At 32.9% G+C, this 140598-nt stretch overlaps 2 protein-coding genes across 8 annotated transcripts; one reads left to right on the top strand and one right to left on the bottom strand.

The window, feature by feature from the left end:
• Positions 1–35618: 35618 nt before the first annotated feature.
• Positions 35619–70584, bottom strand: FANCB (FA complementation group B). 3 transcript variants are annotated; one of them, XM_012546072.3, is made up of 9 exons: positions 70351–70584; positions 59453–60472; positions 56476–56628; positions 55705–55800; positions 48613–48741; positions 45668–45834; positions 42131–42570; positions 41793–42030; positions 35619–36074 (listed from the first exon to the last, which is right to left on the bottom strand). In XM_012546072.3, exons 2-9 carry the CDS (start codon positions 60383–60385, stop codon positions 35648–35650), a joined length of 2583 nt encoding a protein of 860 aa, XP_012401526.2. In that variant the 5' UTR covers positions 60386–60472; positions 70351–70584; the 3' UTR covers positions 35619–35647. The 3 variants fall into 3 exon arrangements, with proteins under 3 accessions (XP_012401526.2, XP_023356093.1, XP_031814843.1); XM_023500325.2 differs by having other exon boundaries at positions 42131–42261; XM_031958983.1 differs by lacking the exon at positions 70351–70584 and adding an exon at positions 70034–70303.
• A 189-nt stretch (positions 70585–70773) lies between these two features.
• MOSPD2 (motile sperm domain containing 2) lies at positions 70774–128284 on the top strand. Of its 5 annotated transcripts, XR_001120826.3 has the most exons (16): positions 70775–70878; positions 71051–71120; positions 90944–91099; positions 95184–95270; positions 102117–102271; positions 105424–105484; positions 108118–108156; positions 111204–111328; positions 112237–112413; positions 112860–112972; positions 114351–114447; positions 116070–116166; positions 116510–116639; positions 117413–117512; positions 124075–124166; positions 125053–128284. XR_001120826.3 is itself a non-coding variant. In XM_023500326.2 (15 exons), exons 1-15 carry the CDS (start codon positions 70870–70872, stop codon positions 125113–125115), a joined length of 1479 nt encoding a protein of 492 aa, XP_023356094.1. In that variant the 5' UTR covers positions 70774–70869; the 3' UTR covers positions 125116–128284. The 5 variants fall into 5 exon arrangements, 4 of the variants coding, with proteins under 4 accessions (XP_023356094.1, XP_023356095.1, XP_012401528.1 ...); XM_023500326.2 differs by lacking the exon at positions 124075–124166 and having other exon boundaries at positions 70774–70878; XM_023500327.2 differs by lacking the exon at positions 125053–128284 and having other exon boundaries at positions 124075–124257.
• Positions 128285–140598: the final 12314 nt, after the last annotated feature.

The raw sequence follows: 140598 nt of genomic DNA, 5'->3' as shown, positions 1-140598 counted from the left end.
GGCCTCTATGAGCACATGTTAGAGAAAAATGAGGAAGAAGGCTATCATTCACCTTGTAAGATGCCCCAAAACATAGTATTTTCACTTTTTTTTTCTTTTTTGTGGTTTCTCCCTTTTTTTTCTGATTCTTCTTTCAGAACATAACTACTGTGGAAATGTGCTTAATATGATTATACATGTGTAGCCTATATTGCATTGCTTATCATCTTGGGGAGGGGAGGCAAGGAAGGGAGTGAAAGAAAATATAAAACTCGTGATCTTACAAGGTGAATGTTGAAAACTGTCTTTACATGTAATTGGAAAAAATAAAATACTATTAAAAATTTTAAAGACTTTAAAATTTTCACTACCCCTCCAAAAAATTCAGAGATTTTGCACAAATAAAATCAATGCAATCAAGATTAGAAGGAAGCAGAAAGATGAGAAACAATTTTTTACAGTGTTTCTGATAAAGACTTCATTTCAAAAATAAATAGAGAACTAAATCAAAGTTATAAGAATATAAATCATTCACCAATTGGTAAAGGACTAAATGATATAAGCAGACAGTTTTCAGATGAAGAAATTAAAGCAATCTAAAGATATATGAAAAAAATCACTTTTGATTACAGATTTTCAAATTAAAACAATCTATCAGATTGGCTAATATGACAGAAAAGGAAAATAATATTGAAGAAGATGTGTGAAAATTGGAACACTAATGTGTTCACAATCAGTTGTGAATTGACCGAGCCATTCTGGAAAACAACTTGGAACTATGTCCAAAGAGCTATAAAATTGCATGCACAATTTGATCCAGCAACAGTACTCTGTATCCCTATATCCCAAAGAGATTATAAAAAAGGGGAAAGGATCCACATTTACAAAAATATTTAGAGTAGCCCTTTTTGTGATGTCAAAGGATTGAAAAGTGAGGGAATACCTATTATCAACTGAGGAAAGACTGAACAAATTTAGGTATATGAACATAATAGAATACTTTTGTTATATAAGAAATGATGAGCAGACTGATTTCAGAAAACCCTGAAGAATTTACATGAACTGATGATTAGTGATGTGAGCAGAATCAGGATAATGTTGTATATAATAACAGCAAGATTTTGTGATTATCAACATTATAGATTTAGCTCTTCTCATTAATGCAATGATCCAAGACAATTCCAAGGGACTTGTGATGGAAAGTGCTCACAACATCCAGAAAAAAATAAAAAATAAAAACCCTATAGAATCTGAATGGAGATCAAAGAATACTCTTTTTACTTGCTTTTCTTTTTCTTGTCATTTTCCCCTTTAGTTTTGAATCTTCTTTTATATGATGAATGTGGAAATATGTTTAATATGATTATACATGTATAACATGTATATCAGATTATTTGCTGTTTTAGAGAGAGGGAAAGGTAGAGAAGAAAGGAGAAAGAAAAATTTGGAGCTCAAAATTGATGCTGAAAACTATCTTTACATGTATGTATCTTTTAATATATGTAAACAAAAAAATAAATAAAACTGAATTCACATTTGGCCTCAGTCACTAGCTAAGCTGTCATTCCTTGAGTAAGTCATTTAAAGTTCCATTTACCTCAGTTTCCTTAACAAAAAAAAATGGAAATAATTATAGCATCTAGCTCCCAATGTTGTTATGATAATCAAAAAAGATCTTTGTAAAGTACTTTGCAAAGTGCCTAGCACACAGTAGATATTTAATAAATGCTTATTTCCTTCTCCCTTTCTTCCTACTTAATTTCTAAGTATCTGAGACAGTTCCCTAAATTCTATGAGTTGTTTACCTGATTTACTTAAGGGAATTCCCTAAATTGTTGAAATCACAAGTCAGGAAGGAAAAAGAGGAATTTCAAGTATGGCCTTAGTCAAACATAAATTGCCACAATAGCTGTCAACCCTTTGTAAACTTACTAGATTCTCTTCCTTCACAGAATTTCCCAAATAGAAGGTGATTTTTGGCATTAGATTTATTGCTACATAGAGAAATTACTATCATGGTTTGAAAGAACATATTTATGATATGCAATTCATTCTTGGAAAGAATCAATCATAATAATTTTGACCAGCCTCTTCCTGTATCATTCAGTGTTAGAATTTGAATATATATGCATGCCAAATAATACATACTGTCTCCTTTGATAAATATTTTGGGAGAAGGGATTTTTTTAATATAAAAAGTAATTTTTAATTTTGGAAATCAGAGGAATTAATGGTTTACCCTAATCTTTCCATATGAAATATTCAATTGTAATTTGCTTTGACACTTAAGTAAATTATGTATGGATAAATTTGTCTAGATTTCAATAAAATAGGCAATAGGATTTTAGCTAGAGGTAAATAAATGTACTTTATTTTTAATACTTGAAATTTTCTATTGGTTTCAAAAATTTTAAATGAGCTAAACCTACGCGGTCATAATAAATAAAGGAATTGGACTTGAGATTTCAAGATTTTAAGACATTATCACATAGCACTACCATAGAAACATGGGATAAGAGACTATCTTAAAAGGAAATTCTATCCATGTACTTCAGGACTTTCTCTGAAATATAGTCTTAGGAGAGTAGTCTAGGAGAGTGAAAGAATGACTTGCTCAGTCACACAGACAGTATATATCATGACTTGAAAGCAGATTTTCCTGACTCTGAGACCAACTTTCTTATGTTGGAAATGCCTTTTAGAATAATTGTTGTTCAGTCATTTTTCAGTACTGCCTGATTTGGGGGATTTTTCTTGGTAAAGATATGGGTGTGTTTTGTCATTTCTTACAGCTTATTTTACAGATGAGGAAACTGAGGCAAATGGGGTTAAGTAGCAAGTGTAAGGTGGCAGACTATCCTCAGTGACAGGGCCACCTTCAAGAAAATACTGAGATACTGAAAAATGAGGACCCATCCACACTAGCATAGAAGTAAATAGATTTTATTCAGGGGAGTTTACTCTTTGCCAAGTCTATCTATCTGTCTGTCTGTCTATCTATCTATCTATTTATTTATAGAAGGATAGAGCCAGGAGTGACCCAGGGTCACATGCAAATTTTCCATGGGATAGAGCAGCTTTTTGTTATTTTTCATTAACCATGACACCAGGGTTACTCCAGGACCACACAGTTATAAAGTATCTAAGGACATATTTGAACTCAGAAACATGAATCTTCCTGACTTCAGATTTGGCACTCTATCCACCAAATCTTTTATATAAAAAGTAATCACTTTGAAAATAAGGAACAGGGCCCATCAGTTGGAGAATGGCTGGGTAAATTGTGGTATATGAATATTATGGAATATTATTGTTCTGTAAGAAATGACCAGCAGAATGAATAGAGAGAGGCCTGGAGAGACTTACATGAACTGATGCTAAGTGAAATGAGCAGAACCAGGAGATCCTTATACACTTCAACAATACTATATGAAGATTAATTCTGATGGAAGTGGCTATCTTTGGCAATGAGAAGATCCAATTCAGTTCCAATTGACCAATGATGAACAGAACCAACTACACCCAGAGAAAGAACACTGTGAAATGAATGTGGACTGCTTGCATTTTTGTTTTTCTTCCCAGGTTATTTTTACCTTCTAAATCCAATTTTTCTTGTGCAACAAGAGAACTGTACAAATATGTACACATATATTGTATTTAAGATATACTTTAACATCTAGGGGAGGGAATGGAGGGAAAGAAGGGAAAAGTTGGAACAGAAATGATTGCAAGGGATAATGTGGAAAAATTACCCATGCATATGTTCTGTCAATAAAAAGCTATAATAAAAAAATTTAAATTTAAATGAAAAAGAAAAAGAAAGAAAGAAAGAAAGAAAGAAAGAAAGAAAGAAAGAAAGAAAGAAAGAAAGAAAGAAAGAAAGAAAGAAAGAAAGAAAGAAAGAAAGAAAGAAAGAAAGAAAGAAAGAACAGTGATAGCTAAGTGGCATGGAGAATAGAGCACTAGTTCTTAAATCAGGAGAACCAAAGTTCAAATGTAGGTTCAGACACTTGACACTTAACAGCTGTGTGACTCTGTGAAAGTCACTTAACTTTGATTACCTCACCAAAAAAATAAATGAAATAACAAAGGACACATGTATCTCATATTTAAAGATGTTTGCTAAGGAGAGCAAATATGTAAGGATTTAAATCAATCAGTAAACTTGAATTGTAATTTCAAAGGGCTCAAAACTAAATATAAGAGAAGGCTATGAAATTTCCTTCTGATTAGGCAATGATAGCCAAGAGGACTTTGAGCACAGACAAGAATTTGAATGATGTTACCAATGCTCAAATTATTGATCAAAAAGTATTTAATATGCTGTATAACTTCTTCCAGTCAGTCATGTTCAAATATAGAGTCCTGCATGAAGTTATAAACACCACAGAGAACCAAGAGAAAGGTTTCCTCAGAACTGGTCATTGTCTCCACAACATTCAGCCCTTTCCCTGAACTTTTCTCAGGATATCTGTGTTGTTCTCTTTAGTAGAAATGTACTGAACACTGCCCTATTCTATGTAAAGTGGCTTAATGTACAATAATCCTGCTTTCTCTGTAGAAGCTGTCCAGTCTCTCACTTTTTCATCTTCCTAGTATCTGTCTGATCATGTGTCCTACTCTGAGAACTAGAGGCTTATACCCTAAATCCAGATTGAGAGCTATCAAAATCCACTTGTTTATTTGTACTAAAGGAGGAAGACCAGTTCATTGCATTATTCCTTACAACACATAATGTTGCCATTTAAGAAATATATTAGTTAAGAAATGTGTGTGTCAGTTGATGCCCTGAGGCAAAGGTTTTCAAATACCATCCTACAAACCCAAGTTACCCAGAGCTCTAGCAGGTATGATTTCTCCCTTTGTGATTTCTGCCAAGTTAAATGAACCTAAGAACTTGGGGTGAGTCATTTTTAAGTAGTTAAGCCAGTATGGTTGAGATAGATAACTTTCATTACAGGTATATCTTGTTTTATTGTGTTCCATTTTATTTTATTTCTGGCAAAGCAATTGGGGTTAAGTGACTTGCCTAGGGTCATATAGCTAATAAATGTTAAGTGTTTGGAGTCAAATTTGAACTCAGGTTCACCTGCCTTCAAGGCTGGTGTTCTATCCACTATGCCATCTAGCTGCTTCTGTTCCATTTTAATGAGCTTCAGAGACATTGTATTTTTTTTAAAAAATTGAAGATTTGTGTCAATCCTGTATCAAGCTAGGTTAGCTGCTCTATTTTCCTAACAGTATGTGCTCACATTGTGTTTATATGTCACATTTTGATAATTTTTAAAATAAACTTTTTATTATCATATATGTTACAGTGGTCTTTGATCAATGATCTTTGTTATTACATACTGTAATTGTTTTGAGAAGTCATGAACTGCATCCGTATAACATTGACCCTTGTAAAACCTTCTATTCCAAATTTTCCCCTCCTTCCCTCCACCCCCTCCCCTAGATGGCAGGTATTAAATCCAATATATGTATACTTATTTATCTTGCTGCACAAGAAAAATCGGATCTAGAAAGAAAAAAAAACCTGAAAAGGAAAACAAAAATGCAAGCAAACAATAACAGAAAGAGTGAAAATGCTATGTTCTGTTCTACACTCAGTTCCAATAGTCCTCTCTCTGGGTGTAGATGGCTCTCTTCATTACTGGACAATTGACTGGTTTGAATCAACTCATTGTTGAAGAAAGCCACTTCCAACAAAATTGATTATTGTATAATCTTCTTGTTGTCATGTATAATGATCTCTTGGTTCTGCTCATTTCACTTAGCATCAGTTCATGTAAGTCTTTCTAGGCCTCTCTAAAATCATCCTGCTGGTCATTTCTTACAGAGCAATAATATTCCATAACATTCACAGGGTGATAAAAAATTTTAACAGTATTTTTGACTAAGATTTATAAATACTATTACATACTTATTAGACTACAATATAATATAAACAAAACTTTTATATGCACTGGGAAACCAGATTCCTGTGACTCACTTTCTTTTAATACTCCCTTTATTTCAGCAGTAGTTGTAGTCAACCTGCAATATCTTCGAGATATGCCAGTATGGACTAAAGTTTGTAAATTCAAGAGCCCAGAGAATGTTGTTAAGGCCTGAGGAATAAAATGCTGTACAAAAGCAGAGTTGAAATGCTGTAATCTCCTCAAAATTGGAAAAGGGACCAAATTGGGCAATGATAGAAGTCTTCAAAGGTTTTAAAGGTTGTTGTGAGAAAGATTAGGCTTGTTCTACTTAGATATAGTAGTCCTTTATAGCTTCTTTCCTAGAAGTAGTGTGGTACAGTAGTTAAGAATGTTGGACTACAAATCAGAAAGGGCTAGATTCAACTTTTGATTTTTATTAATTATATGACCATTTCTTTGGTCTTTGATGACTCAAAGAGAGCATCAGTAGCAATTGTTTCTGTTTTGTTTAAAAATCCTGAGGGTTTTCCCCTACCAGATGGATTTTTTTTAATAGATGAAAGAGATCATCCTCTCCCTCATTTCTGACCTAGCCTTAATTATTGAATGTTGTTGTTTCCGAAAAACTGAGAGCTGGGAAAGATTTTAGCTTAAAAAATGTGTTTATAAGCGAACTGCTCAAGTTCCTTCCAACTCTATAGTCTTCTGATTCTGAAACAAAACAGTGATTACTAACAATGGAATATTAGTGCTTAAATGTTCCTATTGTTGATGTTGTTTAATCATTTCAGTCATGATCACATTTTGGGATTTTCTTCACAAAGAACTGGAGTTGTTTGCTCTTTCTTTTCTCCAGCTCATTTGACAGATGAAAAAACTAAGACAATCAGGGATAAGTGAGTTGCCCAGAGTCACACAACTAGCTAGTGTGTGACTCAAACTAGCTAGGTTGAGGTTGTATTTGTTGTCAAGTTTAGTGCTCTATTGACTTCACTATTTAGATGTCCCAGAAATGTTTCCAGGTACTTATGTTTCTCAGAACTTGCTGTAAATTGTATGCCCTTTTAAAATAGTGCAACAGTACAAATACATATTACATATTTTCCCCAAAATCTGATATAAAAACTTGGAGGACACTGATAATCTGTGTTATTTTTCAGTATGTATATGTGTGTATGTATATATATATATATATATATATATATATATATATATATATACAAATGTACTATATATACAAAAAATATACATATTTGTACACATGAAAGGAAAACACATATGTATTTTCCTCTTATTTTCCTCATTTTAGGAGTATAGATTATTTTAGGATAATAATTCCTCATACCAATATATCCATCCTTAATATGTATTATTGGTTTCTTCCAGCAGAGATGTCTTTTTATGTAAAAAGTATAAATGAGTGAAAAAAATTCATTTACTTTTCTTAATCAAACCTAGGAAAATTTTAGATGTTTAAATTAATGAAATGTATTTTCCATTTTTCAAGTGGCACTTCCTTACTTTGAAGGCAAAATACCTGAGGGGAGGGAGAAACACAACCTCTTGAGTACTAATCTGCCAAGTCCAATTGAGGAATAGTACTCACAATGGGCAGTTAGTGGCAAAGTAGATAGAACATTGAGCTTGAAATCAGGGAAACGCTTCCTAAATTTAAATTCAACCTTAGACACTTAGTAGCTGTGTGACCTTGGATAAGTTCCTTGACTTCTTTGTCTGAGTTTCTACATTTATAAAATGAACTGGAAAATGAAATGGAAAACCACTCCAGTATCGTTATTGAGAAAATCCCAAATAGGGTCATGAAGAGTTGAAAATGACTGAAACAACTGAACAACAACAAAAATTCACACTGAGGAAGTATCCTGATGTACTCAAGTCTAGTTAGATACTCTTTGAATATAGTATTCAATTTTGGGTACTACAATATTTTAGGATGATCATTGACAAAGTGGGATCCATCTAGAGAAAGGGAACTAGTACAGTGAAAGAACTTAAAATCAGCTCATAAGCATTGGTTGAAGGAATTGGAGATATTTAGCTCAATAAAATAGACTTGAAAGGATATGGTAGCTATCTTCAAGTATTTGAAGAGCTGTCTTGATGAAGAAAGATTAGCTTTGTTCTGTTTGGTCCCAGAATTCTAAGAGCTAAGAGAAATAAATGACAGTTGGGAAAAAAAAAAAAAAAAAGATTACCTCTTACCAAATAAAAGAAAAACCTTCCTAAAATTCTAAAAAGTCTAAAAGTGGAGTGGTTTCAAGCAGAGGCTAGAGGACCATTTGTCAAGTATATTGATTAGATTTTGCTCTGGTATAAATTGGACTAAATGACCTTTGAACTTCTTTCTAAAATTCAGTAAGGATCAGAGACTTCTCGGATTCTCATTCAGTGGACTTTTCCCATCACAAGATTGTTTCTCTTAAAAATAAAAAACCTTCCAATCTAAATGGCTGCCTTTTGTGCCATTTAGACCTGGCTGCTAATCTAATCTAAATGTGAATAATATAGTTTCTAGTTTTGTCCCCATCACTCCAAAAACAAAAATAAAAAATTCTGAGTTACTAAAGTACTATGTCTATGTGATATAAAAAATTAACTAATAAATATAATAAACTGTATTAATTTCCTTTCCTTTTAATTTTTTTTTAAATGCAGCACTTCAGAGAGTACTTATTTTTAATATTTTAATAAGGATGTTTGAGAACCACATAGATATAATTATTGATATAAGCTTAAGCTCTATAATCCTATAAAGTTCTCTCAGTATATTATTTGTTTTCTTTCGATCATTTCAAAATTAATCTTATTCCAATAAATTCTCTATTCCAGTAAAGAGAATTCAGCCTCTTACTGGTCAAGAAAGTTGATTGTTAAATTTTCAGGGTGAATATTTATACCTCAGAAATTAGCAGTACTACAATTAAAGGATTAATTTATTGCTTTGTTGATTAACTAGACTTTTTAATTGTTTTAGTCATGTCCTATGCTTTGTGACCCTAAATGGGCTTTTCTTTGCAAAGATACTGAAGTGGTTTGTCATTTCCTTCTCCATATCTAGACTTATGAAAATGTTAATAATACAGATCGCATTTTTAAATGTGTAGAATATAATTTTTCTTCTACTAGAGAACTAGTTGTTAAATATTTATTAGCCTACTACTGTTTTAGGACTCTTCCATCAATATTATGATAGAGAAATTTAGGGATTGTTAGGGAATCAAGCAACTTTTTCTTATGGTAGGTTTCAGTTTCCCTCAGGATCTACCAAGTTTACATGACACACCCTAGCATTGAAAATCTAGGCACCACATTTGACCCAACTGCTGGACCCAAACTTCAGTGTGACTAAAATGGACTTCTTGTGACCAAGTCCATTGGTCACATGAGCATGAATTCAAAGAAGTTCTCTGATTACATTTTGCTTAAAAATGGGTATGTTACATACATTATAAGAGAGAATGGTAACCTGGAAAGGTTCATCAAGATCCAGAGGGAAGAAGTAGGGCTAACTAAACTCCATAAAAAGGCTTGATTTGGCTTCTGTAGGTGTCTTCCCATTCTATGGAATTGGGGTACACCCATGTAAATGTAAAATAAATCTTTCCTGTATACAAAAGCAAAACAAAACAAAATGGCCTTCTTGCTATTCCTCATATATAACACTCTATTCCCCATCTTTATGCCTTTGAATAAGTTATTCCCTGTCTGTAGTCAACTTACTCCTTACTTCCACCATTTGTAAGCCCTGTGTTCTTTCCAGACTCAGTTCAACATTATCCTTTTTCTGGCCTACTGGCTGCTAGTGCCTTCCCTTTCAAAGTTACCATGTTTCTGTCTTATAACTGTCTTTCATATATTTATATATATGCCTAACATCACTCTTGCAAGAATGTTAACTGTAATATTCATCTCTTAAATATAATATTCTCTTGTTGGGATTTCCTTGGGGTCTCTGGAGGCAGCCTTAGTTTCAGTTCAGTAATCACCCCAAATGCAGCCAGGTATTAAAGTCCAAATCCGTTATTGTCTCTTTCCAAGTCTTGTCTCCTTCATTTGGGGCTCAGCTAGTTTTCTGAAGGCCTTCTCTTGGTTTCAGTGTACTCCACAGGACAGCCTGCCACTACTTCTCTATCTTCCTTAGTTTTCCTGGACTGGCTTCTCTGGCTTCAGAATGTCCCGGACTCAATCCTGGTTGAGGCTCCTAGCTTATATATGCTCTCTTAAAGGTGTGAATCTTGTAGAATGCTAGTAAGTACTAAGTACATGTACTGAACCAGAGAACTGTTAAATACCATGCTAAATAATCATTATCTCTATCAATTCCACTGACTTAGCACCTTGTTTCAATCCTTTATTTCAAGTTCAGAGTTCTGGCCCATAACAGTTAACTTCTTGAGAACAAGAACTGTGTCACTTTTGCACTAGTCAGTAAAGACTGGCTATTCTCAAATTCAACTTTTCACTTCAAATTCAACTTTTCTTTAATCAGATTAATAATATCCTATGCTCTAAACTAGCTTCCATCAACAGTACAACCATTTTATCTAAATCTTCTATTGTCATTGTTGTTTGTCCTTCACTCTCAAAAAGGAATGTGACATTAGTCAGGTAATGCCATGAAATGCAAATGAATGGCTTGAAGTGAGAAGGGCTGTGCAAAGTCACCAGCCTCAATCTCTCCTCCAGAGCCATCTGGGTCCAGTGACCAGATATAGATCAAGATGACTGGAGATGGCTCTGGATGCAGTGGGAGACCTTGGCCTTTTTAAATTAAAGTTTTTCTCAGGTTGCATTATGTCTGAGGTGACCATGAAATGGTTACGAATATGTAGAAAATGAGGCAGAGAATGGCCTATTCGATTTACCTAGTTAAAAAAAAAAAAAACACCAAAAAAACAATCTTTATCATAACTTTGTATAGATTGTCCCTTTTCCTGGAATGTGTTACCTCCTGATCTCCAATTTTTAGACAACCTACTTTCCTTCAAAGCCAAACTCAGATAGTATTTTCTACATGAGGGGCTTCCTGATCTCCTCCAATACTTAATCATTCTTCTCAAATTATCAAGTAAGAGAAATTATTATTTCTCTCATATTAATTGTCAAATATTGAATTACATTGAACTGAAAGACATTGTTGATGAATGAGATAGCCCAAATTCCCAGGGCTTTTTCAATCTAGAAATCAGCAAGAGAATCTTACAAAGAATTTAATCTAAAGTAAATTCCAGTCCATTGTGTGCTGTTCAGGGTTGGATGGGGATAGATCATTTATCTAGATTGCCTAAGACTTGGGGTAGTCCTTCACAGGTCTACCTCCCATTATATTATTTATTTATTCTTCTTATTAATTGTTAACAATCAGAGTTAACTAATCAGGAACATCTATCCATTCTTCAAGGATGATAAGCATGAATCTGTTCCATGATGGGTCTTTGGGCATTTTAAAGTGCCACTGACTCCTTTTATTAATTATTGCAAGCATCATTAATAAAATGATTGATTATCCAGAAACTATGTCTCTTGAATTTTTGTACATAGCAAAAGTGTTTCTGTGAAATATAAGGAATCTGCCCAGCTCATTTCCCTCTTCAAATCAGAAAGGAATAGAATTTTAATCCTTACACAGTATGCCTACTGGACTAGCTCAGAAGCAGGATTTTCTCCAGGAGTCCCTTTTCTCTTCCTTTCCCCATCTAGGGAAACTTCATTCATCTCTGCTGCTTTTGTTGCTAATGACTTTCACCCACAATGAATCAATACTGAAAATTGGGCTCCTTTAGTATTAGGAACTAAAATATGCCAACTTTCCATGTAAAATTCTGCTTTCAAGAGTTTTGATGTAAAAAAAAAAAAACAAAGACTAAAAAAATAGGCTGTCAGTGAGAGAGAAAGTCTCTAATAATGACTAGGAGTTGGAACTCCAATTCTCATTCTTTCTATGTGGATAAAACTACAATAGTACCACTGCATAGTCATACCTCAACAAAATGGACAGAAGAAAATACAATTGTCTGGGTCCAACACAAATATTTACAAAAAGTAAAACTTCAATTAAAAGAAACAAATAAGTAAATGAATGAATGAATGAACAATAATTAGTAACATAGACAGAAAACATGATTTTTGACATCCAATCCAAAGAAGTAAAGGGAGAGGAGAGATAAAGACAGATCAGTTTTTCTACATTTCCTACAATGTATCTGCTTTTACCAGACTACCAACCTCAAGAGTAATCTCTTTGGAAAGGGATAATCTCTATACCTCTTTAATCAACTCTTTTCTAATCTCCTCATATTCCTGAAAGTAAAAATATATCTAAGTCACTGTCCTTAGCATCACTGCTTTAAAACTGCTTACAGTTTCTTTTCAGTCGCCTCTGAAAATGCCAAGATGGGAATGGAGATACAGTATATCCTTTCCAGTGGAAGCCAATACTTTCTCAGAGATAAAAGCTATTCCTTTTCTTTTCTTATTTCTCTTCTTTTATAAATTTAATTCAAACTATTCCTTCCCTTCCCCCCTTAATCTTGCTTGCCAATACTTGTCAATAATTGCCAATGACTGGTTGCTCTATCTACTCCGGAACTAAGGAGGCAAGAAACTAAATTTCCTAAGATGCTCTGTCAAAGTTCACAGCATTTGACTTTAAGATTTTCTGCAGGTGGGGTGTTAATACTTGTATTTATTTTGTAAAGGTTCATATATGCATGTTTTCTCCCCCAAAAGGAAATATGCTCTTTGAGGCTAAGGACATTTTTAGCCTTGTATCTCCAACATTTAGCACGGTGCCTGGCATGTAGTACTTTCTTAATAAATGCTGGTTGACTACTTTATTAATATATTCCATACTTATCAGAATTGAAATCTAGGAGTAATCTTTGCCTTTTCTTCCCTTTTGATAAATCTTATGAACTTTTCATTCATAATGATTCTCAGATTAAATTCCTTCCTCTTTATTTACTCAAGAACATGAGGTTAAGGAATTCAGAGCTAAAAATGGAGAATCTATACTTCTCATTTTACAAATAAATAAACCAAATTCAAGAAAGGTCTCATGATTTGCCCAAAGACAGGTCAGGGATTCAAATTCAGATTGGCTGATAAGAATTACAGAACCCTTTCTCTTTATAGCATTCCTAGATAACTCTTTTTGGTGCTCATATCTTTTGCATTTCACCCTATATATATTGTTATCAAATCAATTATCCTAGAATGCAGCTTTCATTATAACATCCCACACCTTGAAACATTAGTGGTTGATCTTCTTATATATTGGACTAATTCCAAAGTCTTTAGTCAAATATTTAGAGTCATCTATTAACTAACTTCAATTTACTTAACCAATTCTAATTTTCCAATATGATTATTCTGCTAATAAGAACATTTCTCTTATTCTTTCCCTATGATATATTTCCCTGTTGAGAATAAACCAGAATTTCTGTTCAAATCTTGTATGTATTATTTACGTGATCTTGGCTAAGCTACTTTAATCACTTTGAGCTTCAGTTTCCTTTTTTGTAAAATGAAAGAATTATACTAGATGATCTCTGATGTCTTTTCTAACCCTAAATCCTCTGGCCTGTGTGAAGTTACTCATGCTACTCATGCTTCCTCATATAGAATTCGTAATCTTTCTACTCTCTTCCAATAAGAAATCTAGCCACTCAGCAAGGCTTAATTTCTTCCCAGGGCAAATTTCTCTAGTTTTCACTTTTCTGAAGCTCTATAGAGTTTATGGATTATACACTTAACATAAACCATCTTATATATAATTTCTGATACCCAATTAAATGTTAGCTAATTAAGGGCAAGGAGGATATCTTCTATTATTTTTCTTTTCTCATAGCACCTAATATTACACTGGGCACACTGCAGATATTTACCAAGTTCTAACTAAATGATTATATAACAAGGCTTCATTAGTCATCATTGAAAAATGAGGCATTTATTCTATATAAATTTCCCAGAGAACCGAAACTTACACCTTTTAAGCATGAAATTAAAAAAAAATTCTTATCCTCTTATCCATTTTGTAGCATGATATTACTAAAATATATGTTTTGAGGGAATCTACTCTGTCAACTTTTAAAACATAAGATAGTGAGCAGAACAACCTTTTCTGGATGACTCAAGCTCATGTTGCTATTGCAGTTCTTATTGTACGGACCTGGTGAAGGGAACTCCTAGGGAGAAAACTCCCTTTACTAAAGCAAGTTCATCAATTTATACTTTAGAATTGTCCAATATCCCACAGGACTCAAACCTCAGTCTTTCAGAACATCAACTCTCTATCCACTATACTGTGCCACCTTTCCAGAATCATGATTGTAAGCTTTTTGAACTGTTTTTCAGTCATGTCAGACTTTTCATGATCCCATTTGGGTTTCTTGGCAGAGATATTGGAGTGATTTGACATTTCCTTTTCCAGCTCATTTTACAGATGAGGAAACTGAGGCAACTCAAGGGTAAATGACTTGTCCAGGGTCACAAAACTAGAAAATTTCTGAAGCTAGATTTGAATTCATGGAAAGTGCTCTATCCATTGAACCAACCAGTTGCTTCAATTATAAACATACATTAATACACATTATTATATTTCAGTAAAACATCCCTAGGAGCTATGGAAATAAATAATAATAATAATCAATATCTTATAGTGTTTCAAAATTTGCAAAGGACTTTACTTTCATTCTTTCATTTGATACTTACTCAAGACAACTCACTGAGTTAAACATTATTATCTCCATTTTAAAGTTGAAGAAACCAAGGCTGACCAAAGGGCTACAAACTTTGCATACCTTTTGACCCAGCAATGTTTCTACTGGCTTATATCCCAAAGAGATCTTAAAGAAGAGAAAGGGACCCACCCACATGTGCAAAATTGTTTGTGGCATCCCTTTTTGTAATAGCAAGAAACTGGAAACTGAGTGGATACCAATCAATTGGAGAATGGCTGAATAAGTTATGTTATATGAATATAATGAAATATTTTATTCTGTAACAAATGATCAGCAGGATGATTTTAGAGAGGCTTGGAGAGACCTACATGAACTGATGCTAAGTGAAATGAGTGGAGGTGGGAGATCATTGTACACAGCAACAACAAGATTATATGACCATCAATTCCAACGGACATGTGCCAGTTCCAGTATGCTTGTGATGGAGAGAGCCATCTACATCCAGAGAAAGGACTGTGAGAATTGAGTGTGGATCACAACATAGCATTTTCATTCTTTTTATTGTTGTTTACATGAATTTTATTTTCTTTCTCATATTTTTCTTTTTGATTTGATTTTTTTCGTGCAGCAAGATAATTACATAAATATGTATGCATATATTGTATTTACCATACATTTTTACTTGTCATCTAGGGGAGGGGGTGAGGGAAAGGAGGGAAATTGGAACACAAGGTTTTGCAAGGGTTAATGCTGAAAAATTATCCATGTATATGTTTTGAAAATTAAACAAAACTTTAATTAAAAAAAAAAGAAACCAAAGCTGAGAGAGCTGTCTACAAGTCATACAACTTACTAAAGCTAGGATTCACATCTTAATCTTTCATAATTTCTAGCTTTTCATTCTATCACATTACCTCTCAATGGAGAAGTTTGACCAAATTACTAACTTATTTTAATTTTCTATCCTTTTTTTTTCTTTTATAATTTGTAGATTTTTTCCTGGTCTTCTTCATGGTCAAGTTATCACTCCTTTCTGGAGCAAGTGTTCCTGCACATTTTATCTAAATAGGCTGTGGATTAGGATAATAATCACCCTTTAAAAATTATTTCACAAATAGAAATTTGTGACTTTATATTGAATCCTTTTCTCATGTTGTGCTGTGTTTCTTTGTTCCTTGTCTTAGTCTTCTTGTATTTAAGTCCAAAATAAATAAAAATAAATTTTTAAAGAAAAAACATTATGCTTAAAACATAGAAAATGAGATGAAATGGGTCTCCTTTGTGAGTGAAGTGCATACATCTTACATGACATCAATTTTAAAAGTTTGAGAAAGGACCCTTTTCCTTCTTTTCTTCTTTGCATACTTAGAATCATATAGTAAGGTGCTCAAAAAATACTTTTTGAATTGTAGTGAATCACAGAACTTGAAGGCCAGAAATGACTTTATAATAATCTAGTCTTGTCTCATCATTTTCTAAATGAGATTGTCATTGTCCATTCTCAGAGAAAATCAATGATATCACAATGGTGGTATAAAATAATGGTTGATAAATTATGTCTTGACTTGAGTGTGACTTGTATTTAAGGGAGGCAGAGTTGCACAAAGTCATCAGTCTCACTGTTTATTCCAGAGTCATTGAAGTATAGTGGCAAGACAAGAGTTACAGGATTTATCAGGCAGCAGACAGCCTCAGCATCCACAATATCTGACCAAGCTTTAAATTGTGGATTCACAATGCCTTCTTCAGCTACTTCATGATCTATGGAACATATTGTTCTCATTGGCTTATTCTGATGGGGGAACTCTTCACATGTTTGGAGTAGACATCTCTCTAATTCTCCAATGGATCTGAGGACTACTCAGTTACCCTGAACCTTGTTCAACCTATCTGCTGAGACAGTGTACTGAGATGCAGCCACCAGACATGCTACAGCTTCTTGAAAGCTCAGGTGAGAGAAATGGGTGATAAGTAGACATTAAAGATGATGAACAGTCCTGAAAAATGTTCTGGTGAGCCCTCATACCAGAGACCTAGTCCTCCTGAACATCTTATACTCTCTTAGATATATGAATAGATAGGAGATTTTAGGATAAAAAGTATACATATCTCACACTAATGGGATACATTTCTATTAAGGAAATACGGGCAAAGTGCAGTTAAATAACTTTCACAGTGTTGTACAGATTGTCAGGCAGTAAGTCAACAATCATTTTTTAAGCACTTACTATGTAACAAGTCCTGTGCTAAGCATTAAAGATACATAAAATGCAAAAACATTTTCACTCTCACATATCTAAAAATAAAAGGGCTTTAAGCTGAAACATTAGGTGAAGAAAAGTGTCAATATATATCAATCCATCAACCAATTGTCAGAGCACTAACAGAGCTCAATCTGTCTGCCTTGTGCTCGAGTGATGAGGAAATGATGTCAATAGACAGTCTCTTGAGTCAAACATGCCTCTAGAAAAGTCTTAATAGTTTTAAAGGGAAAATTTGCAAATTTTGCAATTATTTGCAATAATTTGCAAAGGCAGAGAGTTTAGATTACTATTCCTACTACACTCATTTGTGTATAGACATTTGAGACCATGATTATGGAGGATCCATTTCTTGGATTTTGTTTCATATATATTTCTGTATATCTCTGATAGTGGTTTTCTTCTTTTATGGTATATACTACAGATTAGTCTATATATATTACCTATACTTATTCTTTCTCCATTTTCCTTTATACATTAAAACTTTTTGTTAAATTTGTGAGACTTTAGGAAAATTAATTTTATGGGGGGGAGGGGTGGAACCAAGATGGCAGAGAAGATACACATATCATTCTAAGCTCCTCTTCTAACCTCACTACTAATTACCAAATTCAGAAATAGTGCCAGACTGGTAAAATCCGCAAATATTGGGAGCACAACAAATTACCAGCCGAAGATCATCTGAAGATTACCAGAAAAGGTTTGTCCTGATCTGCAGGAGCAGGCCAGCACAGACAGGGAGGTAAAATGCAGAGGCTAGCACACTGAGTGGATAGAGGTGGGAGCAGTATCCGCAGGTGGAGATTTTGCAAGGAGGATTCTACTACAGGTTGGCTGCTCTGCTTTGGTTGCAAAACAGTAGATGAGCAGAGAAGTAACACAAATGTCAAAGATAGAGTGTACTCCAAAATACACTAGAATCTAACAGGATCTGACTACACCTACCCAACACTGGAAGTGACTCAGTACAGACCATAGCAGAGCTGTGCAGCCCCAATCTGCAGCTCAGGGCTTTTGCCCAGGGCAGTCACACTTTTGCAGGGGGCGGGGAACTCTACCTGGGGCAGCCACAAATTTGCAGGGGGTCGGGGGGCTGCCTGGGACAATAGAATTTCTGCAGCATGGCTGCGTTTTCCAAGGCAGAAACACTTCCGGTGTGGGGCTCTTCCCAGTGCAATTCCGCAGCTTGACCACTCTTAGCAGCCTGTTTGCAGAATAGCTACTGTCCATATATCCATCCTTGTTCTGCAGAGGAAGGTGGTAACCTCCTTGCCCTGAAGGAAGCCCTAAGAGCTTTTTTTAAAGATGAGTAAAAAAGCCAAGCACTAACCATTGATAGCTTCTATACAGAAAGAGAACAGGTTTTCAATCCCTAGGAGACTAATAGCAGTCTCCAGACAAAATCAAAAGGGGGATGTAATCTGGTCCCCATCCCACAAGGCTCTCCTAGAAGAAATTATAAAAGATCTTAAAATAGAGCTAGAAAAAAAATGGAAAAAGGAAAGAGAAGCTCTGCAAAAGAGTATGGAAAAGGCAGATAATTCACTTAAAGAAAAATTTGATTAAGTGGAAAAAGAAAACAATTTTCTGAAATGTGAATTGGAAAAGGTAAAGAACTCCCAGGGAAACAAAATTAGTGAACTGAAAAAGATAAAGAACTCCCAGAAAAGTAGGATTTGTGAATTGGAAAAGATGAAGAACTCCCAGGAAAGTAAGATTTGTGAATTGGAAAAGGAAAATAACTCAGTAGAAAAAAAAAATTTAGTGAAATGGAAAAAATTCCATAGAGCAAAACACCTCATTTAAAAACTCAATTGGACATATACAAAAAGAAGTTTAAAAAAAGGCTAATGAAAATAACTCATTAAAAATCAGAACTGAACAAATAGAAATGAATGATTTGTTGAGACATCAAGAATCAGTCAAGCAAAGCCAAAACAAAAAAAAAAAAAAAACAAAAACAAAAACAAAAAACAAAACCTGAAACTATAGAAAAAATGTTAAATATTGACTTGGAAAAACAACAGACCTGGAAAATAGATCAAGGAGAGAGAATCTGAGGATTATTGGACTTCCTAAAAATTATGATGAAAAAAAGAGCCTAGGCAGGCTCTTTTATTATTATTATACAGGAAATCATCAAAGCAAACTGCCCAGATGTAATAGAATCAGAAGATAAAATAGGCATTGAAAGAATTCCTTGAAGACCTTCTGAAAGAGACCCTAACTAAAATAAAAACTCCAAGGAATATTGTAGCTAAATTTCAGAATTAACAGACTAAGGAAAAAATATTACAAGTAGCCAGAAAAAAACAATTCAAATACTGAGGAGCTACAGTAAGGATCACTCAGGATCTAGCTGCTTCCACAGTAAACGATCAAAGGGCCTAGAATATGATATTCCAAAAGGCAAAAGAACTTGGAATGCAGCCAAGAATAAACTATCCAGCTAAGCTCAGCATTTTCTTCAAGGGAAGAAGATGGACATTTAATGAAACAGGTGAATTCTATTTGTTTCTAATGAAAAAAAACAGAGCCAAACAAAAAATTTGACCTCCTATTATAGAACTCAAGAGTAGCAGAAAAATGTAAAAAGAACTCTTGAGAACTGTATTTCTGTTACGAACATACATAAAGAGTGCATGTATAATATGATTTTACTGATATAATATAAAAAAGGGAAGGATAAATGGAAAGGGGGTAGTATCAGAAATAGGGAAAAGGGGAGATAAAAAGAGGGAAACTACATCCCACGAAGAGGCAAAAGAAACCTATCATATCTGAGAGAATTTAGGGAGGGGGAGGAACATCATGTGAATCTTACTCTCATCAGATTTGGCTCAAAGAGAAGATAATTGACATCAAAGAGGGTAGGAAGGATTCTAAAGAAAGAGATCTATGGGAAGCAAGGAGTGCCCATAAGTTTAATACTGGAGAGGGGGGGTAAGGAGGAGCAAGAAAAAGAAAAGCATAATCTGGGGATAATAAGATGGCAGGAAAGTACAGAATTAGTAATTTTAACCATAAATATGAATGGGATGAATTCTCCCATAAATCAGAGACAGATAGCAGACTGGACCAAAAGCGAGAACCCTACAGTGTGTTGTTTACAGGAAACACATTTAAAGCAGGGAGACACATACAGAGTAAAGGTAAAAGGCTGGAGCAGAATCTATTATGCTTCCGGTGAAGTAAAAAAAAGCAGGAATAGTCATCCTTATCTCAGATCAAGCAAAAGCAAAAATTGATCTAATTAAAAAAGATAAGGAAGGAAACTATATCTTGCTAAAGGGTAGCATAGACAATGAAGCAATATCAATACTAAACATATATGCATCAAGTAGTATAGCATCTAACTTCCTAAAGGAGAAGTTAAGAGAGCTGCAAGAAGAAATAGACAGCAAAACCATAATAGTGGGAGATCTCAACCTTCCACTCTCAGAACTGGATAAATCAAACCACAAAACAAATAAGAAAGAAATTAAAGAGGTAAATAGAATACTAAAAAAGTTAGGTATGATAGATCTTTGGAGAAAACTGACTAGAGACAGAAAGGAGTATTCTTTCTTCTCAGCAGTTTATGGAACCTATACAAAAATTGATCATAATCAATTTTGAGGACATAAAGACCTCAAAATTAAATGCAGGAAGGCAGAAATAGTAAATGCATTCTTTTCAGATCACGATGTAATAAAAACTACCTTCAACAAAAAGCGAGGGGTAAATAGACCAAAAAGTAATTGGAAACTAAATAATCTCATACTAAAGAATGATTGGGTAAAGCAGCAAATCATAGACATAATTAGTAATTTCACCCAAGAGAATGACTCCAATCAGACATCATAACCAAAATTTGTGGGATGCAGCCAAAGCGGTAATAAGGGGAAATTTTATATCTTTAGAGACTTACTTGCGTAAAATAGAGAAAGAGAAGATTAATGAATTGGGCTTGCAACTTAAAAAGCTAGAAAAAGAGCAAATTAAACCCTCCCAATTAAATACTAAATTTAAAATTCAAAAATTAAAAGGAGAAATTAATAATATTGAAAGTAAAAAAAACTATTGAATTAATAAATATAAAACTAAGAGTTGGTTTTATGAAAAAAAACAATAAAATAGGTAAACCTTTGCTAAATCTGATTAGAAAAAGGAAAGGAAAATCAAATTAGTAGTCTTAAAAATGAAAAGGGAGAACTTTCCACCAATGAAGAGGAAATTAGAGCAATAATTAGGCATTACTTTGCTCAACTTTATGCCAATAAATTTGATAACCTAACTGAAATGGATGACTACCTTCAAAAATATAGGCTTCCCAGATTAACAGAGGAGGAAGTAAATGGCTTAAATAGTCCCATTTTAGAAAAAGAAATAGAACAAGCTATTAATCAACTCCCTAAGAAAAAATCCCCAGGACCAGAGGGATTTACATGTGAATTCTACCAAACATTTAAAGAACAATTAACTCAAATTTTATATAAACTATTTGAAAAATTAGGGAATGAAGGAGTCCTACCAAATTCCTTTTATGACATAGTCATGGTATTGATACCTAAACCAGGTAGGTTGAAAACAGAGAAAACAAACTATAGATCAATCTCCTTAATGAATATTGATGCTAAAAGCTCAAATAAAATATTAGCAAAAAGATTACAGAAAATCCAATACACCATGGCCAAGTAGGATTTATACCGGAATGTAGGGCTGGTTCAGTGTTAGGAAAACTATTAGTATAATTGACTATATCAATAACCAAATTAACAAAAACTATATGATTATCTCAATAGATGTAGAAAAAGCATTTGATAAAATCCAATATCTATTCCTATTAAAAACACTTGAGAATATAGGAATAAATGGACTTTTCCTTAAAATAACCAGTAGCATCCATTTAAAACAATCAGTAAGCATCATATATAATGGGGACAATCTGGAATGATTACCAGTAAGATCAGGAGTGAAACAAGGTTGCCCACTATTGTATTATAAATGCTAGCTTCATCAATAAGAGTTGAGAAAGAGATTAAAGGAATTATAGTAGGTAATGAGGAAACCAAATTATCACTCTTTGCAGATGATATGATGGCAATATTAGAGAACCCCAGAGATTCTACTAAAAAGCTATTAGAAATAATCCACACTTTTTGCAAAGTTGCAGGATATAAAAAATCCACATAAGTCATCAGCATTCTTATATCACTAACAAAATCCAACAGTTAGAGTTACCAAGAGAAATTCCATTTAAAGTAACTGCAGATAGTATAAAATTTTTGGGAATCTATCTGTCAAGAGAAAGTCAGGAACTATATGAGCAAAACTACAAAACACTTTCCACACAAATAAAGTCAGATCTAACCAATTTGAAAAAATGTTAAGTGCTCTTGGATAGGTCAAGCAATATAATAAAGATGAAAATACTACCTAAACTAATCTATTTATTTAGTGCTATACACTTCCAAAAAATTATTTTAATGACCTAGAAAAAATAACAACAAAATTCATCTGGAAGAACAAAAGATCAAGACTTTCAAGGGAACTAATGGGGAAAAAAATCAAATTAAGGTGACCTAGCTGTACCAGGTCTAAAACTATATTATAAAGCAGCAGTTACCAAAATCATTTGATATTAGCTAAGAAATAGACCAATTGATCAGTGGAATAGTTTAGATTCAAAGGACAAAATAGTCAATAACTTTAATAAACTAGTATTTGCCAAACCCAAAGACCCCAGCTTTTGGGATAAGAATTCACTGTGTGACAAAAACTGCTGGGAAAATTGGAAATTAGTATGGCAGAAACTAAGCATTGACCCACATTTAACACTGTACACCAAGATAAGGTCAAAATGGGTCCATGATCTAGACATAAAGAATGAGATTATAAATAAATTAGAAGAACATAGCATAGTTCACCTCTCAGACTTGTGGAAGAGGAAAGAATTTGTGACCAAAGAAGAACTAGAGATCATTATTGATCAGAAAATAGATAATTTTGATTATATCCAATTGAAAAGCTTTTGTACAAACAAAACTAATGCAGATAAGATTAGAAGGGAAACAATAAACTGGGAAAACATTTTACAGTCAAAGGTTCTGATAAAGGCCTCATTTCCAAAATATATAGAGAATTGACTCTAATTTATAAGAAATCAAGCTATTCTCCAATTGATAAATGGTCAAAGGACATGAACAGACAATTCTCAGACAAAGAAATTCAAACTATTTCTAGCCATATGAAAAGATGCTCATAGTCATTATTAATTAGAGAAATGCAAATTAAGACAACTCTGAGATACTACTACACACCTCTCAGATTGGCTAGGATGACAGGAAAAGATAATGCTGAATGATGGAGAGGATGTAAGGAAAATGGGACACTGATACATTGTTGGTGGAATTGTGAATGCATTCAGCCATTCTGGAGAGCAATTTGGAACTATGCTCAAAAAGTTATCAAACTGTGCATACCTTTTGATCCAGCAGTGCTACTACTGGTCTTATACCCCAAAGAGATCTTAAAGAAGGGAAAGGGACCTGTATGTGCAAAAATGTTTGTGGTAGCCATTTTTGTAGTGGCCAGAAACTGGAAATTGAGTGGTTGCCCATCAATTGGAGAATGGCTGAATAAATTGTAGTATATGAATATTATGGAATATTATTGTTCTGTAAGAAATGATCAGCAGGATGATTTCAGAAAGGCCTGGAGAGACTTACATGAACTGATGCTGAGTGAAATGAGCAGGACCAGGAGATCATTATATACTTCAACAGCAATACTATATGATTATGAATTCTGAGGGATGTGGTGCTCTTCAACAATGAGATGAACCAAATCAGTTCCATTTGTTTAATAATGAATAGAACTAGCTACACCCAGTGAAAGAACTCTGGGAAATGATTGTGAACCACTACATAGCATTTCTAATCCCTCTGTTTTAGCATTTCCAATCCCTCTGTTTTTGTCCACCTGAATTTTTTATTTCCTTCACAGGTTAATTGTACATTATTTCAAAGTCCAATTCTTCTTGTGCAGCAAAATAACTGTATGGCTATATATACTTATATTGTATTTAACATATACTTTAACATATTTAACATGTATTGGTCTACTTGCCATCTTGGGGAGAGGGTGGGGGGAAGGAGGGGAAAAATTGGAACAAAAGGTTTGACAATTAATGCTAAAAAGTTATCCATGAATATATCTTGTAAATAAAAAGCTATAATTAAAAAAAAGAAAAAAGAAAATTAATTTTACCAGTCTTTGTTTACATAGTAAAATTATTCACAATCCTTATGAAGACTTGCCTAATATATCTGTATTTTAAGGTATGGGACAGAAAATGAAATGCTCACGGTCAGACATCATCTTCTTTACAGACTATTCAGTTTCTCAAGCTGTGTTTCTCTAATTCAACCCTCTTCTTTTAATTGTTAGTAGTGATGAAAACAATGCATGAAATGAAACACAGTTCCTAAATTCTTCAGTTTCCCAAGGTTTCGTTATCTTTAACAATGCTTCCTGGTTCTTTCTGGTAGAATTTAAGAGTTGGAAAGGATTTCGAAGACCTTTTAGTCCAAATCACCCATGAAAGTATAATATACCTGACAAATGGTTGTCTGCCTGCTGCCTATTCATCTCCAAGAAGGATGGATCATTGGACACACTTCCCATATTTTCATCATGAGTCAATCTATTGTACTTTGGGATAATTATAATTGTCAAGAAGGTGGGAGTTTTCTTATTTTCTTTTTTCCAGACATCAAGTTTAAATTTTTCTCTTTTCAACAGCTACCCATTACCATTGGTTCTGTTTTCTGAGGCTAAAGAAAATAAGTCCAATCTTTCTTTCATACTACAGCCCTTCAAATACTTGAAAATAGTTATCATGCTTCTTCTAAATACAAACATACTATGTTACTTCAGTCTTTGTACTGAAATTCACTATTCCAGGTGCCAGCTGCCTTCCTTTTCACATGCTCCAGCTTATCAATGTCTTTTCTTAAACTGTGGTGTTCAGAATAATAATAATGAAAGCCATAAGTAACATTCATGTACTACTTACTATGTCTGGATGCTATGCTAAGTGCTTTACAATTATTTCATTTGATCCTCACAAAAATCCTGGGTAGGTAGATACTATTTGTATCCCCATTTTACAGACAAGGAAACTGAGGCAAACAATAATTAAATTACTTGACCAAGGTATCACAACTAGTAAGTGAACTGAATACAATACTGCCTATAAAATCTGACAAAAACAGAGAAACCATGAGCTCTTTATTCCTGGAAGCTATCCCTCTATTAATGTAGCCCATGATGACATTATATTTTGGGACTGTCACTGATTTGTATTAAGAATACTAAAACCTCCAATTTTTTCACATCCTCTCCAACAATTGTTCTTTTCCTTTTCATGGTATTAGCTGATTTGATAGTATGACATGGTATCTAGGAGGTTTTTTTTTATTTGGATTCCTCTAATCAATAATAGTTTAGAATGTTTTCACATGACTACAGGTAGTTTTGGTTTCTTCTGAAACTACTGGAATTACTAAATTTTTTTGATTATTTATCAATTGGGTAATGATTTGTATTCTTATAAATTTGACTCTGTTTTCTATATATTTGAGAAATGAGGCCTTTATTAGGGAAAATGAATAGCTTCATACTCTGTTGAACAAGATTATGAGACTTTGACTATTGGATAAAGGCAAAGATACCATATAGGAAACATTTTGTCAGTGGTTGAAAAAATCCATCATCTGTCTTCAGTTTCATGTATAAAAATATCAAGTCACTTCAGGACCTTGCCAATTCAGTGGTGGAAGACTGGAGTTCAGGGATTCATTAGATTATAAATTGAAAAGGATCAGGTCTATACTCAAAAACTTTCTAACCAGGTAAAACCTATCATATTTCACACTTGGCTTGCACAAACTCTAAGAATTCAAGTTTACCTCCAGGCTACAACAATAAATATGAGGAAGATTGGGAAGACCTTAAAAAATTATGGAATAAATTTTTTGTCTCCTTCAAAGTAGCTAGTGGCATAAAATTATGCTAAAGAAGTATGAGCTGAACAAAAGAGGTTTTAATTTTTAAAAGAGGTTTTAATTTTTAACTCAGAATATTAGTATAAGATATAGTAATTTTCCATGGAAATATCATAACATCTCTGAGAAAAGGATTAAGGACCAGAACACCAAAGTTTTACATGCTATAATAGTGGGTATTTGGCCACCTACATGAAAGATTTCTAATTTACATTTATTAGATATGATTTTTTGGTTTATTAAATTTTGTCATTTTTTTTAGTGTTCCAGATGCATATTATGAAAGAAAATCATATTTAAGGATGATCCGAATACAACATCTTTTCATGCATAGCTGGCAGAAAATAAAGTATTTTTCTGAGACAAACCATTTATAAAACTTAATTTTTCCATCTAATAATTTTTTTAAATGTTCCAAAATTTATATTAAAATAAATTATAGCTTATTTGTGGTAGATTTTAATCAATTAGTTAACCAAAAAGCATTTATTAAATACCTACTTTGGTTATTACACACCTTATGCTAGGCACTGGCAATATGAAGAGACAAGAAAACAGTTCCTGTCTTCAAGGAACTTACAATCCTTTAACTTAGTCATTTTGTTTTTCTTTTACAAGTTATAACAAGCACTGTGCAAATGGGACTTTAACCAATGTTCTAAAATTAATGGGAAGGAAGATACATTTCATCAAAGCAATCCACTTCATTGAAAATAGTGACAGAGCTACTACACCCAGGGTCCTGTAGCCCTTTCTCTCTCACCACAGGGACTGGGGTTAAGCCAATACCTTTCCTACCATAATGGTACCTCTAGTTCAACTTTCTTCTTTGCCACAGCCACCTTCAAAAACTTTTTCCAAGGAACATAAAAATGTTCTGGCTCTGCTTTATTACATACAAGAACCTCAAACTAAGAAATTATTCATAAGACCAATAAGTCATCTGGTTTTATCCCATGGCTCTGGGCTAAGTAAATGATAGGCTAAGTAAAAGGAGGAGACAAATGTTTTCTCAAGCAATATTTATCTATTTGTTTCCATTTCCAGTTCCTCTCAGATCTTTCCATATTTCAATACCTTAAACATGGTAGATGCTTAATATTTTTTAAAAATAATAAAATATATAGCTGACATTTATGAGACTGCTATATAAAACTTATAAAAATGCTTTATATACATATTATCTAATATAAGTCTCATAACAATACTAGGAAGTGGATACTTACTACAGGTATTATTATTATTATTCCATCTGAAGATAAGGAAATGGAAATTCAGAGTAAATTGTGTGGTCACACAATCAACAAGTATCCAAGGGAGGATCGATATGAGATTCATATCTAGGTCTCTCATAATTTCAAAAGTAATAATACTGATAATTTATAGGGAGGAAGGAGGAAGAGTGAAAAGGAATATAGGAAGAAAGTAAGAAGAAAGGGAGATGGGACAAAAGGAAGGAGGGAGGTAGGAAGAGAAGAAAGATAAAAGGAGGAAGGTAGATAGATGGAAGGAAGGGAGGGAGGGAGAGAGGAGGGAAGGAAGGAAGGAAGGAAGGAAGGAAGGAAGGAAGGAAGGAAGGAAGGATGGAAGGAAGGAAGAAAGAAAGAGTAACTAAAAAATTCCTTTTTCCTTATTTCTAGAATATAACTTTCTACTGAACTTAATAAATAATGTTCATTTTCATTATTTAGATAACCACGTAGAATATAATATATGATTTCATTTATATTGAATCACTTAAACATTTGTTATTGTTATTATTGCTGTTGCATTAATATGGCATCATTGGTCAAAATAATATTAGAGTTTGCATATAATGTTGAAAGAACCAAAACATGTCCTGCCAAATACTATATCTGTGTGTTGGTCTTTGTACACTACTTCACAGACAATTGTAAAATGGATCTCAATATGGTGATTGTGATAAGTGGCTGAAAGGGTCATTTGCATAGTATTTTATTTGCATCTCTTCTTGATGGGTCTATAGTCAGCTCAAACTTGTTTTACATAGCTCTGTGATCATAAAATTCTATCTGAAGGGAGAAAAATGCTTGTATTTCCAGAACATTTTATTCTTTGTTACACTGTTCTGAAATATCCTACAAGAGTTTCGTCTCTTCTCCTTCCTTGAGATGATCAGATTTCCTTTCCAAGAAAGCAGCTTGTGAGATTTTCTGCTTTCATTTATTCTCTTCTGGATTGTGGTTCATTTAGCTGAATGACTATCTTTTCTAAAAAAGAATGCTTTAACATTGGATATATCATATTCTAGAACTCTATTGGTGTTTCAGTAGTTTTTAATGCAGCATATTGGGAGGAGTGCTGGATTAGGAGCCAGAAGACCTGGGTTCAAATCATTGTTGCTCCCCTTTATTCCTGAGTGACCTTGGATAGATATTTTAAGTTTTCAGGGCTGCAGTTTTGTCAACTAGAAATGAGAGTGCTAGGCAAGATGCCTCCTATCAGACTTTCTGAATGCATGAATTTATGAATGATGCATGAAACATAACATCTTTTGTGATCAGGATGATTGTATAAAAAATTATACATTATTTTCTGCTTAAGTTTGATTACCCACTTGGACAGATTTTCAAAGGTCATGATGCTCTTTTTTGTCAAGTTCTCTACCTCTGTTGGTCAATGAATCATGTGACAGCCCAATAATGAAAGAATCTGAATTTAATGATAGCTCCCTCTGCTCTCTAACCAACTTTTCAAACAAGTTTTAATTAAGAGAAGCAGACTAGACTATATGTGTCAGAAGCCCCAGCTCTGCAATAACAGTAGTAATACTAGTACTAGCAATAATAGTAGTGGTAGTAGTAGTAGATGTAGTAGTAGTGGTGGTAGTATTAATTGTGGTAGTAAAAGTAATAGGTAGTAGTAGTTGTTGTAGTTGTAATATTTGTGGTGCTGGTGGTGGTGATAGTAATAATTGTGGTAGTAGTAATAGTAGTAGTAGTAGTAGTAGTAGTAATTTTGGTAATAATAGAAGTGGTAGTAATAGTAATAATGGTAGGAGGAGTTACAATGGTAGGAGGATTACAATTTGTAATCATAGAAGTAATAGTAGTAGTGGTAGTGATGGTGGTAGTAATTGTGGTAGCAAAAGTAATAGTAATAGTAGTGATAGTATATAACATTCTGGTTAGTTTTCTGGAGGTCTCTGGACCAGCTTTCTTTCAGCAGTGTAATCACCATGAGAATAGCCAGAGATAAAGTCCAAAAATCTTTATTGTCTCCTTATCTGGGGCCTGGGCTAGCTTTCTGGAGGTCCTCCGGAATGTGTCTTGGTTTCTGTGGGGGAGGCAGGAAGACTACCACCACGGTCTCTGTCTTGAAGTCTCCCTGAGTTCTGAAGCTTGTACTCTAACTTCACCAAGTCTGTTCTAGTTCCCACTAGGTCTGACTCTGGTCTCTTAAATACTCTATTACAATTAAATCAGTCCAGTATACTGAGTATAAGCCAATCATTATATCACTAGGGAACCATTATTTGTTGTAAGGTTAAATCAATCAGACTGAAATAGAGAGCTATTAATCACGAAGCTAAACTAGATAACCATTGTCTTATCAATTCCACTGAGTTAACACCTTGTTGTAAGAATCCTTGTTTCAGGTACACTTCTCCAGAGTTCTGGTCCATTACAGTAGTATAATTATGGTAGTAGAAGTAGTAATAGGAGCAGTGATAACAGTAGTAATTATGATAGTATTTGTAGTGGTAATAATAGTAGTGATTGTGGTAGTAGAAGTAGTGGTTATAGTAATATTTATACTACTTAAGCTAATGGTAGTAGTAATTGTGATGGTAATAGTAGTGGTGGTAGTGATGGTGATGAGAAAAATAGACATGTATTTCTATTTTAAACTTTGTAAAATGCTTTGTATGTTATTCCATTTGAGCTTCACAACCTCATGAGGTAGTAAGCTACCTCAGGAATTATGTTCCCCAATTTACAATTGAGAAAACTTACCTGCTCTCAGTCACACACAAACATCTAGAAAGTATCAAAGGCAAGATCTGAATCGGAGTCTTTCACATGTAGGGGCAACTGGATGGAACAGTGCCAGGCCTGGAGTCAGAAAGGTCAGAATGACCTAAATGCAAATCTGACCTCAGACACTAATTATAATGCGGGCAAGTCACTTGACCCTGTCTGTTTCAGTTTCCTCATCTGTAAAATAAAGTGGAGAAGGAAAGAATAAGTCACTCTAGTATCTTTGCCAAAAAAACCCCAAATGGGGCTACGAAGACTCAGATGTGACTAGAAATATGACTGAGCAACAAAACAATTTCCTCAGGTAACTTTGGGTTTCCTCTTCTATAAAGGAAATTGGGGTGTTAATTCCATTGAATTTACCCACACATTTGATGTCAATATTCTGTCTTTCCATTCCTACTTACCCCCAACAAAATGAGAAATAGATGATAAAATAATAATAAATACCAATTACCAGAAATAAAAAAAAATCATTATAGTTTTTGATTATATGGTCCCAACAACTGGATTGCTGAAACCTTTAACAATAGAATTGATCCTCTTATAGAGGCTATATTCTCTAGAACTAGCAAAATAGGAGGGCTAGGGCAAGAGGAGGAAATTCTATGATCTAAATAAATAATGGCAGTAGTAGCTCTGGGGCATCAGAAATGAGTAGGCTGAAGATCTAAAGTTGAAAATAGGTCAGATAAGTAGGGGGAGTGGACAGATGGAGATTATTTTAGTCTCATTTTTAAAATCTCATATATTTAAAAATTATGCTTTGCTGCTAAAAAAAAATTTAATTGTATCTAGCAGAATATGCTTTAGAATAAAGTTCCTTTACAAGAAGATTGATTTCTATTCTCATCCACTGAAAATCAACATTATTATATGGTCAAAGTCTTAGTTATTTGATATATCAGATTAGTAGGGGACTCAATTATTTGAGGTAATTATATTAGATAATCTTAAAGGCTTCTTCCATCTTTAATATTCAATAAGAATAAAATTCAACAAGAACTTATAAGATATTTTCTGTAGGAATATGTATTTCATAGGATTATTCATCATTATAACTTTTGTGTAGTTCTCTTAAGATTTTATTGTTGTTCAGTTGTTTCAATCATATCCAACCCTTCATAACTCTATTTGCGGTTTTCTTGGCAAAGATACTGCAGCAGTTTGTTATTTCCTTGTCCAGCTCATTTTACTTTTGGACAGAGAACTGAAAAATAGAATTATGTATAGTATGGTTTAACATATACATACATATATACATATGGATATGTACACATAAAGAGACGTGTATATGTATGTATGTGCATGTTAAATAGCGGTCTTCTCTAAGTGCAGGGGGAGAGAGGGAGAGTTTTGAATTTAAGTTGTTTAATTTAAAAATTTGAATGTATATTATAAATAAAATTTCCTAAGATCATGGACTTGAGCTAAAAGTTACTTTCTAAGTCATCTAGTCCAATCCCCACATTTTACAGATGAGGAAAATCAGGGATTTTGCTTATGGTCACATAACTAGTATGTGGAAGAACCAATATTCAAACTCAAGTCCTATGATTTCAAATCAACATTTATTTCAGTGCACCTAAGTCTTTGATATAGGATGGAAGGAAGACTATAGAAGCTGGGGAAATCAGAAGATGCTCAATGTAGAAAGTGGTGATGGAGCTGAAACTTGAAGAAAACTAGTAATTCTAAGAGGTGGAGGTGAGGATGTTATATATTCCAGGCATGACAACTTGGGATTTCACCCTGAAGCTGAGTTGAACGGCTTCTGAAAAATGGCAAATTAAATGACTTCATCTAGCTTGCCCCAAACTGTTCTTCATAATCATCCACTTTCAGATATCTTGGAATATTTTATCATCAGCTCTACTCTTGAGTATTTATCCCAACTCCTAGAACTCCTTGCTATAGGAACTGAATCAAATACCACTCCAACAATGAAAATCATTTCAAGGCCAAAGGGCTACTCTCATCTCCCTCTTCTAAAGGCTTGTCCAAATAGGTTTGTCCTGAGAGAACTTGACCACCTAAAATAATTTTTTTTAAAATAACTTTTTATTGACAGAACCCATGCCAGGGTAATTTTTTACATTATCCCTTGCACTCACTTCTGTTGTGATTTTTCCCCTCCCTCCTTCCACCCCCTCCCCCAGATGGCAAGCAGTTCTATACATGTTAAATAGGTTACAATAGATCTTGGATACAATATATGTGTGCAGAACCAAACAGTTCTCTTGTTGCTCAGGGAGAATAGGATTTAGAAGGTATAAATAACTCGGGAAGAAGAACAAAAATGCAAGCAGTTTACATTCATAAAATAAATTTCTAATAAGAAAGGTTGATTTTTTTTTTCCTGAGGCAATTGGGGTTAAGTGACTTGCCCAGGGTCATACAGCTAGGAACTGTTAAGTGTCTGAGACCACATTTGAACTCAGGTACTCCTGACTTCAGGGCTCTCTCCACTGCACCATCTAGCTGCCCTGTAAAGGTTGATTAATTTAAACAAGCACTGCTAATAACTTAGATCTTCCTTTACAAAAATCCTAAGGATGTTTTCACACTAATTAAAAAAAAAATTATAAATATGGTTCTCTTATCTTTCAGGGCATTTGTTTTTTTTTTTTCTTTCCTTTAAAATATAATGAAATACTTCCTAGCTGTGTGACCCTGGGCAAGTCACTTAACCCCAATTGCCAGAGGGGAGGAAAAATAAAAAAGAAAAGAAAAAGGAAAACATGGGGTATTGTCGCATCTTATGTCAAATTAATTTCACAACTCTTTCTTTATCAAAGTCTATTTAAGAATTGAATAGGTGTAAATTGCAAGCTGATAGCTAGAACTCCAGGTAATTAATATTGCCACATGAACACCTTACCAGTAGCACACAATGCACAGAGAATTGTACTAAGTCTTGAGATAAGTACAAGATAACAAATTTTAGTCCCTGTCCTCATCGAGTTTAATAAAGATGAATGATGCAAATGCAAACTATTTCATGTAATATATAACTGATTTAGAGATATATAACAAAGTGTTATGTGAAGCATATAGCAACATTAGGAAAATCTTCATAGAGGTTTGGGGAAGAAGGAGTAGGGAGGCAGGATTCCTAGAGTAGAATTCACTGCTATTGTTTGTCCTTTGTTCTCAAAGAGGAACATGACATCAGGGAGGTGATGCCATAACATATAAAAGAATTGGATTTAGGGACAAATCAAATCATTTGCCTAAGCAAATTTTCAAACAGACATGTCTTTAGAAGCAAAAACTCAAAATGAGCATTATAATTGACAAATTTTTTAGTTCTTCAGCTTTTCAATTAATACCTAGTGACCACAAAAATACCCTGGACAAAAAATTTACCCAGAAACAAGCTTTCACCATAAAAAGAAAATACCCTTTAAGTTGAAAGTACTAGAAGTGTGGAAAAAAAAAAGGTTACCAAGGTTTTTAAATGTACCAGTACCAAATTTCTATAGTATATGTTGTTTTACATAATTGTTTTTAAGATATTTAATTTTAGTAAAACTGGTAGTAAGATGTTATTTTGAATATTCTATAATCTCAAAATTAATGTGATAAATCTTTTTACTGGGAGAAAAATTCTTACATTCTTATATTTATATCTTTTAGATACATTTTGAAGTTTTTGACTCAAATTTAATCATGCTATGTTCTTCAAAATCAAGTGGCATGGATGGGTAATTACTATTTATGCAAATAATATTCAAATACATGCCTCTTTGCCCTCCCTAGTTGTCCTCTTTGTTATATAAGTCAAACATCAGCCTAAGTAGGCCAGACTCCCTTTGTTTCAAACCCCCCAAATCAGTTTAGTGACATATTTCAATGCCATTTTGGATCTGTTCTTCAGAGTGAAATGACACTTTCAATTCAAATATTACTTTTATCTATTTATGCACTTGTGGTATAATGCTATCATGTTTAACCCTTCATAAAATTCAGGAACATTTTCCTATTCTTGTTGCTAAGATATGTGTTAATACAGTAGTTGTTTGCCAAATGAACCACTATTACATTCTCTTGAAAGGCTAATCTTATTCATTTACAAGTTTGTGATGTATTCAGATTTGATTCAATATTTTTCCTCTCTGTAATTTCCTTATTCTTTTTCCAATTCTCTGGTTGACTTGTCCCCTCAAATTTAAACAATGAACACATGATACTTTAATTCATATAGTTCATATATTTCATTTGAACTGGTGGATTCGATTTATATTCTCATTCTTCATTTTCAATATATATTCTAATATCACATTGTGCAGTTCCCAGATTTTCCCTAATTTCTCTGAACTATCTTCCTTTTTATTTAGATTTATATAGTTTTTAATTCACTACAGATTCTTACAGAAACATGTCAGTCATATGTAATGACAGTCATAAAGCCTCTATCAAGAAACTAAAGAAGGATCTTATGAAAGAACAGGGGTCCCTATGCTCCTCAGTATTCTGCACTTTGTTTTGTACATGGAATGTGCTCAAAAACTTTTTTTTTTTAAAACTGCTAAATCATGGATCATAAATAAATCCTTCTAGAGCTTACGGGAAAAATAGCATTCCAGAATTCCAATACAGATTTCAGAGTCCCTCTGGCCTCTTTTAACCATTAGTTAACAACTGTTTTTCTCAAAAATAATTATGAGACATTCCGTAACTTGTTTTGTGTAATTTCCTCTTCCTTCTTTCCTTTTATTTCCTTTTTTTTTTCTTATTCCTTCAGATGCTATTTTTTTTTCCCCACAGAAGAATGGGTTACAGGATAATAGATTTAGAGTTGGAAGAGATCCTATAAGTCACTTAATTCAGACATCTTACAGATGAGAAAATTGAAATCTAATGTGATTAAGTGAGACTAAGGTATGACTAAAATCAAAGAGCTTTATGTTAAACATGGGCAAAACTTGAATATGCATCTTTCTGATTTCAAATTTTGCACTCTATTCATTAATTTACAATACTACACTATTAAATTTTTGTTTCTTGCAATGTTTTCCTTCATTGCTTTTTTGAAATAACTTTTCATTCAATGAGATCTTCAAAATGGAATTTTGAATTTCAAATGGAATTATACAAAATCTCAAGGAATTCAATATACTTTAAGCTATTTTAGTTGTAATTCTATATTGTCCTGCTGAGAGTTATTATGATTCTAGATGATTTAAAGATATTCTAAATCAGAAAGAGAATTAAGATTCTCTGGGTAATCTGGGTATGGGTAAATCATTTAAAATAATATACATCTGAAGAATGACATTAAACTTTTGAAAATATGACATTTCAATGATGCATTCCAATTGACATTAAATTAACAAGACTTTAGTTATAAAGTTCTTTTTTAGTCATTTTGCTAATTAGGTTAATTCTATAAACACAGATATTACATTCCATGTAAACCTGACACTTAAAAGAGTTCCTTAATCTTTTCAGTTACTCCCTACAAAGAATTAGTTTTCAGGAAATATGAAGTGGGGCAATAGTAAAGGTTAGATGTCATATGTATCAAAATTTAAAACAAACATTAACACCATGTCTGTCTACTATTTAGAAAGTGATTTTTGACAAGCTATTTTTGTGTAATACTAAAAAATATAAGGGACCCAAAAAATTAGGACTTTTTATTTTTCCAAAGGGATCACCCCCCTCATTATGTAAAACAAAAATAAAACGCAAATTATTGTTAGGTTAAACATTTTATGTCTACAACATTTAATTATTCAATTTCTGAGCAGCTAAATCTGATTCCAGCTGAACCTCTGCTACTTTCAAAGTAATTTCTCTGTAAATAGCACTGCTCAGTGTTAGATTCATGCCCCATGTGATTTGTTCCTTTTCTTGTTGAAGCTGTTCTCTGATCCACTGTATTGTTTCCTCTGTGTCTGTGGAGGAAGCCTTTGGCATGCTGTTGCTATTAGTGTTTTTCTTGACTGTTTCACACCTTTGTGCCAAGTTGCTTTCAATTTCAGATATGACTGAAGAAAAACAATTCTTAAGGGTAACGATTTCCTTCTCTAAAAATAGTGCCAACTGGTTAGTAAGGAATTCCTTGCTTCCTAATTTTAGTTGCTTTATCACACAGTTCAAAGGGAGAACTTGGGTGAGACTATGAAGGCACTGGAACAAAGTTGTTTGATTCCTGGAATGAAGAAAAAATATTTTATAAAAATCATGAAACTGAGTTTCTTGTACAATATCTTTAACACATTACAAATTCTCAATTAGTAATTTATAATCAATAACGAATAGAATCAATATCATATACTTGAGGTAGGCTGCTAATAAGACAAATAAGACCCATAGAGATAAAATCCAATTGAATTTTGCTTTTGATTATCTAATAAATGACTTCCTAAACTCTGAATCAGGTAAAGTAAACTAATGTACCTTTCCAGTTACATGTAAATGCTTTCTGTATATCATAAAATCTGGAAGAAACAAATTCATATCTTTGGAAAGTATTTTCTTTATAGATCTACTCCTCTCCCATTTTATTCTGTATCATATTTGTTTGTATAAATGTCTTTTAAAAATACTTAAATAAGCATCTTACTTTTTAAAAAGCTTATTAATGTCTAAAAATTGGAAATGTTTTCCTCTTTCAATTTCACTAATTTCATCTCAATTTCCTTTCCCCATCTGACTACGTGTTAGCATTAATGTGCATTTAAAAAACAAAAGCACATTAAGAACTTAGAATATAGAGTTCATTCTTTCTTCTTTTTAAAGTGCAACAGTACCTATTCTTTCAACAGATATTAGTTGTAATAACTTTGGTTTATTATATATCTTGGTTGAATATTCAATTTTCTGTTCTAGAAATGGTTAAAAAGAATTTAAAGTTGAAAAATAACTGACAAATTCTGCTAAGTATTTCACTAAAAATGTAGTGAATGTGCTTATACATATTAAGTAAATTAAAGAATAATTAGGAACAACAAGAAATAAACATAATCTTCATTCCTGGTAAATTTATCAGGATATTTCATCATGCCACAATTCTATTCAATACTAAACAGATACTCTGTTTAGTAAAACATGTTTTTAGGAACTCATGGTTTTAGGAACAACCTGTTAATAGCAGGTAATCGTAAGCAAATATACAAATACATGAATGTATGTTTAGATATTCAAGTAGACAAGGGTTAGACATTCTGGTTCATTTTTTCCCTATGTAGTCATTATTCTGGTCTTTTTGTGAGTATCAAGAATATATAAGGATTGACATAAACACAAATTTAAAACCAATCTTTCAATTGACTGGGATAAAAGGATATTATTCCTTTTATTTAAAAATGAAAAATACCATTTCCCCAAAGAGTGGATGAGATAGGAAGAAGACAAGTTTAATTTCTTTTTACTTGTTTCCTTTAAAATTTTGTTTTCAAATAATGCCTTTTTTCCTACAAAATATTTATGTTCAAATATATTCCTATCTTCCATTCCTTATCTAGTCATATTTTTTCTAGAAACAAAAGGTTTAAAAAAAATAATTTAAAAAGCCAATCAATACACAACCAGTATACATACAATGTCAATCTATGTAGTATTACAAATATTTACAGTACCTAACTTAGAGCCAAGTTTAATTTCAAGCATCCTATTACAAAGGAAGAGTACTTCCTCATCAATAGCAACTTTCTTAAAATTAAGGAATCTTTTTCCATCAATAATCACAGGCACATCACCTTAAGCAAAATAATTGTAGCTGAGCAATGTTAATGTTTTATGTTTATCTCCTTTCTGGGTTGGTTCCCCTTCAACCTCTCTTATTATTCCTAAGTCTCCTTTGCTGGATCTTCCCTCAGGTCACTTTCACTAAAAATTGTTACTCTCCATATCTCCACTAAGCACTAAAAGCCTAACAGAGATCTGGAACAGGATGTCTCACAGACAACTCAGACAACATATAAAAACCTGAACCCATTATCTTTCCCCACAAGCTCTTCCTTTTTCCTAATTTCCCTATTAATATCAAGTACATCACCAATAGTGTCCTAGTCACCCAAGCTTAAAACTTCATGTCATCTTTGAGCCTTCCTCATTGGTATCTAATTAATGTTTATCAATTGATTAATTCATCCCCATAAACCTAATATATTGTTAACTTTTGTGTCTACCTTCAGAACATCTTTCATATACATTATATGGGCTCCTTCTCACCTCATGCCTGGACTACTGCAGTAGATTGCTGACTACTGTCCCTTTCTCAAGTCTCTTTCCACTATAATCCATTCCTTATTCATTAGCTAAAGTTATTTTCCTAAGGCACAGAAATGACCATGTCATCCTCTCTATTCAATAAATTCCAGTAGCTCCCTGTTAGCTATAAAATTAAATAGGAAATCCACTGTTTGGATTTTAAAGCTCTTCATAACCTAACCCTCTCCTATCTTTCTAGTCTCTATATTTTACTCTCCTCCCAATCATAGTGATTTAGAACATTTTTTCCATGTGACTATAGATAGCTTTGGTTTCTACTGAAGACTATCAATTCATATACTTTGACTATATATCAATTAGGGAATGACTTGTATTTTTATAAATTTGACTCAGTTCTCTATATATTTGAAAAATGAGGCCTTTATGAGAGATAATTGTTGCAAGATTTTTCCCCTAGTTTTCAGATTTTCTTATAATTGCGGTTGCACTGGTTTTGTTTGTGCAAAAACTTTTAAATTTATATAATCAAAGAGGATTCTGGGAAGAGGCAGGATAGATCAGTAAATTTCAAGCTCTCCAGATTTCCCCCCAAAACAGAACAAATTTGTGCCTCAGGGTAAACATAGACTGGTAAAAAAACTAAAAAGACTTGGGGGCAGAACAGAGGTGCTCCAGATATAATCCCAAAAGATCTCCCCACCCCCACCCCCAAAAAAGAATCCTAGGCTGAAGATTAACTAGTGTGAAGTACAAAATCCTCCAGGTTGGCTTCACAGAAACACCAAGTGGAAAACCCTGGGGTTAGCTGGGCTTGGCTGGAGCCTCAACAGAACTGCAGAGACTTGTATCTCCCTGACAGCTGAGGAGTCCAGGTCTGAGTCCAGGGAACACTGAGGGAACCTCTAATGATTAGGAATGCCAGTCCAGGCGTGTTTCAGAGACTCAGCCCTGGGTGAGGCACCTGTACAGCCAGGGAGTGCAGAAGCAGTTGGGGAGGGACTCTGATGGCTGGGGGCACCTGCAGGAAGGAGGAATTCTTGGTTTGGGGTTCCAGGTCAGAAGGGAGAGCAGAAGTGAAGCCAGAGGCACTATCCTGCCACCTCCCAAATAGAGATGATTATACTAATACTTCTCATTAGGAAAAAAAAAAAAAATGAACTGGCAAAGAAGAAAAAAAAAAACCCAACCATAGAATTAGGAACAGGGAAGACTAGGCCTAGTTCATCTTCAGAAGTCACTGAAATAAAAGAAGCTTTTTCTACCCCAAAGAGTAATATTAAATTGCTTCCTGCCCAGAGAGAAATTATAGAACTCAAAAAAGAATTTAAAAATCAAATGAGAGACATTGAGAAAAAACAAAAAACAAAAAAATCCAAGAAAAACAAAAAGATTGTAGGAAAAAAATTAACCAACTAGAAAGAAAGATTGGGGTCTGCCCCAATAACTTAACTCTGGTTAAGGTAAAAATAGTAATTATGTTATATAAATGAGGTGCAGAAGAACAGCTACAGAGGCATTAGAGGTGGGAGGGCTTGCAATTCTGAAAACCTACTCACTTTGGGAATGGGTTAAATAGGCAACACTACAGATATACCAAGAAGGATATAGTATCTTTCAAAATCTATTAAGAAATAAGGGGGAAAGGATGGGTGAAGGAGAAACCAAAGGGTGGGGGAAGAAGACAAGGAAATAATTCATGAGTTGGGGGAAGTTTGAGTAATACCAAGGCAAGTTAAGGAATGGAATTAAAGCAAAGAGTTAGCAGGAATAAAAAAGATGTGTGTGTGTGTGTGTGTGTGTGTGTGTGTGTGTGTGTGAGAGAGAGAGAGAGAGAGAGAGAGCGTGCATGTGTGTGTGTGTGTGTGTGTGTGTATATCTATATATGTATATATAACTATATCACTGCTCAACTATAGCCTGTTTGGGGGAAGTGAGAAAGATGAAAGGGGAAAACAAGAATAAAGTAAAAACGGTGCACAGCACAGAACAAAAGAACAACCTTCAAAGAAGTAAAGAAAAGATGGAAATTCATGAATATAATTTCTTCCACTATTTATATATTACTTCTTGAACCAGTAATTTGTTTTTTTGTTTATTTGTTTTTGTTTTTTGCTGGGGCATTTGGGATTAAGTGACTTGTCCAGCTAAGGCACTAGGAAGTGTTAAGTGTCTGAGGCCAGATTTGAACTCAGGTCCTCATGACTTCAGGGCTAGTGCTCTATACACTGTGCCACTTAGTTGTCTCAAACTAGTAATCTGTTGTTACATATTTTGAATCTTCTCTGATGTTCTGCTGGGCACATGACAATGTTCTGTTTTGTTTTATTTTGTATTCCTTTTCTGTTTCTTTTTTTTTCAATAGAAGAAAAAACATTTTAAATACATAATTGAAATTATCTATTTTATATTTTGTAATAATCTCTATATTTTCTTTGGTCCTAAATTCTTCCCTTACCCATAGATCTGACAAAGAACTATTCTATACTCTTCTAATTTGCTTATGGTTTCATTCTTTATATGTAAATTATCTACCCATTTTGATCTCATCTTGGTACCTGGAAAGATTTGCATGAACTGATGTAAAGCAAGTAAGCACAACCAGGAGAACACAGAACATAGTAATAGCAACTGTTTGATGAAGAATTGTGAATGATCTAACTAAATGTGAATGAACTAAAACAATCCCAAAGAACTAATGATAAAGCATATTATCCACATCCAGAGAAAGAAGTGATATTATTGGAATACAAACTGAAGCATGCTATTTTTCATTTTCTTTCTCTCTTTCTTTTAGTCAAATCTTCTTTTACAAAATGACTAATATGGAAATGTTTTACATGATTGCACATGAACAATCTATATCTGACTGCTTACCACCTAAGAGAAGGAGGGAGGGAAGGATAGAATTTAGAATGAAAAACTTGTTTTAACATGAACTGGGGAAAACTTATACACAATTTGCATACACACATAAGCATACATATATATATATATATATATATATATATATATATACATATACATATATATATGTGTGTGTGTGCGTATATATATATATACACACGTAAATACATACAAAAATATATACATGTACGTATATATACACACATGTAAATATGTACAAAAATGTATACATGTATGTACACACGCACACACATTTTACATCCCTCCATGATCTAGTGATCTAGTGACACTAGCCAACTAAGCCTTTTTATTGGCTTTCTCCCCTACCTGGAGAGTTCTCCCTTCTGACCTTCACAGGCCTAGCTTCCTTCAAAACTCTCAGTTCAAATCCCACTTCTGCTAAGAGGCTGTCCCTTCCTGCCACTCCCCCTAAAGTTAGTCTTCCCTCAAAGATTATCTTTCATTTACATGTGTCTTTCAAGACATAAAAGAATGTGTCTTTTACTTATGTAATTGTTCACCTGAAGTGTCCCCACCAAGAATATAAGCCCTGGGGGCAAGGAACTGTGTTTTTGTTTTTGTTTTAAATATACTTTGGCTTCATAGCTCTTGATAACACAGTAAGTGCTTAATAAATGCCTGTTCACTGACTAATAGTAATTGCAAAGATCGAATATATGTGAAGTCTTTTGTAAACCTTAAAATACTACATAAATATTAGTTATTGGTATTTATATTTTATAAATAACACTCAAGGCACTATGTAAATGTCAGCTTTATATTAATTTACCTGCAATATATGGTTAAAATTCCTTCAAAGGGTGTTTTTTGTTTCCAGTTGAAGAGTGTCCCATGCAAAGCCCCAAGAACTGTACAAAGGAAGTTATCTGGAAATTCTTTGATTGTTTCACATCCCATGTGTTCAAAAAGCCAGGTTTTCACTGAAGTCAATGTATAATCAGGTGATGTTATTTGGAAACAAAATTTGTGAAATACTGCAAGAAGTGCAAAGAGATCTTCAATAGGTTCTATAAGAAAAAAAAGACATGAATTAATAATCTAAATTATTAAGCTTTTAAAATGTTCAGTCACCTAGAAAGATGAAACGTGTCCTAATAAAAAAATTACCTTTAAAAGATTTTCTTTTCTCTGGTAAGGTTACCGAATGTTTTCCACTAGAAATGTCTTCCATACTTAAAGAAAGTCTCCCACAAGGCACAGTACAGCTCTCTCCAAACTGGCCAAGGGTTTTTTCCCATCTGGCATGTAGCAATACAATACAACAAAAATTATGGAATGCCAAAAGTGGTGAAAGTGCTGTAACAGCTGTAAATATCTGGATGCACTCAGACTTTGATGACTGTTTATGAAAATTGTTTTTTCTTTCCTCATTATGAAGGATCAATTTAATTCTTTTTGCTTTTGATTCAGTTTCACCTGGAGATGACAATGTGGTAGGAAAAGACACCTTATCCAACTTGATCATACTGTTTTTACACTGAATAAGTGGAGGGTTGGAAGTATAGGCTTGATCCACTAACAATGATAAAGTCACATCTTTTAGGAATCTGTAAAAATCATAAAGATTTGCTGTAATCCAAGTTCATTAAAAAAAAAAGCAAACAAAAATAATGGAGAATTAGACAAAGATGTATTCTGACGTTCTGGGGTAGTAGATTTTTTTTTTTCCTTTTCTCTTACTGAGAAGTATTTCAAATTTGAAACCTATATCACTATAACATTCATATATTCAACCTATTATTATTACTTCTTTTGAAAAAAGACAACTTGAAATATCTTAAAATATTTTGTTCTAATCCATTCTCCAATTGATAAATGGTCAAAGGATATGAACAGACTCAGACGAAGAAATTGAAACTGTTTCTAGCCATATGCAAAGATGCTCCAACTCATTATCAATCAGAAAAATGCAAATTAAGACAACTCTGAGATACCACTACACACCTGTCAGACTGGCTAGAATGACAGGGAAAGATAATGCGGAATGTTGGAGGGGATGTGGGAAAACAGGGACACTAATACATTGTTGGTGGAATTGTGAATACATCCAACCATTCTGGAGAGCAATTTGGAACTATGCTCAAAAAGTTATCAAACTGTGCATACCCTTTGATCCAGCAGTGTTACTGCTGGGCTTATATCCCAAAGAGATCATAAAGATGGGAAAGGGATCTGTATGTGCACAAATGTTTGTGGCAGCCCTCTTTGTAGTGGCCAAAAACTGGAAAGTGAGTAGATGCCCATCAATTGGAGAATGGCTGAATAAATTGTGGTACATAAATATTATGGAATATTATTGTTGGTTAGAAATGACCAATAGGATGATTTCAGAAAGGCCTGGAGAGACTTACACGAACTGAAGCTGAATGAAATGAGCAGGGCCAGGAGATCATTATATACTTCAACAACAATACTATATGATAACCAATTCTGATGGACCTGGACATCCTCAGCAATGAGATGAACCAAACCAGTTCCAATGGAGCAATAATGAACTGAATCAGCCATGCCCAGCAAAAGAACTCTGGGAGATGACTAAGAACCATTACATTGAATTCCCAATCCCTATATTTTTGCCTGCCAGCATTTTGGATTTCTTTCACAAGCTAATTGTACAATATTTCAGAATCCAATTCTTTTTGTACAACAAAATAACGGTTTGATCATGTATATTTATTGTGTATCTAATTTATACTTTAATAAATTTAACATCTACTGGTCATCCTAACATCTAGGGGAGGGGGTGGGGGGAAGGAGGGGAAAAATTGGAACAAAAGATTTGGCAATTGTCAATGCTGTAAAATTACCCATACATATAACTTGTAAATAAAAGGCTATTAAAAAAAATCTATACACACACACACACACACACATTTTGTTCTTCCAAGGATTAAATGGTAGTATGTTCCTAAACTACTCCATTTTACTGTAAAGAAAAGTATGTTAACAAGTAAATAAAATAGAAACACTAATCAAAACACTAATCATGTCCTAATCCTATTTTGCCTATTTTTCTTGAAAGCTCACTCAGTTTCACAATTTCAGTCATTCTTCAATTTTCACCATCCTTAGTCCCATCCCCTTCCTATATACAATTATCCATCAAATCTTATCAATTTAATCTCAACTAGTCCTTTTCCTTTTCTCTACTTACATAATTACCACCCTACTTTGGGCTCTTGCTTGGACTACTAAAATTGTTTCATTAACTCTCCTTTACTGAAGTCTCAACTCTTCCTATTCCATATCCATACTTTCACACAGTTGTCAAAATAAAGCTTTTTTTAAAACACAGGTATGACTGTGTCACCTCTAAATAAACATTGGTGACAGTTTATTACCCTAATACAAATTCTTATTTGGTATTTATAGTTCTTCATAACCTAATTCCAACTTATTTTTTTACTTTAATATACATTAGTCTTCAAGTATTCTGTGACATAAATTGGCTGACTTTTTTTTTTCCCCTTGAATACTACATTTATTCTTCTCATAGAATGTATAACTAAATTAACATTACATAATAAAAATTTTAAAAAGAGAGATAACAAAACAGATCAACAGGTTTTTAGCCTATTGCACTCCTGGATACTCTCCCATTTCCCAAGAGTATAGAAGTTGCTTCAAACCTAGAGGTTGTAAGAAAGGCATATTTTTGGGTTCTCTTCTGAGTATACAAAGGAATGTTATCAACTCAGTTTTCAAGGACTATTTGGCTCAAGATAAAAGATGCAGAACTTCTGTATTCAGGATTTCATCTCAGACTAGGGATACTAGCAAAACTTGATTAGTAACACTCAAAATATTTTATTTAATGGGGGCAGCTAGATAATGCAACAGATATAATGGATAGATGGCCCTAAAATCAGGAGGACCTGAGTTCAAATTTGGCCTCAGACACTTAATACTTCCTAGCTATGTGATCCTGGGAAAATCACTTAACCCCCCCAATTGCCTCAGCAAAAATAATAATAATAATAATAATTTTTTTAAAATTATGGTATATATTGAAACTTTTTCCTGGGTTAAAGAAGGATGTATTTTCAGTTTTAAAAGTCTATTGCTAGGCTATTCATAGTAACGGGATGAGAATGAAAGCAGATAAATGTAACAGACATAGACTAAATTATAATTAACAAGAATTTATAGTTTAGGCAATCACAGAAATAGGGGCTGGAAGGTCTTCAAAAATCATAGAATTCAGTCTCCTAAATTTATGGGAAACAAATACCAAGTGACAAGAGTCAATAAAGAGTCCTGATTTCTACTTCAGTGGGGAAAGTGTTCCCTCCATTAACCACACTAGTTTTTCAGGAGCTCTAGCTCTGTCCAATTTAACAGAAGCACAGAAAGAAGAGAAAATTTTCTTTTTCATGGCTACAGATACAATATTATTTTGATAATTCCTTTGCATTTCTGCTCTATCATTAATATCTTAAAAGATTACTGACATCCCTGAATGTCCTAAACAAATAGCATTTGACTATCTTTGTAGTACCATTATTACCCCACTTTTCTAGGCAAGGGGTAAGTTGACTAAGCAAACATGTGATGAATCTAAAAACTTTACAACAAAATAATTTATTCCTAGAACATTAAACAATATAACATGATGATATCATATCAAAGTTTGTATTAACTTACACTATAAAAGAATTCTTGATTTCTACTCCAACAACCAAGTGGTCATCCAGCACACGATACCACATTTTCTCTATTATATGTTTTGAATGATGAGATGTGTCTAATAGCTTTTCATCCAACGAATGGGGAAAGTGTTTTTTATCACCACAGAGAGAAACAAGAATGTCCTTGGGGGAAAAAAACATCTCTTTAGTTTGAGTACATTCAATATAAAGCAACTAGTTTGTTCAGGCCTTAGAATTTATGACAATTTATTTTTTGTCTAATATTTTATTTCCTTAAAAATTTTCACATAAGTCAAATATATATCTCTTTTAGAGTGAGAAAAATGAGTGAATAGGGGAAAAGGAGAAAAGGTATGAAAATTTGATGACCTTTTTTTAAACCTATCAGGAAATCTAATATAAATACAAAAAGGACAGATTTCTTCACATAAGTAATAATAAATGGAATCCAAATTCCAATTTTGATGAGGCACAGATTTTAATTTTCAAAATTTTAACTATCAATTTATTTTATGAAACTATTTTTCCATGTAACTAACTTTTCTACTTGCCTACGCCTCTGATCAATGTCAATTAAAACAATTTCTTAAAACTTATCTTAGAAGCTAATCAGGCCTATAAGACAAAGCTATCTAAAATAAAATAGGTCCAATCCTCAAATTAACACAAAAGTATTTAAGACTTCTTAAGTAAGCCAATAAGGGCACTATATCAGAAATCCTTAGATTCCATGTCCTTTACCAAAACTAGCCTGAGATGAACAACTGAACAACGTATGTGCAAAGTGGGAAAAAAGCTGCCAAGGCCCTCAGGCAATGTAAATAAAAAGAAAAACAAAATGGTCCCTACCAAAGATGTACCTTAAGGGTTCCTGTGGGTTTCCTGGCTACTTTCTTAGCTTCCTTTCAGTCTCCCAAGCCTTGCAGGGGGTTGCTTGAACCTACAAATTTAGGGCCAAAGTGAGTTTTATATATTGATATTATATTTTATGGTGCCTTAGAAGTCTCTGATAGCTGTCTGCTTTCATGTCTATAAAGAATGAGTTTAAAAACGTTACATTATATAACAATGTTAGTGAAAAATTTCTTGAAAGATTATTTTTACATTTGTCTTTATATCCCCAGACTTCAGCACAGATCCTTTAAAGAAGATAAATTAATAATGTTTAATTAATAATAATGTTTGTTGGACTGGAATTGAGACAATTCTTAGACAGAAAATCTATCTTTTCAAGAAACAGTCAGTCGGGTTTGATTTAACAGTCAATTCATGCTACACAACTCACTTTCTGCTGAATTTGTAAGATCAACCAACCTGCAAGGGCTGGGATCTAAGGAATGTGCCAGAATAATTCAGAAACTATAGTTTGGACAACTCAAAAAAAAAATAATTATGAAAAATTACTCAAAAGATCCAGACATAGAAAACTAAACAAAATGCTTTAGGGAAGACTTACTTAATATACCTATCTATCTTACTGAAAATTCTCTTTAGAATCACAATGTGACCCAAAGCATATTTAATATAAGGTTACGAAGATTATAGCAATTGAAAATTTAATCCTAAAAGCTACCAGATGATAAATTCATGCATTCTATCATTTTTTAAGTTCCTAAATTTTCTGGGCAGAAATTATTTTACCAGGTTGCAGATTTTTTTTTTTTTCTTTTTAAGATTTCTGAATTTAATTACATAGGTTATAACTGTAGAAAGCAAAAACAGACTATAATATTTAGGGGGAAAAGAAAACAATTTAATTAATTTGGATAGACACAGGAAACAACTTCATTTTTCTGGAACTGTGACTAAAATCCAGAAAAGCAAAACAAAAGATAATTCAAAAGCAATCAACCCTACACTAAAGCTGGCCCAAATATGGGACCCTCACTCAAGAGAAAATTTTACCCTTTCTTTATCCACAATCCTAATGTGTTTGGCACTTAAAAAAACAACAACAACAAAAAAATATTGCTGTGTTTTGTTTTTAAATCTCCCAACTGTTCCCAATATATTATTTTGTCATATCCCTCCCTGACTACAATCCTTTAAAATAAAAAATAAAAGTAAAAGTTAAGCAAACTTAAACAGGCTTAAATCTGATGTTTACATGCGTCTTAGTTTATAAGCCCCCAAGAGATTTAGAAACAACAGAAATTAGAAAGTGGGAAGGGAATGTTAATAAGCAAACATACTAATAGCATCATGACACTAATAGTAAAGAATGAATCATCAAAATAATAAAAAGCAGCCACAATAAAGAAAAAAAAAGTCTTGACAATCTTGGGCCAGTTAGCATAAAGGCAAATGAACTTTAAGCCCTGAAGATATTATCACACAGTAAAATAACTGATGTTCAAAACAGTATCCTTGGTAACCAAGCATGAATCTTGTTCAATTCACAATTTTAACAAGACAAGTATACACAGAACATATTGTTTTTAATTTTTTTTTTGCTAAGGCAATCTTTTCAGAGTTAAGTGACTTTCCCAGGGTCACACAGCTAAGAAGTATTACGTGTCTGAGACCAGTTTTGAACTCAGGTCTTCCTGACTTCAGGGCTGGTACTCTATCCACTGCACCACCTAGCTGCCCCTTTTTAAATTTTTTTTTTTTTAGAATATATTTTTAAAAGCTTTTTTATGGATAACAGACAAAAGGGTTTTTTTAGGGCTTAATTGAATGAAACCTCAGTTCTTCAGCAAATTTGATTCTTTCTAATAAAGCTTTCTTGAAAGTTCTGCAATCATAATGCATTAATACTTATATGTTACTAGTAAAAAGTCAACAATTGTCCTCTTAGTGAATTGTGCTTCTCAATCTGTAATGTGTAATTATCTAACATATACTCCAAATAATACTTCACCTAAACACTACAGTTTTTTCATATATCTTAATTTTCCATTTTATAAAATGTCATAATGGTGATATGATTAATCTTACCTCTTCTTCACATGGTGGAATATATTCTTTACTTTGAACAAGGCCTACTAAAGCTTTGCAAGATTTTGAAAGAACTCTTTCCTTAAGAAGGAGATGCTTTTGCAATTCTTGAATCGATGCCAAACCAACCTGTAAAGTTGAAAAAAAGTTACCCATAGTTAATAGTTTTTGAAATTTTATTTATTTGAAACTTAAATACAAAATAAGAAAAAACAAAACAGAAGACAGAAAAAGAAAAAATGTTATCATGCATCCAGCAGAACATTAGGAGGGATTCAAAATATGTAACAAATTTCCATTTCAAAAAGCACATATAATATTACAAGGTATTCTATTCATGACTGTACTTTTTTTTTTTTGCTTCCTTTTGGGTTACTCTTCTATTTTCTGTTGTATACTTTTTGCTTTATTCTGCACAATTATAATCTGAATAGAAGATAAAAGTATTTGGTCAAAACTAAGAGTTCAAAAGTTTTATTATATCATTTTTCAAACATTTCCATATTTTTTTAAATTTTTATTTAATAGCCTTTTATTTACAGGATATAAAACATTTCCATATTTAAAGAAAACCTCTATTTTCACAATCATTGAAGTCATCTTTGAAGAATCTTTTTGTTTTTCCAGTCAAAAATTTGTCAGTCAAAAAGTATTTATTGAGCACCTAAATATAACAGATACTGTGCTAAGTGCTGGAGATTAAAAAAAGAAGCAAAATGATAGTTTCTTCTATTAAACAGCTAAAAATCTAAAGGAAAGTTACAAAATGAAAATAACTACACACAAGTTACATTGAGGATAAACAAAATAATCAACAGATTTATTTGTTGTTTCTTTGTAACAGAGGGAAAGCACAAAAATTTAGAGGGAACTGAAAAAGTTTTTTGTTGAAATGGGCTTTTAGCTAAGACTTGAAGGAAGCCAGGGAAGCCAAGAGGAAGAGATGAGGAAAGAGAGCACCCCAAGCATGATACAGGACAGCCAATGAAACAGAGAGCATGAAGGAGAGGGAGTGTGAGGGGTTAAGAAGTAAAATTGGAAAGGAAGGGGATTGGAGAGGCACATTTTGAAGAGTTTTTTTTTAACTCAACAGAGGATCTTACATTTAATCCTGAAGGTGACAGGGAATCAGTGAAGTTAATTGAATAGGGGAACATAGCCAGAACCTGTGTTTTATGAAAATCATGTTGATAGCAAGCTGAATAGAGGATGTTCTGGAGTGGGAATGACACTTCTAGCAGAAAGATTAACTTGCGGGTAATTGCAATGGTCCAGTCATGAGGTAATAAGGCCTGCACCACAGTAGTGACAGTATCATAGAAGAAAAAAGGCAGTTGAGAAATGTTAGGAAGGTAGAAAGGCCAGGATTTAACACCTGATTTGATAAAGGGGAAGGGAGGGAGTTGTTAAGGATGATTCTTAGGTTTTGAACTTTGATGAATAGGAAAATGACAGTACCTTCTGCAATAACAATGAAGTTTGGAAGAAGGGAAAATTTAGAAGAAAATATAAGTTCAATTTCAGACATGGTGAGTTTAAAATGTCTACAGGACATATGGTACAGAAAAGTACAACAGAGAGTTAGAGATGCATTTCTGGAGATCATCAGAAAGATTAGGGCTGAGTAAGCAGATGTGAGGTTCATAAACAACTTAGTAATAATAACTGAGTCCCTGAGAACTGATAAAATCACCAAGTAAAATAGCACTGAGAGGGGAAAGGGCCTAAGACAGAACCTGCAGGACTTGCATGATTGGGGGGTAGGGTGGCTTGAATGAGGATCAAGCAAAGAAGGCTGAGAAGAAACATGTCTGATAGGGAGGAGGAAAAGCAGGAGACAGAAGTGTCACAAAAATTTATAAAGATAGGTAGGAGGAGAATCAGGAGACAGAAGTGTCACCAAAACTTAGAAAGGAGAGAGTCAAGGAAAAGAAGGTAAGAGTCAAAGGCCAAAGAGAGGTCAAAAAGGATGTGGAGTAAAAAAAAGTCACTGGATTTGGCATCTAAGAGGTCACTGCTAATTCTGGAGAGAGCAGTTTTAGTGGAATGACAGGTCAAAAGCCACACTGGAAAGGGTGAAGACAGCAAAAGGAAAGGAAGTAGAGACACATACTGTAGAAGACTTTCTTTAAAGAAGTTTAGCCACAGGGCACAAAAGATCTAGGACAACAACAGGGATGGAAGGATCAAGGGAGGATGTTTTCAGAATAAGGGAGATATGGGTAATATTTGTAGGCAGTAGGAAATGAGCCAGTAGACAGGGAGAGACTGAAAGTAAGTGATAGAATAGAAATAAAGATGGGATAGAATGGGATAGTTTAAACAGATAAGAGAGGTTAGCCTTGGTAAAGACAGGTGAAAGAAAAGAGAGTGGCATAAGGTACCTGGGAAGCCACAAAAGGAAGGAGCACTTAGTAAATGGTCTTCCATCTTTTTCAGTTAAGGGCAAGATTCTTAGTTGAGAAAGTGGAGAGAAGATAAGAGTTCTGGGAGATTCAAGGAATTAAAAGTTGCTATGGAGAATGGAATAGTAAATTAATTAGGATTGTGTAAAAGCATTGCCTCATGGCAGGGGGGCCCCAGATGAGGACACGTAACAAATTTTAAATGGCCAATTAGCAGTTTCATGATTTTCTCCAACTTCATTCAGCAGCAGGTGAATAGGAGTGAAGACAGCAGATGGTGTGTGTAAGCCTAAGTTGAGTTTTAGCAAAATAATATGGGTGATATGATAAAGGGCCTAGACATTCAAGAAGACAGTGTAGAATTTTAACAGGGATGGGGAAATGAGGACAATGTGTTTAATGAACAGTTGATGGTCTAAAGGGTTGGAGGAGCCAATATGGATAGTTACCAGTATACAAGGCAGAGGGAGAAGTAGAATGACTCTAGATTGTGATTAAAGAAATTTCAGAGATCATGAATATGAAAATGGTGCATTTGTGGGCCAAGGCAAGATCCAGACTATGACCATCTCTGGGTGTGACTGAGGCATGGAGGAAGAGTTAGTCATGTGAAATTAAGATGAGGAACTGTGAAGTTAAGACATTTGAGAAAGTTATCAGTATACATATTGAAGTTCCCTTTTGTGAAAGCAGAAGTTGGTGGAAAGGCTGTGAGAACTCACTGAGGAAATAAAGGGAGTGTCCTAGAAATCAGCAGGCAGTTGCTATCAGAATTTGAATGTGATGGCCCATATAAACTGAGTGAATTTCAAAGGAGCAGAGGTTACTGGATGAGGGTATCAAGGGAGAACCCGGAAAGAAAAAGAAATATTCCAGCTCCCCTACCTCAACCAGTATTGGGGTACTGAATCAAAAGTGCAGGTAGTAATTAAAAGGCAGCCAGGGATGCTGCATCATCAGGAGAAAGTCAGATCTTAGTGAGAGCCAGAAAATAAAAAGAGGTGGGAAAGGAACAGATTTAAGGTGAAAACAAGTTTGTTACACATGGAGTAGGCATTCCAGAGAACAGAGAGGGATATTGAAAAGCATGGGGGTAGGGAAGGGAATGGAAATTAGGGATTAAACAGTGACAAGAAAAGGTGTTTCAGAATCTCTGAGATTTCAAGGTATAGCCAAGGAAAATTTATAAGGGAAAATTTTGTAAAGATTTTTTTTTTTTTTTCCCTTTTCTTTTTTTTTTTTTTTTTTTTTGCTGAGGCAACTGGGGTTAACTGACTTGCCCAGGGTCACATAGCTAGGAAGTGTTAAGTGTCTGAGAACAGATTTAAACGGAGGTCCTCCTGATTTCAGGGCTGGTCCTCTATCCACTGTGTCACCTAACTGCCCCTGGAAGGATTTCTAATTCCACAGGCTTTGGCCTCTGGGTAGAGTGCTCTTATGGCCTTAGGCAGTTCAATCAAAGGAACCAGAACTTGGAGCTGAAGGAATGGTATTACTCTCCTTCCCTCAAGCAGGAAAGCAAGACTTTAGGGTGACAACTTCATGGAATGGTATTCCTCCTCTTCTGAAAGGGAGGAGGTCTGGTGCTTAATAGCAGCATGTTTCTTCTCCTCCAGCAAAAGGCTGGTCACAAAGAAGGCATGATGCAATGGCATCCTAACAACAGTGGCAGGAGAGAGTACAATAAAATGGCAGCTCTCCTCTAACCATTAGAGGCTTGAGGTCATGAAGAGGATGCAAGTTAAGATTCACCCAACTGATGACTACTATCTATTCTAGAAATGAAATCTCCTGGAAACTGTGCCCTTTCTTCTAGTTTTACTACCATTACCCTTTTTGAGGTCTTCATTATTTCTCACCTGGTTACTTGCAATAGCTCCCCAACTGGTCTGCTTGCTTCCTCTTTCCCCATTTCAAACAATCTTTTTGATTATGTCATTATGTTACTCTAAATCATTAAATAGTTCCTCACTATCTTGACAACCAAGGCCTTCTGTGATTATGTCTAGTTTATTGTTTCAATCTTATTTTACATCACCATCATTATCCACATCATTCCCTCTTCCCAGACCTTTCGTTTCAGCCAAATTGAACTGCTTATCTATATCCCAAAATTTATCTATTAGTGACTTTTCTCCAAAAAGTCAGTTAAAGTCCTAATTCAAGACCCAGATCAAAAATTTATTCTGCAAAGTTTTCTCTAATTTCCCCTTACCTTCGTTCTTACATTTCACACAACTCTTACACTATTTGTCACATTTTATGTATTAAATTGCTGTGTATGTCTTATTTCTTTTATTAAACTGTAGCCGTTTAGAGCAGGAGCTCTTAACTTAGTTATCTATGAACTTTTAAACGTATTTTGATAATTATATTTTAATACAATTCATTTAGTTTATATAACTTTTTATGCATTTAAAAGCACTATTTGTGAAGAGATCGATGAACTCTTCACTTGATTGCCAAAAGGGGTAAAAAAGAGTCAAGAACCCTTGACCTAGAAAGGAGGGCTGAGGATGAAACCAGAGGGAAAAGATCTCATTGACCTTTAAATTCCAAATGCTATCTAAAACACTAGACAAAGTCTTGCACAAAGAATATACACAATAATTTTTTTTTAATTACTTAACATCCTCAATATCAAGGTGACATTGATAGCTGGTCCTGATCAAGTAATTTAACCTCACTGCCTCACCCAAAACACACAAAAAAGGGGAAATAGTATAAATATCTATTAATAATATCAAATATGAAAAAGAAGTCTCCTGTATGCTTAACAAAGTTCTATTAATTTCAAATAAATAAAAAGTGGAACCACAATGTGAGAAACTATTTTAATGCCAAAAATATGCTTCCTCATCTTGTCACACTGTAAAAATCTTGAGTAATGTCCTGATATGATAACAGCAACATCTTATAAAGAGATTCAATTCAGCAGTTTGATTCATAGAATCAGGAGATCATAGATATTGGAGATTATAAGTATTTTAACAATAATAAAAACTGACATTTACATAGTTCTTTATAGTTTGCAAAGCTTTTTACACATATGATATCATTTTGAAGTTTAAGCAACTTGCTCAGTCATATAAGGAATCAACAACAGGTAAGATTTGAACTCTAGTTTTCTGACTGCAAACCTAGCAAAATAACAAGATCACATCAATTACTTTCCTAGGCCACAGGAAAGATAGTGTAGACTAATATTCACTAGAGTCCACTAAGAAGCTACATTTCTAAATGGTAGGACAAATTTTATTTAATCAAACAAGAAGCATTTATCAAGAATCTCCTTTGTTAGGTATGATGCTAAAAAAAAAACAAAAACAAAAGAGTGTGTTTTCTTTTCTTTTTTGGGGGGGGCAATTCTTCTATACTTATTTCCACAATTATTATGCTGCACAAGAAAAGTGAGATCAAAAAGGGAAAAAATGAGAAAAAAGAAAATGCAAATGTGAACAAAAATAATGTAAATACTATGACTTGATCCCGAATTACCTTGCTGTTGAAATGAGCCACATCTGTCAGAATTGATCATTGTATAATCTTGTTATTTCTGTGTACAATGTTCTCTTGGTTCTGCTCACTTCACTTAGCATCAGTTCACTGAAGTGTTTCCAGGCATTTCTGAAATCAGCCTGCTCATCACTTCTTATAGAACAATATCCCATTACATTCATATATCATAACTTATTCAGCCATTCTCCAATTAATGGACATTTTTATGCAAGTAAGCATCTAGAGATATAAAACTTTCCCTAAGAACTACTTTGGTTGTATTCCATAAATTTTGTCAAGTCTCATTATCATTCTCTTGAATGAAATTACTGATTGTATCTATTTGTTGTTTCACCCATTCCATCTTTAGGATTAAATTATATAGTTTCTGATTAATTTTTGGTCTATTTTTCCCTAGTCCTTTTTTACATGTAATTTTTATTGCATCATGATCTGAAAAAGATGCATTTCCTATTTCTGCTTTTCTGCATTTGATTTTGAGAGTTTTATGTTATAATACATGTCAATTTTTGAATATTAAGTTTATTTTCTTTCTTGACATAACATTTATATGTTACTTAAAGGTTTACAGGATATGTTTCTGCATATCAATTCTGGGAAATTGATGGTGTAAGTATGATTTTACCAGTGAGGAAACTGAAGGTTAGGAAGTCTAGTGCTTTACCAATGACTATGACATATATTCTGAGGATCTGCTTTAGAGTCAGCAAGACCTGAGTTCAGATCTTCAGATTATGACATATACTACATATTTCTCCATGGGCAAATCACTCAATATTGTCAATAACCTAGACAATTCTCTAAGACTCTCAGTCACTGAGAAGCTGAAAAAGAATGATCTTACCAGTAGGGGTGCTTTCCATACTAGGAGTTCCTTTCCACTACAAAATCCCCTGTCATCTTCCCCCCTACCCTCCCTTGCCAATATTTCCATTTACACTAGAAGACAGATTTTATTTATGTTTGTTTATGTATATGTGTGTGTGTATATATATATATATATATATATATATATATATATATAAATATATAAAAATAAATATATAAACATATATAAGGATATATATACATATGAGGATATATATATATATAAGGGAATATATATGTGTATGTGTATGTGTGTATATATATATATATGAACACAAAAAAGGGAAGCTTATAGACTAACTTGCAATCTTCTTTCCAGAGCCTGGATTGTAAGAGCATAATTTTCTTTCAGATTGTCTTCAACTAAATTATTCTCCATGGGATCAAAAGTATCATTCTAAAAAAGAAGATAGAGTGAAACCATAAAAAGGTACATTAATACACATAAAGTAATTTGCTGGTACAAAAAGTTTTATATGGCTCAACTGACTTGATTTTTATAACCTTGTGAAATCAGTACTCCAAATATTATGTACTCCCAATATTATTATACCCATTTTATGGATGAGGAAACAGTGAAAAAAATCTTAGATGTCATTATACAGATTATACAGTATACATATTAAACTGATAGAATTTGAAGATTAATCTTACAATTTCTTGCCCATCTGCTGGTCCCCAGAAAACAAGCATTATAATGAATGTTAGTAACAACATATATAACCATGAGCCTTTATGATAATTACTCCAAGTATCAATAAAGTATCAAAATGTTATCAATTGTTTCTAAGTCAAAGAGGGACCAATGCCTGTATAATTGCATCACTACACTAGGATACTATTGCTAATGAGTAAATTTTACTGTTATTCTGGTGTCCATAGTAGTTTTGTTATTTCACTTAAGATTATTTTTATAATGTATCACAATAAGAGTCAGCAGAGGACATCAAGTAATATCTACTTTAAACATATTTTTAACAAATTTAAGCTTCTCCCCTTACTATTAAACTATCAACACTTTTAGAAAGAACATGAACATAAAAGTTTAAAAACATTAATAAAGAGAACTTACCGAATAGTTCACATCACTAAGATCTGTTATCTTGAATGAAGTCAGACAATCTGTATTGAATGTATCATTAAAAACTAGCAACAATTGTTCAGTTCCAGTACCAATAAAGTCATCTACCAGGACTGATTTAACTTTTTGCCACTTGGATGCAACCTGCAAGGGGAATTCAGTGAGATGATATAAAAGAAACAATGGCCAGAAACCATCAATAGCACTCAAAGCCATGAGGGCCTTAGTGTGTTGATAGAGGCATGGTGTCCACAATGAGGGAGGTGATAATTCCATATTAATCACATGATATCTGATCAATATGGCATAGGTTTTTTTTGCTTCTGGAACTCACTTTTTTATGATAAACATTAACAAACTAGAGTTCACTCAAAGGAAACCAGGATGGTGGTTGAAAGGATAAAGGATTTTTAGATTGGGGAAGACAAGATTTGGCAAGGGCAAGTGGGAAAGACATATTAGCTGTCTTCAAAATATTTGAAAGGCTGTTATAAAGATTATATATAAGTATTATATGGTCCTAGAAAACAAAATTAGGGATAATGGGTAGATGTTTCATAGAGAGAGATTTTGGCTCTATATAAAAACAAAATCCTTATTAATAAATAAGCTCTAATAAGAGCTGTGCAAAAGGCTGCCTGAGGAGATAGGAAAGAGTGAGGACACCATATTGAGAATTCTTCAAAAAGACACTTTTGAGAGGCAGCTAGGTGGTGCAATGGATAGAGTATCAGCCCTAAAATCAGGAGGACCTGATCTCAAATCTGATCTCAGACACTTAACACTAAACACTTCCTGGCTGTTTGGCCCTGGGCAAGTCACCTAATCCCAATTGTTTTAGGGGGGAATAAAAAAGAAGCTTTCAAAGACACTAGAGAGGATATTGTTGGATCAGATTAATTAGGGACATTTGCACTAAATTGACTTCACTGGATTCTTATTTGATACTTTTAGGAGCCCTTCAAATATAACAAATAAAAAATGATAGAAATGATCTCTAAAAATAGAAAATTAAGTCTGACTTTGGACAAACAAATATAAGTAACAACTTTAGGCTTGCAGGGGGAACTTGGTAGATTTAGCACGGGCTAAAAAGTAGTTTAGTTGCCTAACTCACATTTAAAACAGTATCACATTCTTACTTAAAACATTTAATATTTACCATTTATTGTTAAAAAAAAAAAAAAAAAAAGTTACTTACCTTATGTACCAAAAGCAATGTGAGGTTATTTTGATTAGTTATGATACACCATAATTAATTATAATTTGCTATAAAATAATTAAATTTTATATTCTTTACAAGTTTTTTTTTTTTTTAAGTAAATTAAGACAGTTAACATATTTGTACTCTTAAAAAGGCATTTGAGAACACTTTCAGCATTTTCAGAAGTCATGAATTTGGTTCAATGGTGATTATCATAAAGTGAGTTGTAAAACTAGTTTCTAAGCAGTAAAAGCTTTTGCTTGTTACCATCACTAGGAAAACATACTGATAAAGTAAAAATATGTAGTTGGAACTCTCTATAGTTTATCAGTCAATGATATTCAGCAGCAAATTAGAGTAGACTCTGAGGATCAGATTTAGAGGTAAAAGAGACTTTGGATGTTATTTACTTGTTTTACAGACAAGGAAACTGAGGTCTAGGGAGCACTGACTTACTCAAGGTTCCAAAAGTGGTAGAGATTGAAATCAAATCCATGTTGTGTACCTCCAAATTCAGCATTCTTTTTATTGTGTCACATGGATTCTATCTAAGTGGCAAACTGTTTCTGAATGATAAGATGCAGAAGATAAGATCCCATCATGTGCTCGCTCTGTATTTTGCCTTTTTTTTTCCCCCTGGGGCACAGGGGAGAAGTTGTATATAGTATATCTTACATTGTTTTGGGGATGTCAATTCTCTAGAGTAAGATGTGCTTTGTAAAATGCATGGTTTAATTCTAAAACACAAGAATGCCTAAATATTAAGTGTGCTGAAATAAGGGAAACATACACACTTTAGTACAAAGCAGAAGGAAATACCCAAAATACCCAAAATTTTACTTCTCTATTTCCCTACATTTCTACACAGATATTTAACTTTTTAATTTTTTTTTAAAGCTAACTTCTGAGAAAGATTATATAAATTCGCGCCTTTTGTTAAAAATAGAAAGATGTGCAGATAACCATTAAATAGGTATACAAATATTGACCATCATTTTCTAAGTGAAACAAGAACAATTAAAAGGCTCCTAGTAAAGTTTTTGAAAAATATTTAACATTAACCATCACCATAAATAACAGATTGTACAATAAATTTCTTTAGTTTTCAATAAATGTCTTACATTCAGGGAGCACAGCAAAATAAATAAATATGTAAGCTGATCCATTGAAAATTTTTAAGCTAGAATATGCTTGACTTTGTTTCGATAACATGGTTTCTATAATAGCTAAATCCATATGGTATTTTCTTATAAATAATAAATATTTATTATATTATAAATGAATGTTATCATGTTATTATGAAAATAATAAAATAAAATCCATCTTATAAATAAAAAACTTAGAAATATGAGCCTAAATTCAATGTCAATCACTTATCCTTTTTGAAAAAGGGTTCTGACCTAAAAAACAAATATAGGCCGTAAAATAAATTTTCAAATAGCATCTAAATAAGGGTAAGAAAGTCATATAAAAAAGGACAAATTTATTTTTGAAGAGGCAAGCTGTTCATTGAAAATATATTAAGACTAGAAGCAGCTAGGTGGCGTAGTAGATAGAGCACCAACCCTGAAGTCAAGAGGGCCTGAGTTCAAATCTAACCTCAGACTTTACTTCCTAGCTGTGTGACCCTGGGCAAATCACTTAACCCCAATTGCCTCAGTGCAAAAAAAAAAAAAAAAAAAAAAAAAAAGACATAATTTAAAAAAAAATCTATATGTATGAATGAGCAAAATAAATACAATTTTATAAGAACAGTTATTATACCTGAAAGCTTTTTTTCCAGATGGCACAAACATCACTGGATCTAAATGATACAATATAGAGTAAGTCTCCACCACCTGAAGTCATAACTTGTAATGCACAGGGATCCTGAAATGGAAGCTGGCATACTCTTTTAGGGACACCATCTTGGAACCAAATAAGTTGATTCTTTTGAGTTAAAGCAATCAGTGAAATCCTTAACACAGTATTCACTTCTTTAATTGTACAAATATATATACATGTTACCACACTGCCATAAGCATGAGGCAAAAAATATGCACTATTTAATATTTTTTGATTTTCAATAGAATATGCACAAAATTCAGTACCCCAAATTATATAATCTGACTCTGAAGACTTCTGGCTACTTTCTCTCTTAGTGGAATGAGGTTCTTCTACTCCAAATAAAATAATACCTAGATTTTCAAACTCTCCTGCCCACTTGATGGAAGAAAATTTAACTGGAGCACTGATAATTCTGTCATTTTTGGAAGAAATATAAAAGAAAGTTCTGTTATGTCTCCATAAGATTGATGGACCATTAAGTATCTTTATGTCATCCTTCATCTCATAGTCTAATGTAAAATTCATTCGCTGTTCAAACTTATTAGAATTATGAAGTAACAATAAAAAATACATGAAAACACTTTTCTTTTTGTTTCTTCTTATCAAAACACAAGGGAGATTAATTCCTGTTCTGAAATCTGATGCACAGCTGCAACAGATTATTTCAAAACTTGAGCGTTCTCCATGAAAGCTAAATATACCAGTGGACTTCTGAATAAATGCTCTTGTGCTTCTATCAAATGTCATTCTTTTCACATGTAATTTGGATGTTTTTGTAATTCCTTCTTCTGCCAAATCTCCTTGTGACAGTTGAAAAATAAGGACTTCCCCACAGTAAGATAAAAGATTCTCTTGCTCATTAGATGACATTGCTCTTCTGCTGTTGTCTTTCAACAATGTCAAATCTTTATGTGAATTTGATTTTTAGGTGCAAATTGCCCCAAAGAGGATTCCAATCTTAAAAAAAAGAAACATTGACATCAATTAGGAAGATTGCTTTTTAAAAAAAAATGTTAAGTACTGCCTATAACAACGTTTTACATTTACCAGAAAAATAAGACCTATAAAGTTGTTATTGTAGTATCTATCTTAATTATGTTTTTTAAACCTTTAATTAGAACACAAACTGACAATCAGAAAATGAGTTATAATATATAAGTATATATGCTTAAGGAAATAAAGTTTAGGCAAATCCCTAAGAATTTCAACATACTGATAATGATAGCTCCATTTAATATCAGTTATAATTTTTATGGTTATTGTAATATCAATTATTATAATTTTTAAAAATCACAGTAGAACCATAGGCATTTAAGTGAATGAAATGTCTTGCTTTAGTCAGAAAATAATGTCTCTAGATTTTGATGTTAATGATTAGCCATGGGAAAAGAGGGAAAAAAATGAAAACAAAAACCCTCTTTGTATTTGAAGATGTAGGACACCTTTGGAAACCACACTCAAAGAACTGGAACATATCAATCACAAAGAATGATCCATGATATATGAATATGATGATGAATAATATATAAGAAATATGCCATTCCTACTGTTGTTTGTATGATCAGAATATTTTATGGTATTCTTTGAGAAATAACATATAAGTCAGCTATAACATATAATAAAAAAGACCAAGTAAAAATGGTATACAGGATGCTATGGGAGAAAAATATAACTAAAAGAAACAGGTGGACTAGCTAGGTAGTAAGAAAGAACTAAGATCAAATTAATGATATCTACAAAATGCATACAGATCTGGAGGAAAACTTCTTGCAAAGAATTTATAGAAGGCCACATACAAGGCAGGTATGGTTAGCTTCTGATCTGTATCACTAGAGTGAATCTTCTCTCCCAAATGCCCCCAAAATCCAAGATCCATGAGAGAATTCTGGAGTAAAGGATATTTTTCTTTCCCTACGATGGCCTTGGAGTATACATTTTTAATCTTGCAAAAGACATAACCAGGGGGAAAAAAACAAAAATAAAAACAAGCTCACTATTTCTTCTTCCTGTTCTAGAAATGTTTAATCTACTTGAATCCATTGTTTTTACAACCCAATTAGAGGAAAACCATTAATTTTATAATTGGTGCCTTCAAAGAATTTGAATAAAATTAACAGACTGGTGTGGAAAAAAACCAACAATTCTGAAGGGGGAGCTCCACAACATCTAAGCATTAATTTTAAATGTTTAATTTTTTTCTTTCTGGTTATACAAGCACATTTCATTTTTTAAAATACTTTTTCTTTTTGAAGAATGTTAGGAGAGAAAAAAATCAGAACAAAAGGGAAAAACCCTTTTCCATGAAGAAAAAAAAAAATTAATGTAACATGTGTTGGTTTACATTCAATTTCCATATGTAAACCAACACATGTTACATTAATTTTTTTTCTGGATGCATGCAAATGGCATTTTCTATCCAAAGTTTATCGGGATTGGCTTTGGATCACTGAACCACTGAGAAGAACCAAGTTTTTCGTAGTTGATTATCTCACATTCTTGCTACTATTATGTACAATGTATTTCTGGTTCTGCTTGTTTCACTCAATATCAGTTCTTGTAAATCTTACCGGGCTTTTCTAAAATTAGCTTGCTGTTCATTTTTTATAGGACAATAATATTCCATTACTTTTCATACCATTTCATTCCATAACTTATTCAGTCATTCCCTCATTGATGGGCATTTAGTCATTTTCCAATTCTTTTGAGCATAAAAAGTGCGACAACAAACATTTTTGCACGTGTGTCCTTTTTCCTCCTTTATGATTTCTTTGGGATACAGACCCAGGCACAGTTCCAAATTGCTCTCCAGAATGGTTGAATCATTTCAAAATCCTACTAACAAGGCATTAGTGTCCCAGTTTTCCTGCATCCCCTTCAACATTTATCATTATCTTTTCCTGTTACTTTAGCCTATCTGACAAATGGGAGGTAGTACCTCAGAGTTGTTGGTTTAATTTGCATTTCTCTAATCAATAGTGATTTAGAGCATTTTTTACATGACTATAGATGGCTTTAATTTCATCATCTGAAAACTGTCTATTCATATTCTTTGACCATTAGTTAATTGGGGAATTACTTGTATTCTTATAACAACAGTTCTTTATATATTTTAGAAATGAGACCTTTATCAGAAATATTGGCTGTAAAAACTTTTTTCCTAGCTTTGAACTTCCCTTTTAATCCTGTTTGTGTAGGTTTTGTTTGTGTAAGCATTAGTTTTAAATAACATTTGTCATAGACTTGCTACATATACAGGAACTACTTTATAGACATTTTCTTATGAAATGTGAAGAAAGCAATTCTCAAAGGCACAAACTATTGAAAAAATAAATTATCAAGTTTAATTTTTTCCATTTAAAGAGCTTTATATAAAAAACTATTCCACATAATCATAGAATTCTCATTTTAAAAGACAAATTCAGTTGTCTTAATTCTGAATATTATGTTAGATGACTTAGCACATTTAACTTGTTTATGAAAGTGAATGCTTCAAATTTTCTGTTCATAACACACTGACCATTTTCAGTGCTTAAGGAACATATAAAACTGAAGCTAAAAAAGCTATTCTTCTGAAGCACTAATTTGAAGGCCAAGGGTTTTACAAATATCCCTCAAAATTAGAACCCCTTAAGTAGGTGCTATTATTAATGCTATAGTTCAAAACACAGTCAGAAATAACCTAACTTATCCAAGAACACTAAGTAAAACTCAATTCAAAATAAGTCCATAATAGGGGCAACCTTCATTGTTCTGAGGTTGATTTTCTGGACAATAAGCCCTCTGTCCTTCCCTGTTCCATTAGTAACAGAGAACATATAAAACTAAAATCTAAAATCTTTGCTGCACAACTAAATTCTATAGCAAAAACCTTTGAGAAGTTAAAATAGGTATTGGGGAATATCTGTGAAATTATTATCAAGATTCTTTCTATTTTTCATGACCACATATGCCAGTTGATAATCTTTATGTGGTAAAATGAAACTAGGAAGAGATGTATGCTATAAAAAGTAAAGACATTTCATTCAACTGATCAATGGCCAAAGAATATGAACAATAAGTTTTCAGAAGAAATCAGAGCTATCTGCAATTATACGAAAAAATTGTTTTAAGTCACTATTGATTAGAGAAATGGAAATTAAAATAACTCTGAGATACCACCATATTGGCTAATATGACAGAAAAAGAAAATGATAAGTGTTGAAGAGAATATGAGTTAGGACACAAATGAACCATTGGTAAAGTTGTGAACTGATCCAACTGAAGAGCAATTTGGAACTATGCCCAAAGGTATTTGCAGCAATACTACTACTAGATCTGTATCCCAGAGAGTTATTTATTTTTTTTTTTTAAAGGGAAAAGGACCTACTTGTCTGAAAATATGTATATCAATTCTTTTAGTGGTGGCAAAGAATGGGAAGAGGGGACACCCATCAATTGGGGAATGGTTGAACAGTTGTGATATATGATTGTGATAAAATACTACTGTGCTATAAGAAATGATGAGCAGGACTTCAGAAAAACCTGGAGATTTACATGAACAAATCCAAAGTAAAGTAAGCAGAACTAGAAGAAATTTGTACATAGTAAAAATATAATCATTTGTGAATGACTCAATTATGTTCAGCAATACAATGATCCTAGACCATTCCAAAGGACTTATGATGAAAAACACTATCCACCTTCAGAGAGAGATATAATGAAATCTGAATGTAGTTTGAAGAATAGTATTTTTCAATTGGGTTTTTTTTGTTCTTTTTGGGGAGTTCTGCATTTTCTTTCACAACCTAATATAGAAATATCTTTTGCAATTGAGAGAGAAAGAATTTGGAATCCCAATTTTTTTAAATGAATGTTAACTGTTTTTTTTTTTTTTTGTTTTTTTTATTTTTGTTTTTTTTTACAAATAATTGGGGATAACATTCAAAATAAAAAGTAACAGATAAATACAATAAACTGGAATTTAATTATCCACTTCATCTATCCCATTTCTCTCTCGACATCATCTTTCCAGAAGAATTTAATAATGCTTGGTATTATATCTGGGCTTTCCCCTCACATGATAATGAAGTCACTTTGACACAGTAAAGTCAGTTTGGAGTTAAAAGTATTGGACAGAAGTCAGAAGACTAGGGTTTATATCCTAGTTTTTTCACGTTTTAATTATGTGATCCTGATTACTGAACAATTCCTCAAGTAGGAAATGGAAATGGTACCTATTAAAAATTACTGGAAGAATTGGGAGAAGACAATATCAATGTGAAATGATGAAAAAAGGTAGGTGAATGACCCCTAACTCTATAGGCCGAGTGTCCTAGCTCTAACTCCTTACTAAAAGGAGTTACTAAAAATATTAAATATTTACTAAATTACTAAAAATAAGTGAATCTTTGGAAAATAAGTGCACATACTTGGACAACAGCATGGGTGGTAGGAAAAGCAATGAAGCTAGGAGTCAGATAATACAAAAGTTCAAATTTTGGTTCTGCTATTTATTACTACCTGCTGGGACACTAGGAGAATCTTATAACTTCATCACTTCTGTTTGTTTCCTCATTTGTAAAATGTGGACAATCTCTTAGTCTTTTCCAGTTCAAAATTTAATGAATTGTAGAGAGATGTACTGTCATCTTTTTAAATACCACTTAAATCTAAATTGAAGAATTCAATTCCAAAAATATTTATTACACATCTACATTGAAAGGCAATGCAGGAAAACTGATGGTCTTGGGATTTAGGAAACTTGAGTTTAAATTTTGCCCCTGATACTTATTATGACACTATGGATAAGTCATAGCCTTTCATGAGATTTCTGTACTACTTACTTCATAGGTTTGTAAAGAAATCATTTCATAAACCTTTGTTATTCTCATCATTTTGACAAGGTTCACATACATACATGGTCTGGAGACATGCCAGTACCCTGATATTATTCTTATATTTTAGCATTATATGCATAAGTGATTACATTAACTTAATTAAATAAAAGTATTATTATGTAAGCATCTTCACTGGTGACTCACACTGAAAGCATTTTTGGTATAGCTCCAGTTGATGACAGAACAACAAGGATGATGTATACACGTCAGCCTGTTCCCAAATGACTTTAATATCTCTGATGGATCTCTAGATTTTGAAAGTTTTTCATTTCAAGTAGCTTGAAATTTTTTAAGTATTTGGAATGGCAACATTTCTAAAAATCATTGCTCTTAAATTTTCATGAATCAATATTATGTCCAGGATGTCCAGGATATTTTGGCTAATTAATTTAAACAATGAGAATGGTCAAGTTTACAACAGTTTACAGGTTGAATTCTCCAGCTTGAATTTGTAGCAGGAGAATCTGTCATGAATGTTCACATTCGACAATAAGTTCTTAATTTTAACCACCAGTTAATGTCATACTAGGTATTAAAATAAAGATATTAAAAATAAAAATTATTTTTACAATTTGCAGAAAAGTTTCTACTATTTTATTGTATAAATTTCACTGATAATAACCCTTTTATAATTTATGGTGGCAATGACCTGGTACTTGTCATACTAATTCCTTCTATTTGCACAAACAAATCCACATGATTCAGCCATTTGCTCAATGCTTCTTTTGTCAACATATTGTCTGAGTTCATGTGGATATTGCCCATGAAAGACCTTTTGATTCCATTCTTAGATTTTAGCAATTTCATAAACTCTATCCTGGGATAAGCCATTTTTCGTTGGATTCAACAAATCCAATGTATATTTTACCAAACTTTATGCCATGGCTCAGTAAAATGATATACACAAGTTCCAAACATAAGACCTATTTATCTTGAACACTAAAAATGGATATTTATCCTCTTCTTTTTGGTAAAGAAACATTCATCTCTCTACATCTACTTCAAGGTAATGGGTTTCATGTTTCATTAATACTATAGGGATTTTTGTTAAGACAGATAAGTTCTGTTAAGGTACATTCTCCAGTTAGAAAAAATGCATTGAATGGTATTGCATCAAGTGTTGATTGCTTTATAGGTGCTTTTCCCACTCAACTTTGATTTCAGGATTCTTTATATCTTATAACATGTGTAATTTGCCTGAAGAATTCCAATATACTATTGTTGTTCTTGTTACTACTTTCCTGACATGGGAACTCCTATATGAAAAACTTCCTCTTCCAGTGCAGATAGACAACTGTTTATGACTTTCAATATTAGAAAGTAGCTTGAAGTATTGAAATGTTAAATAATTTGGTTAAGTCACACAGCCAATTTGTATGGGAAGCTGGAGTAGAACTTACACCTTCCTGATTCAAAGGCCAGCTCTCAACCACATTTTTTTTTTTAAGTAGGAAACTGTCTGAAAGGATATTATATATCTACATAGTCAATTTAAAAAAATAAAATAAAACATGGGATATTTAAAAGTACACTAACAAAAATATAACTTCACTGAAATTGTCTCTAGTCTAACACAGTATTTTATATTTAACAATACATACATATCTGCTGAAATGAATAGATAACATCTAAAGATATGTTCTGAATGAAGATCTGATATGCATTAGCTTCTATTACTTCAGTGTAGAAAACATAGCCATTTTATATACTTTCTGATATATGTTTATAATATTATTTAAGCATTATTATACTTAATGTAATCTTTGTATCAGAGAATTTCTTATAATGTGAAGGTTGCTACAGTAGATGATCCAGTTTTCTGACACCACCACCCAGGTGGAAGCAGGTAATTCCACTATCTGGCATTCTTTCAAGGGAACCTAGCAGCTTTATCTTATTAAAAGCAATCATCAAACAAATTATAATTTTATTTAAACTGTAAAGAATACAGAAGGGCCTTGTATCCGGGCCTCAAGTTAGCAGAAGAGACTCTTTCCCTTTCATCATGGGCTCTTATTGACAGGTCATATGTTATTGCCAGAGGTCTAGAGATCAGAATAGAGCAGAAGAGATTCACCACCTTCTTAGAAAAAATGTAGCAGATAATTTTCTACTCATTCAAGATGAGTGAGCAGCCATGTCTACTTGACTATGGAAGAGGCAATGCTGAAGGAGTCTGGCCAACTATGAGAAAGAAAAACAGAAATCAGACTCTGGTTTCTGTCAAGGAGTATACAAGGGGGAAAGTTTAGCATTAAGACAGAGATGGGGAATGTCCTGTCACATAAGGCCCTTGGAATCATTTGCCAAGCCATCTGCAGGCAATAAGGAGCTAAAAGCTAGGCACAACTTCCAGTGCTTGAGTTTTATAAGTTGATACTTTCTTATGGCCCTCAAAAGTTATAAATATCCAAATGGCCCCTGATACAAGAATGAAAGTGGAAGGAACTATTGGAAAGTCAGTGGGGAAGTAGGGGGGAGAGGGGGAGGGTAGGTCAATATTTGCTTCTTCTGAGCCTGCCAAATGGGATATAGGTCAAGAGAGTCCATTTAACCAATGCATGAAGGTGACACCTATAAAGATGAAACCTATTTGTTATTCAACAAACTTGATCTGTATACTCAATATAAAGCACTGTATGAGGCAATAGTCAATCCCTCTTCTCAGGGAAATTATATTTTATTTTTATTAGTATACTTATTTATTAGTGTAGTTATCATTATACTACTTTAAGTAAAGGGGACTATAAACATTAACACTTTTAAGTTTCCTAATTCTTTTTTTTAAAGGCAGTGAGTATATGCATCCAAGTATTGTTTTATTATAAAATACATTTAAGATTTTATATTTAAAATCCTATAGGTAAGTCATTACATGTTTGTAATGTAAAATTCAGTGTTTGCTACTATATTTTACCTCACCATATCCATTATTTTAGAGGGATTCAGCACTACTACAGTGTTAAAGCAACTAAAACTTAAGAGACAGGAGAGACCAGAGTTTCAAATTAACCCATGACATTTACTAATTATGTAATCATGGGTAAATCATTTATCCCTTTTACTCTAGTTTCTTCATCTATGAAACAGGTATAAAAATTCCCTATGATATATATTACACTGAGCTGTTTTAAGGCTTTATTGGGATAATCTACTTACATAAGAGTCTTTGAAAGTACTTTATCTATGATTTCATAAGGACAGGATATTTCAAGTATGAAAAATTGCTTTACTGATGTAGATCAGCAACTCATTAACAAACCGTAATCTTAAGATCTGGAATACAGAAAAGATAAATGACTTGCCTATGGTCACCCCATAGACTATGTGTCAGAAACTGGGCTGAACCCAGGTCTTCCTTACTCCAAAGGCCCACTTTCTATTGACTAACCATGCTGCCTTGTTAAAAACTACAACTTACATAATTTATAAAACTATATAAACTATTGTATTATTAGTTCCTCTGTGAAGCCTTCCATGTATCCCAAATAAAAATATTTTTCTCTCAGCAGATTGTTTCATTTTACACTTCCATGCAATATATGCTCTCCTTGTGGACATAAAAGTATCAAACTGTGTCTTTGTATGGACTGTGCCCAGTAGAAAAGAAAGTTGTCTAAAACTCAAACAGCATTCTGGGTGAAGCATTGATTTATTTGACACTACGTGATGGGTTGGCTGACTACCTAACAGGAATTCTATTGAAGGGATGCCATGCTCTGGGGAAAGAATGGCCTTTAAAGACTTCTCCAATTCTGAGATTTTACGCGTGAATTTCATTATTATAATCAAATATAACTTAACAAAAAAATTTTAAACTAGAGCATAAATCTTGGGTCTCCTATTTTTATATACATCTATGTGTCACAGACCTATACATGCATATATATATGTAAATGTATGCATAAATTATATATAGCATATACATTATATACCACAAAATAATATATAGCGTGGAAATTACATACATTTTACAAAACATATGACACAATTACATACAATACATATATATAGGTATGCAGGGTCTCAAAATTCTTAGTGCAGTTGTTACTAAAACTATTCAGTTCATTTAATGTATCGTATTATTAAATACAGTTCTGTGTTAGATGCTTGCTAATGATCTAGAACAGGTGGTTGAAATCTTCAGAACAACCTTCATATTTCAGGAACGTTGCATATTCTCATTATCTATTCTCTTCGTACCCCAAGTTTTACCCAAGAGAGTTGGAAGAACTTTAACCCATAGATCTTACTATAGATATAACAAGTGGCCCTAGAGCCAGTAAATATAAACCATTTATATTTAAAATAAAGTCGTTTACGTTCTAAGTGATTAATCCTTAAAACTGCACTAAGCCTTTAGGGCCAGCCTGCAGATTTATTCTCCTATTTCTGGATTTGAAAAGTGCTGCCGGGCACATAGTAGGCACTTAACGAATGCTTACTAACTATAGAATCCTTAAGGGTTTACTTTCCTCCCCTCCCCCCTTCCCCCCCCCCCCCCCCCGGACACTGTGAGGTAAGCAGTGAATTCTCATCCTCATTTGGCAGATTAGGTAAGAAACCGGAAGGAGGGAGGCCAAGCAGCAGGTGCAGGCCTCCCTCTCCTCCCTTCCCTTTCTCTCCCTGCCTCTTTCCTCACCTCCTCCCTCCAGGATTGGCGAACATCAAAAATTCGGGATAAGATTTCCCGTCTGGCCTGAAGGTTGAAGCTTTGAGTTTCTGCCCATTAATGTGGATAAGAATGGCGGAAGGCTGATGCCCACTACCAATCCGGACAATGGGTATGCAACACGGCTAGGGCGGGCTGACAACCTCCCGGACCGCGAGAGGGAGAATCTGGGGAGAGAAGGTCCCTGCTTTCCCCTCTCACTTCAGCTCCCCCTACACCCCGCCCCCACCCCGATCCACTCTGGGGGTAAGACGTTAAGTTTTCCCTCCTTCCTCCACAACACCTACCTTGGGACTGCCAACTACCGCCTCGCACACTAAAAAGTCCCGCGCCCACAAGGCATCCTGGGAACGAGGGGAGAAGGCGACCTCTCCTAACCCGGAAACAAAACTGAGAGTATTGGGAGGAGTTCATGAGGGGAAAACGGAGGAGGAGGGTGAGTTTGACTACAAAACCCAAATGCGTCCAACGCCCGGAAGGAAGAAGGCGTGGCCAAACGGCGGAGGCGGGGCCTGAGGAAGGGGCAGGGTCTGACTTCGGGATGGGGGAGGAACCCGAGAGGGCCGAGATTGAAGGAAACGCGTCCTGGTCACGCCCCCACATCTGAGGCGGCAGCCGTGGATTGGACAGCTTCTCAGGAGCCTCCTCCCTCTCCCTCCCACCTCGTACGGTGTCACGGGACCCGCCCGCTCCTCTCCTCCGCTGCCTCCCCTCCCTTCTTCGCCTGTTTCGCCTCCGCGGACCCTGGGCTGGGGATGTGAGACCGGGCGTCGGCCACGGCGGCGGCGGCGAGAGCAGCGGGGACCATGGCCCAGGTGAGCAGATGCCGGAGCCGCTCCGGGCCGGGCCGCGCGTCGGCTGCCTCCCGAGGCCTAAGAGACTCCTCTGGGAAGGTCGAGGGGAGAAGCCGGGGAAGGATGCGAGAGTTCAGGGGGAAGGGCCCATCCCCAGCAGTCTGTCTCAGCCTCTGTTCGTGTCCTTCCCCAGGTTCCTTCCCAGGAGAAATCTAAGCTTGTCAGCGAGACTCGGAGGAGGTTTGAAGCCGAGTATTTGGCAGGTGGGTACCGGGAGGGCATGTCACCGTCCCTGTCCCCAACTTCCCTCGGGTGCCGGTCGGGCTCCAACAGCTTGTGCCCCCGCGTTTGGAGCACTTTCCCCCCAGAATCCCTCCCTCGGTGTCTTTAACCTCACGGACCTAGTCCCCGGAGTAGGTGTGTCGGGTTTGAAAGGCGCAATTACAATCCTTGAATTCAAGAGGTCAGAAGGGACCTTGGAGTTCTCCTCGTCCTGAGGTTCCTTAACCCTTTTTGAGTGTTATGATCTTGGGGAGGGGGAGGGGGGGCTTAAACTTACGGACCCCCTAAGCCTATGAACTCCTTTGGAAATCTAATTAATTAAGCCTAGGGATCCCCTTTTAGGCTCATGTATTTCAATGCATTGAAAAATAAAATTATTTTTAAAATACATAGGGATGCAAAATTTAAATGCACTTGTATAGATACTTTTTAAAAATAAATTTGTGAAGCCCAAATTTAGAATCCTCTCCTTTCCCAGAGAGTAGCCCAAAGAGCGAACCCTGATAACACCTAGAAAAAACAAAAGTCTAAATTGGAGCTTGACTGCAAGGGCAGTGCTAGTTGGACTTGACATTATGAGGTGCTCATGTAGAGATTTTAAATAGACAAATTTGTGTTTGAGGAATTTTTTGTTGTTTTGGGGCGTTTTGGTGGTGGTGGTTGAGTTTTGGTTTTGTTACTTGCCTTCTTATTGGGGTGTGCCTGATTAAGGTAAGCAGGTTGTACCAGTGCTTCTTGTTAGAATACTTGACACTACTCAAATGGTTTCTGTGCTGATAATTTCATCAGTTTACAAGAACAAAGTTTGTGGTGTTAGAAAATAAGATGTCTTTAAATTTTATACTTTTGGGATGGAAAGCCTATGTTTTTTTCTATTGCCCATGGTTCTTATTGTTATAGATGCTTAGTATGGACTGGTTCTGTCCTGTTCTAGGTAGCACAGTTCTGGTAATGAGGTAGCTTGAGTTTTTGTGTTACTTGCATTACATACTTTCGGAAAAAGACTCCAGCCAGCTGTGTTTATTTTGAAATGTGAATGATTAGTTGTGTATTTCTAAGTGGTGTGTATCCTACAGGAAATTCTCTATTTGAACTGCTCTAGCTTCCTGTTTTATGGATGGGGAAGATGCTCCAGGAGCTTGACACTAATGTTGAGTGGTTGTATCATATTATTAAATACAGTTCTGCGTTAGATGCTTGCTAATGACCTAGAACAGGTGGTTGAAATCTTCATAAAAACCTTCATATTTCAGGAATATTGCATATTCTCATTATCTATTCTCTTCGTACCCCAAGTTTTACCCAAGAGAGTTGGAAGAACTTTAACCCATAGATCTTATTATAGATATAATAAGTGGCCTTAGAGCCAGTAAACAAGTATTTATTAGGCATTTACTATTTCAGACTGTGCTAAAAGAAGCAAGAAAACTCTGTTCTCTTAATATTTCTGTTTTAATGGGAGGGACAACATGTATAGATAATTCCAAAATATGTGCATAGTTAATAGGAGATGATGGTCTCTTGCAGAAAGTGGAATTTGAGTTGATTTGAAGAAAGTCAGAGAATCTGAAGTGCAAAGGATAGCAAATATACCAATGTAAGCTGGCTTCTTATAGTGCTTGAAAAAATATTAAGTGTAAGGAGTCTGGAAGAACAGGAAGGGACCAGGTTAAAAAGATCCTTAAATACCTGAGGACCTTTAAATACCTGAGTATTTATCTCTTTCATATTTTCTTTCTCCATTCCTCTCCTCTCTATATGTAAGTTCTTTATAATATTAAATATGCCAAAAAGAGGACATGGACTAGAACATAGTATTTTCACTCTTTTTGGTATTATTTGCTTGCATTTTGTTTATTTTTTTTCCTTTTGGATTTGATTTTTTCTTGTGTAGCATGATATTTGTGGAATATCCTGGAGATATTCACTGGAATTTATTAAGTATGGAGGTGACATACTTTAAGAAAATAATTCTGGAAGCTTAATGGAGAATGAATTGGATTGAAGAGAGACTTCCAGCATGGAGATCCATCAGGAGGCTTTTGCAATAGTATTATTGGTGAAAGGGTGAATAGGTTGACATGTGAGTGAAGAGTAGATGTATACAAGAAATACTATAAAGTTGGAGAGGATGTTGAAAAATTGCTTTCACTTATATGTCATTAATAGTTAAACATTTTGTTGATTTTTTTTTTATTTTAATTTTTAAAGGATCCCAGTTCTTGATTTAATAAATCATGGTTGTAATTTATAAGTGATGCCCTAGTGGGTATAGCATGCAACTTAACTTAATCCACCATCCAGTAACATAAATTCATAGAGCTTTAGAGCTGGAACAGTGCTTTAGAGATCATCTAATAATATAATCCAAAGTCATTTGGAAAATGAAGGGGTTGAATGACCCTTCCAACTTTTCTATGATCCTATGACCTAGGTCTCTGCAGGTCATGATTTAGACTTCCAGTAGGTCTCCTTTCCCTTTTCATCCAGTATGTACAGGTGAAAATATGCATTTCCTACTATAATTTCTTTTGCTTACGCACATAAAGTAAGGAAAATGATCATCTCTCATGTTCCCTAAATGTATGTTTTTGAGTTATTTCCTGAAGTTTCAGTTAGTTAAAGAAAGAACATAAAGTGTTTTTGGTTCTTTCTATGTAGAACTAGATCCATCCCTAAGTTTATCACCTAGAAATTCCTAACTGTCCTCCATAATTTGCTTTTCTTCTTCCTTTGCCTTATTACCATTCCCATTACAGTTTATATGTTGTTTGTGCACAGTCTCTATATGAGTAGATGGGTAGATAGAAGTTTCCTGAGCATCTGTTATTGGAATTAATAATAACAGGTAACTGAAAAGCTGCTTAGAATCATAAGGTATATAAAGTCTAAATTAAAACTGGGATGTGTTCCAAATGTTTTTAAGTCCTTTTGAAATGTTTTTTAGTAGAAACAAAGATTGGGTTTCAGTCTTGTCCATTGGAATCATATTTTATCATAATTAGCTAAATTCTACTAGAGCATTAATAGACTTCGTGTTTTGTTTTTGTTTTTTTTTTCCTCATAGGAAAAGATAGATGACATGTGTTGTAAAATAAACCTGAATCCAGCCAGTCTGATAGTTCACATTTGGTTTCGGAATGAAGTGAGATATTAGGAGACTATATAATGGTTAACAAAAAGAAATTTACTTAATCTTAACATGGAAAAGATAATCAGTATTGATAGCAATGATTTTGTTGAACATATTTTCCCTATCTTTGTGTTGGGCATGTAGGAATCTTTCAAACCTGAGAGAACTCTTGGTGACCTTTTGTCCTTGGGCCGCTGATAAGCTAGATCAGTAATTGGTGTAGACACCAATAATGTCTCAGCAATTTCACTACCTTTTTTTTTTTTTTCCTGAGGCGATTGGGATTAAGTGACTTGCCCCGGGTCACACAGCTAGGAAGTGTTAAGTGTCTGAGGTCAAATTTGAACTCAGGTCCTCCTGCCTTCAGGGCTGGTGCTCTATCTACTGTGCCCCACCTAGCTGCCCCCACTACTTTCTTTCTTTCTTTTTTTTTAAAATAACTTTTTATTGACAGAATCCATGCCAGGGTAATTTTTTTACAACATTATCCCTTGCACTCACTTCTGTTCCGATTTTTCCCCTCTCTCCCTCCACCCCTTTCCCCAAATGGCAAGCAGTCCTATACATGTTAAATAGATTACAGTATATCTTAGATACAATATATATGTGCAGAACCGAACAGTTCTCTTGTTGCTCAGGGAGAATTGGATTCAGAAGATATAAATAACCCGGGAAGAAAAACAAAAATGCAAGCAGTTTACATTTATTTCCCAGTGTTCTTTCTTCCCCACTACTTTCTTAAAGAAAAATTAGTTGTGCCTGTGAAGCAGAGACCTTCGATAGATTATTCCTATCCCAGCCTAAATTGAAGTAGTTGGATTAGGTGACTTGGGTTCCTTTCTAACTCTACATTTACAATCCCACCTAGGAAAACATCTTTCTCTTACCTCTATTCTATTTGTTCTTTAACCTTTTGTTTGTTTAAAATTTGATTCCTTTTTATTATGAATATAGGTATCAATAAACATGAATGATTCAACATTCCAAGAGCAGAATAGATTATATATGTAACTGAACTTCTGTTAGGTAGGATTGTTTGTTTTTAGTCTATATTAAATTTTTTTTCTCTTTTTTTCCCTCTATAGTAAATTTAATACAGAGTTACTCTGCACTTCTTTCTGTTCTTCCATATTTTCTTTCTCCTTTCCTCTCCTCTCTATATGTAAACTCTTTATTATGTTAAGTGTACCAAAGAGAGGACAGTGGGAACTGAAGGTGGACTACAATGTAGTATTTTCACTCTTTTTATTATTGTTTGCTTGCATTTTGTTTTCTTGCTCATTTTTTTTTTCTTTTGGATCTGATTTTTCTTGTGTAGCATGATATTTGTGGAAATATGTACAGAGGAATTGTGCATGTTTAACATATATTAGATCACTTGCCAACGGGAGGAGGGGGGATCAGGAAGGGAAAAAATGAGAACACAGGGTTTTGTAGGGGTGAATGTCAAAAATCATCCAGGTATATATTTTGAAAATAAAAGGCTATAATTTAAAAAAAGGAAACAAAAAAGCAAAATAAAAAATAAATGAAAATAAAAATATTAGAAAAAATAATATTAAGTGTAATCTGAACAAATCAACAGATTGGCTTTCTTTGAAAATGTATTCCCTATTCTTTGATTACCTGGTATCCATTTCTATTTGGACTCCTGTTTCACTTGTTGTCTATGTTGTAATTATGAGTGCATGATCTTTTAGGATGTAAGATAGAATGTGAAATTGAAGGAGACTATTACTAGTGTGCTATCACCTTTTCTTTATCAATTTCCAACTGGAAACTGAAAACTGTTGTATTAGATTTATTAGATTTATTTATTATATTCATTCATTCCTGACATGGGATATCCATTTGATAGACATTATATTTTTTTGTTTTCTCTCTACCCTTAAGATTTACTATCTATAATTAATTTCAGTGTAATAAGATCATTTACATTTATTTAATAAGAAAGAATTCAATTGGATGAGCACATTTTCCCCCACTTTTTATTTTTTTCCAAGTACATCTAAAGATAGTTTTCAATATTGACTTTTTTTTTTTCCTGAGGCAATTGGGGTTAAGTGATTTGCCCAGGGTCACACAGCTAAGAAGTGTTAAGTGTCTGAGGTCAGATTTGAATTCAGATCCTCCTGACTATAGGGTTGGTACTCTATCCACTGCGCCACCTAGCCTTGCCCCCTACAATTCACTTTTATGAGATTTTGAGTTCCAATTTCTTTCTGTGTCACTCCCTGTATTCTTCCCTCTTCAACTCAAGATAGCAAACAATCTGATATGTTATACATGTACAGTATATTAAACATTTCCACATTAGCCATGTTTTAGAAGAACAATCAGGAGAAAAGGGAGAAACCACTAGAAAAGGGGAGGGAAGGAGAGGGAAAATAGTATACTTCAATCTGCATTCACACTCCACAATTCTTTCTCTGGATATGAATAATATTTTCCAGCATAAGTTTTTTGAAATTGTTTTAGAGTACTGTATTGCTGAGAAGTGTTAAATCTATCATGGTTGAGTATTACACACAATGTTGCTGTTACTCTATACAATGTTCTCTTGGATGAACACATTTTCTTTTTATAAAAACATTTTTTTCTGGTTATACATCTATATTCTTTTTTAAAAAAATAAACATTTCATTATGAATCATGTTGGGAGAAGAAAAATCAGAACAAAAGGGAAAAACCACGAGAGAAAAAAATAGAAGAAAAAGGGGAAAAAGAAAGTGAACATAGCATGTTGTTGATTTACAGTCATTGCCCATAGTTCTCTCTGCAAATGGCACTTTTCATCCAAAGTTTATTGGGATTGTCTTGGGTCACTGAATCATTGAGAAAAACCCAATCTTTTACAGTTGATCATTGCACTATCTTGCTGTTACTATGTACATTATATTCCTGGTTCTGCTTGTTTCCCTCAGCATCTCTTCATGCAAATCTTTCCAGGCCTTTCTAAAATCAGCTTTGAACACATTTTCTTAACAGCAACTTTTAGAGAAGATTTTCACAATTGTCACTTATAATTATTTTTAAGTATGTGCTAGAAATTCAGCTGAAAATAGGAGTGCGTGCGTGTGTGTGTGTGTGTGTGTGTGTGTAGGAGAGAGTTCTGAACTGAGAATCAAGAGTGGTATACAACTAGTTGTATAACCATAGGCAAGTCACTTAATTTAACTCATACACTTGTAATGAGGCTCAAATAAGATGTTTGTAAAATTTTTGACTGATACACACCATGTTAAAAGGTTTGAATAACATAACTGTTACTTTGAACTTAAATGAAATAGAACCTTTTTTTTTCCCAGAAGCAGTGCTATTTGTTTCATCCTTATGATTTCTTCCAGCTTACTCAATTTGCATTAGACATCAGGTTATCTGTTAATAGTTTTTAGCTTTACACTTACAGAAATTAAACAACACACAACTCAGTAGGTAATTGTCTTCTTGTATCCCTTGCCTTACAGAGTATCACTAATAGAATTACAAGTCACAGTCAATTTGACTGATATTTATTAGACCTCTTCTATGTACAAGAAGATAGTCTGCTAGGCATCATGGTGAATAAAGAGATAAATGAGACAATCTGGTTTATATACAGAAGCTTTTTGAAAATATAGGTTATATCAATGACACTATTTGATTTCAGAGGTGAATTGACTTTTGGAGACACCAAGTATTGTGGTTGGGGAAAGAGAAGTTATAGAAGACATTATCATTATCCTTCTTGTCTAAGACTTCCCTAAGCATTTATATTCCCAATTAATTTTCTGTTTTTGTTTTCTTTGAAAGATATACTAGTTTTTGCAGCATTTTTATTTTTGCCCTTTTTTTTTTTTTAAAGTAATCAGATTGTAACTGAACTGTTATAATATGTGTTAAGTGGTCTAAGTGGTCTCTTGATTCTAGTTTTTCTCCTTTCAATCAACTGATCACATTACTTCTAATGTGACCTTTATAATCCATAGGTTTGAGTCATAATCTCCTCCAGTTTATTCATTAACTTCATATCCACTATAAAATAAAACCTAAATAAATTAAATTGAAATCTGTGTAGTTAGTACTTCTCCCTCTTATGCAATCATTTAGTCATATTGCAAACTGACTACACGATATTCTCCATTAGAAGTGCTGTATAGTATATAGAAACAGACAATAATAGCTACAAAGAATTTTATATTTTAAATATTTTAATGCAAGTAGTTTAAAAAAATACAAATTTAATTTAGAAAATCAGATCATTGCTATACTTTTCGTCACTGCTTAAAAAACAAACAACAAAAAATTTGCCATGGAAAATTTGTATGCAGACTGTGTTCTTAAAGTAATTACTTGGAAGTCATGAAAATATTTTTCCCCCCCAGTTTATATACTAATATAAAAAGTTCTTGGACATTGGAGGTCTGTATCAGAGTAAGTTTCATAAGCCAAAATATTTATAGTCTTACTTTTTTGGTAGTTGAAAAGAATTGAAAACAAAGTAGATTATCTATCTACTTGGCTAATTGGCTAAACAAGTTTGTGGTCTATGCAAGTAATGGAATATTATCAGATATAAAAAAATGATCAATATGATGAATACAATGTAGTAGCCTGAGAAGATTTATGTGGACTGAAGAAAAATGAAGTAGAACTAGAAAACAACATATTCAACGACTTTAACAATTTATATAGAAACAACAAATTTAAACTGAAAGACGTTAAATATATTGACCAAATAGCATGGAAAAAGACATCTCCCATTATCCTTTGTTGTAAAGGTGAAGAATTGAGTATCAGACTTGTTTGATATGCTAGTTAGTTTTACTTGTTTTCCCCTGCTTCCATTTCATTCTCTTATTAAGGTAATTCTTTGGAATGGGAAAGGAGTCAATAGGAAATATAGATAATGTATGAAAAACAAAATATGAAAAAAATCTAATTTTTTTAAAGTACTTGTAATTTTGAATTGTCTTATGTAACTAGACTTGTAATTTCTTTTTTATTGAATATGATTTAATTGATCATAAAAGGAGACTAGCGTGATGAAATTAGAGATTGTATTGTTACTGGAAAATAAATTTGGCTAGGCTGTATATGGCCAGATTATTAGAGCTTGAAAAACCTAGTAGAGGAGTCTGAAAACAATCTCTTACATTTCATGACTTCGCTCCTTTTGAACCTGTTCTTAAACTTTAATGTGATTTACTTCCCTGTGATGTTTCTTTGTTCTATATGTTTTCACTATTTCGGACTTAACTTTTTCTCATTTGTACTATAGCTATATTATTGGCCATTTTTAAAATTTTCCACACTTCTTAGAGTTTCTACTCTCCCCTTTTCAGATAACTCCAATTATTAAACTTCTTTTTCCTTTGTACTTTGGAGTATTGGAGAAAATCTTGAAACCATACTGATTGCATCCATCTGTTTATACTATCTCAATGAAATACTTTCATGCATTCTTTATTGACTTTTTATCTCATTCCTCAAAAAATAGCTATTCTAAACCTACTCTACTCTATGCCCAAAAGATCCAACTTCCCCATCTTTCTCTGCAAGTGATCTTGGTTCCTGCTTTACTGAAATTTCAGATACCAGATACCATTGCCTTTCCCCTCCTTTCTCCACATCTCAAAACTCGTTATCTTCTTTTTTCCTTTAGGTTCATAATAGTGAGATCTCTCTCCTCATTTTTAGTATTGTTTCTTTTTCTTTGCTTAAAAACTTTGCGTAAAGAACTAAAACTTTCTCTTGATCTTTTTGTGCTCTTCAGCTAATGCTCTTTCTCTCTTTCATTTGATCTTCTAGAAGTTGGCAATACTCATCTTAGTCACTTAAAATCTGACTTCCCTCCCCCCTGTTATATTTAAATAGCTAAATGGAACATACATTTTCTTAGTTATTAAAGCTAAAACTCTCAGTTCTTATAAAAGAATCGGAGATTTAAAGTTGGAAGAGACATTTAGTGATCATTTAGTTCAGGGAGTCTTACCTAGGATCTACGAACTTAGTTTAAAAACAAAAGTTTAGATAACTATAGTTTAGTATAATTGGTTTTCTTTGTAATACTTTGTATTTTATTCTGAGTTTGTCATAGGTGTTAAGATTGCCAAAGCAGTTCTTAACTCACCTTATGCCTGGATTCTTGCAGTTGGCTACTGGTTGATCTTCCTTCTTCCAAGTCTTTTCCCATTTTAAGTTTGCCTTCCACTCAACCATCAAAATGATCTTCCAAAAGTTCTGGTCAGATTTTGTCATTCTCTACCATTCTCCTTTTAATTAAATTCCGGTGGCTCCCCATTAACTCCAGGATCAAATATAAAATAATCTTTCTGGCTTTTAAAACTCTACATAACTTGGTTCCTTTTATATTTTTCCAATCTTCATACACCTTACTTACATACATACACATTATGTTCCAGTGATGCTGATCCCAATCCCTTTCTGTTCCTTTGCACAAGGTACTGTATCTCACCACTCTGCATTTTCATTGATTGCCCCCCCATGATTGAAATTCTCTCCTTGTTTCTACCTCCTGGCTTTCCTGAATTCCTTTTAAGTTTCATCTAAAATTATACCTTCTGAAAGAAGCCTTTCTCAGTATTCTTTATTGATAGTACTTTCCCTCTGTGATTATCTCCATTTCTACATGATTATTTCTGTGATGACTTCCCTAATAGTTTATGAGTTCGTTGAGAACAGCTTTTTTTACATTTCTTGCTATCCCCAAGGCTTAGCCCAGTGTCTGGCACATATTAGATGCTTATTAAATGCTTAATGGCTTGCCTACATTTAAATGATTGATGATTTGCCTACATTTTCCCTCTCAATTGTCTCTATCCCTTTGAAATCCATTATTCTATTCTATTCCATTTTTCCTCCTTTTCCAAATATTCTGCTTCTTTTTTTGATAATTCTTCCTTCTAAATTGGGATATGTCCAAAGCCTTCTTCTTCTCCCTTTTCATTTCCTCTCTTCTCTCTTTCCTTTCTCCTCTCTTTCTTCCATTCTCTTATCTATCTCAATTTAAAACCACATAATTTGGTCCCATCTTCCCTTTTCTAGTTTTTATTATACATTGCCCCCCTCAACCTCTTTCTTCTACAGCCAATCAAACAGGCCTTCTTGTTATTCCTCACACACAGCTTTTCATTTCTATATTCCTTTGTACTGTCTGCTCTCTATGCCTGAAAGAGGAGTAAATTCTTATTCTGACAACTCATCTTTCATGTTCCTACATGTATTCTCTGAGGGACAACAGTCAGGGATCAGGTCAACTTTGGTAAACATCAGTGCCACTTCTCCTGCAAGTAAGACTTCCACTTCCTACTGGGCCTGCCTGATCTCCAGCCTTAGACGAGAAGAGAATGGAGACCTTGGAAATGTTCTCTGACTATCACCACATGCCTTCCATTTTCTGTTGCCCATGTCCCCTGAAAGAAGGCCTCTGGGAGGCCAGGAGTTCTACTTCCATCTGCACTAGCTCAAGACAACTTCTACCTCTTGCGTGCTTGATCCATTGTGCAAGAAGTCTTCTATTTCCTACTTCATCTATTTGAGGGAAAGGAAAGAATATCATTGGAAAGCACAACTTCCAAGAAGAATGGCATCTGTCATTCAATTATGAACATTTTCATCATACCATAGTGGAAAAGTGAAAAGTAAAAGATAGAGAATAATTCTGCCTTTTCTTTTCTTTAGAGAACTAGTAAGAAGTTATATTTAAGAACAGAATTTCTACCAGTGGGAATAGAAAACTAACAGAGATTTTTGGTGTTGGCTCTTCTCACCTTTCTCTCTTTTGCACTGTCTTTCTTCACTCTCCTTATTCAGACTTCCATTTTCCAGGTCTTCACGATAGAGGCTATGGCAAGTAAAAAGGCAAAATGCTCTTGGAACGCTCTATGTGGTCATCCTCCAATCATCAGTCATGCTATTGTCTGTCCCTGCTTGTTTCCCTCACCTTCTTGTTGAAGTTTATGACCTTACCCATTCACAGTCTTAAGATTATAGTTTGGGGGAGAGAATGAATTCAATTTTTGGACTGGCCAGACTTATCAGAACAGGGGAGAGGGCTTTTGATAAGAAGGCTGAGAATTGTGAATAAGCTTAGCCTCCACCCTTAAGAACCTTAAAATAGCAAGAAATGTCCAAGCTTAAAAAAACAAACAAACAAACCTAAAAGAGACTTTCCTTCAAGAACTATTGAACTCAGTCCTTTGAGGACTGACCCTGAGAAAATGAGCACAAATAAAAATTTAACACAATGGAAAAACCTGGCATTAAAGAATTTCATGATAAAATCCAAAAGAGAATAATTCATCAATATTTATCATGTTGTTGTTGTCCAGTCTTGTCCAGTTCTTTATTACCCCCATATGGAATTTTCTTGGCAAAGATACTGGAGTAGTTTGTCATTCCCCTCTTCAATGGATTAAGGCAAATAAAGATTAAGTGACAAGAATTTTCATTTCATATTATAATGAGATATTTCACATTATCTTTTATTTTTCGCCTTTTTTGATTTTTGTGTTATTGTTTCTTAATGTCTCATGGAGCCATTAGCTTCCACTTCTCTAATTCTAATTTTTAAGGAATTATCTTCTTCAAACTTTTACTGTTTTGGCTGATTCTGCTTTTTAAGGAGTTTTCTTCAGTGGATTTTTGTGCCTCTTTTTCTGTTTACGTATTTTTTTAAGGTGTTATTATATGCAATATTTTGTTATTTTTGTGATTGTTTTCCTTTACCAAGGTGTTGATTCTTTATTTTCCCATGATTTTCTTTAATCACTACTTCTTTTCCCAATTTTTCCTTTAGCTTATTTGACTTTTTAAAATCCTTTTAAAGCTCTATCTGGAGCTTTTTTGAGGCCTGAGACCAATTTACATTTTTCTTTGAGGCTTTGATTGTAAAGTTTTGACTTTGTTGCCTTTTTCTTTTTAAATTTGTGTTTTCATCTTCTCTATTACTATAGTAACTTTATGTGGTTAGGTCTTTAGTTGATAATGTTGATGGTGGTTTGCTCATTTTTCCAGTTTATTTCTTGACTTTTAAATTTATATCAAAGTTGGATGTACAGAACATTCTTCCCAAACTTCTGATTTTATGTGTATCTTTTCAGAGATAGTTTTGGGGCTCTGTAAATCCAAACTGGTAGGATCAAGATATATATTTACTGTTATCCTGGCCTTGCTAGAGTCTGTGAATGACCACAAGAGCACTTTTTCCCCACAGTACTGTGATTGGCTACACATTCTAACGTGCTATTGCTTCTCACCTTGTGAATGGGCTCAGATCCACATATGTACAATGCAACAGAATTCTGTATTCAGTGCCAGCAAAGGGATTGCTGTAATCACTTCTGAACAATTATCTGAAACGCTTATAATCTGTGAGCTGAGGTTTCTGGAAACTCCTGCTGCAGATTTAGTTGACCCCAAAGCCTGCTGCTTTCTTGTGTTTTATTCTCACCTCAGTGTCAAGCCTTTTCCTGCCAACCTTTTAAGTTGTCTTGGGCTATTGTAAAATTGGTTTTATGGCATAATTTAAAGTTGGAGAGGAAAGGAATTTGGAAGAACTCGGGCAAATCTTTTTTTTCTCTGCTCTCTTGGCTCTGCCCCTAAGGAAATTTTTATCAGTCATATCTTTAGCTGTCTGGCACCACTTAGTTACTCAGTACAATTACACTAGACTAGAGACAAATAACTTGTTACTTCTTTTAAAAGTTTGATATGATCAGAATCCATAGAAATGAAAGATGTCATTTCTATCTGAAATTCTCTAAAGGAAAGTATCTGTTAACATATTTCCCTTCCTTTTATATATCATTACTCCCTATTGTTTAATTTCCAGTTTTCATTATTTTTTTTCCTTTTAACAACAAACATTTTAACACTGTGTGTTTACTTTTGCCTTTTAAATCAGTCCATTTTAAAGAACACTGAGTTATTAGTGATTGGCATAGTTGGAGAATTTTTAAAAATTGTATAATGGTTAATTGAACTTTAACTTAGTTCCTAGGGTAAAAAAGTATCCCTTTTAGCAATGCAAATACAAAATATCTTTATGAAACTTATCATAATATGATGGAATACTATTGTGCTATAAAAAATGATGAGCAGGATGCTCTTAGAAAAACTTGAAAAGACTTCCATGAGCTGATGTAAAATGAAATGTATTGTGTACAAAATAACAGCAGTATTGTAACATGATCTGTGAATGTCATTCTAAGCAATTTAATGATCCAAGACAACTCTGAAGGCCTTATAAAAAATGTTATCTATGCATTCCCAGAGAAAGAATTGATGTGTCTGAATACAGAATGTAGCATACTTCTTTAACTTTCTCTACTTTTTTAGGATTGTTGTGTTTTGTGTGTTTTTTGGGAGGGGTGGGGGTAGGATGGTTTGGTCTGTTTTCTTTCAAAGTAACATGACTAATATGAAAATATTTTGCATCACTATATATGTAAAATTTATATTGAATTGAAAATAAAGTCAGTATCAGGATTGGCCACACTTATCAGAACAGAAGGACTATTATATATGTGTAGTTATGCAAAATATTTCCATATTAGTCATGTTGTGAAAGAAAACATAGACCAAAAAGTAAAGAAAAAACCTCAAGAAAAGTAAAGTTTAATAAAAGTATGCTTCAGTCTGCATTCAGACACCATCAGTTCTTAGAATTTGGAACTAAAAAACTTTTAAAATGAAAATTTTAAAATATTTTTTACATGCAACTGGAGAAATACAGAATATTAAATAAATTTTTAAAAAAATTTTAAGAGACAGTATATCATAGAAAAAAAGAAAAGTAAATGTTAGAAACATGTATTGTTAATCAAAACAAATTTCCACATACACCACATTTTCAAAAATATATCTCTCTCAGAAACGTGTGATAGTTCATTGATGAATTGTCTTGTTAGATTTTGACTATATATGTTTAGAAGTAATTATATTTTTGTAGAAATACATTTTCCTGATCATATATTTTCAGTTTTATAATTAAAGAATCAGTATTCTTTGAAAATAATCTTTATAAAAATATGAAGCTAAAGTTATTTCTGAATTAAGCAAAATAAATCTAGGTGATAAAATAAATTTGAAGGAAGGATTTTGTAAAGTTGTTAGCAACTTTAGAATGTGATGAAAAAATATCAACAGGTAATGTCTTTCAAATAAAGCTTTTGATTAGAAATTAAATAAGCTAGAAGTGATACTTTTTAAAAATTAATACATTTAGGAAATATTTATAATAGGAAGCTAGAGGGACAGTAATATAAGCCTCAAATTTCCCTTGCATGTTTTAGCAGAAATGACTGATTCAGTTTTTCTAGATTGAAGACTTTACAAAAGTTTTTTGAAACAGGCTACTTTAAACAAAGTAAAGAGCACTAAACTTGAAACAAACTGAGTACATAAACTTTTGGAGTAGCATAACTCCAAACTGTGACACCTTAGTCTTCATTGTTACTGCAACACCTTGATCTTCATTGACCTTAACTAACCTAGGTAAAAATCTTTCAGAGTGGCTTCTGGCTTGTGTATATTTTGTCCTTAAATTTTAAGTTTCTTTTATAACTTCTCAGTTTTCTTTTCACCTCTTCTGAGGAACTGTGATTTACTAATATCTTAGCCTTTCAGCCACATAGGTACTAGTTAAAGTATTTCTTTACTTGACAGCCTTGTATTATCTATTTCCAGTATAACTGATGTTAGTTTCATTGTCCTCGATTGTGCTTTCCCTAGGTAAAACTGTTCTTTCCTTTCTCAGATCTCTCAGAATAATTATAGTTTATACCTCTCCTATTCATTTATCACATTCTAATTTTTATCATATACTACCCTTTCTTCAGTTGGATTTTTAACTATTTAGAGGCAAGAGTTGCATCCTTTAAAAAAAAAAAATATCTATTGCCTTGCAAATGGCTGCTTAGTAGATATTCGTTGAATTTAAATGCCCATTTTAAACTTTACATTTCTCTTTGAAAATCTATTTCACATCAATGCCAGATTTTACTGTGATAGTTAAAGAAGTTTTGTGGTTTTGGTCCACACCTGGAGAAAGTAGCACATTAATTAATTAAAATATTACTATACTGAAACCTTTAAGCAGTTAATTGGTTCTTAAGTAATAAAATACTTTGATGAATTTAAAAATTATAGCTGGGAGCTACCCAGAACCTATTTCTTATATGTATGCATGAAGGTTATCTTTCCAAATCAGTTATGACTTTAATTAAATGTAGGAAGTATGGTACATAGAAATAAACTCTGAAAAACTGTTGTCATATGGTCCACTTGGTACAAAATTAATTCATTTTGAATGGTCTGTTATATCTGTGTTAATATTTATTTTAGATTGTTGTGTAATCTTTAATTTCCCTCTCAAAGAATCCTTGTATGACTATTTTAAATCCATTATAAAATGCTCTTTATTGATATGGAGAGCAGAAAGGAGGAAAGAGATTGTAACTGACCTAAATTTTTGGTCTGAAATGCAGAAACCTTAGTAAACATTAAGACATAGATGATGAAATGACATTGTTCATTAGGAACACCAAGAAGTTGTTGAAGGAGGAGTTAAGTCTTCACTTAAAATGAGAAAAAATATATTTCATTTAGGGTTTAGTCATTGGAAAAGGAGGAAGGAAACAATCCTCCCATTTCTCAGTTTGGGCCTTTAAGTAAAACTGGTTAAGTTTATGCCAAGGGATTAAGAGGATATCATCAAAGTACTTATATACTTTATATACATTATGCTATATATTTTATATTCCATATTAGGCATAAATAACCTTAATAAAATTTAATAGTTTATGGAATTATCTTTAAAGACTTCCTTCAATGCAAGGATATGGAAGTACCAAAAAGGAAGCAACCAATTAGAGCAAAACAGACAATCCCAAAATCTTACCTGGTAGTCCTATAAATCAAATCCCTGTTTCCAGAGAGCGTTATTAGATCATTGTTAGGGAAGGCAGTGTGATATCATGGAAAGAACATTGATAAGCCAAGAAGACATATATCAGACTTTGGGGCTGACTGTATGTCTTGGAACAAGTTATTTTTCCTGTTTTTTGTTTTTTTCAGTTTTCTGCTTTATAAAATGAGTTTTTAAAAGTGAGATACCTCTAAAGTCCCTTCTCAGTTCTAAATCTGTTTATCTTGAATGAGTTTAGGATATAAAATTTCTTTTGAAACTTGTTCTTCCATTTCTCCTACTCTTTATCCATGTTGCTCTCATCTATTTAGCTCGTTTTCCTCTCTAAACTGTTCTTTACCATTATCTTTAAGGATTTCATTATACATGTTGACAATCCCTGTAATCTCAAGACCACATAATTCTTCAAATTGTTCAGTTATCTCCTTTTTCATTTCATTTCAGCCATCTAACCAAGTTGGTCTTGCATAGAATCATTACTATCTTACAGTTCAAGATCTGAATTTTAGAAATCTACTCACGAACCCTGGATCTTAAAGTTAACTTCTAAAATAGAAACAATAATGAATGCTTCTAAGATTCATTTATAAAATTTAATAAAATCTATGAAGGGGAAGGGGAAGTACAGACATGAGTAGTTTTGACTTTTAAGTTTACTCTTGAGGAATCCATAAAAAGTGAAAAAGAGAATAGGCTCCTATTACCTGTCCATACCCTGGAACTGGCAAAAACTGCTTTGCAATCAGACAAGGTATAAGCCAAACATCAAAGGTAACTCCTCTGTTCTGTGATCTAGCAAAGATGCTCATTAAAATTATCCATCATGAACAAGTGCTTTGATGAGTACTAGCGAAAGCCACAGATGGAAGAAATATACATTAGAGATTATTTAGGCTAACATTTTACTGCTCATTTTACAAATGAGGAAAATAAGACCAAATTGAGGTACTGCTTAGCACAATAAAACTTAAGCATACATACATTTATAAATTGTGATATTAATATTTTTATATACATTTATTTTTTTTTTCAAAATACATGCATCTATATTATCACATTTAGTCATTATGAAAACATTTTGAGATGAGCAGAGCATGTATTATTTCTATTGAAATTTCCATTGGGAAAATGGGCTTCCATTTATCTTCCTTAGTTCATGCCTTTAAACGGAAGTTCTAAGTTCTAAGACTGGAATCTTTTAACACGCTGCACTTACAGCAGCATTGGTGGTAGCAGAGACTCCATTCAAGGGTGCTGAAAGGTACTAAAAATCCATTAGCATAAATTGATCTGCAAAATGGACCTGTGACTTGAAAGCCCCAAGATAGCATCTTGTCTTCAAGGTTTTTCTTTAAATAAGCATCAGAATACTGTAACTACAAAGTAGGTATTCAAGGCCATTGGACTTTAAGCAAAATCTGAGTAGTTTGTCTTTGTTGCTGTTTTCATCTTTCTGTCACTCACATTGCCTGAGTTCCCCTTTTTATCTTAACTCCCAAAGGAAGTCTGATTTTCTAGTTCATTTTCTAGCTTGTTTTAGTATTAGCTCAATGGTGTGGTATATGTTGGGGAATGAAGATAAAATTCTTATTGAGTAAAATTTAAAATATAATAAAAAAACAAATGATAATAAATCTTAGGTCTTCCTTTTCATACAGCCAGACTTCGGTTTTCTATATCATTATATTAGGTTTCTATATCATTATCTTAGAACTTAGGTTGAATTTGATCTTCACAATAGCCTTTGAGGAATGTACTGCAAGCATAATTATTTCCATTTTATAAATGTGAAAAGTCAGAGTTCAAAAAAATTAAGTAATTTGCCAGAAGTCACCTGTAACAGAAGTTGGTTTAGGATCAGAACTTTGCATCTGTGAAACCACTATACTTTTTATCAAATTTAGAAGCTTGCCTTTTTTTTCTTTTTCTTTTTATATACAACAAAAGCTTTTCATTTTCAAAATACATGCAAAGATAGTTTTCAACATTCATTCCTGCAAAACCTTGTGTTTCAAATTTTTCTCCTTTCCCTAGACAGCAAACAATATGTTAAAACATGTGCAATTCTTCTATATATATTTACATATTTATCATGCATTATAAGAAAAATCAGAACAAAAAGAGAAAAAAATGAAAAAGAAGAAAATCAAGCAAACAACAGAAAAAGTGAAACTACTGTTGTGATCTGTATTCAGTCCCCATACTCTTCTTTCTGAATGCAGATGGCTCTCTCCATCACAAGTCTATTGAAATTGACCTGAATCATATCATTGTTGAAAAGAGCCACTTCCATCAAAAGTTGATCATCATATTATCTTCTTGTTACTGTGTAAAATTTTTTTTAGTTCTAGTCACTTCACTTAGTATCAATTCATGTGAGTCTCTCCAGGTCTTTCTGAAATCATCCTTTCTCAGATTTTATTAGGAAGAGGAAAGCTGTAAGAGAACTTAATGAATTTAAATTAAATCACTTGAAACTTTGACTTTCAAAAACTTTTTGTATCTGGCAATTTTTATTTCTAGTAGTAAAAAGATTTTTTCAAAAGAAATATGTAGAATCCTACCCAAAACACCTTTAAGGATTATGTAAGTATAATTATAAAATATTCTTAAAGAATTACTCAATTAGGATATTTGTTAGTCATGCATGGTTAACCATAATTGATTAAATAGGTACCTAGATTTTGCCCAATTCTTATATTATGTGCCAAAAATTAGTTTAATATGAATAGGAAGCATAAATACCAAAGTTTAAATCATTTTTTAAAAAGACAAGAACCATATTAGGTACCCTTTTTAGCTATTGATTGGGTTGGGGAGAGAAGGGGAGAACTTAGCCAAAGGAGGAATAGAAGTCATGAGGCATGATTCCTTGTGTTATATTTGGAAAAGATTATATTTGTGGGAATGTAATTGAAAAAGACTAAAGAAATCAATTTAATATAATTTGAAGGTGAAAAGAAAAAAGTGAATGAAAATGAAATATACTCAACATTTAGCTTAATGACATATTTTGATTCAAGATTTGCTTGGTAAAGTAATCTCTTCATAGTTAAACATAAAGGAAATAAATATTTAGTTATTATGTGCTAGTCTTGTTAAAAGAATACATGTAAAATATTAAATTCAAAGTGTTATTTTTTGAAATATTATATAAGATAGTATAATTCCACTTGAGAGACATTATGATATATTGGGGAAAAAACTAAAAACTGAATTTTAGGTCAAAAGTATTTGGAATTGGATACTAGTCACTCTGATACTTTCTATCTATATGACCTTGGATATGCTACTTTACTCTTTAGGCTTTTTAGTGCCTTATCTCAAGAATGAATTTGTTGAATTAGATTAATTTCATGTTGCCATCAAGCACTAAATCCTATGAATTAAATATATGCCCTTTGAAGAATTTTGTATTTTCCACATTTTAAAACGTTCATTATACTTTTTTTTTTTTTGACTGAGGCAATTGGGATGAAGTGACATGCCCAAGGTCACACAGCTATGAAGTGTGTCTGAAGTCATATTTGAACTCAGGTCCTCCTTACTTCAGGACTAGTGCTCTATCCTGCACCAACTAGCTGCCCTATTCATTATATTTTTAAATTGAATTTTCATTTGCACTTACTATATTAATCTGTCCTCTACAAATAAAGTTCTAATTATACTACTGTAGCATCAGTAAATTTAATTGTACAATATACAATTTTTCCCCTTTTAAGATATTGTTTGTTTCTCAGATAAGTCAGATAAATATGATTCCCGGGATGTGGAAAAACTACAACAAGATGATACTTGGGTTGAAAGTTTTTTGTGTTGGCGACATGATGTGGTAGATGAAACACTGAAGATGATTGATGAAAGTTTTCAGTGGAGGAAAGAATTTGCTGTCAATGGTAAGCTTATTCAAGTGTAATTATTTTTTATATTTATTTAGCATATTTGCAAATGTTCTTTATGTTTGTTATAGAAAGGGGGATTGTTATAGAAAATATATAGACATATATTTTTCATTTGATCCTGGGGAAATTTCATGTAAGATGTCTTAGTGGTATCGAGAATACTAAATAGTCTATAAGGAAGTAGTAAAAAACATGATTAAGATAGTTGCAGATCAACCTTTTTCCTTTTTTTAACTAAAAGTCCCTCAAAGAAGGATCATAAATAAAAGAAATAGCTTTATAAATAAGCTGGATCAGGTCAAAAAGTGTTTGCCTCATTACTAATAATATAGCAAAAATTATGCAAAGAAAGCCATAAGTGAAATGTCTAGGCTAGAGTTATCTACTAGAGAATTAATTCACACTTAATACATGTGCTTCTTGAGATAGGAATGTTTGAATCATGAATCCCTAACTTAGCAAGTTTTCCCTTGAATGCCACAGATCCAAAAGTATTCTCTCAGCCAAGTAGCTTCCACAGAGAAAGATATAGTAGTGACTTAATAAATGCCGATTGTCCTCTATTTTTGTTGCTAGTGATAATGTTTTTTTTAAATCAGACCTGATGACCACAACAAAAAGGGAAGGAAGAACATATTTCTTTCTCAAGGTGTTGGGTGATAGGAAACATGATCTGAGGGTTTGGGGTGTAAATGGAGGTTCATCAACTAAAGGGGAGCTAACTCCCTAGCTCTTCTACACATGTATGCCCTTACTTTCATTAGAACCTTTTCCCCCTTTGCGTCTTGATTTTAGTTCTCAAAGCTGCTCTGGTTGGCTCTTTGTTTTTAGCTTCCTTATTTGTAAAATGAAGGACTTCAGGGACTTCTAAGGTCCCTTCTAATTTTAAATTTATAATTCTAGGGCTTTATAGCTTAATAACTACTTTTATATCAGGGGTCCTTAAACTACGGCCTGTTGGCTAGATGTGGCAGCTGAGGACGAATATCCCCCTCACCCAGGGCTATGAAGTTTCTTTATTTAAAGGCCACAAAACAAAGTTTTTGTTTTTACTATAGTCCAGCCCTCCAACTGTCTGAGGGACAGTGAACTGGCCCCCTATTTAAAAAGTTTGAGGACCCCTGGTATATATGATATCTTATGTGATGGGGCAAAAAAGCCCCTCAAAAGTGAGCAGAAAATGAAAGTATAGCCTCCGTTTTACAGATAATGAAACAGCAGCTCAGAAAGGTTGAGAGTTGTCAGAGATCCAAAACTATCCCACATAAGCCTATTTCAGCTACACAATAGCTATCCACATTTAATATTATTACAAAGGTAATATGTTTTAATTATATTAATGAGTCTAAAAGTAGAATTTTGCAGCTTAATCTGGCATTCTAAGCTGGTTCTGACTCAGACCAGTCCTCTAGTAGTTTATAAGATAGTGGGAAAAAAATGACACTGATAGGTGTCAGTTAACAAAAAGAGATTAACAACAATTAATAAAAGGAGATTTACTTAGCCACAGAAGGAAAAAGATATTTAACAAGCATAGGTACTTCAAGTTGATTTAGTTAAATGATGCTCTCTTCTTTGCATGGTCCACCATGGTCTACCAGCTATTAGAAAGCTAGCCTAGACTTTCTAGTGCCTGTTTTATACTCAGGTGACAAGAAAATAAGTCTGGACCAACTAAATGGTAAGAATAGTCTCTGTACCTTTTATGGAAATACTACCCTAAATTTCATGAGATATGTGGAGTTAGTATGTGCTTCAACCACATCCGGAGACCTAATCAGTATTTGCAATATTTCTGTGTAAAAATCTTTAGGCATACCTTTATCTGGCTTACTGCCTTGCAGAATCTAGCTCATATGTCTGCTACAGAGAATATAAGATGAAAGAAAAGTTGAACTGGGTTAGAGAGAAATAATTTCTGGCAATTGAGATTAATAAACATTGTAATGAATTTATGAACTTTTTTAAAAATGTGATTTTTTTTTTTTTTTTGTAAATATAGCACACTTTAAATAGCATTCTAACAAGATGCAGATAGAAAAACTGTAAAATGGGGGTTTATGTGTTATTTTCCTGTTGTAAATCTTTAGCCCAAAGCCAGGTCATCAATCATAGTGTCAAAGACATTATTAAAAGACAAGACTTAATTAAAATAAAAAGCTAAAGTTTGCACAAAATCAACATGAATATTTCCCTCACCTGAAATTTGACTCAAATATAAGCCTTCTTTTATGAGTCTAAAAGGGAAAAAAAAAAATCTGATTGCAATTCTAAGAAATTGCGGGTAGGTTCAAAAAAAAAAAAATGAAGCATTTGAAAGCCTTTTTTAAAGAAATTATCAGGCATTAAGAAACAGTCATAATATTAAATTATTGTTATTTCTGGAATACTTGCTGAATTGGAATCCATCTTTTCATTCATATGTGAAAATGTGTTTTATTTAGATAATACCATAGTAACACAAAGCAAAACATTTTACAGATTCTTAGGAAATGGGAAGTTTTTTCACTTGTTAGATTGTGCTTCCCTCATCATTTTCTCTCCCCCATATATGTCTGTATCATAGGTTATCTCAACTTTTCAATCCGTTATAGATTTGCTTCCTGTTTAATAAATAGTTTCCTCTTGGTCCAAGATAATATATGAATGGATAGGTATAATTCTTTTTTAAGCTCCAATTTTTAAATAGATAATGTCCTTCTCCTCTAACTCGGCATACCAGAAGAGGAGGCATACTTTGTCAACACAAGACAAAATTAAATGGTGGAAATATAGGACTGCCAACAAAAGATAGGATAGAGCAGATGAAATAACCCTAGAACTAGGGGCAGAAGGGAAGAATATTAAATAGAATAAGCCTTTGCTTTTAAAGTATGAAGGATTTTATATGATTTTGGTAAAACCTGTTTTATAAAATATGAGACTCACTTTAAAAATTTTAAGAAGAAGATACTTTGATACATAAAGTGCTATATCTTGCTAGGGAAAACAGTTACTATAAGAAAAATACTCTGGCTGCTCTTGTTTTTACTTTTCATGATTTAAAGGTCAAAATTATCATCCCATTTCATGAAACAGCACTATACCCTATACTTGACCTCAGTATAAAAGATTAGAGGAGAAATGGAAGGAAGTACCTTTTAAAATTATGGCTTAGGAAAAATTCTTAGCCAAACAAAGGCTAGATAGGGGTTATCATAAAAGAAAGATAAACTATTTTAGCTACATAAAATTTAAAAGCTTTTACAGGAACAAAATCACTGCAGCAAGAATAAGAAGAGTGGTCCTATGGGGAAAATATCTTTAAAATAAATATCTCAGAGATCAATCTGTGAATAACTATATGAAAGATTGTTCCAAAAAACTAATAAGAAATGCATATCAAAACAACTTATTTTGCCTCACCTAGTAAATTGATGAAATAAGAAATGGCCACAAATGGATTAATTGAATTTTGTCCACATTTGCACTGCAGCTATCTGAAGTACATGTAGCATTTAGAGTGTTATTTTTTGAACAGTTTAGCCTGAAGAGGGAAAGAAATCCATCTTTCATCTTATCAGATTCTTACCTCTTATAGACATTTCATGAAAGCCATTCATAGTGTGTCCACACTATATGATAAAAGCCTTTCTTTAGGTTATTTAATATTATTTGTTAAATATACTAGTGTAGCACATGACCTGTCCTCTTATCTCTTATTATAATAGTTCATCTCTTTTTCTAGTGATATGTCTCTGAAATTGTTTTTTTCTGCTACTTAATTACATACAAGTTGTCACTGCTAATATCCTGAAAACTATTTAAGTCTACATAGGCATTTCCATCATCTTTAAGTAATTAAAAGAGTTTATAGTCCAGGTATAAATTTGTGGGGTTTTTTTATCTTTGCAAATTTGAAAGAATGAAGAAAGCATTTATTAAGCACTTACTATGTATAAAGCACTATAAATTTGAAAAAGATTACTGATTATTCAAGATGCTTTGTAAAATCATCTCTGTCTTCTAAGTTTTCCATTTTCTTTAGGCCATTAAAGTACAACCCCTGATAATTATTTTTAAATATTTTAATTATTAGACCTGAATGAATCTACTCTTCCCAAATGGCTATTTGAGGTTGGTGCTGTATATCTACATGGATATGACAAAGAAGGCAACAAATTGTGTAAGTATATGTGAGTTTCAGTCTCACTTTTTTGGCTTTTAAAACAATCAAAAAATTTGGTAACCACACTACATAACACTGTTGATGCACTTTCTGAAGTTTGCCAAACACTAAAAACTTTTTATCTTTTTTTTCTTAAATGAATTGTTACCTACCATGTTGCCTTTGTTCTGTGTAATTGAATTTTACATCTGTCTTTATTAAAGACAATCTATTTTTTGCACTTCAGTTGTGAATTGTATCTGTCACCTAATAGGTTAACTATTCTTCCTAGTACTTTGCTTTTATTAAGTTGGCTCCGGGACTTCCGGCCAAGATGGCGGAGAGGAGGCACACAGCTGTGTAAGCTCTGCATATTCTCTCAGAATTCATTTCATGACAAGTCTCTGAATTAATGCTTGACTGAAAAAAAAAAAAACCCACAAATAGTTACCACAAATAGGTACAAATAGCCCAGCAGAGAAGCTAAAAACACCGGTGGGGGGTGGAGGGGGGGGGGGAAGAATACAACGTCAAACAGCTGGAGTCTCTTGGGACTTGGCCACCCCTCCCCCACAGTGCCTCAGCACGATCTCAAAGTCTCAGAGCCCAGATGCAGCACAGCCATCACTGTTCTGATAGGGCCTCGCTGCTGCCCCCATCCCCAACTCCCCCACCCCCACCCCCCCGTCTGTAGAGGAAGCTCGGTAATACCATCCAGCCCCTCCCCCCAAAAAAGCAGATTATATTTCGGGGTCTTTGCTAGTTTGTCTCTGATTCTTCTTTGATAAAATGAGCAAAAAATTAAAAAGGACCTTAATGAGTGACAGCTTCTACATGGATAGAGAGCAGACTCTAAACCCTGAGGAGACTAAAAACAGACTGTCTCCAGGTGAATCCCCAAAGAAGGACATCTGTTCCTCAGCACAGATGAATCTCATAGAAGAAATTAAAAAGACTCAAACAAGAGAGCTTGAAGAAAAATGGTAAAAGGAGAGGGAGGCTTGGCAAGAGAGTCTGGAGAAGTCATCCCACTCATTTAAAGACACAGTGGATAAAGAAATCAAATCCTTGAAAAATAGGATTAGTGAATTGTAAACAGAAAATAGCTCTCTAAAAAATAAAATTGGCAAAATGGAAAAAAATTCCATAGAACAAAACAACTCAATTGGACAATTAGAAAAAGATATCAAAAAAGTGAGTGAAGAAAATACTTCATTGAAAATCAGAATCAAACAAATGGAATTGAATGACTCAAGGAGACAATAAGAATCAGTCAAGCAAAACCAAAAAAATCAAACAATGGAAAAAATGTGAAATACCTTCTTGGGAAAACAACAGACCTGGAAAACAGATCTAGGAGAGACAATCTGAGAATTATTGGATGCCCAGAAAAATATGATGAAAAAAAGAGCCTGGACACTATTTTCCAGAAACAGAGGGTAAAATAGACATTGAAAGAATTCATTGATCACCTACTGAAAGGGAATCAAAACACCAAGACATATAGTGGCCAAATGCTAGAACCCTCAGACGAAGGACAAAATACTGCATATCTCCCTGCTTCAGGTGTGTTTGCTATAAACAACATATCAGGATTCTGGCTTTTAATCCATTCTGCTAATCGCTTCCTCTTTATGGGGGAGTTTACCCCATTAACCTTTATGGTTAAAACTACTATTTCTGTATTTCCTGCCATCTTATCCCCAAATTATGCTTTTCTCTTTCCTTTCCCCTTTACTCCCTTCCCTAGTATTAGACTTATGAGCCCCACTTGCCTCATGAGGCCCTCCCTCTTTAGAATACCTCCCTCCCCCTTCAAGTCCCTCCCTTTTTCTTAAACCTTTTCGTTACTATTTCTGTATACTGCAAGTGGCTAGAAAAACCTAATTCAAATATAGAGGAGCCACAATAAGGATTACCTAGGATCTAGCAGCATCCACATTAAAAAATCGAAGGGCCTGGAATATGGTATTCCGAAAGGCTAAGGAACTCGGTATGCAACCAAAAATAATCTACCCAGCCAGAATGAGCATCTTTTTCCAGGGAAGAAGATGGTCATTCAACAAAATAAGCGAATTTCACCTATTTTTGATGAAAAAAACAGAACTTAACAAAAAGTTTGATCCACAAATATAGAACTCAAGAGAAACCTAAAAAGGTAAAAAGAAATCTTGTGAACTATATTTCTGCTATAAAGATGTATAAAGAATACATGTATACCTTGTTCTAGAAACTAGAGGTGAAAACGACATTGTACCAGAAAAAGGATAAAGGGTGGGGGGGGGGGGGGGGGGGTACTACATCTCACGCAGAAGCAAAGGAAACCTATCATTTCTGAGAGAAAGAATGGAGGGGGATGAATATAGTGGATATCTTACTGCCCTCAGAATTCAATAGAAAGAGATAAGAAAGGGCACTATATCTTGCTAAAGGGTAGCATTGATAATGAAGCAATATCAGTATTAAACATATATGCATCAAGTGGTATAGCATCTAAATTCTTAAAAGAGAAATTAAGAGAACTGCAAGAAGAAACACAGCAAAACTATAATAGTAGGAGATCTCAACCTTGCACTCTCAGAATTAGATAAATCAAACCACAAAATAAGAAAGAAGTCAAAGAGGTAAATAGAATACTAGAAAAGTTAGATATGATAGATCTCTGGAAAAAACGAAATGGAGACAGAAAGTAGTACACTTTCTTTTCAGCAGTTCATGGAACCTATACAAAAGTTGACCATATATTAGGACATAAAAACCTCAAACTCAAATGTACTAAGACAGAAATAGTAAATGCATACTTTTCAGATCACGATGCAATGAAAATTACATTGAACAAAAAGTCAGGGGAAAGTAGACCAAAAAATAATTGGAAACTAAATAATCTCATACTAAAGAATGATTGGGTGAAACAGCAAATCATAGACATAATAACTTCACCCAAGAAAACGACAATAATGAGACATCATACCAAAATGTGTGAGATGCAGCCAAAATGGTAATAAGGAGAAATTTCATATCTCTAAAGGCCTACTTGCAAAAAATAGAGAAAGAGAAGGTCAATGAATTGGGCTTGCAACTAAAAATGCTAGAAAAGGAACAAATTAAAAACCCCCAGTCTAACACTAAACTTGAAATTGTAAAAATAAAAGAAGAGATCAATAAAATTGAAAGTAAAAAAACTATTGAAATAATAAAACTAAGAGTTGGTTCTATGAAAAAGCCAATAAAATAGACAAACCCTTAGTAAATTTGATTAAAAAGAGGAAAAAGAAAAATCAAATTGTTAGTCTTAAAAATGAAAAGGGAGAATTCGCCACTAACGAAGAAGACATTAGAGCAATAATTAGGAATTACTTTGCCCAACTTTATGCCAATAAATTTGACAACTTAAATGAAATGGAAGAATACCTTCAAAAATATAGCTTGCCCAGATTAACAGAAGAAGAAGTAAATATCCTAAACAATCCCATCTTAGAAAAAGAAATAGAACAAACTATTAACCAACTCCTAAGAAAAAATCCCCAGGACCAGATGGATTTACAGGTGAATTCTACCAAACATTTAAAGAACAATTAACTCCAATGCTGTATAAACTATTTGAAAAAATAGGGATTGAAGGAGTCCTACCAAACTCCTTTTATGACACAGACATGGTACTGATACCTAAACCAGGTAGGCTGAAAACAGAGAAAGAAAATTATAGACCAATCTCCCTAATGAATATTGATGCTAAAATCTTAAATAAAATATTAGCAAAAAGATTACAGAAAATCATCCCCAGGATAATACACTATGACCAAGTAGGATTTATACCAGGAATGCAGTACTGATTCAATATTAGGAAAACTATTAGCATAATTGACTATATCAATAACCAAACTAACAAGAACTATATGATCATCTCAATAGATGCAGAAAAAGCATTTGATAAAATCCAACATCCATTCCTAATAAAAACACTTGAGAGTATAGCAATAAATGGACTTTTTCTTAAAATAGTCAGGAGCATATATTTAAAACCGGCAGTAAGCATTATACGCAATGGGGAAAAACTGGAACCTTTCCCAGTAAGATCTGGAGTGAAGCAAGGTTGCCCACTGTCACCATTATTATCAATATTGTATTAGAAACACTAGCCTCAGCAATAAGAGTCAAGAAAGAGATTAAAGGAATCAGAATAGGCAGTGAGGAAACCAAACTATCACTCTTTGCAGATGATATGATGATATACTTAGAGAACCCCAGAGATTCTACTAAAAAGCTATTAGAAACAATCCATAACTTTAGCAAAGTTGCAGGTTATAAAATAATAAATCACCATAAATCCTCAGCATTTTTATATATCGCCAACAAAATCCAACAGCAAGAGATACAAAGAGAAATTCCATTCAGAATAACTGTTGACAGCATAAAATATTTGGGAATCTGTCTACCAAAGGAAAGTCAGGAATTATATGAGCAAAATTACAAAAAAACTTTCCACACAAATAAATAATTGGAAATTATTTATTTCCAATAAGTAAATAATTGGAAAAATATTAAGTGCTCTTGGATAGGCCGAGCGAATGTAATAAAGATGACAATACTCCCTAAACTAATCTATTTATTTAGTGCTATACCAATCAGACTTCCAAGAAAATATTTTAATGATCTAGAAAAAATAACAAAATTCATATGGAATAATAAAAGGTCGAGAATCTCAAGGGAATTAATGAAAAAAAAAAAAATCAAATGAAGGTGGCTTAGCTGTACCTGATCTAAAACTATATTATAAAGCAGCAGTCACCAAAACCATTTGCTATTGGCTAAGAAATAGATTAGTTGATCAGTGGAATAGGTTAGGTTCACAAGACAGAATAGTCAACTATAGCAATCTAGTGTTTGACAAGCCCAAAGATTCTAACTCTTGGGATAAGAATTCATTATTTGACAAAAACTGCTGGGATAACTGGAAATTAGTATGGCAGAAATTAGTCATGGACCCACACTTAACACCGTATACCAAGATAAGATCAAAATGGGTGCATGATTTAGGCATAAAGAACGAGATTATAAATAAATTAAGAGGAACATAGGATAGTTTATCTCTCAGACCTGAGGAAGAGGAAGAAATTTGTGACCAAAGATGAACTAGAGACCATTACTGATCACAAAATAGAAAATTTTGATTACATTAAATTAAAAAGCCTTTGTACAAACAAAACTAATGCAAACAAGATTAGAAGGGAAGCAACAAACTGGGAAAACATCTTCACAGTTAAAGGTTCTGATAAAGGCCTCATTTCCAAAATAGAGAACTGACTTAACCCATTCTCCAATTGATAAATGGTCAAAGGAACAGACAATTTTCAGATGATGAAATTGAAACTATTTCCACTCATATGAAAGAGTGTTCCAGATCACTATTGATCAGAGAAATGCAAATTAAGACAACTCTGAGATACCACTACACACTGTCAGATTGGCTAAGATGACAGAAAAAATAATGATGAATGTTGGAGGGGATGTGGGAAAACTGGAACACTGATGCATTTTTGGTGGAGTTGTGAACGAATCCAACCATTCTGGAGAGCAATCTGGAATTAGGCCCAAAAAGTTATCAAACTCTGCATACCCTTTGACCCAGCAGTGCTACTACTGGGCTTATACCCCAAAGAGATACTAAAGAAGGGAAAGGGACCTGTATGTGCTAAAATGTTTGTGGCAGCCCTCTTTGTAGTGGCTAGAAACTGGAAAATGAATGGATGCCCATCAATTGTAGAATGGTTGGGTAAATTGTGGTATATGAATGTTATGTAATATTATTGTTCTGTAATAAATGGCCAGCAGGATGAATAGAGAGAGGCTTGGAGAGACTTACAGGAACTGATGCTAAGTGAAATGAGCAGAACCAGGAGATCATTATGTACTTCAACAACGATACTGTATGAAGATCTATTCTGATGGAAGTGGATTTCTTTGACAAAAAGAAGCTCTAACTCAGTTTCAATTGCTCAATGATGGACAGAAGCAGCTAAGAAAGAAACACTGGGAAATGAATGTAAACTGTGTGCATTTTCGTTTTTCTTCCTGGGTTATTTCTACCTTCTGAATCCAATTCTCCCTGTGTAACAAGAGAACTGTTCGGTTAAATATATTAAATATGTCTATTTATATGTCTATAGGACTGCTTGCTATCTAGGGGAGGGTGTGGAGGGAGAGAGGGGAAAAATCGGAACAGAAGTGAGTGCAAGGGATAATATTGTAAAAAATTACCCTGGCATGGGTTCTGTCAATAAAAAGTTATTATAATAAATAATAATAATAAGTTGGTTCCCAATAAAAGTTTTTCTGAAAAATAAAATATTTTATTATTTAGTGATTTCATGTTTTTTTTTAATAATTTGCAGTGCAAACAGTGTTGAGGGAGATTAGAGCTTGACTTCAATAGAATGTGTTTTAGAAAAACTATTGAAATGAAAACTTTTGTTAAAATGTTTGCTATCAGTTGCTATCTATATATGTTATAAACATTTAGCAAAGTAATGAAACAGAATTATCTGTTTTTAATGTTCTGAAGCAGTTAATATTAATTTATTACTATCTATCATATATTACTTATACTAATTTTACATATTAATTTTCCATAGCAAAATTGAGTTTACCATTTAGTACATTTCAGTTGACTTTTTCTTTGTTTTACAGTGTTTTATAATATACTACCTTCACTAGAAAGAAATAATATTCTTCATCTCTGGAAAACTGAAATAAAAGGCAACATAATTTAATTAAATTAAAAACTATTGACATTAATCTATCTTTTTGCATTTGGAAAATTTTAATGTTTCTACACATTTTTTCTACTTTTTCTTCGGGGTCAAGTCTGGTTCAGAGTGAAGTTTCATACAAAAGACAATAAAACTATTTTGGACAAAAAGAAGCTTGTAGCCTTCTGGCTAGAACGTTATGCCAAAAGAGAGAATGGAAAACCCTTAACAGTGATGTTTGATATGTCAGAAACTGGACTGAGTAACATAGTAAGTATTTTAATTCACATTATAATTTTAATTTTCTAAGATAATTCATCTATTTCATGATGTTGAAGAATTTTCTTATTTACTGATAAACAACAATGATACAGTGAGGTTTATGGTTATAAAGGAAAGCTTTACTTTTCCCTTCCATAATAGCTGTGATGTAGTACTGAGTTGATTTACCTTAAGCTATGATTTCTCAAAAATTGTGATTGCATAATATTACAAATAATATAATAAAAACAAATTATACTTAAATAAATTAATTCAGACTTTATTATATTGTTTCATTGTGTCACAATGGAAGACTTCATAAGAAAGCTTACCATATAAAATCAAAAGATTTATTTTGTTCCCCAAAACATAGGGAATTTCTAATACAAGATAGATTTGTTTTAAAAGTTTTCTTGCTTTGCCAAACTAATGAGTAAAATACATGTCTACTAATAGTAATGCTATTTAACCAATCAATATTATGGTAGATTGAGATAAGGTTCAGAAAAAAAAAAATGAAGGCTTTTTATATCAAGGGATAGGATCTTCCTTTGATTATGATATAAATTTAAGTTTTTCCAGGTAAATTTCAATAGTGGTAAATTGCCACACTCTCTTTAGTTACTTGACAGGATTTCTGCCCAAACTCTTTTGGTTTAGCTCTGCTTGTGAGCTTTTCTTAGGTCCTGGTGCTTATTTATTTAATGTATAAAGCCAGTCTGAGTATAAATCTCAGATTTAGTCTTGTGTTGCTTTACAGGCAAAATTTACAGGTACCTTATATGCCTTAAAGGCAGCTGAGATCAACTACCATATTTTGGGTTTTTTTTTTTTTTTTTTTTTTTTTTTTTTTAATGTTAAAGGAATTTTAAGATAGTCTTCTTTGAAAGCTTCCTATGTGGTATTTCCTTGACCATCTAGGTTGGTCATCCTAGACTGAGCATAAGATAAATGTCTTACCAAAATTAAATTCTATAAATAGATAAACATCAGCATTGTTGTCAATTTGGGAGAGGGTAAATAAATATTCCTTATAATCTGTAGTTTTATGGTGCCTGAAGACATTATTGTGTATCCACTTATTTTATGCTTTAAATCTTTCATCCTGAAACCAGGTTTAAGAGAAATGTCATTGTTTTATATCTAATCTCTGAAGAGGGAAGGATAAGAATTAGGTTTTATTAACTGTAATAGTATCTTTTATCAGTCAATCTTCCTCTGTATTTTATTCTTTTAAAGTTATGTATTATCTTGAGAAAAGTATTAATGATTTAAGACTTTTCAACTCCTTTTCTACCATTTCAGGGTCATATAAACACAGGACAGTAGAAAGATTGTTATTATACTTTTTATCTTTTGATAGAATATAGAAGATTGCATAAATGAAGTTTAAAAATCAGACTTTTTAAGTGTCTTATCATTGCATTCTCTGGAATTTTTCTATAATGCCAATAAATACTGTTATGATCCTTCAACTAGTAAAATATTCTACCTTTAGTATTTTAAGAGTTTTAAGTATTATACTACATTTAATACATTTTGTGAGATTTTAGGATATACAGATACAAAGTTTCAGAGTTAGATCTTCTCATTTTAAGATTCTCAAGACAAAACATACTACAAAACATACATAACTAATGCCAAAGATGTTGTTCTTAACCGTCACATCAGATCTCAATAGAAGAAAATATCACATTAACCCACTTTTAGTCACATGTCTTTTACATTTAATGGAATAGAAGTCTCAAAGGTTAGATTGGGATTTTCTTTTCAATATGTAGTGTAAAGTAAACTTTCATGTACCACATTATTTTGTTTTGGTACACAAATATAAACTTGATAAGTTTGTAATGGATGTATTGATTCCCTTTTTTTCACACTTAGAAGATATAGGCAAGATAGTTAATAGTTATTTCTGGAACTTTAGTTTTTTTAATTATTGTTATAGTAAAATTCAAGGCAGTAATACTTTGTTGTAGGTCAAATTGAGATGATTTTCTGTGGGAATTTATTTTTAATCTAAATTCTTTATATGATGTATTCTAGTTAAAAGAAACTAAGAAAATTTTTATTTTACAAAAATAATATGCTACCTTTACATAATAAAAATGGCACTATTAATCTAGGATTTATTTGCTTGTAGATTAAGACGGGATATTTTTCTTTCATATTTCATAGTTATATGTCACTCACAGTCACAGTGTAATTTGAGACAGACAAAACTCCTGGAGAATGGACATATATATGACAAAATAGATCTTTAAGACTAGCATAGTCACAACCTTTCTTTTATTTTATTTTTTATTTATTTTTTTTTTATTTAATAGCCTTTTTATTTACAGGATATATACATGGGTAACTTTACAGCATTAACAATTGCCAAACCTCTTGTTCCAATTTTTCACCTCTTACCCCCGCACCCCCTCCCCTAGATGGCAGGATGACCAGTAGATGTTAAATATATTAAAATATAAATTAGATACACAATAAGTATACATGACCAAAACATTATTTTTCTGTACAAAAAGAATCAGACTCTGAAATACTGTACAATTAGCTTGTGAAGGAAATCAAAAATGCAGGTGTGCATAAATATAGGGATTGGGAATTCAATGTAATGGTTTTTAGTCATCTCCCAGAGTTCTTTTTCTGGGCATAGCTAGTTCAGTTCATTACTGCTCCATTAGAAATGATTTGGTTGATCTCGTTGCTGAGGATGGCCTGGTCCATCATAACTGGTCATCATATAGTATTACAACCTTTCTTTTATACTTGAAAAAACTCAGGTAACATGTTTAAGATGGCGCCTCCTGTGTGTATTACCAAGATTGACACAACAATAAATCTGACTTCTTTTTTATACGGTATAATTTAAGAGCTTAAAGTTTATAGCACACACTTTACATAGAATATCTCATAACAGTTTTGTGAGGTAGATATGAATAAGTTATTACCCATATTTTGGGTATGATGAGGAAATGGGCTCTGAGAGGTTAGGTGGGATTTGTGTTGAAATACCAACTCACTTCTGAAATGTGTAATGACATCTCAGAATTATTTTTTTCTCAAGTATGGTCAGCACATCCATTTTCTTTGGACAGATTATATTTAAATTATATAGTGTAGAAATCTTCATTTATTAAATGTAATCTTTATTCTAGGACATGGATATTGTTCGGTTCATCATCAACTGCTTTAAGGTTTATTATCCTAAATACCTCAGTAAGTAACTGGTTTCTTTTTATAGATTTCAAATACTTTTGCTGTAGATGTTTTGCCTTGTAAGAAGAGTTTGACCTATGGAATTTTTATTTTTGTAATGAACTATTTTGTTTTAATGTAAATATTTTAATGAAATATTTATTTAGTAATATTTTTATATTCCTGAAATCTACCACCAGCACTTTTGCAAACTTCAAAACAAAACAGTTCTTTAATTTTATTCTTTATAAAAATAAATCTACATTTATATACATACATACACATATATATAATAACTATATACACCACATGTATATATCTGCATGTTTCACAAAGTATATCTATCTATGTATTTGTACATAATTATCATAGTTAACTATCTTTAAAATTATTCATTTTAAATAATGTTACAGTGCTGGTGTTTTATTTTTACATTGAAGAAAGAATAATTTAATTCAGTAAACCCCTAGTCATAAAATATCACCAAAAAATGCTTGATCATAGGATCTAGTATACAGAAGTCAGATTTTTTTTATACTTTATTCTCTAAAAGAAAGAAAATCTGTAGCAACCAACTTAGGTGTTTTTGTTCTATTTATTGCATATGTCATTTCAGCAACTGAATGCTAACATTTTTAAGTTAAAAAGAAAAGCCTTTTTAAAAAGGACAGATGGGAAAAGACAGGATCAAGAAATTAGTTAAAAACTTAACAACCACCTAAATCCTTGTATAATACCATATAATCAATGTTCTTTTGGATATTATTGCCCAGATGCTGTGATGACTTACTTTCATTTCCCCACTGAATATTGCTCTAACATGAAATAATAAATGAGAAGAAATCTCTATGATAATATTTCTCTATTGCTTAGTTTTTGAATTTATATTGATTAATATCCTGGTTACCGAGTTATGTTTCCCAGTGCAAATACTAGTAATCTCTCTGTTCTAAGCAAAGGGCCAGTTTGCTCATGTCTAATATGGGAGTCCACAATTTTGAAGTTGTTTTAGCTTTCTCTTGACTTGATTTTATACATTTGATTTATTAAGGTATGTAAATCATTATCAGTGGTCATTATGAGGCTGTGTTGATTTATTACATGGCCATCTTGTTTTCCTGATTTTTTTAAAAAATGGAAATAGTTTATATAGTGTTTTAAGCTTTCCAAAGGACTTGGAAATCTTTTGAATAATTGTATTTGCCTGCTATTTGAAGTAAAGAAAGCACATTTAAAAACAAAGAATCTTTGCAAAAATGAATTTGAATGCCAGTGACCTGAATTGAATTGAAAGATTAATTTATAATTGGGGTGAGTGTATGTGTATATTAATCTTAAAAAGAGTTTTAAAATAGTCTTCTTTGAAGGTTTTTTCTATACAGTATTTTCTCAATTACGTAGATTCATTTTAAAATGTTTTTTATACCCACCATTTAGTTTTGCATGAATGCAGTATTTTCAAAAATAATTTTATAAGGTATTTGTACCTTTAGTTGATTTATATGCTTAGAACATAATTGTAAAATCTTAAACTTGAGATTCAGTTTAAATTTATCTGAAAGATTTAACTACAGTGAGCTGTCTGCAAAATATTTGCTCTTTATTTGTAATATATGTATGTACTTCAGGAACTCTACATGCTTGGAAGAATGATGGTTCATTTTTATGCATTTGAATTCTAAGAATAGAATTTATAACAAATCCCTTTTGTATTTTTCTGGCTTTTTCTCACAGTTACAAGTATCTGCTTAATATCTTCATCTCTATATGAAACTCATATTTTTTGTGTTTGGAAGTATGGATTTCATTGTGTTAAATATGTCAATTATGGGGCAGCTAGGTGGCGCAGTGGATAGAGCAACAGCCCTGAAGTCAGGAGGACCTGAGTTCAAATGTGATGGCATGATCTCAGACACTTAACACTTTCTAGCTGTGTGACCCTGGGCAAGTCACTTAACCCCAATTGCCTCAGCAAAAAAAAAAAAAAAAGTGTGTGTACACACACACACACACACGTATATAATAAAATATCAATTATTTTTGTTTGCTTGAACATATTTTAAAATTACCATTAAAAGTTAACACAATTAATTTCAGTAAATATTTTAAAAATATAATCTAGATGTGGAAATCACTTTTCAAAAAGCTCACTGCCTCCCAAAATTTAGTAGACCAATTTTCACTCTTCCCTCATTATTGATTTAAAAAAACATTGTTAATCTTTGTCTTCTTTTTCCTTGCCCCCTCTCTGTCTCTAATCTTCTTTATGCCTCTTTTAAAACTCCCTGTCCTCTTCTCTCCTCATTCATTTACTGATTTATCAGTAGTTGGCATTAGTCTGCTAACTACTCAATGCTTTCTTACATTTCTTCATGCTTAGAAGACAGCAGCACCAGTAGAAGAACTGAAGGTTGATAGAGTTGCCAGGAGACAGTACTAGAATCATATCATTATGACAAGTTGGTTTGCCAATACTGTTGGCACTATATAGTCTGTACTATACATTTCATTAGTAATAGGCCATCCAGTTTGCAAGTTTCCTAGTTTTAGTTTTAGCTTCTTAGTCCAATTTTTAGGATTGATGTAAATAGATAATTTGTATTACTATAGAAGTGTTAAGCTTTATTAAATTCATTCATTCTTTTATCTTTCAGCAAAAATTGTAGTCTTTGATATGCCATGGATAATGAATGGTGAGTTTATTTTACTTGAGAATTTCCATATAGCACAAAATACCCTTTACCATCCCATAGTCTCTGTTTTTTCTTTATCCATATATATATGGTGTTAATAAGTTTTATGAACTTCCTTAGAATGTAAAGCCCTATAGAATATTGAAGTCCCTGGACTATCTGTCTAGACTTCAGAGGTACTCTTAGAAGCCTCTGCCTGCAAACATCAAGAGATTTATCAGGGAAACAGAGGCCTTTGTAAAGTGGCAGAAAAATTATTTCTCTTTTAAAGGCCATTCATCCTCAAATTGTAAAGATTCTTACTCTCTACCAAAGTTCTTTAGGACCAGAATACTTAGAATAGATTTTTAAAAAGATTAATTAGAAAAGTCTATGAAACTCTCTTGACAATTGCGCACATCATGTTTTCTAACTTATTTTAGGTAACAGTAGCTTTTAAAGATATGAAACCTTAGATATCATTTAGTCTAATCATTTCGTTTTCCCAGTGAGTAAAGCCATAAGACATAAATGATTTGCTTAGTCACAGAAGTGCTAAGTAATAGAGCTGGGATTTGTCTGTGTCCTTTGACTGCTACTCCAAATGTTTTCTACCATGGCATGAAAAAATTTTAGAATGACTGTCTTTATCTTTGTATGTAAAAATAAATGTTAGTGTTCTGTTATAGTAGTCAGTGGGCATAATATAAAGTTTAGGCATAAATACATATACAAACATATGATACACATGCCTATACATAATTTTACATCTATAATCTAGAGAAAAAAATCATAAAACAGATTTAACCAATGTATAAAATGTTGCCATTTCAATTCAGCAAGCATTTATGAAATGTCTGTATACATACCATTGTGCTAGGTCTGGAATACAAAGACAAAAACAACACTCTTGCTGCCCTCAAGCTTACGTCATGTTATGGGAATAAAACACATATCCAAGTTTAGTGTAAGAAAAAAATGAGATTGTGGGTAGCTAGATATACAGTGAATAGAGCACTGACCTTATAGTCAGGAGGACCCGAGTTCAAATACAAACTCAGACACTTAAAACTTCCTAGTTATGTGACCCTCGGCAAGTCACTTAACCCCAACTCTTCACAAAAAAACAAAACAACAACAACAAAAAAGAAAAAACAAGGCAAAATGAGATTAGAAAGAAATGGGATGATCTTGGAAAGCTTCCTTTACTTCTACTGTTGTCTTCAAAAAATTGTAGGAAATACTGTAGGTTAACAAATCCGTGAACCTTTGAAGGAAGACAGTTTTTGAAAAGGGGACGGAAGAGGGAATGCATTCCAACATGAGGAACATCTTATGTATACAGAGGTAAAAGAATAAAATGTTGAAGTCAGCTTGTTCAGTTCATGAAGTCCAGGAATTAGTATGAACTAAATCTGGAAAGGTTTTTTATCACACTCATCAAAGTGTCATTGATGATGAAACATAGGAAGAGTCAGTTTTGGGGGAGCTAAGAAGACAGGTACATTGATGTACCATTGGTGAGTCTGAATTGGTCCAGCCATTTTGAAAAGCAATTTGTAATTACAATATGTTTAAAAAGGTGGTGACAAAAATTTCCATATACTTTGACCTCTTAGCGGTTTATACCAAGCTGTGGGCTATCTCGAAGACATAAACGCGTATCAACTTGGAATTTCCTGATGGTTATATTCTGAGTTACATCTTTTTACTTGCTTTCTTCAATCATCCTGGTCCAACCTACCTTACTTTAAAATTTTATAGGATATTAAATAATATACATATAAAATATATTTAAACCTTATAAATTATAAATTTTATTAGCATGTGTATATTATATATTTGTCATCCCATTCTAGTACATCTTACTTAGGAAATATATTTTAAGATACAATATACATTAAAAGAGGTTTTAAAATTATGTAATATTTATCTGTAATAAGCTATTTTGAATACATAATATTTAAATATATTTGAAATATTGAAAATATATTGAGAAAGACAAGGTGAACTACATTGAGTTAAAGAATATATATAGATAGATAGATACTACATCTTGAATATGTATTTGAAATTTATTTTAATATAAATTAAAATACATAAAATTATACATAAAGAAAAAAGCCTCCTAAGTAGACCTTAACATATATTATATAAAGCTTTGTAAACCTTATTTATATATGTTAACAAGGATTACAAAGCTCTTTTTCCTCACCATTTCAAAGATGAGCTCAGAGAACATCGGTAACAAATTCACATGCCTAGTAATAGAAATATATATTTCATTATTTCTCACTGGATATGCTTTAACTGTTTAGACCAGTTTAAAAAAAAAATCCATATTAACTAAATCAAAATGGAAGCTTGTAGAGGAGAATTACCAAATAATCACATTGGTGTATGTTTCATGGCATTTTTATCCCTTTTTCATAGATAATTTGTTCTTTGCCCTAACGGGTAAGTTCCACAAATGTGGTTAGTAGGTCTTCTGAGAAATAAACTGAGAGTTCTTAGATGAGAGAAAATCTTGAGCAGAGGTAAAAAGTTGGGGTCCCAAATCTTGTGTTCCCAGATTGTTCACAGTGTTTGACACACAGTAGGCACCTAAATGCTGGTTGATTGATTGTGATGTCAATCCACTATACCAGAGATACTGTCTTGATATGGATGGTATCTGGCTCTGACATGAAGTTAACCTACACAGGCTGCTCCCACCATGGGTAAGCAGTGCCAGTGAAAACATTGCAGTTTACTTAACAGATATTAAACCATTTGTCCATTTCATTCCACACTTGTGATAGTGAACCCAATCTTTGAGAATATAGCAGCTGGAGTCAACATAGATTTCTGTAAGGTCCAAAGCCTTGATGAAAATGGCTTTCTGAATGTCAGGCATTTAGAAACTATAAAGTACAACAATGGTATAACTCTCTTCTAGCATTAGAAAATGTTAATAAATATATCTTTTAAGAAAAAAAAAATGACTTAAATTCTTAGACCAGCCTTTTGTGATGTGTACGATAATTTAAATAAGAAACAATTTAATGAAATTATTGTATATTCTCTAGCTGCTTTTAAAATTGTGAAAGGCTGGCTTGGTCCAGAAGCAGTGAACATGTTGAAGTTTACTGGTAAAAATGAAGTGCAGGAGCACGTCAGCATAGAATACTTGCCCCCACACATGGGTGGAACTGTAAGTATGGTGGTTGACAAGTCTAAAATATTTGTAGATAAGATCTTGTATTTTTCCTTAGTTGGGGGAGGGGAGGGACCCTTAAGAATCTAGCAGTGGAAAATAGAATTATTACATAGAGTAAGATCATAGGTACCCAGTACTCATAAAGCAACAATTTCTTAAAATATAAATATACATCATGAAAAGAAATCTGTAATGCCTTAACAAAATTAATTTTAAATTTTAAGCCAAATGGGTCATAGGCTTTGTGATGAAAGAAGTATTAGAGATCATCTAGTCCAACTGTCTCTGTGCACAGTAATGCAATAAAAGAATGTAAGGACCAGAACTAGATCTTCTTATTCTAGATCCAGCCCTCTTCTCATAACACCACAATTTCTCTATTCATATTATGACTGGATGATTGGCACTTGGGGCCAAAGGAACATCAATTAAATATTATAAATTATGTGAATATTAAGCTGTAACTACTTGTGCAAAAGACATTTTTTAAATGTAATATTTTATAGAGTAATATATCAGTTAAAACATGAAGTGAATGTTTTTAAAGCCTTATTTTTCTAGGCTGTTAACATCACATACTGATTACTAGGCCAACTTGGACTTAGTCGTCAAAAGTTGAATCCAAAAATCTGTACAAAATGACTTTTTGTTCGTTGTTTTTGAATCTTCAAATTAGAAATAGTGTAGCTTAAAAAAAAAATTCTTATTTTTTTAATAGTCATTTCTCCATAGGATTTTTGTAACTGAAAATTTAGAAATAAAAAAAAAAAAAACTTAAAATAATTGAACTTTAATCACTTTAAGACTAAGTATATTTTCAATCCATTTGGGGAAATAATTTATTTCTTTTCCTTCCTAACACCTTTGTGATAATGACAAATATTTTATTCTTTATGTTTCAGGATCCTTTCAAGTATAGTTATCCACCCCTAGTGGATGATGATTTTCAAACCCCTTTGTGTGAAAATGGACCTATTACTAGTGAGGATGAAACTGAAAGTAAAGAGGATATAGAAACAGATAATAAAGAAACTGGGGAAGCAAATTCCAGTGAAGAACAACTTGTTATGCCCAGAAAGGTAATTTTAAAAGTAAGATGAAATCAGGTATAAGAGATGGGAAAAAAAATACGGGAACATTTATGTTATCTTAAATGACCTGTATATTAAGCAATGGACAGTCACAATTTGCACTGATTTTTTTGTTTCTTCTTTTGGCTCTTATGTTCAGTATATAATTTATTCTCCCTAAGCCGATTATAGTGTTCTAATTTAAATAAAATTTAAAAGGCTGTTGTATGATTTAATTAGAGTTCCTAGAGATTGTAAATCTTTTGAGGATGTTTTTCAGTTTTTCCATATCCTTGATACCTGTCACACAGCATTACTTAATAAATGTTTTTAATGGTGATGACAATAATAGGAAAATTGTCCTTTGATATTATTTTCAGCAGAATAACTTGTTTAATTGTCAATAGGTTGATTACCTTCCATTTCTTTATAATTACTGGTTTTTCCTCCAACAGATTAGTTCAATAGAACAAATTTCCAAAATAGAAGAGAGTGATAAAGTGGATTCAAAGATAAAAACTTTAAAGAAATCATTAAGCATGTTTAAAGGAGTCCTATTGCATATCAGGTAAAGATTTCAAAATTTGATTATTCTTAACTATATGTAGTCATATGTATAGTGATTTTAAGAGAGTTGTGAAATATATGTCTTATATGGTTCATTGCTTTTTGGAAATACACAGATAAGGAGATAGAAACTTGACTTGTGCAAGCTGTGCACAGTCGCAGCCAATATATCAGACATAGATCTGGAACACAGGTCTTCCTGACTCCAAGACCAATATTCTATCAAGGCTAACTTCCCATTTGAAGATAATACTAATACCATATCAAAAGTTGATCTTGTAAAAGAAAGAAGTAAAATTTTTGATATTTTTTGAAAACTTCTCTGACACCCAGAAATACTTGATGCAAAACTTAATTTGGAATGATTGAGAGAGGGGGGAGTTTAAATTTTTTTTTTTTTAATGAACTGAAATATTATGATGCGTATTGTCTTTCAGAGAAACCTAATGCAGTTTGGCCAAGTGAACTCTTAATTCAAAAGTATTATTGAGTTCTGTTTTAATGTTGTCATTAAAGCAAAAAGGGAAATATCATTCAATTAATTCCAGATTGGAAACAGTATTCTGTCATGGGTTTTTCCTTGCCAATTTTAACCAAAATTTTATTTGAATTTTTTTTGTAGTGCTGAAATTCTGTCTAAATTATAAAAAAATACCCCATATCAAAATTTCAAATTGCATTTTGATCACATTCTATCCTTATAATTATCTTTCAAATTATTATTATTTCCTGTTATATTCAATTTTTATAATATAGTACTTTTAATTATGGTTGTAATTTTCAATTCTTGAATATGTTTGATCATTTTTGAATAAAATCTCCCAAGAAGTTAAATATGCTTTGAAATCACACATTAAAGAATTGATGATCCTACCCCTCCTGATTCTTTTCTTGCCTCTTAAAAGAATATAATATGATAGAAAAAAATGAACTTGAAAAATGATTCATAGGCTTGAGTTCTAGCCTTTATCTTTTTTATTATGAGGAAATCACTTTACTTTTCTGAGCCTCATTGTTTGTTTGATTTTTAAATTTGCAAAATGAACGATGATTAGTCTTGTTATAGCCTGTCTCATAGATTTAAGGAGAAGCAATTTCTAGGGCTGTATAAGTGTGAGCCAGCATTATGATTTTTTTGTTTTGCACTTTGGGACAGGACAAATCTTAATACTGTATGATTATATAAATTGTGTTTATAATGGTAGAATAGCATCTACTTTTTGTCTTTTTTGAAATTTTGTATCAATAGACTTATGTTTCTGAATACAAATACTAAAGAAAAACATTTTGTATTTTTGATTGGGATTAATTCTAGGTGTAGGATTATTATTCAAAGGATTATTCAAACTAAATAGAAATCTTGTTTTGTTTACATATAGCCCTGCTGAAGAACTTTATTTTGGATCCAAAGAAATTGGAGAGAAGAAATGCTTAATAGTTCTCACAAATGTAACAAAAAATGTAGTTGCATTTAAGGTAAATTGCTTAAAATCTACAATCATCACAAAACCAGTCTAATTTTAAGGAAGTTATCTGATAGACATAAGGCAAATTTTGAAGACAGGCTTTGGGAATCATTTTAGTAAATACATTCAAAAGATTGATGATGAAAGATGTAGTATAAAGGTCTTTGCATAAATTTGAGTCATGTCATAACTCTTCCAAAAGTTCTTTGTCTTCTATCAATTATTTTAGAGTTCTGATTTTTAAGCATATAGAATTATAATTTATTTTTATCCTATCTGGATTTTGATTTCCTCTAGTATTTTTTTCTTCAGAACTTTTAACATTGAATAATAAAATAATATTCAACATAAATTAAAATACTGGGAAATCTTTTTTTTTTTTTTTTTTTTTTTTTTGCTGGAAATAATTTAATTAGATAGAAAACATATTGCAAAATGCCTTTCTTCAGTATGCATATTTTCAAAGTTTGGATTCAACATTTAGCTCATTAATGAAAATGATGCCTATAACCTATATAGCTATAGCTGTATGAATATATGTGTGTGGATGTACGTTTATGTATGTATAATTTAACTTTTATGGTCATTGTGCAGTAATGTTTTAAACTTTAATATTTAATATACATTAAATTTGCTTTACAATCTTAGGTATACTGTTACTATCTAAGGTTTACTGGTGAACAGCATTATGTAGGATCTTTCAAGTATGTAGTTTTGAGTTTTAAAAAATTATTCTTTTCCTGTATTATGTTCTTTTTTTAATCTAAGTATTTATGATAGTTCAGCAAGGATCATGGGAAATACTAAATCACTGGATTTGATGTATTTATCTTTTAAAACAAAGATTTTATGTCTATCCATCAGATTGCTTTTTAAATTTTCTGGGTTTTTTAAATAGAATAGGCAGTCTGGCAGAGGGACTTTCTAATCAAAAAGTGCTAGGTTTAGATCCCATCTCTCTCATCTGGGTGAGTCATTCAGTTTCTCAGTGCTCTGAGCAATTGTCTGAAGACTTCCAAGTTTTAAAGCATTCTAACTTTCCATGGTAGTAAGAGTTTTCTTATTGTACATTTATTATACCAGTGAAATCACAGGGTCATTCCACCCTAATCCCTTTAGAAGAGCAGATTATTAATTTTAAGATCATTTTTAGTTTATTTCACATTTGAACTATTTTTAGAGCATATCTCACTGGGTATTCCAGTGCTTGATATTCCATACCCACCCTTGTGCACTGACCATCTTCTTTGTCTCTGATAGTAATTCTTTTCCCCTTACCTCTTTCCTTAGACACTTTTGCTTTCTTTAAGGCTCAGGTCATGTACCATTTCCTACATGCACCCTCTCCTTATTTCCATGTTATTATTGTTCTTTCTCCTTCCACTGAAACTACTTTGTATTTCTCTCTATATATTTTGCATGTCCTTATGTGTATATATATTTTGTATTGTAGAATGTGTGTTCCTTGAGTCCAGGGATAGTTGCATCTTTTTGTTTACTTATTTATTTTGACTTAGCACAGTGCATTGCACATAGTAGGCATTCAATAAATGCTTGTTGTATTAGCTTAAATTGATTTTATATTAAGTGAAGCTAGAATTTTTAATCTATGAAGTATACTTATTGTTTTAGGTAAGAACAACAGCTCCAGACAAATACAGAGTTAAGCCAAGTAATAGTTGCTGTGACCCTGGTGCATCATTAGATGTAGTGGTGTCTCTTCATGGGGGTAAGTTAAATTGGGTCACTTCCAAGTGGAATTTTGTTAGCTACCCATAAGATCTGAATCTTTAATTTTTTAAAGAATCTTTTCTTTATTAAATCAGCACTTCTTTTCCTCTTTTTCTTTTCTAATTGTTCTAAAATTGTGGCTTTTAGTCAAAAGATTGAATCAGAGTATTCTGCGACTTTTAATAAATTGAAAAGTAAAAATATACCTTAATTCAGATAAGCAAGTGACATTTTTCTCTCTTTGTTTGCCTACCTTCTTGGTTTTCTTTTATTCTTCCTCTTCTACATTTTTCCCCCTTTCTCCCTTCCTCATTGCTGTGCTGAATTATTTGTGGCTGGAGGTTTCACAATTTCCCCTCAAGATCGTTTTCTAATAATGGCTGCAGAAATGGAACAGCCTTGTGGTACAGGGCCAGCAGATTTGGCACAGTTCTGGAAGGATGCACCCAGAAACAAAATAATGGAACATAGGTAAGCTTGGGTTCAAGGCATCTTTATGTACAGTTAAGTAAAAAATAAATATATGCCGTGTTAACTGAGACAAATCATAGTAACTTTAATATGAATAGAAAGATAAGTTCATGTCAGAAATATAGTTTAAAAGAACTAGAAAATTAAGTTTTGTTCGAGTTCTGAGTGTCCTTACATGGGACTTCCTGTTGAGAATAAACACAGGTCAGACTTATCTGTAGTTTAAACGTCAGACTATCTATTGAACAACAACAATAACAAAAAGATGGAATTATATATTGCTATTTACCTTAAATTAGGGTACTTGAAGTCTGTTAAATATGCTTAACTGTTAAAACAACTATTAAATAGGATTAAAAGTTTTCTTTATTATTTGAAAATAGAATAAGTATAAAAATTTAAAACTAGTATAACAAGTCAAAACTACTTTCATGCATTTGAAAGTATATTAATTGTCCCAATTTTGTCTAACTGATTTTTCTAAAGAAACAAAAATCAAAATATATCATAGATTCATTTTTTTACCCTGTTTCTACTCTCTTATGTATCTTGTCTATATTTTCAGCATAATTTAGCTAGTAGGTTCACTAAATTCTAGTCAGAATAAAAATGTAGAGCTTGCCTACTAATAAATTTTTATTACTAGAACAGTCAGGAGTATTGGAGATGAGTGACATAGCCTTACTACTATAGGAAGGGAATTTTCAAAATTTTAAATGTTTTGAATTATTTTGCTGAATACTATATACTAAGATTGAAGAAAATTTTCACAGGTTAAGATGCCACGTTGATAGCAGTAAACCATCTTCTCTTACATTAAAAGAAAATTCTTTTAACATTCCATCCAAAAGCAGTGAGGACATACATTTGCAAGTAAGTTTTATTCCTTTCTATATTAGATGTTAAGATGAAATTCCAACTCTACATTATCAGCATTAGAAATACATTTTTTTCCCAAGTTAAACAAAAAATATTTTATGTTGGAGATCTAAAAGAGTGTTGGATTGCTTCTTCTTGAGGAAGGCCTAAATAGCCCATGGATAGAATTTTATTTTACTTTTGGGAGTTATAAATCTTTCAAATCCCAATCTTTTTTTTTTTTTAAAACAACAGTACAATGCACAGAGTACTTTGGAGTTTTGAAGAAAGTTGACAAAGCCATTGCCTTTAGGGATCTCTGCTATCTATTGGGGGAATTACTATTTAGTATAATAAATGAGTTTATAATAAATTCATTTCTGCCAGTCAGATGGATTTATGGGGTGCTGTGTGGCCATTTGAATCGATGGTTGATGGATAGTCACATGGCAGTAGCATATTGTCATAGAAAAGACTTTACCACCAGTAGTTACAAAACCTAGTTTGGAAGTTAATCTTTGTCCCTGATTATGGACCTTGGAGAAGTTATTTCACTTCTTTTTTTTTTTTATTTTTATTTTTATTTTTTTTATTTAATAGCCTTTTATTTACAGGATATATACATGGGTAACTTTACAGCATTAACAATTGCCAAACCTCTTGTTCCAATTTTTCACCTCTTACCCCACCCCCACCCCCTCCCCTAGATGGCGTTATTTCACTTCTGTGCCTCAGTTTCTTGTTAAATATGGAGAGTAGAATTAAATGATTTCATTCCCACTCTCATTGATTCTCTGAACTTGAATAGCTTCTAGTAGCTAGCAAGTTTCTCTATCTCTAGAAGTTAGTGCTCCCCTCCCCCTTTTCCTACCAAAATGCAACCTTTTGAATTACAAAGTAATTAGGCACACTCACATCAGTAATATATTTTGGTGCTGCATATATAGCTTTTAGTCAGTTTTTGTCCATCTTAATTATATTACTTAAGCATGTGGATTTCAAATTACATTACTTAATTGTTTGCATTTAACTGTATTACCTAAGTGTTTGGATTTCAAATGTGCCTATTCACCATTCACCTGATAAATATAATATTTTATGGATGCAGTGTTTCATCTCTTTTTTTCTCAGCTCACCCGTTTACTAGACATCAGTAGGAAACTTCAAGATGAAGTTGATCGTTGTCTGTGGTTTCAACAGCTGCTGTTTTATTTAACTGTGCTCTTACTTGCTTTTGCTACTTCTTGCTTCTATCTGCTGTATAATCAAGGGACAAATACTCTGTAAAAGACATAGCTGGCTCTCCTAATTAATGCGAAGAGGAATCAGACCCAAAATTTATCCAATTAGAAAAAAGTCATGTAAACATATGCTCCCTGGAGACCAAAGTACAGCGCTCTGATATTCTTTGACATTTAAGAAGTGAGTGACAAAGAGGAGCCAGTCTGTCATGGGAAGAGAAGAATATTAGAATGAGAATCTACATTAAGAAAACAGAAGAAGTTGACTATAGATGACTAGTTATCTTATAAGTGAAAATAAAACCATGGGATGTTATTATTCTGAACATAAATTATTTTTTCCTTTTGGTTGAAGTACTTTAAAATATGACTTGTTTCAGTTTTATCATCATCTTGAATAAGCTGAACTGAAAATGCAAGCATATGCTTTGTTGCAGCCAAAAGCTATAATCTGTCTTTTTTATGAAACTGAATTATTGTAGTTGAGCCAAATGGATTAGCTTTTCTATATTATGTATATAAAGGAAGTGTATATTGAGTAAGAAAACCTACTTATACAGAATAATTTATGTAATCATGATAAAATCATGACAACTACTAGCAGGTTATAGTCAATCTTCTTTTGGAATGTAAAACTATTTAATGCCAAACCACCTTCAGCCTTTGTTTCCTATCAGTATTCCTTGAAGACGACCTGCTTTCTATAAGTTTAGGGCTTTTTGACTAATAATACTCTAATTTAGATATAATCCGTTTAAAACTAACCACTTCATTTTTGTGGCTTTTACTTTAATATTTTTTCATAAGATTTTTCCCAGAAAAGATTTTTTTAAAGCAACTCTTGTTCACTTTACTATAATACATTTAGACAAAACCTATTTTGTGAGGGGAAATCTGTTGTACCCATATTAGTTTTTTGTTTTTTTTTTTTTTGGTTTGGTTTGGGTGTTTTTTGGTCTCTTACAAAGGCCTGATTAGCCATTTGTAGTTCTGAAATTACACTACAACCAAAACTCTTCATTTTCCCCAAATAGAGGAGGCACTTGAATATGCCTTGTAGACGTCATTCATTCAGAAAGGTTTTGTGAAAGCTTTAACATTTGAAAAATGTAATGATATTATTAATTCATACACATTCCTGGTTGAAATCAGTTAGAATTAAATAAAACTTAAGAAATATGGGGCATCTCTGTGGGCACTTTGATATGACATTGCCAATTCTTTTTAAAAGAGAGAGAGCCTGGAAAGGATCATGAGGTTTTTAATGCATATTTATTTGATTTGTTTGGTATTCTGCCTTAGTACTTGAATTATTGTATAATTAAGATCAGAAATTTGATTTGAAGTTTATTTCATTGGGAAGAGTTTCAATTCTCAGTCCTAAGTATATGACAAATATACTTGTCACATAAAGCTTGAGATTTGATCAAGGGCTATTTGAATTTGGGGTTTAAGGTAGAGTTTTTTTGTTTGTGCCTTTTTTTTTTTTTTTTTTTTAAACTCTGCTATAAGATGTGACCATCTGTCTTTAGGGGTTGGCTCTTTAGAAAATTATTTATGAATATTGGTATTATAGAGATTCTTCAGATTGGTCTAGGCATTAAAGCATTAAAAGGACACTGCTGTGATTTTTTTTTTTCTTAATTTAGTTTTTCTATTTCAGTTTTTGAACTCCAGATGTGAAAATGACTGCTCTCCACCTTACTAAGTACTTTTGATTTTCTACTGATATATGTTCACAGTGGATTTTCTATGTATGCTGTGTTACTGGTTTAAATAGTTAAGTCCCAAGTGTGTGTACTTTGTTCTTGCCAACTGAAGAAATCATCTACTTATATTTGAAAATTATTTGTCCTAACAGTGTCCTTTTAATGTTTTGAAATGCAATAATGTTGACTGTTTTTGCTTGAAATTTGATCATTCGTTCATTATTGAATTCAGTGGTATAAGTGTTAATGTTGATGAGATGATTAATTGTAAGTTAGCAGAATTACTGAAACTATACTATAAAAATCAAATGTTTCAGCACACTTACCTTTCATACTTAATCTTATATCTATATGTGTTTGATTTCATCTGATCTTGTGTCTTATATGTACTGTCATTGTTTTTTGGTTCTATACAATTTGTCTTCTAAGTGCTTTTATATTCAAAGTCGTCATTAATTGTTTATTAACAGATTATTGAGGTCCAACATTAAAATTTTTTTAACCAGTTGTCATTTTGGAAGCTAAAAAATTTATCATTGAGTTGATTAGCTAGTTGTCTAGAATTGTGGTAGCTGATGAACCTAGCCTCAATTTCATAATACAATAACTTTTCAAAATTTTGCCACTAATTTTGACTGGATTTAATAGCACTTTATTGTACAATTGCAAGAAATATATTCTTAGAATTGTTGCCAGTGTAATTATTCTAATGTTCTGGTGCTTTCATATATTTTCAGTATTTTTATTACTATATTGGTATTTTCTTTGTATAATTGATCAGAAGAACATGTTTTCTATTTTAATATGTTTTAGAGGAATAACTACGTTTATCAAATAAATATCATTAAAAAAACATTGTTTTTACTGTCAAAGACATTTTTGAAAAGTTAAATGATTAAACATAAAATTAAGTATTTTTCTGACTTTTAAAAATTTTACATTTCATCTACATCTGTTTTTTTACCATGTGAAAGAAGAAAAGAACAAGTTTCTAAAAAAAAAAACTAAAAAGAAAAAATCTAAAGAAAACATTTAGAAAATATTGTTGAATTATAATCAGCTCTGTGGCCTTCTTGGCATATTCTCATCTTCACTTGACACACAGTCTTAGTTCAAGTACTGTCACCTTTCACCAGGACTATTTTAATATATGCCCTCTCTAATTCTTTCTTTACAATGTTGTCAAAGCCATGTCACTTCTTTCTTCAAAATTTTGTAATGTAAGGTAATCTGATGTCTGGGAACTTGTTTTAAAAAAATAATTTTGATAATTTTTCAATATAATTGGGTTTCCCTTGTAATTCTTTACATTTTGTTTCATTCATTTAAAAACTTCTAAGAAGTGGTTTCTAGAGATTTCAGAATGCTAGAAGAAGTTCCATGAAACAGAAAAGGTTAGATGGCTTTTGTTGCCAGAAGAAGAAATTAAAATCCCTCTTAGCCGTGTATTCTGTTCTACACAGATTGTGCTGTTCTCTGATTTCATCCAGTTATCTCTGCCAGTTGAAATCTTTGTCTTATCACAACCCATTTTGAATACTACCTTCTTCATTAAATGGATTTCCTTCACCTCTCTCCTGTAGCTGATAGTGTCCTATGATCTCTCTATCCTTATTTGCATAAAGCATTTTGCATCTCTTCTTTGATCCCATGCCCTTTTTACTTGAAATTATATTTACCTTTATCCTTTTTCCTCACAAGTTCACTTAAAACCAAAATTATGTTCTCTTTATCTCAGCATCTAGGACCATGCTGTTCTCACTCACAGTCAGTATAGATCTAATCACTGCTTCCTCCACAAAAATAATCAGTACTTTTTTTAAAATGTAGAACATGGTTGGTGACACATTTAAGGGGAGGGACTACAAATCAAAATAAAGTAGTAGTCCTTGTTGGTTGGCTTCCTTTTTAAGGAGCAAACCTTCCAGGGTGGAAGAGAAAATACCTTTCAGTGCTACATCTGTCATCCTGATGTTAATGAAAAAACCTCTCCCCCAAATCCCTAAAAGAACAAGCTTTGAGTTGAATCTTTATTTAAAAATAAAAAAGTCCTCAAGTCCTCCATTAGATGAAAAAGCTTTTGAATGAATAAAACTAATAAAGATAGAATAAAGAGAGAAATTATAGAATAAGAAAAGCATGCCACAGCAAGTTGGATGTTCAAGATATATAGAAAATTGAAAAATATCTAGCACTAGAAGGCATTTCCCTATAGATTTAAGTAGTCCGAGAATATGAAAATAGTTTCTCAAATGATGAATTAATTCACACCACCAATAACCAAAAAGAAACATGCTCCAAATTACTAAGAGAAATGCAAATTAGAACAACCCTTATTTAAATTTTTCAAACTGTCAGTGCTGATACATTCAGTGTAGAAAGGGCAAGTTGGAAGGCAGCTACTCCTGAAATGTTGTCAGTTCTGTACAACCATTCTAGTTTCACTTTGAAGTTACAGAAGGAAAGAGAATAAACTTTTTTTTTTCTTTTTCACATAGCAATTCCTATCAGGCATATACCTTCCTCAAGTAAGTCAGAAATAAAGGTCTAATATCACAAAATATTCATGCTCATTAGTAGGCTACTGGGGAAAACTGGTATATGCATACAACATACAGTGTTATAGTGCAGTAAGAAATGTTTCATATGTAACATGCAGAGATACTTAGTTTTATTGCAATGCTAATCAAACTACAAAGGGAATAATTTATAGATCTATAATTATAATTGCTTTGGAGTTACCAAAATTTAGAATCTAAAGGAAGTAAAGAAATAAGAAGAAATGAAGCACTTCCAGCTTTCTAATTATACAATGAAACAATAATCATCACAACTATTTGGAACTCCTGTGTGTGTGTATGTGTATATACACACAAACATATATCTGTATGTGTATATATGCAACACATATACACATCCTATATCTAAGAAGACAAGTTAGTAGAACCACCAAAAAAAGCAGAATTTGATAATCCAGCTTTTTATAAACCTAAGAATGTTACTTGGTGAAAAATTCCCTATTTGTTAAAAATAGCTGTTAAAATTAGAGATCAGTTTGGCAAAAATTAAATTTAGTTGAACATCTTACACCATATTTTACAATAGGCACAGAATGAATGTAAGACTTGAATATCAAAAATAATTATTTTTAAAAATAGAATCAAAACTTTTAGCTATTGTTAGGAGAATTCTTATCCAAAGAAAAGAAAAAAAATCATAAAAAACAATTCATGATATTTTATTTCATGAAATTGAAAGGCTTTTCCATGAACAAAGTGAGTATCTAGAATAAGAGATGTTAATTGGAGGAATCCTTTATATCAGAACTAACAAACATACAAGACCAAGAACCATTTTCTAATTTGTCAAACAAGAACAAAAATATGAAAAATTGATTCAAATCACAAGAGAAGTGCAAAGTGCAAATGGAAACAATTCTAAGGTTTCACCTTATTCCCAAGACACAATTCCCATTTTCAATGATCTAATGTTGGATAGGTTTTAGAAAATGAAGTACAATAGAGCAGTGAATTCATCCAGTTATTCTGGAAAACAATTTGGAATTAGTTTAGTTTTTTTTTTTTTTTTAATGGGACTAAAATAAACTATTCATTCCGTTTGGCCCAGAGATCCTGCTGGTAGGAGTATTTGTAGAACAACTTTTAATGATAACAAAGAACTGGGAACAAAGTAGAAGCCTACTGATTGAAGAAGGCCAGGTAAATAATAATACTGAACGTGTGAATGGATTTATTACTGTACTGTAAGAAATGATGACTATAGAGAAACATAGGAAGCTTTATATAAACTGATGTAAAGTGAAGTGTGTAGTTAAAAGAAAAATATATGTACATATATGTACACCTATACATATGTGAGACTATATAAAAATATATCCTTAACTAAAGGAAAGAGTAAAGTACAAAAGATAAAATGCATGCTATTAAATCATGAAATTTAAAACGTATACGTGTATATGTGTACGTATATATATATATAGAGAGAGAGAGAGAGAGAGATAAAATTTTCCTTTGCTACAATAATGTAAACAGAAAAATAAAACCATCAGAGAAACTCCAGACTGAATGCTTTGTTCTTCTAATCTTTAAATTTGACCCCAAAAAAGAAAGAGACAAATATTCCTCTTTCCTTTTCAGAGCTGTTGAACTATGGGTGTGAAACACTGCATTATATTGTCAGTATTGAAATGTTATTTTTGTTGATGTTCTTCCCTGCCCCCCCCCCCCCCATCCCTTTGTTACAAGGGGATGACTCTAGGTACAAGAGAAAAGAAATGTGTCCTTTGGAAAATCTAATTTTCCAAAAAACATATTTTGAAATGAAGAGGAGGTAAAAACAAAACATCAATTAAAACTTATTTTTATAAACTTTATCACCCACTGTTAGTACTATAGTATGCTATAGTGCAAGAAAAATAGTGTGGAAAATGAGGAAGGCAAGAATGTGTGGAGAGGGAGAGGAGAGTAGCCCTTCAAAACCTATAGTTTTGGGTTCCATAAGCTAAAGATAGCATACTTTGTATTAGGTTTTAATTTTGTGGGCAAGATATGCCATTTTTGGTCTCTATATGTTTATATTTTTCAGATCCAGCCTTTTAGATTTGTCACTCAAAAGAAATTGAACCTTGCAATTTTTACAATAAAATAAATATTAAGTGCCTACATCTATGGGGCAATTAGGTGGCACAGCGGATAGTGTATCAGGCCTGGAATCAGGAAGATCCAAGTTCAAATGCAGCCTCTGGCACATGCTATGTGACCTTGTGTAAATCATTTAACCGTTTTCCTCGGTTTCATCATCTGCAAAATGAGCTGAAGAAGGAAATCTTTGCCAAGAAAATCTCAAAGTGGGTCATAGAGAATCAGACATGATTGAAATGAATGGACAACAGTAACTTGTGTGGAGAGCACAGATAGGCACTGGTAAAAGTAGAAAATTTAGTTAAGGGAAGATCCTTGCTTTCAAGAAACTTATTGTATATTAAAGTGACAAGATCCAAGGCAAATAAACATTCTATTTTTTTTTAAGTACTTTAGAGAGCTAAAACATGTTTTGTGAAGTATGAGTCTTAATTTCATTTATACAATTTGAATTCTAGGTACCTGTTTTCTTTGAAATTCATATCACAACCTACTTTTAGAAGCTCCATCCAAAGTCTGGGAAATAGAATAAGTAGAGACAGAATTGCTGCTACTTATTGGTAATTAATTACCTTTCTAACATTATTTAAGCTTCAAGAGACTTTTAAAAGATTTTTTTAAAAAATGTATTTGTTTTCCCTTGGCAACTGTGCTTTGAGCTCAGCTTTTCTTATTCTTTTGGAAGGTTTTTTTTTGTTTTTGTTTTTTTAATAATTTTGATAATTTTCTTTTTGTTGAGGAGAGATACTTTTATTTCTTTTAACAAAGATTTATTCAACAAATGACAAAATAGTTGGAGATTTGAAATACTTGGAAGTATCAGTATACCTGCTAGCAATGTCATCTTTGGAAAAACACTGGAAAAACAACAGATTTTATTAATGTCCTGAGCAAAGATAGCAAAGTCGCCTTGATAAATCATTAGCCTCTCATTTCAGTTTTCTTGCATAAAATGAGCAGATTAAACTAGCTGATTTCAAAATTCTTTCTAACACTATCTTTATGTCCTTATTTTACAGATGAGAAAGCAAATACATTAATAAATTAAGTGATTTCTCCCAAAACTTAAATAGAAAGTAAACACTACATCCAGGAGTCAAATCCAGGTCATTCCAAATTAGTGATCCTCTCAATTATAGCAAATAAAGCTTGCTTTTTTTATACTATAATCAACAGGCTTTTTAAATATAGAATTGATGGTTGTATAGTAGGCTATTCAGTTCAGATTTTCCCAGATTTCAGAATAGAGGGAGAGGAAGGAATTTAGCTGAGATTTGAAGGAAGCCAGGGAAGTTGAGGCAAAAACAATGGGGAGGGAAGTTCCAGAAATGGAGACAGCCATGGAAAATTCATGTAACCTAGAGATGGAGTATTTCGAGTAACATGTGGTGTAGGGAGAGAAGTTCCAAAAATGGGGGACAGCCAATGAAAATTCATGGAACCTACAGATCTTGTGTTTTGAGTTAACAGTATATGGCGTAGGGCAGAGCTACTTCAACTTTTTCCACTAACGACCCCTTTCCTCCCCAGATATGTATACATGACCTAGATAGTTATTTAGGTTATATAGGTACACAAATCAAACATTTACTGACAACAAATCATAACTTTACGAGCCCCTCCCACTTTCAATTGCAAGACCCTATATGGAGTCCCTAATCACAGTTTAAAAAACTGGGACATAGGGTAAGGTAAAAAGCCACATAGGGAAATGTAGGTCTGTAAAAGCTAAACAGAATTTTTTACATATATGGAGGAATAGGGAGAAACTGAAATTTGTTAATAGTAGGAAAGGAGGTGACTTTGTCAGATCTATGTCTATTTTAAGATTGTCAGTTCGATGATTGGATAGAGGACAGACCAGAACAGAAAAAGACTGGATAGAGGAAGGCCAGGCAGCAGGATATTGCAGTAGTTTAGGTTATGAAGAGTCCCCCTGAACCAAGTTAGTGCAAGTCAAAGGAAAGAAGAAAGTATATAACAATTTATTGGATAAGGGGTTTCAGGCGTAAAAAAGTAAGGGGTTAAGGATGAGAACGAAGGAATGTGGTAGGATCTCGAATAATAAAATTAGAAAGAGGGAAAGTTATATAAAGTGAAAATACTTAGAAAAGGATAATTGTCAGTGGCAGAAGGATGAAGACTGGGAAAAGAATTCAATTTTGCAATCAAAGATCATTGGAACTTTGGAGAAAATAGTTGAATGAGAGATCAGAAGCTAGATTACAAAGATTTAAGAAGATAATAAATTTTTTTTAAAATTGGATGCACCAAATATAGACAGCTTCCTCAAGGAGTTAATTATAAAGGGAGGGGAAATATGGAAGGCTAGCTGAATTAGATGAGAGGTTTTGAGAATGGAAAAGAAATGGTTGTTTTTATAGACAATATGCAAATTACCAGGAGATAGGACAAGATTGAAAATTGGTGAAAAAGTAGGAATGATAGAGCAACGGGTCAGAGAAGACAGAGATGATTGTGTTGTTAAGAAGAGGCATTTTGTTATATAAGATGGAAAGAAGATAGTAATAGGAGTCATCTGATTGTTGTGAAATGATGTCAAGGACAAGAGGGAACACAATGAAGAAAAAGTTTTTAATGAGATAAAGTTCTCAATCTTGAGAGGTGGGAAGAATGCTATAAGATTTGAGAAGTAATGAAAAGTTTAGAATAACCTCAGCAGTAAGTGTCACGATGGCATAGAGAATATAAAAGAATTGCCTTGCTACATTGAGGACCTAATTGAAATTATAGAAAAAAAATTTTTTTTTGGAGAAACCAGTCAGCCATGCCTTTGTGATTTTATTAAGTTTTATTCAGCATCATGTGAGTAGGGGGGTGAAAGTAATAGATGATGGGAGCAGTCCAAATTTGGCAGGACAAAATCTTTAATAGAGTAAGTGGTCATTTGAGAGATGGCAGTGTAGAATTCAACTGATTCACCCCATGTGTCAAGATGGGGAAGAAAAGAGAAAGTAGCAGAGATTGGGGGGGGGGGGGCTACAGGATGGGTTAAAGTGTTATAATGAGGGCAAAGGAGAGAGTTTGGGTGGATAGGTCATATGATAACAGGTTATAATGAGGTAAAAGGATTTCAAAGTTCATGCATATATGGATATAGAACTTTAATGAGGATATGACCATCATGTGTAGATGTGAGTCTATGGAGAATAAATCATGGGAAATGAATAATTTGAGAAAATGGAGATTAGGAAGTTTGAGGGAGTACAATATGAGGGCTGGAATTAAGAAAGAAAACTATGAGCCAAGCATTTAATAATTGAGGAAGCATAAGGAGTGTCTAGGAACTAGGTATAAAACAGCCACAAGGCTCCTGATTGGGTGATCATTGTAAAATGAGTAAACTTTAAAGGAGAAGAAGCATTAAGCTTTCCATTGACAAATTCCAGTTTTATAGACCCTCCAAGTACATGAGTTGCACGTGTACTGTCACAGCAAAGTATGGAAACTCACCCAGAGAAGATAGAAATGTTCTGAATTGGCCCATATAAAGAACTTTCTAGATCTAAGAATTGTTTTAGGAGTTGTCCCTTATTATTGCAAATCTGTTTCTATTAAGCCACTGAATGATTTCACCTACATTTACTTAAGAGAAGGAAAACAGAATGAAAGAAAAGGCCAAATTGTCTTAAAATTCATTCAGAGCCATTTGAAAATTGATGGATCAGCAAATGTGAATAAGCTTTTTAAAATCTAGTCTGCCTCATGAGTTTGCCGGGATTGACCTTTGTAGATGCGGGCAAGCCTTTCATACTTACACAAATGCCAGTCTGTAGGGCTATGAATAATCTTGTACCAAGAGACTTATAGTCACCAGAAACCTGTTCATTTGCCAAAACAGCACTTAGTGAGAGCAAGACTTGCTCTCTCAGCTTTTACTCAAAAAGCTTAAAGACTGTGCATATGAAGCTAGGTTGCAAATATGGACTGATGGTTATGAACTGATCATTTTGATGTAGGAAAATCTTAGGTGGAAACAAATCCTTTGTCCCAAAAGCAATACACTGAATTAAAGGTGAAAGACAAAAGTTAAATGTGATTTCTAGTGGGCCATGTTCAAGTGGAAAAATAACTGAGAGCTTGGATCTTCCACTAGGCAACATATATGAACTTTGTTTTGTTGATTCAATCTTCTCTGTCTTGATTGTTTATAAATAATTGGTAGCAAGAACAAATGACTGAGAAAATATTATAAGAAGTGACATGAGCCAAGAAATAAAGTAATGATTTTAAAGGACTTATCTACCATACACACACACACACACACACACACACACACACACACACACACACACAGCAAGAAAAAGAGAGAGACAAAGGTTGGAGCTTAAACTATTCAAATTAATATTATCCCAGACTGAGACTAATCCCACGTAGAAGTAGGAAGCAATTGATGCTGCCCAGTACAAATTGCTCTGTGACCATGAAACAAAAACTATTTAATAACTTTGTTTAAATAAGTCAAGAATTAAATTTGGAATTAGTAAGAAACCTATTTTATTGGCCTAATATGGCATGTATATGACATAGCATATGTCACTGAGCAATATGAAATGTGTTCCTTGTTTTCAAAGAAAGTACATTAGTACTTCATGCTATATATTTGGAGAATGTAAGAACTTGTTGGCATTTATCTTCATTGTCATCCTCATTACCATCATCAATAAGCATTTAATAAGTGCTTGCTTTGTGTGGCATTGTGAAGGAAACAAGAAAAGCAAAAATATAGTCCCTTCCCTCAAGGAGTTTAATTTTTTCCCTTACTAAGTATTTTTTCCAATTAAATGTAAAGATAGTTTTCAACATTTATTTTATTTATATATATATATATATATGTAATTATTATTGTTAAAGCTTTTTATTTACAAAACATATGCATGGGTAATTTTTCAGTAGTGACCCTTGCAAAACATGTTCCAAATTTTCCCCTCCTCTTTCCCCCCATCCCCTCCCCCAGATGGCAGGTAGTTCAATTCATTAAATATGTTAAAATATATGTTAAATTCAATATATGTATACCTATTTATACAGTTATCTTCCTGCACAAGAAAAATCATATCAAGAAGGAAAAAAACTGTGAAAGAAAACAAAATGTAAGCAAACAACAGAGAGAGTGAGAATACTATGTTGTGGTCTACACTCAGTTCCCACAGTCCTCTCTCTGGGTATAGATGGTTCTCTTCATCACTGAACAAGTAGAATTGGTTTGAATCATCTCATTGTTGAAGAGGGCTACGTCCATCAGAACTGATCATCATATAGTCTTGTCGCTGCCATATATAATGATCTGGTTCTGCTCATTTCACTTAGCATCAGTTCATGTAAGTCTCTCCAGGCCTCTCTGAAATCATTCTGCTAGTTGTTTCTTACAAACAATAATATTCCATAACAATCATAGCATAATTTATTCAGCCATTCTCCAATTGATGGGCATCCACTCAGTTTCCAGTTTCTTGCCACCACAAAGAAGGCTGCCACAAACATTTTTGCACATGTGGGTCCCTTTTCCTCCTTTAAAATCTCTTTGGGATATAAGCCCAGCAGTAACACTGCTAGATCAAAGGTTATGCACAGTTCATAACTTTTTGAGCATAGTTTCAAATTGCTCTCCAGAATGGTTAGATCCATTCACAGTTCCACCAACAATGTATCAGTATCCTAATTTTGCCACATCCTCTCCAACATTCTGCATTATCTTTCCCTGTCATTCTAGCCAATCTGACAAGTGTGTAGTGGTATCTCAGAGTTGTCTTAATTTGCATTTCTCTGATCAATAGTGATTTGGTTTCATATGACTAGAAATAGTTAAAATTTCTTCATCTGAAAATTGTTCATATCCTGACTTTATCAATTGGAGAATGGCTTGAACTGTTATAAATTTGAGTCAGTTCTGTATATATTTTAGAAATGAGGCCTTTATCAGAATCTTTGAATGTAAAAAGGTTTTCCCAGCTTATTGCTTCCCTTTTGTACAAAAACTTTTTAACTTAATCAAAATTATCTATTTTGTGATCAGTACTTCTTTGGTCACAAATTCCTTCCTTCTCCACAGATCTGAGAGGTAAACTAAGCTATGTTCTTCTAATTTGTTTATAATATTCTTTATGTCTAGATCACGAACCCATTTTGACCTTGTCAACATTTACTTTTAAAAGATTATGATTTCCATTTTTTTCTCCTTCCCTCCCAAGATGGATAGCAATCTGATACAGATTATACAGGTACAATTATATTAAATGTTATTTCCACACTCGTCATGTTGTGAAAGAAGAATCAGAACAAAAGGGAAAAACTACAAGAAAAAAATGTGAAAATATTATCTTTCTATCACCATTCACATTCCATAGTTCTTTCTCTTTCATATGTAAGTAGTATCTTCCATCTTGAGTGTTTTGGAATTATCCTAGATCAATGTATTGTTGAGAACGGTACAGTCTCAAATTTGATCATCGCATAATGTTACTGTTACTATGTACACTGTTTTCCTGGTTTCATTCACTTCACTTAGCATCAGTTCATGTAAGTCTATCCAAGCTTTTCTGAAATCCACCTGTTTGTTATTTCTTATAGTACAATAGTATTTCATTGTATTCTTATATCACAATTTTTTCAGCCATTTCCTAATTGAAAGGCATCTTTTCAATTTCCAGTTCTTTGCCACCACAAAGAGATGTGCTCTAAAAATTTTTGTACATATGATCTTTTTGGGATACAGACCTAGTAGTGGTATTGTTGGTTCAGAGGGTGTGCAGTTTTATAGCCCTATGAACATAGTTATAAATTGCTCTTCAGAATGATTGGATGAGATTACAACTCTAGCAGTGCATTAGTGTTCCAATTTTCCCAATCCTCTCCAACATTTATCCTTTTCCTTTTTTTCCTCATATTAGCCAATTTGATAGGTGTGGAGTGGTAGGTACCTCAGAGTTATTTTAATCTGTATTTTTCTCTAATCACTTTTTCACATACCTAGAAAGAGCTTTAATTTCTTTATCAGAAAACTGCCTGTTCATATCTTTTTACCATATTTCAAGGGCAGTTCAATTTTAATGGTAGTCTCAGATGAAAGGCATTGGAGGGAATGGAGAAGAGTAACTAAGAAAGACCCCTTGTAGAAGTTAGAATTTGAGAAGTGAAATAAGAAGAGAGACAACATTCCAGGGATGAACAACAGTCAATGAAAAGTCAGTCAGAAATACTGTGTCATATGAGAAGAAAACAAGAAAACCATTTCCCTTAGATTACAGATTACATAAAAAGGAATAAAATATAAGAAGACTAGAAAAATAGAAAAAACTAATTTTTGAAGGACTTTAAAAGCCAAATCGAAGATTTTATATTTGATCCTATAGATAATAAGGAGCCACTGTCGTTTATTTAGCAGAGGGTGACGGGTGACTTATTATTCCTGGAAAAAGAAATTAAGGCTACAAATCATATTTTAGTAATGACTGATATTGTATTGAATATGCACGAGTGTACCCTAACAGGAAACAGGAAGAATCCATACTTGTCATGAGAAAAGTATTTCATTAGTTTTCTTACTAGCATTCATTCCAAGACAGACACTTTAGAACATGTCATTAAAGAAATATGAGTCTTGTCAGCCATCAAGAAGTCTAGAAATACATCTTACCTCTCCCAAGAAAACAAATATTGAACATCTAAGAAGCACTGATCCCCAAACAAAAATCTTGTGTGAGCATAGCTTCATCAGGAATGTAAGAATGGGATTTTCACCATACTTAACCAATTTTTGAGCTAGAGCTGTGTTTCATATTTTGGAGCATTAAACAATGAAGAGAAAAAGCAATTATTTGGTTGAAAGACATATGTTAAATAGCCATATCTTTGGTTCATAAAAACTGATTAAAATAAATGACAGTAGGATACTAAAGTTCATCGAAACAAGGAGTTCTTTTGAGAAACTTTGGTATTCAGGGACCACTAATTTAACTACTTATATACATAACTATTCCATAACTAGTTAAGGGAAGACTGGACATAGTCTTTTTAAAATCTAATTTTATAAATTCATTACAACCACAGGACAGTTAGTTGATAAGCAAATAGAGACAGGTGATACACATTTACTACAATAGGTTCTAAATAAAAGAGGTGGCCTACTAGTTGCACAGAGTCAGATTTAAATAAAGATTCGCGCTGTATTACTACAAAGCAGCTTTGTCATAGTCCAGTTGTATGAAGAGACATGGAGTAGGCCCAAAGGGAGTAATTTTCCAGCCTAGAATTTAAGCAATAGAGACTGCTAGGATATAAAGACATCTCAGAACTTGCAAACATTCACAGGCAGCCTAGGTTCTATATTAGTTCAGGTATTAACTATTAATTTTCAAATGCCTACAGATCTGCTAGATGGCAAGAGAGCTAGACCTGGTTAATCTGTTTCTAGATTAACCTATGATATGACAGGTGAAAAAGAAGAAGAAACAGGTTACTACACAAATAGTCAAATGACAGCCATTCTAATACATATAATGGTCACCCATGCCTTGCAAATAATTGTGTGTACTGATGAACATCACACTGGAATCATTGTATATCCCCATTATGCTAATGACTTAATATTTTTCTGTTTGTTTTTATTTGATAAAATATCAATATTATACAACTTCTGTAACTATATGTGGCTGTTAATTATTAAATTGCTTTTAAAAATTTTATATATGCTAATGCTCAAGCACTCTTTGTTATATTCTAAGCCTATTGTTGTTAGTTTGCATTGATTTGCTATTATATTTATTTGATTATATTTTATGAATATGTTTGTATTGCTATGGTATTTACATATAATATGTCCTACCTATAATTTAAACAAGAACAATTAGAATAACAATCTGTAATTTAGACAGTTAATCAGTGAAACAGCCTGTCAAATTATGTGAGACCCTAAGGTGATTATTGGGAGCACTGGACAACTACTTGTGTTTTCTTACTTTGTTACTTCTGTATATTGGCAGTTGTCAGCTCATGTGATTGATTTTTCAAATATTCTAACACTGGGAAGGAATGCAACCCACATTCTGGATCTTTGTCAAAAGACTGGATACAAAGCAAGGGACGAACGATGGGAGTAGTACTCTGTTATTGAGTATCTCCTTGCTTTCCAGCATTTTTTGAGTTCAGAAAGGATTTCTGACTTTCGGCAACAAGCAAACTACTCTACATGCCTTGGTATACAGACACCAAGTGTAACAGGTGAGAAGAAGAAGTAGATACCATGGCATGTAGGTGGAAGATCAGAAAAAGCTATGGGATATTCTAAGCCAGAGCACTGAGCCAGAGTAAACCATATCTGGAGGGAATTAATTCTGTATTGAGGTTATAGTCCAGTCAAAAGAAACCTTTATGTTCCTGCTTCATACCATGGCTACCTCTTTTAAAATCATCTTTGTAAATTGTGCTATTTAAAATGTTTTTAAAGTATGTATAATCATGTATTAAAAAATAGATGGCTATTTGAATGTGTCAATTCTGCTTTCTTAAATGCTTACAGTGATAATGGAAATGGAGGGAAGATATCTGGAAAAGATGCAATTAAAGTATTTTCCATAACCTCAATTTGGATTTTGTCATTGCATACTGCCAGAGGTTTGACTTGTATATTTAACAAAGAATATAGTGAAGTAGAAGAAAAAAAAAATAATTTTGGGGGTCAGAATCCTCCTGAGGTACAAACCCATAATAATCTCCAGCAATACATAGGCAAAATGCTTTCACTTTTAAATTGCTTCCAGGCCATCATTTTTGGCACATTAATGGTGTTTTAAGGGGAACTCTGCTCCTGGAGGAGTGAGTGGAAAGAAAGGCTTTATTTCTGTTAAACGAGAACACAGAGTTTCTTCCTCTATTTCATTGACAACTTAGCCTACCTTGTTCATTAGCGCTAGCCACTGCTTATATAGAGATCTGCATTTTTATTGTTTTTGGCAAAACAAACAAACAAACAAACAAAATTGAATATAAAATAAATAGAGAAAGATACAAAAGGTACAATTTCTTCTGTTTCTCACTAATTTATCATTGTATTCACTGTGCTGTTTCCCCTTTGCCTTTGGAACATTAAGAGAGGGGAAACCCAGCTTTTTTTCCATATCTATTTGTCTTAGTTTTGAAGTCCTAAAGGGCTTTCCAGTTCAGTGACTTCATCCCAGACTAGTATTGAAACCTCTTCAAGTTTCTCCACAACTTCTACTAGAGTAGTCTCTATAACAAGTGAATATTATCAAATGAGAAAATATTTGTTTAGTGACTGAGCACATAGTAGATGCTTAATAAAGTTATTCCTTTCACTTCTCCCTCCAAAAGGCCATTGCAGTTTTGCAAAGTCACTGAAGTTAGTCTCCACAAGATTGAGTACCCAGAAAACCCACTCAAAAATGAATATTTATTTAAGGCCTATTACATGTACTATAGTACAACATGGATCTATAGAAATATAAATCACGTTACATCCTTTAAGGGACCTATTCATTATTTCATTCCCCTTCAGAAGGGTTCCAAAGTAAGGTTACTTCATGTTACTGTATTTCAACTTAAAGTGACTTATGTTTACAGTAAGATTTCACGATATAATATATCATCTTCATTTGCATTCTCTTACATTTGTGAGGAAAGAAATATATATAACAATTCAGCAATCCCCCTAAAACCATTTTTTCTTTTTAACTTAATGTGTTAGACTCCCTTTCAAGAGTATAAATATTGGAAATGTAAATGAATTCAGGAATAGAAACATAATATAATATATTTTATTTAAAAATTATAAAAATTTACAAAGGATGTATAGTTCTTTAAGGGATACAACAATCATATAAATAGTTTCTTTAGGAAATGCTTCTTCATATAGGCAAGAATTACAGGCAAGAATTTCTATCCCTGTTCTTAGAGCACAATTCAATTAGAAGTAACATTTTGTTTTTCAAGTAGGAAAAAAACATTTTTAAAAGCAGCATTTTTTGCTGCTAGATAGGTGTTTGAACTTATATCCAACTCTTGCTTAATTTCACAATTTCCCCAGTTCTAAAATAATTCTAGCTATATTTTAATCTAAATTCTCGAACGTGAATTTCAGTGTTTGATGACAAATTAGGATAGACAGTTTTGAAGTTCTCTTTCCTCAAAACCTTACTTCTGAAAGCCCCTGGAGATAAATTATACAAAAATGACTCCACTTAGCATAGTCATGCAAAATGTTTTTTTGCTATTTGGAGTAGAGCACATACTCTACTCCAATCTGGAAGTTCAATCTGGAAAAAGCAACCAGTGACCTTTGTCTTCCTGCACTGATAACTGGGGTTCTTTTCAAAAAAAAAAAAAAGGATGAACAACAACTACATCCCCTCTTTAATTATACTCGAGTTGCCCCCCTCATCCAAACCCTTCACAGTTCACTCTTGAAAAGACAACTTCCATTTCCTAGTTAAGAGGATAGATTTACAATGTGAACAAAGTCTCAAATACATCTTCAGTGGAGTCAGTATGGTAAAAAAAAAATAATAATGATGATTTCAGAATCGAGATGAGCTGAGCTCAAATTCTGTTCCTAATGATTTCTATCAACGTGACTTTAGGTAAATCACGAACTTCTATATGCCTCCATTTTTCCTCCTCTATAAAAATGAAGAGGTTGGACTAGATGACTTCTTAAGTCTTTTCCAACTCCAGAACCATAATCCCTGTGATTCCCTACAGAAATGAATAGAAAGCAAGAGCTACAGACAATTTAATTGTCAAATTGTAAACCTCTCAAACCTTATGAAGAGTATATTCTGGTGGTGTTTTAATAAGTTCAGTCCTTTTTAATTCAATCATTTAAAATAATTTTTCTTTCATTTTGAAAGTAAACATGTGCCTGATAGTAAATTAGCATGCTAGGGGGAAATGGTGCTTCTGGTAATTGTGGAGAGCTTTTGTAAATTAAACACTTGCAGATGACTGCCCATTCTCCATCATAGCAATAGAGCAGCAATTTGCTAGAATGCCAGAATAATCTATTCACTCTATGTATTTACAGAAAAACCCTCAAAAGACAACTTTTCTTCAGTAGGCAATGTATTATGAAGCTCACTGAATGAAAAGTTTAAAGGTTGTTTTGACAAAGATGAGTATTAAAAATCTACATATACTAAGACATATCTTTGTTTCCAACATTAGTATCTAATCACTTATCTTCAACTAATGTTTTCTCACTCTCATAAATTCCATAATTTCCTTCATGAAACATTCTTCTAGAGTTCCCCCAACCCCCTTTTTCTGCATTAGAATGAAAATATAGATGCCATGCCTTTGTTTGCAGAAGACACTAATGATTTACATCAAGTTCTGTAATGTTGCAAAGCCTCCTAATTGAAATCCCAAATCATAAAATTTGGTCTAGCTATCAATGTAGGAAAAAATAATTAGAACAAAATGTCTTTTTCTAGACTATGGTCTGCAGTTAGATGAACAACTCAGAGATAGTCCATTAATACAAATATCTTGGACAGATGCTACAGATAAAGAGAAGAAAGGGAATAAGCATTTATTAAGCAGCAGTTATGTGCCAGCCACTGCTCCTTACAAGTATTATCACTACCTTACAAATATTGTCCATACCTTCAAAGATAGGTAATGAACTAGATTAGGTAATGTAGAGTAGGCTAGATTTTATTTGAGAGGCTGCCCAACTCTTTCACTGACTTTCAATTCCTTCCTGAAATAAAATAAAATAAAATTTTTTTAGCATCATTGATCTCCCAGTGATGTTGTATTTATGTCTGTTAATCATGGAATATCATAACACTGAAGGAATCAACATCACATATCATTCAAGTGATATGAGAAATCTAGTAGGCACAAATAACCTTCAGCAATTAAGAATGATGAATTATGAAATATAAATTATTTCAAAGAGATATGGATTTGGGAAAGGAGGTGTGTGGTCACATAACAAGAATAAAAGATAGCGATCCAAAAATTTGTAGAGAACTTAACAAAACATCAACAAGGGATGCATAGTATATATATGATGTGAATAGCTTCTGTTCTTCATTATAGCAGCGAAATCATTGAAGAATTGAAGTATATTTCTCTATCTTCAACAAACATTCCAATTAAGGAAAGTAAATCTCCATACAAGAATGGCAAAAACTAACCAAAGCTTTAACACATACCTACAAAGTAAAATTGTCTATACTGTATGCTCAGTAGGATGATGTGGATTGAATCAGTGCATTACTTGACTCATTTTCCTTTCCCAAATACAATTTTTTTTAAAGTTATAGTATTATTATCTAGGTTCTAGACATAACAAGAGATGAGTTCCTCACATTTGTGAGGAAAGAAAAATGTATTAAGCAATCCTTCTAAACCCATTTTTTTCTACTCTTGATATAATGGACTCCCTTTTAAGAGTATAAATATTGGTAATGGAAATGAATAGCATTATAGTGTACTTTATAAAAGCATATGACCTTAAAAGTTTACAAAGGATTTGAAATGGGACAATTTCTGTTTGTTTGTTTGTTTTTTAGTTTTTTTTTAGTTTGTTTTTTGTTTTTATTGAAGCTTTTTATTTACAAAACATATGCATGGGCAATTTTTCCAACATTGACCCTTGCATAATCTTTTGTTGCAAATTTTCCCCTCCTTCCACCCACCCCCTCCCCTAGCTGGCAGGTAGTCCAATACATGTTAAATATGTTGAAATACACGTTAGATCCAATATATGTATATATATTTGCATGATTTATCACTTCTGCTACAAAATGAAAAAAAGACAATTTCTGTCTTACCTCTGTCCACTGCTGCTACCATTTGTATAATAATGTCATAAATTAAGAGCCAAAAGAAGTTTTCTTATTAAATTGCCTCATTTTTCAAAAAAGGGAACTATGATTCAGAGAGGTAGAAAAATTTATTTGAACATTGATCACATATCAGTGTTCTTTACTGATGAACAATCAGTTGTGTTCAACTATTTGTGGCCATGTTTGGGGTTTTCCTGATAAAGATACTGGAAAGGTTTTGCCATTTTTTTCTCCAACTCATTTTATAGATGAGGAAACTGAAGCAAGCAGATTTAATTGACTTGCCCAGAGTCCCACAGTTAATGTGTCTGAGACCATATTTGAATTCAGGAAGATGAGTCTTCCTGATTCCATACCTGGCACTCTATCCAATGTGTCACCTAACCACCCTTATTGACTAGAGAATAATAATATGGTAAAATGGATAGAGTATTAAATTGAAGTCAGGAAGACTTGACTTCAAATCTCCCTGGATTTGGAGTTAGAGGATCTGGATTTGAATATCCAGTTTGGATCACTTTACTATGCATTTTGCAAACCTTATAAGTGTTATATAAATACTAGCTACTATTGGAAATATGGAACTAGAGCTCATTTTTCACTCTACCAGGCTTCCTCTCATATTTATATAGTGTTTTCTATTTCTGAAACTTGCCCTCAGGCTTAGGAAACATGTGTCTGATGTTAAATTACTAATCTACAATTCTTTGAAAGAAATTTTTCTGGAAAAGTACATTAAGACAAGTTTAGTTCCTGGGCCAACCCCTATCCCACCAGAAAACTGCAAATCTTTCTCTCTTCCATATGTATATTAGAATAGAACATGTGGGATGAATTCATGCAATCTAATCATTTACATTTCTTTTCAAAAGACAGGGAACATTTTTTTTTCTTTCACTAGGTGCGAGCAAATTTTATCATCATGGAATGCCATGACATTTCCAGAGCTCTCTAAATCTATTACTAAAGGTCACCTTGGGTATTCTAAAGTTCTATTTTCATTCTCCATTCTTATATTTAAGTAGTTACGATCTTCCAAGAAAGAAAAAGAAAGAAGAATGAGGATCTCTGGACTGACTTTTTTCTTAACAATTGTTCTTAGACGTTAATTTCATTTTATCATGTTCACTATTTTGTCACAATGAAAAGTATATTCAGCTACTAGGAAAAATCCCATAATCTTTACTTTAGGTAAATATTTTAAATTTTTGGAAACTTTATTTTCAATTTAATCTGTGGTTTTTGTTTTGCTAGAATTTAATCTCTTTAAATAATTCTTATTGGAAAATAATGCATACTTTGCCTATGGTAACACAACCCGTATATATCAGAAGAAATATCCTCTATTCACTATATTGTGTTCAGCACAAAAAAAATTGTACTAAATGAATGCAAACAACAGTTATAGACAAAGGGAAATGTGTACAAATGGCATGCCATAAATATAAAATGAATCTTTTATCTCTCAAGCTTCTAAGAATACAAAATAAGTAACACAATCTCTCCCCTTCCCTTGTTCCAAAGTGCTTTATAAATATTATTTCATTTGATCCTCATAGCACTGTAGGAGATAAATGCTATTATTATTCCCGTTTTACAGCTGAAAAAAACTGAGGTTAAATGTTTTTTTGCCCAAGGTCACACAACTAGTAAATATA

The sequence above is a fragment of the Sarcophilus harrisii genome, chromosome 3 (genome assembly GCF_902635505.1).
Source record: "Sarcophilus harrisii chromosome 3, mSarHar1.11, whole genome shotgun sequence".
In the NCBI taxonomy this organism is placed as follows: Eukaryota; Metazoa; Chordata; class Mammalia; order Dasyuromorphia; family Dasyuridae; genus Sarcophilus; species Sarcophilus harrisii.
Note: the sequence above shows the minus strand (reverse complement) of the source record. Positions and strands in the feature narration are given on the sequence as shown.

What these genes read in the sequence shown, in the direction of transcription:
- FANCB (XM_012546072.3), bottom strand. Translation starts at nt 60,385, where the DNA reads ATGTCATCTAATGAGCAAGAGAATCTTTTATCTTACTGTGGGGAAGTC. An exon ending in TTAGTGATGTGAACTATTCG is followed by an intron (nt 55,801 to 56,475) that starts GTAAGTTCTCTT and finishes CTTCTTTTTTAG; the next exon opens with AATGATACTTTTGATCCCAT. An exon ending in ATCAAGAATTCTTTTATAGT is followed by an intron (nt 42,571 to 45,667) that starts GTAAGTTAATAC and finishes TGATTTTTACAG; the next exon opens with ATTCCTAAAAGATGTGACTT.
- MOSPD2 (XM_012546073.3), top strand. An exon ending in GAAAGAATTTGCTGTCAATG is followed by an intron (nt 91,100 to 95,183) that starts GTAAGCTTATTC and finishes TTTAATTATTAG; the next exon opens with ACCTGAATGAATCTACTCTT. An exon ending in AACAAAATAATGGAACATAG is followed by an intron (nt 116,640 to 117,412) that starts GTAAGCTTGGGT and finishes AAATTTTCACAG; the next exon opens with GTTAAGATGCCACGTTGATA.